The 142,945-nt window shown below is 39.0% G+C and overlaps 11 protein-coding genes across 15 annotated transcripts in view; 10 read left to right on the top strand and 1 right to left on the bottom strand.

Moving 5' to 3' along the window:
* The first annotated feature begins 17,875 nt into the window (after positions 1-17,875).
* LOC104436621 (VIN3-like protein 1) lies at positions 17,876-25,765 on the top strand. Of its 5 annotated transcripts, XM_039309038.1 has the most exons (8): positions 17,876-18,061; positions 19,134-19,233; positions 20,956-21,044; positions 21,138-21,203; positions 22,125-22,761; positions 23,688-23,998; positions 24,086-25,265; positions 25,380-25,765. In XM_039309038.1, the coding sequence occupies exons 5-8, from the start codon at positions 22,298-22,300 to the stop codon at positions 25,432-25,434; spliced, it is 2,010 nt and encodes a 669-aa protein (XP_039164972.1). In that variant the 5' UTR covers positions 17,876-18,061; positions 19,134-19,233; positions 20,956-21,044; positions 21,138-21,203; positions 22,125-22,297; the 3' UTR covers positions 25,435-25,765. The 5 variants fall into 5 exon arrangements, with proteins under 5 accessions (XP_039164972.1, XP_039164973.1, XP_039164971.1 ...); XM_039309039.1 differs by lacking the exon at positions 21,138-21,203 and having other exon boundaries at positions 20,956-21,066; XM_039309037.1 differs by lacking the exons at positions 20,956-21,044; positions 21,138-21,203 and having other exon boundaries at positions 24,086-25,299.
* Positions 25,766-36,641: 10,876 nt separating this feature from the next.
* LOC104436622 (strigolactone esterase D14) lies at positions 36,642-39,435 on the top strand. Its single transcript, XM_010049455.3, has 2 exons — positions 36,642-37,118; positions 38,898-39,435. Exons 1-2 carry the CDS (start codon positions 36,733-36,735, stop codon positions 39,334-39,336), a joined length of 825 nt encoding a protein of 274 aa, XP_010047757.1. The 5' UTR covers positions 36,642-36,732; the 3' UTR covers positions 39,337-39,435.
* A 10,412-nt stretch (positions 39,436-49,847) lies between these two features.
* LOC104436623 (strigolactone esterase D14) lies at positions 49,848-52,832 on the top strand. Its single transcript, XM_010049456.3, has 2 exons — positions 49,848-50,434; positions 52,067-52,832. The coding sequence occupies exons 1-2, from the start codon at positions 50,049-50,051 to the stop codon at positions 52,503-52,505; spliced, it is 825 nt and encodes a 274-aa protein (XP_010047758.1). The 5' UTR covers positions 49,848-50,048; the 3' UTR covers positions 52,506-52,832.
* Positions 52,833-65,530: 12,698 nt separating this feature from the next.
* On the top strand, positions 65,531-68,387 carry LOC104436624 (strigolactone esterase D14). Its single transcript, XM_010049457.3, has 2 exons — positions 65,531-66,022; positions 67,753-68,387. Exons 1-2 carry the CDS (start codon positions 65,637-65,639, stop codon positions 68,189-68,191), a joined length of 825 nt encoding a protein of 274 aa, XP_010047759.2. The 5' UTR covers positions 65,531-65,636; the 3' UTR covers positions 68,192-68,387.
* A 3,688-nt stretch (positions 68,388-72,075) lies between these two features.
* Positions 72,076-78,073, top strand: LOC104436625 (3-hydroxyisobutyryl-CoA hydrolase-like protein 3, mitochondrial). The gene is made up of 10 exons (XM_010049458.3): positions 72,076-72,410; positions 72,594-72,695; positions 72,770-72,834; positions 73,533-73,667; positions 73,762-73,858; positions 74,873-75,002; positions 75,285-75,463; positions 75,627-75,754; positions 75,889-75,990; positions 77,746-78,073. Exons 1-10 carry the CDS (start codon positions 72,182-72,184, stop codon positions 77,842-77,844), a joined length of 1,266 nt encoding a protein of 421 aa, XP_010047760.2. The 5' UTR covers positions 72,076-72,181; the 3' UTR covers positions 77,845-78,073.
* Positions 78,074-79,623: 1,550 nt separating this feature from the next.
* On the top strand, positions 79,624-85,292 carry LOC104436627 (tRNA (guanine(37)-N1)-methyltransferase 2). The gene is made up of 11 exons (XM_010049459.3): positions 79,624-80,018; positions 80,146-80,243; positions 80,845-80,949; positions 81,336-81,398; positions 81,508-81,581; positions 81,976-82,492; positions 82,589-82,693; positions 82,862-83,017; positions 83,584-83,690; positions 84,616-84,690; positions 84,795-85,292. Exons 1-11 carry the CDS (start codon positions 79,924-79,926, stop codon positions 84,882-84,884), a joined length of 1,485 nt encoding a protein of 494 aa, XP_010047761.2. The 5' UTR covers positions 79,624-79,923; the 3' UTR covers positions 84,885-85,292.
* An 829-nt stretch (positions 85,293-86,121) lies between these two features.
* Positions 86,122-89,599, top strand: LOC104436628. Its single transcript, XM_010049460.3, is given in 6 exon segments — positions 86,122-86,488; positions 86,490-86,522; positions 86,524-87,363; positions 87,954-88,151; positions 88,321-88,412; positions 88,665-89,599. Coding segments are annotated over 6 exon segments (2,142 nt in total). The 5' UTR covers positions 86,122-86,203; the 3' UTR covers positions 89,359-89,599.
* Positions 89,600-104,669: 15,070 nt separating this feature from the next.
* On the bottom strand, positions 104,670-109,884 carry LOC104439086 (fe(2+) transport protein 1). The gene is made up of 6 exons (XM_039309340.1): positions 109,276-109,884; positions 108,913-109,095; positions 108,527-108,805; positions 107,780-107,859; positions 106,790-106,922; positions 104,670-104,924 (listed from the first exon to the last, which is right to left on the bottom strand). Exons 1-6 carry the CDS (start codon positions 109,882-109,884, stop codon positions 104,670-104,672), a joined length of 1,539 nt encoding a protein of 512 aa, XP_039165274.1.
* Positions 109,885-110,073: 189 nt separating this feature from the next.
* LOC104451823 lies at positions 110,074-115,239 on the top strand. The gene is made up of 5 exons (XM_039309341.1): positions 110,074-110,216; positions 112,773-112,833; positions 113,968-114,220; positions 114,855-114,895; positions 114,991-115,239. Exons 1-5 carry the CDS (start codon positions 110,074-110,076, stop codon positions 115,237-115,239), a joined length of 747 nt encoding a protein of 248 aa, XP_039165275.1.
* A 1,496-nt stretch (positions 115,240-116,735) lies between these two features.
* On the top strand, positions 116,736-118,100 carry LOC104448934 (fatty alcohol:caffeoyl-CoA acyltransferase). Its single transcript, XM_010062920.1, has one exon. It carries the CDS (start codon positions 116,736-116,738, stop codon positions 118,098-118,100), a length of 1,365 nt encoding a protein of 454 aa, XP_010061222.1.
* A 23,211-nt stretch (positions 118,101-141,311) lies between these two features.
* Positions 141,312-142,945, top strand: part of LOC104436629 (palmitoyl-acyl carrier protein thioesterase, chloroplastic) — a 5,258-nt gene continuing 3,624 nt past the window's right edge. Inside the window, 2 exon segments of the mRNA XM_039310201.1 lie at positions 141,312-141,829; positions 142,761-142,945. The exon segment at positions 142,761-142,945 is cut by the window's right edge and continues 526 nt beyond it. The gene's annotated coding sequence lies outside the window, so the exon portion shown is untranslated.

The following is a 142,945-nucleotide window of genomic DNA, read 5'->3' on the forward strand; positions in this document are numbered from 1 at the left end:
TAACCGGGTGCCTTCCAAATCAGTTAGTTCCACTCCATATGAGTTATGGATAGGTAGAAACCGGACTTAAGTTTACTTAAGCCATGGGGTTATGCTGCCTATACTTATATGTCCTCTCACAAGTTTGGGAAATTGAGTCCCAGATAAAAAGTAGAGTATTTTAATGAGATACTCCGAATACTCGAAAGGGTATGTGTTCATAGGTGAGCAGGAAAGTGGGAGAATAACTGAATTTTGAATCACGAGATGTCACATTCTTAGTGGATGAATTTCCTAAGAAGGGCGAAATAAGGGAATATTACTTCCTATTTGAAACCTTGGATCAAGATAATAATATTAATGGAGTTCATCCAAGTGGGAGTAATATGAGAAGTGATGAATTGAATTCAACTCATTCTTAATTACAACCACAAGATGAGATGATATCGTCATTATCTAATCCGAGTGGGAGCATAATGGGAAATGATGTGCTAAGTGTACAATCTCCCATATAGCGAACAAGTCGCCAAAGTATTCCCCGTCGACGTTTTGACATTGAAGGGGAAACTTTTATAATTGCTCCACGATATAAGGATGAGCCAAGAAATATTAATGAGGCTCTGAAATGCCCTAGTAAGGAAAAATGGATTTATGTAAAGAAAGAGGAGATGGAGTCAATGAAGTCAAACCAAGTCTGGGAACTGGTTGATCTTCCAAAAGGGACGCAGAGCTATTAGGAACAACTGGGTTCTCAAAATAAAACGAAAGGCTGATGGCTCGATAGAAAGGCATAAGGCTCACTTTGTGGCGAAGGGGTATAATCAACAGGAAGATATTGATTATGAAGATACATTTTCTCCTGTAGTGAGATTTACCTCGATTCGCATTATTCTGGCAATAGTGGTTAGTCTGGATCTTGAGTTACATCAAATGGATGTAAAGATTGCTTTCCTTAATGGAGAATTAAAGGAAGGAACATATATGGAACAACCTGCTGGTTTCATAGTGAAAGGCCAAGAAGAAAAGGTATGTCGACTTTTGAGGTCGATATATGGCCTTAAGCAGTCGTCAAAACAATGGTATATACGATTTCATAATGCCATAATGGCATATGATTTTACAATGATATATGAGGATCATTATGTATATATCAAAAGATCCAATGATCAATTTGTGATCATATCATTATATGTTGATGATATACTAATTGCTGGAAGCAATATGGAGCTTGTCAATACTGTCAAAAGTTGGTTGTCTTCCAATTTTGAATTGAAGGATATGGGATTGTAAACCCATTGACACTCCTATTGCAAAAGGTGAAGGATTGAGCCATAGACGTGTCCAAGGACTCCACAAGAGAAGGAACAAATGAAACATGTTCCTTATGCTAGTGCTGTTAGGAGCTTGATGTACGCTATGATGTGTATAAGACCTGACATATGTTATACAGTTGGAATGGTGAGTAGATACCAATCCAATCCAGGTACAGCACAATGGAAAGCCGTTAAATGAATACTAAGATATCTAAAGGGGACTGCTGATTATACGTTGAGTTATTATGGAAAGGATCTGCAACTCAAAGGCTATTTTGATGCTGATTGGAGAGGAGATTTAGATGAAAGAAAATCTACCTCTAGGTTTGTTCTCTTACCGAATAATGGCACCATATGTTGGAGCAGTAAGAAACAAAAGTGTATAGCCTTGTCCACGATGGAAACTAAGTTCGTGGCATTATCAGCAGCAGTATAAGAAGATGTTTGGCTTAAGAGATTATTGGATCATTTAGGTGTTATTGGAAGTGCTGCAGATTTGTTATTGGTTAACTGTCATAGCCAAGCAGTGAAAGCGTACACCAAAGATCCAAAATATCATGGCAAGACCAAACCTATAGATACCAAGTATAATCTTGTCAAAGATATGATTGCACGAAAAGATGTGAACATAGAGTACATACTACGCATAGAATAGTAGCAGATCCTATGACAAAGCCAATACCTAGAGATGTGTTTTGTGGCCATATGAAGTCTCTAGGATTGCGTAGAGGCTGATGTACTGAATATTGTTATTTCCCTGAAGTGTTCACAATTTGATGAATTTGTGTTTTCATCATTAATGCCTATGAATCTTTGTTTGATCTTTATGCATCTTAATGCTCAGTGCATTATTTTAAGTTGAGAAGTATGTCGGACAGATATAAGATTAGCCCACTCACACGGGTAATCGCCTCTATTTACTGTGTGATAAATAGAGATGATACTGTTTTTAAGCTTATTATCTAGGTGATAATCGAGAGCTCAAGCTTAAAACACGTATGTCGCCTTAACTGAGTGTTAAGATGAGGACATAATTCTTACGATGTCCGAAAGTAAAATATGACCCCACATATTTTACTTTATCTGTCTAAGATGCCATATGTGAGTTCTGATGAATTTTATGAATGAGTAGATACGTGAACTCAAGTTAGACATTGGGTATGTCTGAACTATCATCTGTACGGTATTGAAAGTGTAGACATACGCTCCATGGGAAAAGAGTTAATACCGTAATACGTATTTCATATTACGTATGCATGAAACGACCAATAAGAGTGGCAAAAAGTTTGATCTCAACTTTTATGACGTGTGAGACTCTTGAGGAAAAGAGTTCCTCAATTTTTAGTCCCCTCAGAACTCTTACTTATTCTCAAGATTTCTATTTAGTGTTTGCTATCTTAGGGTGTTGCCAATGGTCATGAAATGATTCGATCTAATGGGGCATTTCTAGAAAAGCAAGCTGGACTGAAATTGAGAGTTTAAAGGAAAGAGGAAGATCGATTTTGGAGAATCACATTGTGGTTTTGTATTCACTGGTCGACCAATTATGACTGTCTTTGTGATAATTATAATTGTGAATACAATATATATATATATATATATATATATATTTATTGTTTAAAAGAGATCAAGAGAGATTTAAAATGTGATCAATCGATCTATGGTACTGCATACTAAATCTACTCGGAGTGTGACGCCCATTATGAGCTGCTATATATTCCTACCGTATGTATAGCAACGAGCTCTCAAAGTATGCTGGTCGCACGGATTATTCACCAAGTATGAATATTGAAGAGAGGTAAAGAGAATACTGTTCGGCCCACCATGTGCGAGTGGGAGATGATGGTTTTATTATTTAAAGGGCTTAAGGCCCGTCCGCCCAAGTTGGGCCCAAAAAGCTCGGCCCACGGGAATACGGCCCGTGGATGAGGGGACATATAAAAGGGAGGAGAGAGAGAGAAGACACTGGTTGGGAAATCATAATCAACGTACGTACATTCCCTTTCCCGCGCTCTCTCTCTCTCTCCAAAAGGAAAAGGAAACAGTAACGCACAAGGCGAATTTTCTCCTTTCTTCCAAGCGAATTGTCGTCGTCGGATCGAACAGGACCGTTTCTCTTCCTCTTGTCGGCGTCGGTGTTTAATCTGTGGCTAAAAGGTGCGCTCGAATCCATGGTGTGCTTTAGGATCGGTGATACGTGTTGTTTTTCCCGGGCTTCGCTTTCGCATTGATTTAGGGGTTCGATTTAGTGTTGAATCCGGTTTTTCGGAGATCAGTCATTCCCTACAGTATCCAATATCATCTAAGGGACGCTTTTCTTTTGCGATTTTTCATGGCCTGGTTAATTTGAGTGGTTCAATTTATACGTGCAAAGCATGGACAGGGATCAATGCATCTTCTGTAATTGGATTATCTTGCCAATGGCCCTTGGAGGCACAACACAGATGTGAGAGTATGATGTTTGTTATCATTGGATTCGTCACTCATAATTTGGCCATGCTTGGGTCATGCCTGCACTTGATTCCCTCCTCTTTCACGTCTCGTTTCGGCCATAGTCCTTCAACGACGATGCCATAGCTTCTTTCTTCATCGATTTCTTTATTACCTCTCGAAAGCTACGGAGTTTAAGATGATGCAGCTAGCGCATCACCCTGGTGTATGTAGCAATGAACGGAAGGAGCATTGTGGGAGTTTGCAGTAATGGGTGCAGAGTTGCAGCTTTGTTCTAGAAGTGCCTAAGTTCTCATTATAGAGATCATACCTAGGAATATCAATTACCGGTCCTTTTATCTCTGTTCATATCAGTGCCTCTTTTGGCATTTTTAATTTTCTTTTTTCTTTTAATTTCAACAGTATTTGTTTAGCTGTGTATGCAGTATTTACTAATTTCAGAAGCAGTTAGTTCCTGTTGTGCAATAACCCTATACACTTAGTAGCAAATTTTAGTGTCGTTATTAGCAAGTCCATAAATGCGGATATATGATCATAGCTAATTTATTTGTACACGATCCCTTGCAGTAATTTATTCTCAAAACTCACATACAGAACCTTAGAAACACTCAAGAAATTTTGATGTAATGTGATGTCACAAAACAAGCCGATAACATACTTGATTTCTATGTTTGCGAGGGTTTGGGTTGTCACTTGGGTGCTTCCCCATTGTGGCTGGCCGCTTATCTTCTTGTTGTGGCCAGTAACCACATGCCTTTGGCCAGGCTCCATCAACTATACGCAAGCACAATTCATCTTTAGACATATTGCGATACAACACCTCAATCCATTCAACATTTTCAGGATTCGATCCTCGCCCAAGCCATTGGCCAAATCTCAAGACGTACTCAATAATTTATTTTTAAAAAATTAAGATTGAAAATTATCTTTTGTTTGATTTATCGGCAGGAGAAATTTGAGCTTCAAATATCTTGATCGGATACATAGTTGTTCACCCCAATCCAATCTCTAGATAAAAAAGTTTTGAGATGTGGATGCGGGAGTTCACAAAAGATCACACCAGTTGAGTTTGTACGAAGCGTAAAATCTTTCATGAAGTTAAATTTTGAGATAAATATGAACATAAAACTGAGGAAAAGAAAGAAGGTAAGCAAGAGAAAGAAAATCCATTTGACCGTCCATTCTCGATTATTTCCCATTTGCATACAGTCTAGGGCTTCCCTCTATCACAATAGTCTATTTTTCTGGTCTTGGGAAGGTGAGACTCTCGGAGAGGGAAAACTAGTACTCTCTCTCTCTCTCTCTCTCTCTCTCTCTCTCTCTCTCTTCATCCCTAATCAAGGCAATTGATTGTGGTATGTCAAAGAGGCATATATTGATTTGAAGTACCCACCCATCTATTGCCAAGAGAAAAGAGTGCCCTCTCATATACTGAAATACCTATTTTTAAATCATATAATTGATAAAAATAGAATGAAACAAGAAAGCCCTTTTTAGAAATTTTGGAATGGCAAGATGATCGATGCTATTAATAATCAATTTAATTTATAAACTAGCATCGAGATTTAAATGTATTAGCCATATTCAAAACCCTAACAAACTTGGTCGAGCTTTAGTATCCACCCAAACATTATAAAAAAGAGCCAAAGTACATATATTCATTTGGTCGTTGACACCAACTTCCTCCCCTCAACGCATACCGCCACCTCCACTTCCTCAGACCTTCCCCTACCTTCTCTCTCCCTCTCTCTCATAACATATGTCGGCATTTTCTCTTCGTACAATCGTGTAAAACCGCAATTGTCATATTTATTATCAAACCTCTTCTTTTTATCGGAGATTCATGGCTTCCTCTGGGAAGAGCAAGACCGCCATGATCATAAAAATTACTCCTTGTAAGAACAGCAGCAGGAAGATGCTAGTAAGTAGCTCATCCAAGATCAGGTTACAGGACTTGCTTTACCTTGTTTTCCTTCCAAGTCATTATTGGATGTATCGAGTCCACCTGAGCCCATTACATCACAATTATTACAATCGTGTTTGGAAGCTATCATCAATGATTGCGATACATTGAGGTCACTTGGACCCGGCGCAAGTGCAAGGCTAGAGTTTTTCATTTACTTGGTGATTCGATGTCAAATTTCGCAGTCCCACGTCTTTTTTCTTCTCTCTTTAATTGGTTCTTCCTTCCCTTTTGTTGAACTGAATTCTTCATATTATACAGGAGTCCTAGTCTAGCCCCGATCGAGCGTGTCCATCATTTTGCGCTGGTATTTTTCTTTGAATGTTGGTTTTGGTCCTCACCAGCGAGACCAATGATGTCCATATGCATGTAACGAAGATTGTGTTTATGTGGAGATTTTCAAGATTTGAAGTGCATGTGTGTAATAAAACCATGGTATATACTATATACCTACCTTTCGCAGAATTGTGTTTGAACTAAATGAACAGAACAAAAGGTAATTAAATCTCTTGTAATGGCCAATTTGCCCAAGCTTCTTTCTTTCTCTATGAGATTGATTACAAGAACCAAAAATAATTCGCAAAACCATCAATAAGCAAAGAGGACAGTCGTTACCTTCCATATCCTAAACATGTTGTTTTTCTTTAGTTCACCGCTTATTCATTTAGGCTCTGTTTGTTTCGCAAAAAATGTGATAATTATGAAAACTATTTTCCAAGAAAATAATGATATTTTCCATATTTGGCTGAAGTCTAAAAATGAACTTAAAATATTTTTCACTATTTGATATGAAAATTTTGATTTGATTTTCTTGGAGAAAATTACAAAATATTCAAAAAAATTAGTTATTTTATATTTTATATTTTATATTTTTCTTCTAGCCATGGTGACAACCGACGATCGGCCACATATGAGGGACGAGCTTGCCAAATTTCGGCAAGTTGAGCCAAGCTAAGCTAAGCCAAGCCTTGCCAAATCTAGCGAGTTAAACCAAATTCGACAAGGTCGAGCTAGTCTAAGGTTAGTGAGATTCGAGCTCGCTAGAGGTTGATGAGGCTCTACCTTGCCAGTTCTGGTGAGCTCAAGCCTTGCTAGCCTTAGGCGAGCTCATCCCTCACCTATGGCTAGTTGCTCACCCAAGGCCAGTCATCAGCCATTGTGGTGACTATCGGCTGGCTGAAGAAGAAGGCAAAAGAAAGAGGTAAAAAAGAAAATAATTAAAAATTCAGCCTTTTTACAAATGCTTTTATAAGAACAAGTTTTTATTAACTAAGAACCTGAGTCCGAATGCTAAGGACTTGCATACAACCTTTGTTAACCTAAGCCTAAGTGGTGGTACTAGAGCTCTCGCGTCGGGGACCCGAGCACTACCTTTATGAATAGAGCTTGAGTGTTGGGCATTAGGCATAGGCACTAGGGCTTTGGGCCCAACCTCAATATACCCTAGCTTGGGTGCTGAAGACTTGGTCCTAAGCGCTAGGCGAGGTGACCACCCTCAGCCAAGGCCAAGACTCATGCCAACCGCCTTCATCGACCAGAATGACATAATAATAAAACAGCGGCAGAGCAAAAAGAACAACAACAACAACAACAACAATAACATTAGTATAAAAATAAAAATAAAAAATTCAATAAAATTTTTAAATTTAATTTTTTTAAAGAAATGTAAAAATTATATATATTAGCATTAGTCATGCCACATACAAGCATCGCCTTTATAAACAGGGCTTGAGTACTGGGGCATTAGACATAGGCACTAGGGCTTTGGGCCTGACCTCGATATATCTGGCTTGGGTGTCAGAGACTTGGTCTTAAATGCTAGGCAAGGCAACCACCCTCACCCAAGGTTAGGACCTGTGCCAGTTGCCTTCACCGGCCAAAATGACATCATAATAAAACAACGATGACGACGACAAAGAACAACATTAATATAAAAAAAAAAAAAAAAAAATTCAATAAAATTTTTAATTTTCAATTTTTTAAGAAATGTAAAAATTATATATATTAGTGCTCGTTGTGCCACGTATGATGGTTAGCATTCATGTCAACGAGTTTCGACTGAAAGATTAAATTAATAAAATATTTAGGATTGAATTGATCAAATTAAAAGATTCACGATTAAATTGACGTTCTTAATTTCTTATGATAATTTAAGATTTTCTTTTGATAACTTTTCCGCACATCTAAAAATCGAGATACATTGTGGACAATATTTCTGGAGTGTTTAAGAATATTTTCTCAAAGGACGGTGATTCGTGGGACTATCGATGAGTTCGAGGTAGTCGGAACGTCCATCAAAACCAAATTCACAAGGCGGCAGTAGACAATGTGCGCATAAAGCCGGTTCTCGTTAAGAAACCGTGGTCGTCACGCACCACGTGGTTTGCCGCTGCACATGGCGTGCCATAGTCAATGACAACGTGTTATATGAAATAGCAATCTTTCCTGACTAATCTTGTGGCTCCGGACATGGATTCCCACCGTGTTCACGGGGCGGCATGCCGTCATTGGGAATCACATCACATCAACGCGTGAGTTCATGCGTCCCAGCTCTGACTATCTTCTCGGCGGGCTCTCCGGGCGTGTCGTGCGGGCGTTCATTGAGCTGACTTTTGACCAGCACACCTTGCGGTCAAAGCTAATACCTCGTGCGAATTCTGGTTATAGCGGTGTCTTGTTGCTGTTGGGGTCAATTAACCTTTACTGCTGTCAGAATATGATTGACACAGATAATATATAATTCTTTATGATTTAATTGTCGACTTGTGGAAGTTTCTTTATCAGATTGTGCTGTCAGATTTATAGAATACTAAGAATAACAGCTGTCTAGCAATGTAGCCGATGTAATTTTTAGTAAGCTTTATGGAGAGTGGGAGTTACGTTAGTGTGTTCTTGTCTTCTAATATGACCAACCTGTATTATGAAAGTCTGGACCAACTAGTAATATAGGTGTTTTCTTCCTGTTTAACGATATTCTAGAGTAGCTTTGGCCAAAAGCCGCTCATCCTGCTATGTCTTTTTCAAGAGCTATAAGTTTTTTTTTTTTTTAACAGAAGAGCTATAAGTTGGTGTCATCCGTTATATTTTGCTCTGCTACCTGTTTTATTTTCTTTAATTCATCTTGGACATTGTGTTAATAGATGTCATTCAGTCAAAAAACACTTTGCCAAACTAATTCTAACAATAGCAGCCACCCGATTCGTGATACTTACAGTTCTGACTGTGGCTGTAGACTTTGTTCTCAAGCCATCATGTAATGTTCTTTTTTCCTGAAAAAGGACGTATAAGTATTAAATAAAGCAGGCCGGGAACAAGAAAATAACTCTGTCCCGGGGCAAGACTTTGTGAATGCTTGTCGTAGTAAGATCATGGCTTACAAAGTTTATTAGGGGGAGGTATATTATCTGGTAAATGGACCTACTGAATAGAAACTCTATTTTTAACTTTATTACATCTTCTCTCTATGAAGATGAGTTTTTCAAGAAGCTGATGTAAGGAACTCTTTCTTCACAGTTAACATCAGCATGACATTTGGAGTGAAAACAATCTTATGGCTAGGAATGTCATAAGAATTCACATGGTAAGCTTTTGCTAAATGCAATATACCACCATTGGCTTGTGCCCGCACGATCGCTTGTGTTTTTCCCAGGAATCAGCTGCTATCTGTTGCAGCCTTAGCATGTCTTAGGTCTCCCTTATGTTTTAATTGTGTCGCCTCTCTACTTGTGGTCTTTAGCAATACAAAGTCTTGCTCATGACTGATTTTGTTTTTCTGTAGTCCCTTCTTATCTCATCCTTTCACTTCCTTCCACTTCATTTTTTGACAACAGATTACGAGCATGCTCCATCCTGGGCTATCATCTTAAGAAGGAATGCTTCGTTAGAAAGATGCCCGTTTATATTTTTTTACCTTATTGTCATATGTCCTTATGAGCGTTCTATCGATATGTTAACTCATTAAAAGCTTCGTTCAAAATTCCCCTGAGCCTTCATTTTCTATTGGCTGAGGATCGCAGAGGACGGCAATTATTCATTTTTCTCGTCTCGTGTGAGGTGGGATGCACTGGACCGTGACCTTTCTTGCTTCTCCATTTTGCAGATATGTGGTTCCCTTATCTCCACGTGAAGCCCGTAGGAGATAGAGGGAAATTGGCCAACAAGATTTGAGTAGTCGACGTCTGTTTTATTAGGTCAATGACTATTTCCTCTTACCTGGGGATGCTCGCTGTTACTTTCCAGTATCATTTACTAGTTGATGCAGGTAAAAGAGAACGAGAAAATGCTGGTGTGTATATTTTGGCTAAGACTCATGAACTTGTTTGCTAGTAGAGATAATAAGATCACAACAATTCTGCAAATTCGATTGTGGAAGATTATTTATCTATGCGCGTATGGCTCTTCATAGTTCACTCAGCTTTAAATAGTGGATCAAATTCCATATTGATTTGTGGTTGATGATTTCAGGTTTCTCTTCTTTCCCTTTTTATTAAGAAGCCTCTCTGTCCTTCTCCCTCTCAATGCTCCCTTCTACTGATGATGTAATGTGAAATAGGGGATGGAGTTGCAGTTTCTCACTTGGATTTGAAGTGTTGCAGCTTAATACAATGTATTACAAAAACGTGAAACTTATAACACTTCACAGCATAGCACACCTAGAGGAACACCTAACTAGTTCTAACTTCTAAGATCCGTATGCAAATTCCTCATACCAAACTAGTTGCAGTTTCAGAATTTCAAACTGAGGCACCTTGCGTATCTACACGGTACTCTCAACTTTGTACTCTAATTTTGATTTCTTGTCCAAGGAAATTATGTCAGACACAACTTATTAGATTGGTCTTGTGTGTAATTTGGACTCTGAGATCAAAAGGAAAAAATTACAACAATCGAATAATATTGGAAAGATAGTAACTTGCAAACATTCAATGAAAATTATCGACATACAGGGATTATTATTCACTAATAGGGGCTTTCAGTTTAAGGGCTGCTTTGTTATTAATTAACAAGGTAAGTTACTAAGAACAAGAAAAAATATTTACAATAGATTTGGCTAGTGATGATTTCTCATGAAAAGTCGGACGATCATATATAGAACCTCGCAAGATTAAAAGTAAATTATGTCCATGTGAAGGACGGTTATTGATTTGTCATTTACAAAGTCTTGTACGAAAATTACAATCATAAAGGACGATTACCGATCATAACTACCATCACATGCAACAATTCGAGATATTTTTACTATATTACTGATTAATTACTGAGCGCTAACATCTTCCTTCCCAGAGAGATATAAATAAGCCACTGGATATAAAGATGAATTACTAGTTATAAGTGCAAACAAGTTAGGACCATTACAATTTAGAGTAAATTAGAGAAAAAAAAATTCAAGAAATTTCTGGCTGAAAACTTGTAGAAGCACCCACCTAGTCCAACATGTGTTTTGAATATAGAAAGACCAAAAGCTAAAGAATCGTTTTCATCACTTCTTTTTGGGTCTGCTTTTGGCTTTTCAGGCCAGATGGATGTCAGACAAAGAGATTAGAAAATGCTTTCGGCCTTTTTCGTTCATCATCAAACTTTCAAGGTGGTCCAATGGAGTATATTATGATCGTAATGTACTTGTGTCTATAATCTAAACAACAAGTAATCGAGATAGGGTTTAGGAGGCATGGTCCTCTACCTAAAACTTCACACAAAGGATTCCTCATTTATTGCCAAGGGCCGATAATCATGTGGGTCTCACAAAACTTGATCATTGCAATTGCACGTTATCCGCAAACCATTTGTCTGTGAAAGTTCCTCATCATGGGGAGGTGGTAGGCCCTAACTGCAAGTCCACTTCCTTTGCACAAATTTAATAACTTTATTCAATCTTTAACTTTTCAGTTTTATTAATTGAATATTAAATATATATATATATATATATATATATATGTTTTGTCAATTAAATTTATCTGGCCAATTTTAATCGAAAATTATTGATGTGGACGTCGATTATCTTATGTGGCATATTCCGCATTGATTTAGACAGTTTTTATCATCTTTATAAATTTCTAAAAAAATTATTTTTTCCTTTTTTTTTTTTTTTTTTCATTCTTTCTTTTTCTTTTCTTTTTTCTTCCAAGCTTAGCTACGGCCACTAGCCAACCCTTGCCGATCATAGGCAAAGGTTGGGGCTGGCAAACCCTTGCTAGCCAAAGGCGAGGGTCGTGGCCTAATCGACAAGGGCTTCATGGCCCTCGCCTAGCGGCCATTGAGGGTTAACAAACTTGGAAGGAAAAAAAAAAGATAAAGAAAAGAAAAAATAAAAATAAAAACTTTATCAACATTAACATCGAATGTCTTACATGGTATTACCGGCATTCACATCAACAATTTTCGACTAAAATTGGTATGATAGACTCAACCATACTTTTGAGACTTAACTAATATAATTTAAAGGTTTAGAACATAATTAACCAAAATGCAACAGGTTAAGGACTTTTTAGACATTTTCCCCAATAATAGGCTAGTATGATTGTAGCTAGTGAATTTACATAATATTCTCCAACAAGACCGTCCCAAAGCTCCCATAGCAACAATATTCTTGTAAAATCTGTATTTGATTGAAAATCTATTACTCGGATTTCCGAGCAACCTATGATGTTTTAGATTATCAAATCTACAATAATAGGAAACTTACATAACCAGCTTGCCTTGAATTTAATAAGATCATCTTTACAGTTCAGTCAAAAAAAAATCACCTGAATCCAATTTAAAAGATTGATAAGGAATTACTTCCCTTTGACCCGACCTCAATACACGAGCGATGACATTCCGATCTTTCATATAACCATTTTTTAGGCTCTTCAAAGACTCACCCATTAAATACCCAACACAATATATAGAAAATACTCGATATGCTAGGACAAAAGCCGATCTTGCTGGACCTTTTCCTGGTTAAATTATTGCTCCAGGGTTTTTAGTTCCCAATCGTCATGATGAGGGATGTACGCATTTGGCCAACATAGGGAAAGAGCCCTGTCGTTCGAAACTGGAACACCGCGGACTGTGGCGGAATCGGCGATGTTCGATTGTGGGCATGACAGAACCCCTCGTACTTTGATGCGTAAACAAGGGCGCAGCGGCGACGATCTTGCCTCCCCATCGTATCTGGTGTTGCAACCGGGTCACGTCTCGCGTCGTTTCAAGATCTCTCTCCCCACCCCTTGTCTATCTTTCGCGTCACCTCACTTGCTACATCTCGAGGTGGGCGTGTCTCCCTTATAATGCACTCGAGAACTGCGTGGAAAGTAGCCACTTAGACCCACCACTATTCCCCCCCCTCGTCAGGTGGCCTTCCTCCGATTGAAGCACAAAGAAATGGTCGGAAAGGCGACGCGGCTAGGGTCGGACATGTGTCATGCGCGCCGATGCTTTCCTTAGATCGATGGGACAATAACATTTGATGGGATCCTCTGCCGCTTATTACGATTCGAGTAATGATCAGATTGCTGAAACGAAAAGCTCTCGATCTTGATACCGAGTTTTTCTGTGGCAGGAGTCTAAAGTTACGGTACGTATCTTTCGGTGTGTAGAAAAGAGAGGTAAAGACAGCAACTTCATGCTGGAAACGTTGGACCACTATCGCCACTTTACACGTCTTCTATTGTCCAAAAAAAAAAAAAAGTCTTCGCATAGACACTTGCATACGGCATTGTATGAATGTGCTAAGTTTTAAATTTTTCCGCTACTCATCCAATGGACCGAACTGAGTTGGCAAAAGTTATTCGTTAAGAGCAGTCGAAGCCTGCACCGTTTGTTCATCGAGGAATTTATGGAGGAGAATTCGACTTTGAGCTCGTCAATGTATTTTATAAGATTCCCTTCATTCAAAAGTTTAAACAATGTTAAGTCAACTACAACTTATTGGATGGACAAAAAGAAAATTATGATATATTGGATACTCCACCTAATATCATATCCTTCACAGGACTTTTTATGCCCAATACTTTTTACTTGTGCACCTTAATAGAACTCCCCCCTCACATGGGAGCCTTTGACATTTGAGGCCCATCCTATTAATCCGGGTATGATTTCCTTCCCAACTCAAATTTCCACTTTTGGCCTAGCCAATTTGGCATGCGTTGGTGAGGACAATATTTGTCTCGCAGATCTACCTCGATCGTCTCAACCTAACCTAGCCAAGCCCAACGAGAAGCCAAGGACGCCATCTGCTATGGCAATTAGAAAGTCATCTAAGGCTCCTCCTCGAGGTATTTCCGATTAACTTTGACACTAGCTTACTGTAAATTACGCAATAGAAACCTGATATCTTCGTCTAATGGGAGACTTCTTTCGTCCAACATCCTCATACATTCACCTCGAAATTATTATGTCTACTCCTTGAGCAACATGCCTCAACAAAAGTGTCAAATAAAAGCTATCTTCAATTTCTCTCTTCCTCTCGCTCATGGTGACGTCTTTAGCTGCAACAAAACACTTTTCTTCCATCTAACCAGAAAGGAGGTAGATGAGAAATAGTTAGAAGAAGCATATGAGTACCACCAAATTTTCAAACGTATAATTTCCATTAATTTTTTTTCCTTAATTAATGATGAGCATGGGACGAATAAATTTCCCAAAAATGAACGGTGGAGATCTTGATGGGGCACGGATGGGGATTGTTATAGGCCCATCCAAATTTTCGAACACCCGCTTTGGTTAAAGTTTTTTTTTTCTTTCGTTTTCCTTTTTTGACCGTAAATAACACATAATTTGTGTAATTAAGGATGAGTACGGGGTAAGTTATTTTCCAAAAAATGGACAGCGGAGATCTTGGCAGTGCAGGGCGGGGTAAGGCTGGGGATTATAATAGGCCCACCCCACCCTATTTATATGTAGATTTATATTTTAATATTATATTTAGTTCAACGATATGTGTAATGATTACGGATAGTACATTAAGATAAGCAATATCGGCAAGATCACAATATCAAAAGTTATCCATGCTGAATTATGACAACAATTTTTCATAATCACAGTGCAATCATATCACGCTGAATAAACTACAAAAGCCCTGAAACAACATCACATATCTAGCCAAAGTTTACAGATTATTCACGTTATTTTCCCAATTAAAAAAAAGTCAATTTATATAAAATTGAATTCGTGACGCGATTTAATTCACATTCCCTTGAAATAAGCCTCGACTGTTCAAATTGGTCTTGCCCACTCGCGATCTGCGTGCCCCCTTCATTAGCTCAGCGGCGGCATTGTACATTTAGCCAAAGTTTAAGGACCGTTCACGTCGCTTTCCCAATTCAAGAAAAGGTCAATTGATATGAAAGTGGATTCGAGATGCGATTCAATTCACATACCCGTAGAATAAGCCTCGATTGTCCCCTCCATTAGCTGTGCACAGATTGATTATTCAAACGTACTTAATTTCATTGGAGGATCGAACTTAATTAAGAATTTGACCGAGCAACGTATTGGACGGCGTCAACTTCGCCCGAGCCCCACTCCCTTTCGACCGCCTAACTTCTCACGCGTGCGACTTACTCGTGCCGGTCGAATCTCGAAGGGAGGGAATTTTATCATTTTTTTATTTTTTTTTCCTTGGGGGAATTTTGGCAGGGCGCCACGTGTCTGGTTACTAATTGGCCAGCTGTAACAAAAACGGAGAACAACAGTAAAAAGCGCACAGCTAAAAAAGCGGCCCTCCAATTCAACCCCCGACCCCAATCTTTTTGCTTGACCGATTCCCCCTCCCCCATTCCCCCCAAAGGTAGATTCCAGCGGACACGTGTCGGGCACTCGCTCGACCACGTGTCATCCTGCCCTTAGTCCCCATTTCATTCCGCGTCAATGATTAAAGCCCGAAAGAGGATTAGTTTACAATCTAATCTTTTTTTAGGGGGGTTTAGCCAATCGGTGGGGTGGGAACCAAATTGGATTCCTCATGGGTGGAGCAACCACCCCCAATGCCACAATTCGATCGGAAAAAGTAAGGGGCGTGGCCATGCAATGATCGTCTCCAGGACGGAATCGACCTCAGATTTGCGCGTCGCGGATGTGAAATGTGAACCATTCTTTACGTATGCTTAAAAAAGAAAGTCACTTTATCAGTGACTCATGACGGGATCCATCGACATGCGTAATTACATCATATAAATAAGTTTAAACATTAAAATAGGTCATAAATAAATTTATAACTTATTTAAACTCTATCAATTTCTTGGGAAAATTTCAAAAAGAAACTTGAAGTACCATCTTTTTCTTAAATAAAGACTTGAAGGGAATCTTATTTCAAATAAGGACTTTAAGTGCTTTCATTTTCTCAAATAAATGTCTAAAATGGATGTTATTTCAAATGAGAATTTAAAATGGTTATGTTTTTTTTTTTTTTTTTTTGCCGAAGGAACCGCTTTGGCCGACAGCGGCCACGTAAACCTCCAGGTGACGCTAGCCCAGAACCCACCACCAGGGCGCCACGTGTAATACACCTAATGGTCTGCTAGCCTCCTTGCAACGCAAGTTGCAGGGGCTTTGAACACCCTTTCCCTTCAAAGGCAAGAGCCTATCCAGCAAAGCCACCACGACCGGTGGTCTAAAATGATTATATTTATTTCAAATAAGAGTCTGAAGTGGCTATGTCCATTTCAAATAAGGACATGTATCTCTAACGATCAAGGGTATTTTCATTATTTTTCATTTCCACATTTTTTTCTTTTTCATTTTTTCGTTTTTTTTTCTCCATTTTTTTTGGCTAGTTCTTCTTCCTCTTCGCCGATGGCTAGCCAGCCACTAGCAATGCCCACAAAGGGCTGGTTAAGGGATGTCCTCACTTGGGTATGTTGACCCTCACCTAGAGGCCATCCACGAGGTTAGCCCGTGTTGGCCCCAAGCGAGGCCAACGAGGGTTGGGTGACCTTGTCGGCCGCCCTCGCTCGGGACTAGCTAGGGCCGACCTCACGGATGGTCCTTGGGTGAGGGTTGCCACACTTAGGCGAGGTTGTCACGCTCATGCAAGGCTATCCCTCACCCGTGGTCAACGTGGGTGGCTCTCGCCAATGGGGGCGACCCTCACTTAGCCCTTTGTGGGCATAGTCGATGGCCGGTCGACCACTGGCTAAGAGGAAGAAGAAGAACTAGAGAAAAAAAAAAAGGTGAAATGCAAAATGACAAAAATACCCTTGATCGGTCGAAAAATTTAGCCAATCAGCAATCGGTAAGGTCGGGTCCTTATTTGAAATAACTAAAGCCACTTTAGGCCCTTGTTTGAAACAATTAAGGTCACTTTAGGTTTTTATTTGAAAAAAAGTCAACTTCAGACCTTTATTTAAAAAATAACGACACCTTGGATCATTTTTTGAAATTTCCCCTCATATCTATGACTTTCACTTGATCTAAACGCTCACTCGTTCTACAATGTCACTTTAGATTTGGTGGCATGGATTTTCTTATGTTATGTTAAATATGGAAAGTGTTTGTGTAGGGTCGGGGTGAGCATGATTTATGGATGAATTAGATCAAGTATAAGCCACTAAACTTATATTATATGTAATAGATGAAAACGAATCAAATAAATCTATTCGGGTCGAATTATTCTCGAGCCGACGGAGTCGGCCGTTTGACGGCCTTCCTCATGACCGACGAAACAACGACATCATGAGACCTAAAATTTGAGTAATCGCCCCAGAGGGTCCATATTTCTCGTGGCGTGTTAATCCCTGAATGACAGGGATTTGACTGCACGAGTTTTCCTTTCCTTTTCTTAATAATTTTTTTTTGAAATTTTTCGAAATTTCCTTCGTGTTTGTTTCTTTTTGGGGGCCAGAACCCGATAAAGGAAATAATCGGAAAACGCCCCCGGGAGGGGGAAAAGGATCGTAAAAAAAAAAATTATTTATTTTTTTTCCTCCCGCAAATCAACCCCGACGCGAACGGGCCCCACCCCACGGCGGTGTCGCGCACGCACCAATCGGATCGAAGGAGGCTGTCTCACTAACCTTTTTCTCCTGCGTGGCAGCGAACGCTTGCACTTTTGGAAGGGGGCCAACGGCCCCGACGCGCCCGGGCGGCGCGTGTGCCCCCCCTGGCCCCCTGCAGTTCGTCTTTTTTAATCGTTTTAATTTCGTATTTATAGTTTTTAAATTATTTTTTGTTCCTCTTTTCGACAATTTGCCCCGAAGCCATCAAACGAGCGAGAGTTTCTCTGTCCTCCAGGGAAGGCAACCTGCTCTCCTCCCGCACCCCCCTTCTCTCTCTCAAAAATCAGCCTGCGACCGGGGCGACCTCCCTCGTTTCGGGTTTGATTCGCTGCCGGAGCGGGGAAAACCCTAGAAATTTCTCGTCGCCTTCGCCTGCGCAGGTGCGTTCCGGCGGGAATTCGTCGCCGTCTCCGGCGTTTCTTCTCAGTTGTTGTTTTTTTTTTTTTTCGTTTTTTTTTCTCCCCGTTTTCGGTTCGGAAAACGGCCGCCTGCGTGAGTCGTCGCTTTGACTCAGATCCGGCCCGTTTCGCGTTCCCGCGCGTCCCCCTCCCGCCCGTCCGGATTTTCGTGCTCCGCGTCGTCCCCGGCGGGGCGAATTCGTCGGCGGGGGCTGTATAGAATCGCGGCCTTCGATTGGGCCGCTTTGATCTGGCTCGGCGCCCGCCGCGCGATTGAATTCGAAAGGAATGCATGGGCATTGCCGTGCATTCCGTGAGTCGAGGGCGCGGCGTCTGGCTGGAGTTGACTGGGTCGGTTTCGTTTTCGCGCGTTGGTTCGTGCCGCGGCTTTGGTCCGGGGCGGTCAAAGGTCCTTTGCTTTGGCCGCTGTTTTTTCTTCCGTGACATTTAAGATGGAGCTCAGAAAGGCGGAATTATTCTGCTTCGCTTTATTGTTCGCGGCATGCAGCGGAAGACGGTTCTATTGAATGCGGGGGCATTGAGGATGATACTTGTTTTTGATCTATTTTTAGAAATGATGCCATGATGCTGTGGCTACATCTTGATTTGTTTGATACATTTATTGGTTCGCATTGTAGTTTTCGATACTTTGTCATCCCGTGTTGATTCTGCCAGATGCATTGCATTAATATAAAGGTCAAAAGTTTGGAATTTTTTTTTTTGGGGGGCGCGTTGAAGCAGCTCAAGTGCACAAAAAGAAAGAAACTTTATGTTCGAACTCGCTTTTAATCACCTTGTGATTACTTGAATTGGGTGAAAACTATTTGAATTGCGCTCTAGAGAAAGTGGTCACTTACAAAGGTGCTTTCTTGATCTTGCGATCGGAAGAGTTAGATTATTTTCTTCTGTCTGTTTTAGTCATAATATCCAAAAAAGCCAGAAGAGCAAAGTATGTAGGTCCTTATTTTGTGCCTTAGTGACATCTCTCTTCGTAAGTTCTGTATCTTGATTTGGTAATCTGAATTGCTTCTATGTCTTATGTGCTATTATGCAGATGCTCTGTCACTGATCATCTGTTGCGGGGAGAGTTGATTTTGGTCTTATTTACTTAGTTGACCAGAATATGGATTTAGAAGACAAGTTCTTAGCTAAAGGTTTGTATTTGGACATAACCATCCATTTCCTCTTCTTAGTGTTGCTTGTCTGGTTGTTTACTTGCTCTTCGTAAGAGTTGCAACTGTAAGAAGGATGATCAAGATACATTGCGGTTTCATGATGAGTAAATTTTTTAGTATTCACCTTCATCTATGTTGTGTATGGATGATGATCTTGAGTATACTGCATTGCATTCAATGACTTTCTATAGAATTGATAAGGAGATGCTTTACTATCTGGTCAACGTAATGTACAATGAGCAGATAAGCTCTTTAGGTTCATAGATTTCTTCTTATCATATGTAGTCTCTCAGAATGCACGCATGTGTGTGCATATATTTATATGCCAAAAGATATCTGCACGTGCATGAGTACCTTTTAGGCCTAATAGTTTATTGAAAAAATGTTGGGACTCCGCTTGTCTGCATTAACAGATTAGGAAAAACCAGAGACATGATTTTTAGTGGCACCTCTTGTCATTACAGCTGGTCCGTAAAAATAGGCACGCGGTATACAAGCTTGTATGCATACACAAATGTGTATGTGCTTTTATGCATCTGCACAGACAGGCCTGTCTTTGTGTCAGCACTGAGCACCTTCTGAGCCTATCAAAAAGTTGGTTCCTTGCTAGAGTGCAAATAGATCAAGAGAGGTGATGATAGTGACTTGAGTCGAAGCCTTTAATGGACTTTGCATGTTCTGAACCAGAGTTTATGTTTTGCACAGTGTTCTTATCAATTCTCTGCGGGACTTTTCAAACAAATGCTGAGATCAATGTGAAGATGAACAAGAGCAAGTTCACATTTCTCTGAACACATTAAATTTTTTGGATAATGCTTTAGAATTCTTTATCTGGAATTGATTGATGGAGCTTGTGAGGGGTGTGGTCAGGAAAATAATATTTGTTGTTGGGATCACCGATTACTGAAATAATTGCAAATCTGATGCCTGTGTCATATATGTGGTGGAACTACTACTGCCTTGTGTGCGTTTCCTCTCTACCTTTTCGTGCTTTTCTTCTGTCTAAAGCATGTTCTCTTCGTTTGCAAACTTACGACACAATCTAGCTTGGTAGACAGGCAGAGGTTAATAGTTTTATCATTACCTCTCTTTTGTTATAGATAGTTTCTATTATTGGTTATGCCTCCTTTCATTGTTGTGAAAATTTGAAATGCTCAGAAGATTTTATGGTTATTGCAGTACGTGGATATCCAAATATATGCATGACTTACTTGTGGCACTCTGAACTGGAGTGCAGTTCATGTGTATTGTGAAGGATCATTTGTCTGTTATCAATTACGCCAGATTTAAGTTTCTTTTCTGGTTTAAAAATTTGCCAGAATTAGTATCCAACTAAGATATCGGGCATACTTTCAATGCCTGGTTGTGAATGTACGCATGTCCAACACGTGGCACTCAGAAATGGTATTCTTGGAGAAATGAGCGTCAATGGTTTGGATTCTTTTGATTAGGAAAGATATCTTGCTCGATTATCTTGACTAATCCAAGAAGTTGCACAATGGCTCACATGAAACTCTTCAGGTTCCAAAATACGTAAGGAGCGTCTAGGCATCTAATTTAATATGTTGCATCTTTTAAAGCGCAATTGTAGATTTGTGACCATATATTGATGGGATGCGATTATAAGTATGCGCACATTCCTCCCATAGGTTCAATTGCACATATCTCTCATTAGTCCTCTCCTTGCCTGTTGAGATCCAGATCTGAGAACTTATCTACGTGAATGGCCCCTGAGTTCATTACATTCGTTAGATCGGAGAAGTTTGATTTGATGGAGACTGAATAAACCGGTAGGATTTCTCAAGGATCTGTGTAAGTCTGAAAGCTTTTTCTTGATTCTTATCCTAACCTCGGTGTTTTGTCCTTGCATTTAAACTAAATAGATCTGCAGGATCCTGGTCAAAATTGTTCATTTTCTGTCATAATCCTGTCGATCTAATATTAAAAGGGTATGTTCTTTCAAAGCTATTCTATGATGTGTTTCATGCTTCCTGTCTTCTTTATGCCTGTTGTGTTCACAGGCTTGTTAGATAGAGCTCTGACCTCTTGTTTAGAGAGACTGTGCCACAGATCTAATGGATCTATGCAAGATCTGACCTGGCTCTAAGCTTGAATTGGTTCCTTTGATATCCTGCAACATAAATCGAAAATTTCCTCAACAATGGATTTTTCATGGAATTAGGATGTAGAGTATGTAGGATTGTGTGAGAATACCTCACCTTTCATAATTTTGCTGATATTCGACGGATTTGTAATTCTGCTATGTTTTTCGTGGTCAATCTAGTCTAGATGATCAAATCTTTAGGTATTTTGACTATCTTGCTTTTTAACCTGTAGACTGCACTTCCACACCACAAACTTCATGTTTTGTTCAAGCCCTTGTGGCAATTAGTTGTGTTTTATGATTTTTTCCATTACCCTTTTGCCATGGGTTGTTCTCGATGAGTGCCTAAACTGATCACTGACCACATTTACAAAAGAGGTACACATAGCAATATATGGAACTCTTTTTGTCTTGACTTATGCTTCGACAAACTCTAGTAATTCTTTTTTTTTTTTTTTTTGGGGGGTGGATGCCGGATCATTTCTGAGTAAAGCTAGTTTATGTGTTTTATAGGCTTCTTTTATGAGTGCTGGATTTATTTCTGCAATGGTGGTTGATCATTGCTGAGTGAAACGAGTTGATGTGTTTTATAGGCTTCTTTTTTTATGAGTGCTGGCTTTTATTTCTGCCATGGTGGTTTCTTTCCAGTTGTGTAAGCATGGGAACTTTTTGTTTCTTTCCTTAAATCTGTTTTATTTTTATTTCTGTTATGTTTTTCAGTGGTTTCTTTCTCCCATCATTAAAAAGAACTATGTTCTCCATACAGTTTCAGGTATCCAGAGTCTGTCTTCAAGTGTGCAGAGTACTCCCGAAAAAAATGGGAATTCAGATGATGCTTCAAAAAGTCCAGATCTGCTGCAGGAGTTCTTAAATAAGAAGGAACTTATTCGAAATTGCTTCGATAAGGACAAGAAAAACTCAGCCTCATCCAAAAGCAAAATGAGAGAACCTCTGAAACCAAACAACAAACCATTTAAGAAGCAGGATCACAGGAAAGCCTCTAATAGTCCAAGCAATCAACCTTCTTCCAAGAAGCAAACGAGAAAGGGAGATAATCCAATGCGACTTCCTCCAGCCATTGAACAGGCTTCGGATTTTGGGCATTCAAAGTCATGGTTATGCAAAAATTCAGCATGTAGAGCTGTCCTTTCAACTGATGATACATTTTGCAAGAGGTGCTCTTGCTGCATTTGCCATTTATTTGATGACAATAAGGATCCCAGCCTTTGGTTGGTGTGCTCATCAGAGTCTGACAATGGGGTATTGGGCTCCTGTGGGTTGTCATGCCACATTGAATGTGCTCTTCAACGTGAAAAGGCTGGAGTTGTCGATCTTGGCCAACTGATGCAGCTTGATGGCAGTTACTGCTGTGCGTCTTGTGGCAAAGTTTCTGGAATTTTAGGGTAAGTGGTCTTCTTTTCACTCTTCTGTTCTGATGCATCAGTACTCATTGATTGGACATGCACCTTGATTTTTTTTGCATATGAAGTTGTGTTACCGTCAAACTTATTATTTTGTTGGATGTGCCAGATAATTATTTCTTTTTTTTAAGGGTGGCCCCTGCTGTCATATCTGGGTTAAATACTCTACCTGTGCCTTATTGGGATCGTTTTGTGTATTGCATGATTGTGCGTTTAGCCAGAAAAAGTTGCGTGAGTATGCTTTTTGCATCCTGCCTTTTGTGATATTCTCTGTATTAGTATTTTCCATGTTTCACGTTTGCAGTCATCATGGCGTTGCTTAAAGAGTTGATGTGTCTGCTCTGAGTTTTACATGAAAAATGTTTTTCGTGAAGCATTTTTGGCCTTATATTTATGACTACCAGAGTTCTAGTCCAAACATTTTTCTTGACAAAACTATCTTGAGCCTCTTCCTGAGTTTTTTAGATTCCTAATTAACTGATGTTTAAAAGAGTGAAAGAAGTTTATATTTTGTAATAGCCGCGAAATTCATGGGTTAAAGAGTGTAATGTTACTTCTAAAATGATTTTTTTTTCACGAAACTTTTGACAGAGTTATGTTCCTTCTGGATCCTCTCTTATTTCTACTTAATTTAGGTGGAGTAGCTATGTATTAACCATCTATTCTGGGTATTCAATTTGCCATGGCCAGCTAAGATGACGTGTCTCTTTTTAAATGTTATGATGAAGCTTCTAAGCATATTGTTTTGTAAGATTTGGCCAAGAACAAGATGTTTCATACAATTTGTGGTATGCATATATGTGGGTTTAGTCAGGTTATAGATCATCTCTAAAATAGAACAATTTACTTGTTTTCCTGCTATAGATTTCTGACTTATGCTGATGTCTTTATTACGTGGATACATGCAGAAGTTGGAAGAAGCAGATAGCTATGGCTAAGGATGCTCGTCGTATCGATGTCCTCTGCTATAGGATATACTTGAGTTACAGGCTTCTGGATGGTACTTCCCAGTTCAAAGATTTGCACAAATATGTCAAAGATGCAAAGGCCAAATTAGAAACAGAGGTGGGTCCCATTAATGGCTTTTCTGCCAAGATGGCACGGGGAATTGTCAGCAGGCTATCAGTTGCCGTTGATGTGCAGAAACTCTGCTCTCTTGCAGTTGAAAGAGCGGAGGAATTGTTGGTCAGTGCTTCCAACAGCAATATAACTCATAGAGGTTAGATCCATTGTACTAGGCCCTTATCTTTTGTGAAGTACTTTAACATGATAGCTTTCTTTAACGATTTTTCTGTATCTGTTACAGAGGAGTCACGTCCTGCTGCTTGCAAGTTCCTATTTGAGGAAGTAACTTCATCCTCTGTCATTATTGTTCTGATTGAATTGTCTTCTCCATCAGCTGACGACATTAAGGGTTACAAACTGTGGTATCATAAGAGTGGAGCTGAGACAAGAGAAGAACCCGCTTGTGTCTTTCCTAGAGACAAGAGAAGAATTCTGATATCCAATCTGCAGCCATGCACTGAATATTCCTTTCACATAATTTCTTATACAGAAGCAGGTGATTTGGGTCATTCTGAGGCGAAGTGTTTCACAAAAAGTGTGGAGATCATCCACAAGAACCACAACCCATTAGCTGCTATTGATGGCAACAAAGAGAGAGCCCTCATTGAAGGAAGTTCCTCTGGTTCCAATAGCAAGCCTGATTCTACAGATGCAGTTGCTTTTGCTGGTTTCAAGGTCCGTGATCTCGGAAAGATCCTGCACTTGGCTTCAGCTCAAGAGCGAGGATGCTTCGAAGGATTCTGCAGTGTTGATATGGAGAGATGTTGTGGAATAAGCAAAAGGACGGAGCCCAAGAAAGTTGTAGAAAATTATGTGCCATCCGTTCCGCGTGAACTTGACTTAAATGTTGCTTCTGTCCCTGATTTAAATGAGGCAGCCCCTCCCTATGAGTTCTCCAGGGATGAAGATAACGGCTGCTTATTCAATCAGGTTGTTGAGGTGGATGATGATGCTGCTTCCCATGAACTCAGTAAGCACAATGGAGCTGGACCCCCGATGATTGGCGAGTCAGCGGCCTGGACATGTGGGGCTGCTGCTGGAGAAGCACCAGGTGCGGATTCTCAGGTCGAGCTATGCAGAAAAAGAGCTTTGAGCATGAAAGAAGAGTTGCATGATTGCGATAGTACTCTGATAAATGGGTCCCCTAGCAATATTTCTAGTGGTTCGGGAAGCTTGGACGATAACTTTGAGGATTGCGTCAAGACCATCAGGGAACTTGAATGTCGGGGTCACATCAATCAAGAATTCAGGCTAAAATTTTTGACGTGGTTCAGCCTAAGATCCACGGAGCGGGAACGGAGAGTGGTTAACACCTTTGTTCAGGCTCTGAGTGATGACCGAAGTAGCTTAGCGGGACAGTTGGTTGATGCCTTTTCAGATTTGGTATCTAACAAAAGGCCGAGGAACGGGTTCTGCAATAGGTTATGGCATTAAAATTTAGTGCGAAGTTTGAAGGCAGGCTCACTCTCGGTCGTGCCTTTAATCTTTTATTACCGATAATAAATTGTCTTATGCATCTCACATACTTCGTACAGGCATTTTTTTCCGCCCCCTAAACCTCAGTCCGAAGCACATTCATCCGTATTCTAGGAGAAGTATGCTGCCAACAAGATTGTGGTGGCTGATTCTGCAGATATTTCTGACCATTCTTGCAAGGAAGTGGCTGCTTGCAGTGGAGAAGGCATTTCCGTACATTCGGTTCAATTGCATTCGAAGCCCTTAAAGTTAGCTTTAGGGAAAATTGTTAGGGGTACAGTAATTGGTTGCCTTTCCTTGATGGAAAGGCGCATGAATGCTCAAGAATTCAGTTGATTAGGTTCTTTTCTCCTTATCCTATTTTTTCCCCTTTTTCATTGAGGATGTGATCTCATTTTCCTTCTTCCTTTAATGATTAATGACTGTCTTTGAAATTGTTTCAAAAGTTTAGCTTGTGGTAACTTCATATGAGCGAATTACCGGTATGATGAAGAGTATTCATTCCATGAATACGGTAGTGTAGGTTAAGGCAGGGGGTGTTTTAAGAATTAAAACATTTTCGATCTCTACGCACTTAATATCTTAAAAAATGTTGTGATTCGTGTTTCGAACTTTGTAAATCAAAGATGTTGGCGGAAGAGGGGGCTAGGGCCATTGGGCATTTACGGTGACAAGATTTGTTTGAGGCATGTCGTGAAGCGATCGCGGTTGCTCTTCAATCGTCCGGAGGGCAGATCGCGTTGGAGCACGTCGATTCTCGTCCACATCTCTTTTGACAAGCCCGCAAACTGATTCTTTATCCTGTTCATCGATTCAGGTGAAAAGGAGAAACATTTTCATCACAGTTTAGTTGTTTTTTTCATACCAGTTCGTGGACCAACGCACCAAATTTCTTGCAAGGTATCTAATACTTTAACAAAAAAGTGGTCCATGGTAGGCCACATCCATCCATTTCGAAAATGACCAATATCTAACATTACAATCAAAAGATGCAAATTTTCCTTCTCATAGAATACCGTGTTTGACACACAACATTTTCTCTTTCGATGCACATCCCCTTCCTCCTCTCTCGGGTTTATAAGTTTTGTTATTTTCTAAAGTTTGTGACAACCGCGGAGATGCTGCATCATTGTGTCACAAGGGAGGTGGCGTGTAATTTAAAGGGCACGTCGCCATTTTCGTTGGGTTTTCTTAAAAAGAAGGAACGATGTCTTCTTTTGAGGTTTATCATATGTCTATTACAATCTGAATTATGGCAAATTGGACTCTTGTGCAAAAGAGAAGAAGAAATGGAAATCAGTCGATGAGTTGATGTGAATGTGATGTTGGGGACTTAGCTTCGCAGGAACATCCAACTGGGAGAAGCTACTGATCCCGATTAGTCTCTTTGCTCGTAACGTACATATTTGGAAAAAATCATTATTTCGAAATAAATTTATTAAAAATAACTCATTATAAATTTAATAAAAAAATTGTCATCACATTAGAAGAATCCATTGACACTAGACGTTATTTCTTGTTATTGGTCACGAGACTAGTCTCCATGGGCAGGTGGGAAAATTCCGGATTTATGCCTTTGAATTATTTGTTCCATTGGACTATTATGACATCTAATTCTAACCTTAAGAAGAAAATAGAAAGGCAAAAATGAGCGATCAAGGTCGTCACTCGACATGTTCATCCCTTGACTATATTAAATTGGCGCCACGCTGCTCGCTCTAGTCAAGATTGTTATATTTAAATATTAAAATCATATCTTCATTTAATGACTCTTTTAAAATATTTGGCAATAGCCACATAAAATATTTCATGGCTCTCAAGTTTCGCTCCAATTTATTTCACATGCGAGGTTCATTGTTCATCATCAAATTCCATGCATCCTTCTTAATTCAACTTGCACAAGAGAAGGGGTATTTAAACATCCCACATCATCTGTTTGCGGGGTTTATATATCTTTTATAGACATGTGATCTTCTTCCATATACTGACTCTAATTTTTAGGTTGCATATTCCTACATCAATGAATTTCACATCGCTTATTTATGAGATTTATATTAGATTGGACAATCTTTCATGATATTAGAACATGGGTTTTAAGTTCAAATCTTTCTAGATCCTTATTTTCCTCCATTTTATATATTTCCAAGCTTTACTTTTAGTTTTTTTTTTCACGGAAAATAAATAATTTGAAAAAAATCTAAAACTAATTTCTTGTATTACATATAAAAATGAATGAACGAAAAATATTTTTAATGTACATGAAAATATTTAAATATAAATTATTGTCAATAATAAATAAATTTTCCATTGGTCAGCTACTATTTTTAAGAAAATATTTTTCAAATCATTTTTTTTGGAAACAAATAGAGCTTTAATCTTAGGTATGTGAGGGATGATCCACGAGCAATTCGTAAGTTTGCTTAATGTCCCCTATTTGATAGATTCTTATATTTTGGATGATTGATTCATTATCATCCACGGTTCTGATCGATATCCTCTTTTCTTTTAAGAAAAAAATTCAAGAAACCGAATGATACTCTACCATACAACCAATTTCCACGTCCCTGGAAGTAGAGATGTAGGACTGACGATTCCTATTACCGTGTCATGATTTAAATTTGTAATTCGGGTCATGTAGTTTTGATTGTATGAGCTAATTAATTTTTTTTTTTTGGTCGTAATATGAGCTAAATAATTAACTTGCAATGAAATCTTACGTCAATTTATGAAGTAACCATATTGTGTTGGGTACTATTCATACTTTTTCCTTTCCGTAAGTCTTTTTATTTTTATTTTTTCTTTTTGGTCTTGTGTTGTGTTCAAATCATGCAAATAATTCGTGTCCAAATTACAAGCCCTACTTGAAAGTAGAATGTATGAGAATTTAAGGTTTTAAGCGGTAAAAGGTAGTTGAATCTCTACATTCTTGCTCTCGAAATTTATTTGTAGGGATTAACGGATCCCCAAAAATCGGATTCGACACTAAATCGAACCCCTAAAAGAGTGCAGAAGACGAAACCCGGGAAAACACGTATCACCGATCCTAAAGCACACCACGGATTCGAGCGTACCTTGTTAGCCACAGATTAAACACCAATGCTGAAGTGAGGAAGAGAAATTGGCCATGGTCGATCCGATGACGCCAATTCACCTTGGAAGGGGAGAAGAAAGTGGCATTGTGCTTACTGTTCTTTTTGGGGGGAGAGAGGGAGGAAGGAACGTACGTAATGTTCAAAGGGTGCGTTCTCCCTCTCTCTCCTCCTTTTTATACGTCCCTCCATCCACGGGCCCTAATTCCGTGGGCCGGGCTTTTAAGCCCAACATGGGCGGACGGGCCTTAAGCCCATCTCATATAAAACTATCATTATTAAAAAAAAAAATGCGTAGAGAAATAGACGAAACGAGAAGAATGCATCTACTTCCTGGAAGTGGAATGAATTGTTGAGAATTCTTTTGTTGTAGGATATTGCTCCGTACGTACATTTTGTTCATTTATATACCGTGAAATTTAGGCAGGAACCGTCATTTAAATGAGCACACCTGCAAAACAGACATGATGGACCTTAGACCCTCATGCAATTTGTAGGCTGCGACCCACCAAGGACAACAGCACATTCCCCCCATACTGGGCATTAAATTGCCAAAAAGTTTATCATTCAACGACCACATGAAATCATAAATCCAACGCGATATATTCGATATGATCGATATTAATTGTGATAAGAAAATGAAAAATCACCCGTCCTGATAAGGTTGCTAGCTCACCCCATAAAGAGATGCGTAAAAAACACGCTTACAAAGGACAATCCCTACATGTGACTCTTACTTAGATTCATTGGATCAAGCCGGTCCTTAGTGATCGTCATCCTTTTAGTCGAGATAGAATTAGGACGGATTTGGAATGGTCAATCCTATTCCAAATTTGAGCATCAAGATCCTTGATATACTTTTTGATTGCAATCGAAACCAAAAATGGGGTAGTCACTTCGGCTCGTCTGATGATACACACAAGATCTTGATCCAATTTGCACGGTTTTTCTCTGGTTAAAACTTTTCAATTGATGGATCCCCTAGTACAGACTAAATGTAAATAACTCTAGTGTTATGGTTTTCTACCGATTATAACAAATTTCTTACATAATTCATATGTATTTTTTAAAAAGAATAAGGATAATTTTGAAATATGGCTACTCGAATTAGATTTTTTTGGGTCTTACTTAATGAACCTCAAGCCAGTCAAACTTATACAAGTTTTTTAAGGTGAATTTTGGATTCCCTCCCATGACCCAAAAGGGCCAAAACGCCATCTTTAGATTACACAACAAAATTCTTGAAAACTTAACAAATTATTGATGGAAAATTCCAAAATCAAGTCTTTTGTCCCAGTTGTTGGAAAAAAAAAATTAGCCATAAATATTCAAGACGTAGGTGGTACAATCTTTGCCCCGCCTCTCTATATTCTTTCAGCCTATATAGAAAACAAGTGAAGACAACCTCCACCTTGAGTCAATCCTTGTTGCTTAACAATTTGGCAAATACCATCTTGAAAACGTTTCATTGATGCGTTTGAAGATCGTACCATTCCTATAACCTCCCTAATCAAACTCCGTTCAACTAATACATTTGTGTAGTGTGGTTAAGGTAATGCTCTAATTTTGATACATAGTGGAACAAATCTATGAATCGATTATGTTAAGACCTTTTTAGGCCATGCCAATAGTGTTGATACAGTGCAATTTGCACCAATTGATGAAATTTGACCAAATGACCTCTAGTTTCTGAACTATAAATCCTCTTACCTCCAGCTTAGAGCGATTTTGTCGCTTTAGTTAGTAAAATGTCCATGTTAGAATTGTATCAGTCAACATTTTCTTTGCAAAGGACTATTCAATTTTGTTGGTAACTCTCATTTTAAGAGATGTGACCTTTGACCTATACCTTTTTGAATGTGACTGGTAGTTTGCAACTTCCCCACATAGATAGTGAAATCCACCAAAAAGTCAGTTGAGCCAATGAGAGTATTTAGTAGTTTCTTTCACGTGTTTAGATATCTTTTCCGTTTGAGGAGTAAAGAATTCATTATTTTATTGAGTTATCCAAGTGAAAATAAGTTCCCATATAGTGAAAATAACTACTGAGGTATCAATATTTGTACACAATTTGATTCCTTCTTCATCAACTAGTATGTACGTATGTAATTTGGAATTTACAAACATTTTTTAATATTTTTTTCTGAGCAAATTACTATGTGGGCCGTAATATGTATTTTTTAGCACAAAATGGGATCCGTTGTCAAGCAGGTGAAAGTATAATGGCCTGTCTTCGCTTGCGATCATAGTACAAATTCCAACCAAAATCATTATGGACGACAAAATTGATACAAAAGCTGACCTAAGTGCTGAGACCAGCGTGACATCAAATTGGCCTTCTCATGGATTAGGTCCGCAAGTCATGGCACCTTCATTGGTATTCCCTCCGTTTTGCATGACTAACCTTCTTCCGGTCCCTTTTGGGCGGGTCAATTCTCCGTATCAGACTAAGTTAAACTTTTCGATCCAACCATGACATGTCATTTGTGTCAATTGAAAGCATCACGCAGAATTCAGAATGATTTATTTCTCTCGACATGGGATTAGGACACATCTAACCTCAGCCAAAATTGTGTTTGGCGCATTGCTTATTTTAACCAAATTTCCAAATGGTTCGGTTGTATTTCTAATTTTCCTCCCCCTCTCTCTCATTTTTATTTTGCCTCTTTACAAAGTATGGGACTCGAATCTTGTATATGTAACACTTGCATTCCCACCCGTGTTACTATGGATGGTGGGCTGATCTTTTTTTTTTTTCTTTTTTTTTCAAAGATGGATTTAAACTAATGCCAATCCCAAAGAGAGGAGTAATTGAAATTATGTAATAATGCCTTCCTTTCCCTCTTTCCAATCCAGTGGGCCCCTTAGGCCAATTTGTCTAACAACGAATTGATTATCATTGGTTTTTTTTTTTTTTTTTGATTTCCAAATATTATCAAACGAGACAATGCCGAAGAACGACCGGTCGACGGCGTTGTTGTTCTCCACAAAAATACAAAGTCGGAAAGTTCCAAAATACAGCTTTTTCTCTGGTCTTCGATTTCATGTGACAATGTTGTCGTTGGTCCCCTCTTCTAGACATGGGGCCCTTTAACTTTAATATATGTAGAAATTTTGAAAAATATGTTGGTGAAGATTGGTATGTTCCTTGGATGGTGAGATTCGTGTTTGACCAAGCTTGTCGCAACGATTATAGTGTCATTAGGATGGGGACATCGAGTATATCACAAGGGTTTGAAAATGTACCTGAAATTTCTGAAAAAAATCGTGAAATTATCGATAATTCAAAATATTTTCTTCGTCTTTTCACATGTTATGAAACACGAGATGGGAAGGTGCAATTCAAGCTAGGTAGATAATTATGATCCTTGATGAACAAATTTTGGCGTAGTTCATAGTTCCCCCCTAGCCAATTTCATGGACCGTACGATGTCCACACTAACTTATTCTTGCAAAATGATTCTTTTCATTCAAGATCTGATCATATCGGTCCTTGCGAAACAGTCTTTTTTGCTCTTGAATCAATTTTCGTAACTTTAGTTGACTGGACTGTTGTAATTGGGAGAGTACAAAAACCTCTCAGACGATATACACCATTCGTCATCACGCTTTCCTCCCATCGTGAACGAAGGAGGATATAATCCTCGAGATCTAGGGCAAGAGTCCCTCGGAAATTGTAGAAGGGAATTGCCTTGGTTGATACTGTCCACTCATGCGCCATGTCTCTAAGAAAAGATTTGAATCAAATACTAGTCACATATGCCAATTCCTCCTCAATTTTGAAAGGAGGTATCTCATGTGCCTGTGACATGTGGTGTAACAAGATCAATTAAAAGTTAAATACATCACATAACACTCTCAATGCCAAGCAAAAAGAGTTTCATAATACGCGGACCGATAGTGATTTGCCGTCGCATTACATTACCACCATCATGTGACGTAACCGCTGCGTAAAATATATGCATGCTTTCTTTCGGTCAACTAAGGAAGTTTTCTTATCAATATTCGGTTATACACAATAATAATGGTACACAAGTTAAAAATAATTAAAATAGTATATATGCTTGATATGCAAGTATGAGCGGCTCTAGTAATCGGACATCATGATAGTTGCCATCCATAAATTTAAAATTATTTAAGTCACTTCATTAAGTAATCGGATGTTTGATACGGCTGATATGACTATGACATTAAATCACAAGAATTAATATAACGTAATACTCCTGAATCAAACTGTAATCTCCAATAGTATTTGAAGTACTTGAAGCATTTGATCATGTCATACATGGATAGGAAGGGAATTACATCCTATATTTAACTATGTGGATTTTGATTTTGTACTCTGTTATTTCATTGTGATTGGTTTTGATTTGACATGTTGACAATTTTCCAAAAAGTCTTTTATTGTATTATAACTAATTTAGTCTTAAACATTTTAATTTGACTAATTTAGTCTTAAATCATTTGATGATTTATCAATGTAATTATTCCGTTTAGTTTTGGCCATAAATCACTAATGCAGATGTCATGGCACAATTATTATTGAAGTGGATAATTTTCGCAATTTTTTCTTTATTTCCCTCCATCAGTCGTCGGAGCCTCGGCAATGGTCGGTAGAGGTCACCAACCATAACAAGGGCTTGTAGGGTGAGGGTCTCAACGCCCTCACTTTGGCCGGCAAGGGAATCGGGCGAAAGCTAAAATGACCTATAAAGGAAAAAAAGAAAGGGAAAAAAGAGAGGCTAAAACGAGAAAAAAATCAGCAAAATTGTAAAAATCATCAACGTTGGCATAGCTTCTGCCATGCAAGATGCTTAGCTACGTTAGCTATTAGCCAAAATTAGATGGAAGGACTAGATTAGAAAATTGTCGAAAGGTTAAGATTAAATTAATCAAATTAAAAAATGTTAAGGGATTGAATCGGCTGCTATACAATCGATTGATGACATTTTGAACCATTTTCCCTTTGTCTTTTCATCTAAAAGGAAATCATAATCTCTTTTAATATGGTGGACAGAAAAAATGTTGATGAAAAGAAATTTGCTAGGTAGGGGCACCAAAACTAGTGGCTCGAGAAAGAGGACAGGGACATAACAATGTACGTTCGCAAAATGATATCCCCATTTTGATGTATAATAAAATTAGATGGACAAGCTCGAGACGGATGCGACATATGTTCTAACAAGATGGTGACCAAGGCCTGAATTTTCACTTTCAGAAGACAAGGTCCATTGCTGATTTCGATAGTGTCCTTTTCCTAGCGTGAATATTCTAATTTCCGCAGTAATTAAATTATCTGCAATATTAGATTATCTTGGTGGACTTTTTTTTTTTTTTTTAATTAAGTTGGTGGTAGAGAGGTACATTTATTATAATAACCGGAAAAAGGCATATCTTGGACGTATCTCGGAGGTTGCTTAAAAGTCACGCTTCGCAAAAGGACAAACGGGGCCTTTCATGTCATCAAATCCCTGAGTCATGACCCGTGACTTTTTCTTTCTAATTTAAAATTTCTAGATCGATGTTAGGTATCATCTATTAATCACTAGACTTAATGGATTGTTATGTTAATTTATTTTTTTCATGAATTTAGTGAAATTCTTTACTACGGATTGTAAATTGCCATGCATGGCATCGAATTATTTGTACAGAAAATTGGATTATTTAATTGCGAAACATATATATATTGAATTGGATCAATACTTCCAATTTAATGGTGCATTTTAGATCTTAATAAATGTTTTGCTCGTTGGGCATGAATAAGTAATTATTGCACAAATTGCTCTTGGGTTGATGCAAATAGTTGGGCGCTTGGGCATGGGGTCCTGAGTTCGATCCTCATTGGTGCAGATATTGCCTCGCTTTGGCAAGACATATTATTGTGGAGCCGATTGCCACTAAACTAATGTAAGAGCATGTTAGAGTAATTAAATATTAAATTATGTATTCATCTAATAGAGTTTGTTAGAAAATCTCATGAATAACAAGTTTTACTTACTTAAGGCTCGTTATGTAAATAAACGGGATACTTGGTCAATGCAAAAGCATGGGAATCATCGCTCCAATAAAGTAATATACGTTAAGAATTTTTGTGTAGTAGTACATTTATGTCACTCGTTGAGTAATCAATGGAACCCTCTTCAAATTCTACTAATTCACCCGCCATTACTTCATCAAGACCATGAATACGAGCAATGCTGTCGCCTACTTGCAATACGGTACCGGTATTTACAATCTTTAATTTTATATTATATTGCTCAATACGTTAACGGATAATATTACTAATTTCGATTTTGAAGGCATTGACTTTTTTTGACATATATAGTTATTACTTTGGACGTTTGAGTTTTATCTTGATGGATAAACTTATCAAGCACTTTTTGAGCATTATACAGTACGGTATTTTTTTCCATTGGGTTCAAGAAATCAAAAGCCACAACACCTATAATTCAACGCAATTTATTTTTGGGGGATTATATGCAGCATACTAATTTGTGGTCCTCAATTTGGACACTAAAGTCAACCTCACTAAATGTTCGCAACTGTTGGCGATGAATTGCGGTTGTGTTCCTTTTAGCATCGTTTAGTGCACGCAATCACGTGCATGCATGCTCGGCTGCTAGATTTTCTCCCTTTTTCACATCTTTAATTTAGTCCATGCAAGGATTCTCCCTTTAAGCAATTGAAAACGCCCATTCCAATTGGCATCTTCACATAACTATCACCAAAAAAAAAAAAAAAAAAAAAAAAGAGGCGCTTCTCCTAATACATGAACATAATTGAAAAGTGGGTCTCATAAAATTCATCTTGGTATTTCACCAAAAGATATTAGAAAAAGAAGGAAGGAAACAATTTCAGAAAAATTGAGGTTCACAAATTTTAGGATGCGTTTATGTTGTGAAAAACGAATAATTTTTTTAAAAAATATAAAAATTATTGCTTAAATCTTTTACAAAAATAGATAAATGAAAAATATTCTAATCATCAACTAAAATTTTTAAACATATACTATTATCAATAAAAGAACTTTTTTCAATGATTATTCATTTCATGAGATAAAAAATTATTTTGCGGAAAGTATTTTTAAAATAGTTCATTTTTCGAGAATAAATGAACGCCTACAGTGGCTTTTAATCCTATTACATACATTTGAAAATTTATAATGTTGGATATTAAATGAATATATTGTTTCAAACTTCAAAAAGTATGTATACCTTTCTTTAATCGGTGAGTAATGGATGATTGGAAGCTTTTAAGACTTCATCAAGAATTGGAGCTTGAATTATCATCATTTTTCATTAATTACCAAAAGTGAGAATGCTGAGAAGACCAACTTTATTGGCCTTCTTAAATGCAAAAAATTGAAACATTGAACTGACTACAACTAGAAAGCTCTCGATTGTCCTTTCTTTTAAATGTCAGACGGGACATGTGGAAATAAATATCCCGTGGAAGTCTCTGATCAAATGGACGTAGCTTTCCCTCCTTTCCCTTTCTCAACGTCTATCTTTACAATTCATTATATATTTCTATTATACATATAGATTAATAATATCAATCACACTCATGATGAGAGTAAGTAATGACGCGAAAGTAAATCTCATTAGAGTCACTTATCAGATGACATTACAAACTTTGAGTAAATACTTATGAAAATGAGATATTTGAGTTTGTCAAAGTTACTTTATAATTAATTATGATAGTCTTTATATCTTTAAAGGCTGTTTTCTCCTCATTATATATTTGATTGGTGGATTGCAGGTTATAAACTTCATTCAAATGAGAACTTTAATAAAATCAACTCTAGTAAAATTAAATTAACAGTAAATTACTAATTAGGTTACTACTCACTGGGGGGAGTCTCCTCTTTAAATTGAGTATCTAATTCACCTTTCTTCTTGTCATCGTTGTTTCCACTTTGAGTATACTCTCATGTTTTGTTGGTGAAGCAATAAGCAATCTTATTTTGGCCAAAAAAAAAAAAAAGAAAAGAAGAAGAAGAAGAAGAAGAAACTCAATAGGGAAACATGGACAATTTTTGGACAATTTTTTTTTTTAAACGAAACTTGTAAACTTTTCAACTCAAGCAAACCTCATGAAACACGCTCCTCCGACCAAGACTTTATCATTTGAACAGTAACCAGTCATGCTCAATTATTTTAATAATATTTTTTCTCTTCTTTCCTATAAATAGTGCCCTAATCACTCTATTTTTCCTACGCACCATCACTCGTCTCTCTCTCTCTCTCTTGTTTCTTGTCCTTATTCTCCCTTTTTTTTTTTTTTGAACAGGGTCCTTATTCTCCCTTCTTCCCACGAAAAAATGGTGATGCTAGATAAGGGCCTCTCGATCCCCCTGAACGCGAAGCTCACCGGCTCGGGCACCGAGACGGTGGTTCTTGCTCACGGTTTCGGAGCAGACCAGACCATGTGGGACAAGATCCTCCCCGTCTTGTCCCAGCATTTCAGGGTCCTCGTCTTTGACTGGGGCTTCTCGGGAGCTGTCAAGGAGCAAGAAGGTCTGTTCGACCCTGTGAAGCACTCGTCCTACGAAGGTTTCGCCTGTGATCTGATCTCTCTCCTCGATGAACTCGACCTCAAGTCCACAGTCTTCGTCGGCCACTCCATGTCCGGCATGATTGGTTGCATTGCCTCTGTGAAGAGGCCTGACCTCTTCGAGCGCCTCATACTCCTTGGTGCTTCTCCTAGGTAAGTAACTCAAACATATTTCTCCCACCCCAAGAAAAAAGGAAGGACAATGTTTAGTTTCTCTTGCAGTTTGTTCAATTGAATCTGCACTTCTTATTTGTTTCGGTTTACTACGTTTTCATCTCTTCAAAGATGGTACAGTTTTCGCCGCTTTTGCGTGTTGTTCGATTTGGCAGGCCTGAATAGATGTGTCACCAGTAGAGCAAGCAATTATTATTGGTCAGTGCGTTTTAATAATGTGCAAAATTGGAAAACGACATTTTTAATATATTCTAATACTAAATGATAAAAAAGAAGAAGAAAAAAGACTTATCCCCTCGTGGGTTTGTCCCTTTAGTTGCTAATTCCATAGTTGTGGATGTTTAGTTTTCCTTAAGTTCGTTTATGATGAGCATGTGAATAAGGAAGTTAAATGGTTCAAAAGGACTCTCTTTTCACCATGACGAAGTTCTAGTATGGTTTATCCACAAAAACATATGGATTAATGATTCCGTTAATTTCACTGAAAATGATTGACTTGAAAAATATTTTCCTAAAAACGATCACTTATATCGTTTATAAAAATAAATGAATGAAAAGTATTTTTATCAGTTATAAAGATATTTAAATATAAATTGTTGTTGGTAATGAAAACTCTTTTTATTGAATTGTTTATTTTTCGTGAAATAAACACATCCTAAATGAAAGACAATCTTAGTTGGGGTCGTAGGAGGGATTTTCCGTATATTCTCATCTACAAAACTTAAAGATAGGTTAAAGTGAAGATAATTCCTTTATGCAATGTCGAAATTTTTTGTTGCCCTTTTTGCTAACAAGGGAGTATTGAAAAACTATAGTTTTGAAATCTGCCATAGATGAAAACGATTGATTTGGCTCGAATGATTGATGGTTTGGACCAATTAAGTGAAAATTGAACGGGTAAAGAGATACGAAAGGAATACATCTTAGACCACCGGCCGCGGTGACTTCACTGGCTAAGACTCTATTGATCCTCAACGAAGAGGTGAAGGGTTCAAAATCCAGGGAATGCGTTAGGTGTATTAAGTGTGACTCAGGGGTGGTGGGTCCTCCTACTTAAGTGTCACCTGGGGTTTACGGCGCGCATTCAGCCGCAGTGCAAGCCTTCCTCCAAAAAAAAAAAAAAAAGAAAAAAAAAAGGAATACATCTTAGGCTTATTAGAGTTCAGTTATGAGTACTATTAGTATTTGAGACATTAATGTTAAATACATAAAGTTTCGCTACTAATTCCCATCACCAGGATTTGTTATAACTAACATATGACCTTGGTTCTTAGATTTTATATGGTGGTGTACTGTTTGCTCGCACACCACGTTAACCATTGAAACAAAAAAAAAAAAATCATTAAATACTTATTGCTTTCTTATATGATCATTTTTAAGAAAACAAATTTTTAATCATTTATTTTTGTAAAATGAGTGGAGCCTAAAACACTTTCTCTTTTGTGTATTTAATGTTTTAGGACCCATCAGGAGTGAGATGAGTGGACACGGAAAAATCTTTTGATGATTCTCAACTTTTCGTCGTATTTATTTAAAACTATTTATTTTAAATATTATCTTTCGGTCCTCTTCACTCTCTACTCCCTTTTCATATGGATGGCAGATGATAAAACCATCCATAGTTTGAACAGCTGCCGACGACACTAATTCCCTTTTAGATTGTCTAAAACTTCAAACCAAGCACCCTTCGGTCCTCATTAGCATAAACGCTGAAGGTGATGTTCTTGCATTGTCTTTACTTTTTCATGCCTTCATTAGGTACTTAAACACGGACGGCTATGAAGGCGGATTTGGGACCGCTCAGATTGATCAGATCCTATTGAGCATAGAGTCTGACTACAATGAATGGGCACCCAACTTTGCTTCTCTAGTGGTGCATCCGCATGATGCCCTCTCGGTGGAGATGTTCACCGGGTGCTTGAGAAGGATGAGGCCTGAAGTCGCGCTTTCCTTAGCCAGGACGGTTTTCTTGTCTGACCATAGAGAGGTCCTCGGGAGAGTGACGACCCCGTGCACTATAATTCAGACCACCAACGACGTCATTGTGCCGAACTCGGTAGCCCACTACATGCGTGACAAAATTCAAGGGAAATCAACGGTCGAGATGATCGAAGCCGATGGCCATTTCCCTCAGCTCACCGCACATCTGCAGCTTCTCGATGTGTTGGGTGGAATCTTGGGTTTTGAGTATGATTAGCAGATAATTAAGCTCTTAAGTGTTTGATTATATAATTATACCCTAGACTGGACTAGAATTACATTCTTTCTTTTATCCTTGAGACTCTTTTTTTTTTTTTTTGGGGGGGTGGGGGTTATGTATAAATAGTAGGTGTAAGTCAAAGCAAAATGCCAAGGTGGGGTATGTTGTGATGTGGTATTTGTGGATGTGAATGTGAATGTGTCAGATGAGGGTCGGGGTTTGTTGATCGCATGTCGTTTGTCTCTTTAGATTAGTTATTATGGTTGGATTGAGTAGTTTGCATTTAAACCGTTTGGGATTGAGCCGTTTGATTGGATTTTATTTGGTTTGGGATTGAGCCGTTTGATTGGATTTTATTTGATTTCGAGGAGAGAATTTTCGAAAAGGTTATTCGCGAAAAGGTAGGGAAATAATTTCCACCACAAAGTTGCGGGGCCCTTTAAAGTCCTCGTTGTCTTGTCTATCACATGTTCAAATGCAACTATTCAAAGAAATTCACCTAGACACGTATGATAAATGGTACTAATGAAAGAGAAAGGATGTTGGCAATAGGAAGATTAGGAAAAATATCAAATTCAAGTCCTCGTATTTTACATTTGATTCTTTTTTGCATCCTTCATTTCTAAGAATCTACCATTTTTTGATCTCAAATAGAAATTTCATGTGGAAAAAAGCTCAGATTGCTTTGGTTCTTGTGTACTTCAATAAAACTAAATCCACTATGCCACTATGATATTCCCAAGAAATTCTTATCTCTCCCAATCTAAATAAACCTCCAAACATAATAATATGATTAGTAGAAATGATCAATCGACAGGCCCTTGAGTCAAGCTAAAATTATAGCCTAGGCTTGCCCATTAACAAAAACTTGTGTGTGTGAGGAATTAAATTTATTTTTTTCAATAAAGTTTAATATGTATACATCAAAATAAGTCCGAAAAGTCCCAAAGATTACCCTTCATACTTCTAACACTTCCCCTCAAGTTGGACCATAAATATTAATCATGCCTGACTTGTTACGAAAATGTTCTATTCTCTCATTACTCTGTGGTAAAGATGTCCACAAGTTGTTCACCGGTTCGAATATGATTAGGAAGGATCGCTTCACTCTGCAAAGATTACCCTTCATACTTCTAACACTTCCCCTCAAGTTGGACCATAAATATTAATCATGCCTAACTTGTTACGAAAATGTTCTATTCTCTCATTACTCTGTGGTAAAGATGTCCACAAGTTGTTCACCGGTTCGAATATGATTAGGAAGGATCGCTTCACTCTGCAAAATAACAATCAATCTCAATGTCTCTTGTTCCTTATGAAACACAAGATTGAAGGCTATATGCATTGCAACCTTATTATCACACCATAGAGTCATGGGCATTAAAGCTTTAAAGCCTAACTAAATCAATAACTTCCAAATCCACACTAATTCACATGTTACTTGTGCTATGGCTATATATTTTGACTCAATACTGGAGCGGGTAACAACACTCTGTTTCTTACTCTTTCATGATACTGGATTTCCTCCAACCAAGGTCCAATATTTAGTGGTTGATCTCCTATCATCTGGAGACCCTACACAATCAGCATAAGAGAATCCTTCAACCCTGCTATAGCCATGGGTGGTAAACAATTCCATTCCTTGGAGCCTTCTTCAAGTATCTCGAAACATGAACAACTGCATCCTAGTGAAATGTAGGAGGGAAGACAAAAACCGACTTACCATAGTAATTGGAAAGGCAAAGCCTAGTCGAATAACTGTGAGATAATTAAGTTTATGTACCAATCTTCTATATCTCTGATGATTATCAAGAATCTCTCCTCCCTCACCAACCGGTTTAACCCCTTGCTCCATGGGTGAATCAAGAGGCTTTCATCCCAACCTACCTATCTCAGTGAGCAAATATAAGACATATCTTCTCTGGGATAGAATATGCCACCTCAATTCCTAGGAAATACTTCAACATTCCTAATTCTTTAGTCTAAAACTATTATTGAAAATAGGTTTTGAGTCATCTCCCGTGATGATAATATCATCAACATACACAATCAAGAACAGTTTGCCTCCCCTACCAAGGAAAGAATTATAATTTCCACATCTAGATAGTCCAAAAGAAAGAAAACCTTAGAAAATGTTAGAAACCACGCCCAAGGGGATTGCTTCAAACTATATAAAGATTTTTTTTTTTTTTAAATTTACAAACCAATCCTCAAGATTCCCCTCTAGCAACAAACTTTGGAGGTTGCTCCATATTAACTTCTTCATGAAGAGTACCATGAAAAAAAAAACATCTTTGACATCAAGTTGAAAAAATGATTATCATATGTGACAGTAGGAGAGAACAAAATACGAATAAAAAAAAGTTAGGCAAAGGAAGAAAATGTATCAACATAATCAACCCCATGCGCCTAAGCATATCCTTTGACAACAAGTCTTACTTTTAAACAAGCAAGAAACCATCGGGATTGACTTTTATAGCATATACCCTTTGACAACCAATAGTAGCTTTGCCTAAAGGAAGGGGTACGAAGTACCAAGTTTAATTAACCTCAAGAGCCTTCAATTCTTCTTCCATCGCTATTTTCCAATCAAAACTTTATAATGCCTTAGCTACAAACTTGGAGATAGGATATTGTTTAATAATAGATGAAAAGAATGAAAAGCAGGAGAACAAAAGAGTGTGAAACAAAGTTTGCAATAGAATGTTGAGTACATGTACCTTTGTAATGTGCAATGGGGAGACCTAGATTAGATACAAGAGGAGGGTTAGCTAATGAATAGTTTAAGTACAATAGCCCCCTACCTCACGTCCTCTACCATTCGTCCTCTTTGTAACTAGATCCTTGAAAATACAACAATCAGGATAGAATGTTGCTAAACACTAAAAGTTTTTTTTTAATTAATTTACTAATTAACATGATTTTAAATGGAAATTGTGGGAGAAAAATGCTAAGGACAATGGCAATGAAGGAGTTGGATGAACTATGCCAATTCACTTAACATGTGTAGATGATCCATTGGCTACAGTAACTATGGACAGAGATGGAGTAAGAGAGGAAAATATACTCAAAAGACCTAACATGTGATTGGACGCTCCTGAATCAATGATCAAAGGAATAGAAGCAGCTAAAAAGCATGTGGTAGCATTACTAGTTTGTACCAAAATAGCAATGGAAGAAGTAGGCCGTGAAATCTTAAACTGGTTATATCAAGCAAATTTCTCATTAGGCATAACTACTACCTTGCCTTCAAAAGACTGTAGAGGAGAGTTAGTACTAGAAGTCGTATTTGCAAACTAGTGTTGCTACCTTGGTCTACCATGTAACTTGTAATAAAATTTCTGAATATGACTAGGTTTGCCACAGTAATGACAAGTTTGTGTGGCCCCTAAGTTATCAGTAAATATGTGGGATTGTCCATAAAGATGCTATTGACTTTTGCTTCTCTTTGTTCCTATGCCTTAACCTCCCCTTCAGCCACGATGTCTATGATATTCTCCACGATTTCTATTATCATGCCTATAACCACTATCCATTCAAGTTTAGGACACAAGAGCTGCACTGTTGATCATAGGTGTAGTATCCTAAGAAGAATTATGAAATACTTGAAGAATCCGAGCAAACATCTCTATGAGTGATGCAATAGTTTCTCATCCAAGAATCTGAGACCTAACAGTTTCATATTTTGGACCATGGCTTCTTAGGAATCCTATTACAACTAATCATCCTCTCTGACGTTGCATTTGTTGAACACTGGCTGAAATAGAGAGAATATCATTCAACTCCTCGTACATTCTCTTAAAGTCAGCAAAGTACTGTGTAATAGAACGTCCCTTCCTTTCAAATTGATTGAACTCCAATGATAGCTCATAAATTCGTGTACAAGTTATTTTGGCCAGAATATAATACGTTTAAGTACTCCCACAGTTCTCTGACTATATGAATATCAGTTACTAGATTGACTATATTATTATTCTCCATAGAATTTAATATCTAACCAAGAATACATGCATCAATAACATTCCAAGTTGCATCATCTCTAGGTTTAAAATTTCCAAGAACAATTAGCACTGAAGTGGACGATTTTTGCAATTTTTAAAATTTCTGAAATTTTCCTTTTTTTCCTCCTTTTTCTTTCTTTTCTTTCCTTTTTTGTTTTTTTTTTTCCATATTTCCCTTCGCCCATCATCAAAGCCTTGGCGATGGTGGACAAAGATCGCTAGCTATAACGATGACTTGTAGAGAGAGGATTGTGATGCTCTCACTATGGCTACCAAGGGCATGGGGTGATGGCTGCGACAACCTATAGAAAAAAAGGAAATGAAAAGAAAGAAAAGGCAAAAAAGAGAAAAGTATCATAAAAATAAAAATCATCCATGTCAGCCTTGGTCATGTCACGTAGGACAACCGACGTAATTGGACCATTGCTGAAAGAACTATATTAGAAAACCATTGAACAATTTAAGACTAATTTGATTAAATTAAAAAGTTTGAGATTGAATCGGCTCTTATATAAGAAGTCAATTATGTTACAAACAATTTTCCCTTTCTCTTTTCATCTTAAAAAAAGTAAAAAAAAAAAAATCTAATATCCTTCAATGCAATCTCCTTTAATCCAACAGACAGAAAAATTGCTCACGGGATAGAGAAAGACCACATAAATGAACTCACGAAAAACCGGGGCACCAAAACTAGTGGTTTGAGAAAGAGGATGGTGACATAACGGGGTACATTCGTAAAATGAAATCTTGGTATCGATGTATCATAAAGTTAGATGGATAAGCTCAAGGTGGATGCAACATGTGTTCTAACAAGAGAATACCAAGGCCTGAATAGTCCCTTCGGAAGGCAAGGTCCATTGCTGATTTTGATAGTGTCCTTTTCCTAGTGTGAATATTCTAAATTCAGCAATAATTAAATTATTTGCAATATTAGATTATCTTGGCGGCATTTTTAAAATTAAACTGGCAGAGTTAGGTACATTTATTTATAGTAAACCACAAAAAGGCAGATCTTGGACGTATCTTGGGGGATTGTTAAACGTCAATACGCTTCGCAAAAGGACAAAATGGGCCTTTTATGTCCTCAAATCCCTGAGTCATGACCCGTGACTTTCCCTTTTTTGAGTTAATCACTTGACTTAATGGATTTTTTTTTTTTGAATTGGGTTTTAGTAAAATTCTTTGCTTTATGCTCTATTTAACGATAAAATGCAATTTCCACGCACTGCGTCAAATTATCTACGCGATTACCGCATGAATTGCTCTGGGGTTGTTGTGGATAGTTAGGCGCCTGGGCGAGAGGTCCCATATTCGACCCTCAGCATTGACATTTCCTTCTAGAGCACTTTCAAAGAATTGCAAATTTGTATAAACTTGAGTTCACTCAATACGATCAAAATGGAAGGATCGACCGTATTCGATGGGGGGGGTTTAATTAGTAAGTGATCAATAGTCAAACAACCTCATGATATGAGAAAAGTAGTAGCCACCGTATAAATGTCGTCGAATGAGGATAATATCTTCCCTTTTTCTATAATTAGCCATGGATAATTCAATTTTTTTCTTTCTTTTTGCTTTTCTTCTTCTCTCCCATTTTTTTAAGTTCCCATTGTCGACAAGGGCATCCGGGTCTTCCCAATACTGCCTTGCTTCGGCAAGACACAAAAAGCTCTCAACAAGAAACCATATTTGCAAGAGCTTGTTAGAGAATCTTATAAATAATGGATCTTAATTACTTACGGCTCATTTCGTATTATTAGACTTGTAAATAAATGGGATACTTCTTCAACGCAAGAGACTCCGACAAAGTATATATACGTTAAGAATTTTGTTTAATAGTATATTTAGGGAGAATTACCAAAAAAGTCCTAAACCTATTACGATTGTACCAATTTAGTCCTAAGTTTTTTTTTTGTTAATTTAGTCATAAACCTTTTATAATTGTGTCAATACAGTCCATCCGACCAAAATTAGCCGGCCGGCGCTGACGTGGACGCTGGCTAGGACAAACAGCCGAACGTTGATGTGGCAATTTTTTAATTGTTTTTTTTTTTTGCCCACCTTCTCCTTCTTCTGGCTGGCCGGCGCCGGCAAGAGGCGAGGACCTCGCCAGCCATTGGCGAAGGCAAGCCTTGCCCAGCGATGGCGAGGCCGTTGTCGCCACATCTGGCGAGGCTCGGCCTCACCCAGCCATGGTGAGGCTCCTCGCCCAAGGATGGCGAGGCTTGACCTCGACATGGATGGGCGAGGCTGAGCCTCGCCAATCTGGTGACGGCAGCCTCGCCGGCCATTGGCGAGGGCGAGCCTCGCCTAGCCAAGGTGAGGGTCGACCTCGCCAGTGGTCGGCGAGACTTGCCTTCGCCAATGGTCGGTGGGGGCGAGCCTCACCAGTGGCCAGTCAAAGGAAGGAGAAGGTGGGGAAAAATATTAAAAAATTGCCACATTAGCATTTGCCGCTAGCTGTCCCTAAGTTAGCATCCGTGTTAGATCGGCCGGCCAATTTTGGCCGATGGACCGAATCGACAATTATAAAAGATTTAGGATTAAATTGGCAAAAAAAAAAAAAATTTAGGACTGAATTGGCACAATTAAAATATGTTTAGGACTTTTTTTTTGGTAATTCTCCCTTGATTAGTGGGATGCAAATTATGAACTTGCCTCAGATGAGAACTTAAATAAATTTAATTTGGTAAAATTAATAGCGGATTGCTATTGGTTTACTACTCACCCCGAGAGGGAGGGGTAAAAAATTCGGGAGGGGGGATGGGGCTTTTCCTTTGAATTGGGTGTCTAATCTACCTTTTTTTTTATCGTCCTTGTTTTTTTTTTTTTTTTTGGTGAAGGTAATAATGGTATTAAGGGAATGGACAAACGTACAAAAGATCGGGTCCTCCTTAGTTTGTGTCTGGAGTTGTTTGCATTTCCGCTCTTCGCCTTTCCTTGATAGAGGGTGTGAGGGTCGGTGGTCCTGCCTGAGTGGGTCGTTCGGTTTGTTGTGTGGATTCTTCCTTGTGGGCTTATTTGCCTTGTTTGTTTTTGTCGTCCTTGTTTCCACCTTGAGTCATACTCTCATGTATTCTTTGTTTTTTTTTTTTTTTTTTTTTGTTTTTTTCTGAGCAAACCTCATGTATTCTTTGTTTACAAAGCAATAAGTGATGTTATTCTGGCAAAAACAAGAAGAAGAAAAAGAAAAAGCTCAATAGGGAAGGAAGTAGGGAAGGAAGTTGGAGAAAAACATTACCCTATTAATATCTCGACCAAAACCTCGTGAGACACGCGAGGCTCCTCGAACATAAATGTCGCGACCAATTTTTTCGGGGTGTGAATCACCTAGGGTTTGGCTAATTGATTGTTAAGCCTAGACTTAACGCGGGCTCTCCCAAGCCCATACAAATTCGCGACTTAGATTCAAGTTTTTAATATGCAATTGATTTTCAATTAGGAGTCGCCATTAATCAATTTATGGTAGGTCGATTAGACACCTAAGTAAAATAATGGGAGAATTATTTTACTTCTACGAACCGTAGATTATGGGTACGGGGACTTGGTTACACACTAGATTTCTCTAATGCCCTTTCGGTACCATTCTTTTAATTTTGAAAAATGTTTGGCAAGGAGTTTGGATTGATTTTAAACTAATTTCCTAACATGCTGAGGTATTCACGCAGGTGCGCAAACCACCAATTTAACACTCAAGTAAAGCAGAAAATAAATTTCAGGACTTACCTCAAAGCAACAAAAGCATCTACAATGTTAAATTAAAATCCACATCAACAACCCCAAATATGATTTCTAATTAACACGCAATTTTTGTTTTGTTTTCACTTAATTAATGAGAATCATGCTTTATGCAATGCATGCCACTAATTTAACATGAAATGATATGACATGGCAACATGACTTAGCTATATGACCTAAGCGATATGACATAAATAAGCATGTAATCTATTCTAAGCATGAGATGATTTATTCTAAATAATTTTTTTTTGTATTTTCTATGAGATTTGAAATTAAAGAAATGCAACATTTAAATATGCAATCTAAATTAATCTAATGACCTAATTCTAATGACGGGCAATTTCTAATTAAATGCACCTAACAAAAATCCCTAAATGACATGCATTGTATGAAACTAATTCTATATGATGTGCACATGATTTTTATTTTCCTAATAAGCATGCAATCTATTTAGGAGAAATTATCTAAACCTATAATATGCAATCTTAGCATGCAATGACGTGCAAAGAATGCTCTAATTCTACATGACATATGCATATTGACTTTTTTTGTGTTTTTCCTTTTTTCCCTTTTTTTTAAATTTCGAAATTAATAGTTGTCAAATAATTAAACATGCAATCCAAGTTTTAAAGAAAACTAGCAACCTAAATTAATTGATTTGATTTTTTTTATTTTTGAAAATTCGAAATAAAATACCTATTATGAGCATGCAAACCCTAAAACTACATTTTTTGATTTTTTTTTTAAAGAAAACTAATTTAAGTAATATCACAAAGAAATCGCCATATTGATACCCAAATCGACGAACCATATCTCGCGCATGAGATCGGGTTGGCTAATTTCACATAAATTACGAATCGATCTCGAGCGGGACGGATTGGCATTTTTTTTTAAGAATTGCGAGTCGGATTTCGAAATAAAATCGGACTAACAATCACTAATTTCGAGGCAATTTCATAGGAATTTCAATTTCACATTAAAGGAATAATTACACTAAAAAGATAAAATAAAATAGCAAAAATAATAAAACAAAATAAGATAAAGAAAATACCTAAATTTTCTTTTGCTTTTCTCTTTTTTTTCTTTTCTTTTTTTTCTGAAAAAGAAAAAGAAAAAGATAAATCTGGTGGCCGATCCGGCGAGGGGAGATCTCCGGCTAGGGTTCCGGCGAGGGCTCCGGAGGATGGCGCGACGGCGGCGCGGCAACAGGAGCTTCGGGAATTGGCGCGGCGGCGTCGCGGGTCTGGCTGGGTGCGGGCGTCGCGGGCGTCGCGGGCGAGGGACCCCGAGTGCGGGCTGGAGCAGGGTGAAGACGGCGTCGGGGCGGCGAGGCGGCTTCGGGGTGGCTACACGGCGGCACGGGGAAGGTTGGCTCGGCGGCGGCGCGATTCTGGATCTGGAGGAGGAAGGGCGTCGGCTCTGGATCGGCTGCTGTGGGGATCTCAGATCTACAGGCGGCGAGCGGAGGCAGTGTCGGGGCGGCGAGAGCTTCGGATTGTAGCTCCGGCGACAGATTGACAGGGCGGCGGCGCCGCTTGCGGGGGCTGGGCGTCGCTCGGCGTCAGGCGGGGCAGCAACGGCGTCGGGTGGTAGAAGCGGCTGTGGCGAGGCGGAGCAGAAGCGGGTCGCGGCTGGGCGTCAGATCGCAGCAGCGGTGGCGGCGAGCTGCTGCAAGAGCCGCTCAGAGGTGCTGCAGCGGCGGATTGCGGACGCGATCGACAGGCGGGTCGCGTACCGGCGTGGGGGTTCGGCAGACGAAGCAGCGAGAGGTTGCAGGCGGAGCGGCGTGCGGCTGACAGACGTCGGGGCTCGGATGCCGGCACGGGCGAGCGGGGACGGCACGGTCGGACGCCGGAGGGAGCGGACGGCAATGGCGCCGGCGGAGACCCCCCTTCGCGAGGAAGATGAACAGTCGCGTGGGGGCTTTTCTTTCCTTTTTTTTTTTTTTTTTTTTCCTTTCTCTCACGTCAACTCTCTGCTCTCTCTCTCTTTCACTTTTTCTCTACTTTTTCACTGTTGCCATCCCTTCTCACTTTTTCAGCAAAAGCAAGACCCTTTGACTCTCGCAAAACCCTAAAACAAGATGGAGAATTTTTCTCTTTTCGGCTTCTATTTCTTTTTGCTGAGCAAGATGAAGAAAACCCCCAATATGGCCGAACGTGTAAATCCGTGTGGCCTCCACCAACCCTAGGTATTTTTTACGTATTTATAGGGCACGGATTAGGGTTTTAAATTTTCCAAATTCATCTCCACGGATTTCTTTTCAAACGCAATATTTATTTTTTCCAAACTAATATTTGCTTTTTTCAATTGAAATTTTACAAAGATAAATCCATAAAATCTCTCCGGCTACGGCGCCGATTTGCTTTCTTCAGAGGCTTACTCGACTCATCAAGTTAAAGTTCTTAATCATCAATTTGAACCCATTTGTCACCGCCCAATGTAAATGCAAATTAAAACATAAATGCACCTAAAACTATATGTTATGCAATTGACTATTTTTTCAAGGATAAAATTAACCCTTAATTTTTTAATGTAATAAATGACTAAACGGATCGCCAAAATTTAGGTGTCAATAATAAATTTCTTTTTTTAAACAGTAACCAGTCATGCTCAATTATTGTCATGGTTAATATCTCCTTCTACAAAGCAAACCTCATGTATTCTTTGTTTACAAAGCAATAAGTGATGTTATTCTGGCAAAAACAAGAAGAAGAAAAAGAAAAAGCTCAATAGGGAAGGAAGTAGGGAAGGAAGTTGGAGAAAAACATTACCCTATTAATATCTCGACCAAAACCTCGTGAGACACGCGAGGCTCCTCGAACGTAACTTTTTTGAACAGTAACCAGTCATGCTCAATTATTGTCATGGTTAATATCTCCTTCTACACCCCATCACTCGTCCCCCTCACCCTGGTCTCTCTCTCTCTCTCTCTCCCTTGTCCTCGTCCTCCTTCTTCCCACAACAAAAATGGCGATGCTAGAGAAGGGCCTCTCGACCCCTCTGAACGCGAAGCTCACTGGCTCCGGCACCGAGACAGTCGTTCTCGCTCACGGTTTCGGAGGAGACCAGACCGTGTGGGACAAGATCCTCCCTCACTTGTCTCAGCATTTCAGGGTCCTCACCTTCGACTGGGGCTTCTCGGGAGCTGTCAATGAGCAAGAAGGTCTGTTCGACCCTGTGAAGCACTCGTCCTATGAAGGTTTCGCCTGTGATCTGATCTCTCTTCTCGATGAGCTCGACCTCAAGTCCACAGTCTTCGTCGGCCACTCCATGTCCGGCATAATCGGTTGCGTTGCCTCTGTGAAGAGGCCTGACCTCTTCAAGCGCCTCATACTCCTGGATGCTTCTCCTAGGTAAGTAACTCAACATATTTTCCCACCCAAAAGAGAAAGGAAGAAGAAAGTTCAATTTCTCATGCAGTTTGTTAATTGAATCAACACTTCTTTTTTCTTGTTTTTTTCGGTTTACTACGTTTTGGTCTCTCCAAGGAAGGTATTAATTTCAGTCTTGCCTCTTTTGGGTTTTGTTCGATTTGGCAGGGCCTCATCATATGTCTCATCGGTAGAGCTAAAAATTTTTTTTGGCCAGCGTGTTTTCCTAATGGTCAAAAAAGAAGAAGAAGACATCTTTAATATTATATTCTAATATTAATGATAATATTTCTAATATTAAATGATAAAAAATAAAAAAGAACTTTCCCCTCATGGGTTTGTCCCTTTACTTGTAAAGTACATAGTTGTAGATGTATAGTTTTCCTTAAGTTTGTTTATGTTAAGCATGTGAATAAGGAAGCTAGGAGGTTCAAAAGCGCTTTCTTTTCACCGACAAAGTTCTAGTATGGTCTACCGCAAAAGATATGGATTATGGCTCTATTTATATTGCGAAAAAAAAAATGATTTGAAAAATATTTTTTAAAAAATAATCATTTATATTACTTATAAAAATGAATAAATAAAAATATTTTCATCATCTATGAATATATTCAAACATAATTTTTGTTAGTAATGAAAATATTTTTTATTGACTAATTATTTCTAGCAATACAAGTTATTATTTTTAAGAAAATATTTCATAAACCATTCATTTTTTGCTAAACAAACGCATTCTAATTTCTAAATGGAACATAATCTTAGTTAGGATCATAGGAGGGGTATTCCATGTATTCTCATCCACGAAGCTTAAAGATAGGTTAAAGAGAAGATAATTCCATGGCACCTCCACTATTAAGAATTTTTTGCAATATCGAAATTTTTTATTGCCGTTCTTGCTAACAAGGGAGTGTTCAAGAAACACAATTTTGAGATCTGTCATGGATAAAAACTATTGGTTAGGCTCGAATGATTGATGGTTTGGACCAATTAGGTCAAAATCAATGGATAAAATTACAGGAAAGAAATAATTCTTAAGCTTATTAGAGTTTAGTTGTGAGTTCTGTAAGTATTTGAGACATTTATGTTTACTAGAGGACATTAAAAATATTTGATATAATGGTATACCGTTTGCTCGCACACTACCTTGACCGTAGAAAATAAAAATGAATTAAGTACTTATTGGTTCATTATATAATCATTTTAAAAAATGATTTTGAAATCATTCATTCTTTTCGCGAAATGAGCAGCTTGAAACAAAAATCATAAAAGCTTTTCATACTTGATTTTCCCTATACAAGGATTAAATATATAAAGTTACTGTTTGGTGTATTTAATGTTTTAGGGCCCATCACGAATGAGATGAGTGGACACAAAAGAATGGTTCGATGATTCTCAATTTTTCGTTGTATTTATCTAAAACTCATTTATTTTAATTTTGCCTTTTTTGTCCTCTTCACTCTCTCCTCGCTATATATGGATGGCAGATGACAAAGTGATCCGTAGCTTGGACAGCTGGGGACGACACTAATCCTGTCTAAAACTTCAATCCCGTTTATAGCATAAACGCCGAAGGTGATGTTCTTGCAGTGTCTTACTTTTTCTTGCCTTTATTAGGTACTTAAACACGGACGGCTACGAGGGCGGATTTGGGACCGCGCAGATTGATCAAATCCTATCGAGCATAGAGTCCGATTACCACGGATGGGCAGCCAACTTTGCTTCTCTGGGGGTGGGTCCGGGCGACTCCCTCTCGGTCGAGGTGCTCACCAAGAGCTTGAGAAGGATGAGGCCTGATGTCGCGCTTCCCTTAGCCAGGATAGTTTTCCTATCCGACCACAGAGAGATCCTCGGGAGAGTGACGACCCCGTGCACTATAATTCAGACCACGAACGACCCCGCGGCGCCGAACTCGGTTGCCCATTACATGCGCGACAAAATCCAGGGGAGAACGACGGTCGAGATGATCGACGCGTATGGCCATTACCCTCAGCTCACCGCACATCTGCAGCTTCTCGATGTGTTGGGTGGAATCTTGGGTTTTGAGTGTGATTAGCAGATGATTAAGCTCTTGGAAGTTTCATCATATGATTGTACCCTAGACTGGACTAGAAGTCTAGAATTACCCTCTTATTTTTATATTTTAGAATCTTTTTTTTTTTTTTTTGGGGATTTTATGTATGGATAGTGGGTGAATAAGGTTACAGCAAGATGCCCAAGTGGGGTCTGTTGTGATGTGGTATTTGTGGATGTGAATGTGTGAGTTGAGGATTGGGAGTCTGTTGATTGCACGTCTTCTGTCTCTTTAGATTAGGTATTATGTTGAATTGAGTAGTTTGCATTTAAATTATTTGGGCTTGAGCTGCTTGACTGGATTTCATTTGATTCATGGAGAGAATTTTCGAAAAAGTTATTTGCCAAAAAGTGGGGAAATAGTTTCCACCACAGAGCTGTAGGGAACCTATTCACCATAAATTTTCTGTTGTCTTGTCCGTCACATGTTTAGATGGAACAATCCGAAGAAAGTCACCTATACATGTTTGATAGACGAGACGAGACGAGACTAACGAAAGAGACAAAAAGGATGCTGAAGTTAGGAAGATCGGAAAAATACCAAATTCGAGTCCTTGTATTTTACACTCAAACGAAAACTTCACATGGAAAAAAACTCAGATTGCTTCGGTTCCTATATACTTTAATAAAACTAAATCCACTACACTTCCACTATGCCACTATGATATTCCCAAGAATTTTTTATCTCCCCCAATCTAAATAAACCCAATAATAAAATTTCACTAAATTGATGAATATTAGACTAGTGCCACGGGTGGGGTGGCATGATTACATTGAAAATGTCCAAAGTACCTTTAGAACACAAAAACTTTAGCTAAATCTATTCATGAGGTTCATGTATGTTTACAAGGTCATTGATATTTATTACACATTTCAATCACCTTTCTCCGTCGCTCGTAACCCCACTCTTACCACTACTTTATCACGAGTTTTGCCCACTCAAGTTAGCCACTTTCACCGACCAATAAAAAAGAAGTTAGCCACTTTCGACTCATTCATCTTGGCACTCTCCTCATTTTCAACTATATGCTCTAACCATTAATAACTTTGATGAGCAAAAGTATTAGAGAGATGAGGGGTTATAAAATAATAATTTTGTGCAATACAATGGCAAAAACATAAATTCACAGCATATAAATTCTTATGGGATATTAATGATGACACTAGTACGATCACCCAGAGGGGATGCATAGGTGTTTAAAAAAAATCTTGACAAATAAATGCGGAATAAAATAAGTTGCGAGCAAAATCTGAATAAGGTTCAGAGTTTGATAAACGAGTCTTCAGACTTCTGGCAGATGTTTATAGTCTGTTATGTGATAGAACAGACTTTTGAAAAAACTTGTAAATGTGCAACAAACTTAAATAAAGAGAGTTAATGGAAGAAAATGTTGCACACAAAATTTATATTGGTTCGGCTTAAATCAAGTCGACGTCCACTCTCCCACACCAATAATCTACTGGCTAGATTCCACTATATAATCAACAATGTATTACAACTTTGAGTGCAAACACTTAATGGTAGACCATACTATTTCACTAAGTCATTCTTTTGGCATTTTTGAGTGACAAAGATAGAATTCCTAATTGATTCCGATTGCTCATACAAATAGAATCTTGGTTTCCATAAGTAGAGCTTCTTCGCTTAAAAAGTTATTGTCTTCAGGATCCAATTGTTAATCAATAAGATTAAGTCAATCAAATCTATCTTGATATAGAATCCAAATTAGATCACTAGCCGTTATACGTTTAGGGCTCATGTTACGTTTTGTCAAATGTTTCGTTTTGAACATGCTTCGTTTTGAACTTGTTTTGTTCTGAACATGTCTTGTTCTGGATGTAAAGTCTGAGAGTATTCTGTCCGAAGAGACTCTATAATCTGGATGTAAGTTTGGGTAAATTCATCCGTAAAGTCTGCTTTTGAACATATTTAGCCTTAAGGTCCAAACATAGTCTAAATAAATTCATCCAGTATTCTGACTCTTTTATGTATAATCTTTGACAATATTATTTACACATTCTATCATCTGCATAGTATGTTACTCAATTATCAAACACATTAGTAGCATTTGATTTATTTGTCATCTTCAAAACATTATAAGGGATTTTCCTAACAATTTATTATAAGGATTATTTGTTAGTGATTGAGTTAGATTAATTAAAGGAAATTAAATAATGTAAAAAATCCAAGTATTGTATAATAGGTGTTATTTTGTAATTCCAAAAGGTCAGAGGTCTCATTTACTAAAATTGAAAATTTTGAGAGTTGTTTTCATGTTGAGGACGCTTATGACGTCCCCTAGTATCAGATGGCTTTTGTTGATAATTTTAATGAGTTCAAAATTTTTTTCTAACTTATTGGTGTTTGAAGCAACACCAAGTTTCCTATTTATTTATTGAAATGTAAAATATTTTCCCAACATTATCAACTTTCTTCTATCCATCATCCAAATCAAGCTGTTTGTCTATCAATTAAATACACACATGCTCTTAATTTGTGCCATTGAATCTAATATTTAAATTGACATTATTCATCACATCAACCCATTAATACCTAAATGATTGCAAATTAAATCAAGCTTTCATGCACTTGCCTTGGCCGAATCATGCTCTCTCTCTAATACTACTATTCATCATCTTCTTCGCATAACTATCCCTTATTCATTTTCTTCTCTATCAGAACCAGAAGCCTTTTAACCTAACCCTACTCCAAATCCCTTGATTTTATAAATATGCGAGTTAAGATCAAGAAGTTCAAGATAGAGGCTCTATTTAAGCAAACAAGATTCTTTGGGGTAAGATTTTCTCCCTCGAAGCTTCGGTCAGCTGAATATTGTTAAATTAGGCGCTTAATTTGTTTGACTAGAGTTAATTCAAGATAGATACTCGTATTACTGTATCATGATCTAAATTTGTATTTCGTGTCTTATAGTTCGAATTGTATAAGCTAAATAATTAACAGGCAATGAAAACACGTTTATTCGTGTCAATATACGGATAAAGGGTATTGTTATTGTGTCTCATTCGGATTTTTCAGTTCAATTTTTGGTCCTGTGTTGCATTCAAATCGTGCAAATAATTCATGTCCCAATTGTTAGCCCTACTTGAAAGTAGAATGTACGTGATAAAAGGCGGTCGGTTCTTCCGTTTTGAGCAATAAATGAAAAGAGAAGAATGTACCTACTTCCAGGAACTGGAATGAATGGTTGAAAATCTTATTATCGTAATATACACATACACATATGTATACGTATGCATGTATTGAAAAACTTAGGTGGGAACGGTCATTTAAATGAGGACACCTGCAAAGCAGACATTGTGGACCTTCGACCTTATGCAATTTATTTGCTGCAACCCACCAAGGACAACCCCTTTCCCCCTTATTTGGCTTTAAATTGCCCGAAGTCTATAAGTCAACGGCAACATGAATCGACATGATTCAGTCAACGAGACCTACATCGTTACGGAGACATTGAAAGATCTCCCAACTTGGTAAAGAGAACCATGAAAAATGTGTTTAGAAAAGCAAAGACAATGTCTAAATCAATTAGATCCATTGGATCCGGCTGCTTTTTAGTGATCTCTCCCCTTCCAGCAAAGACAGAGACAGGACGGGTTTGGAACGATCTTGTTACAAATTTGACTATCAAACTCCTCAATATACTTTTTGACTGCATTCAAAACCAAGTTCGGTTGCTAAATGACACAAAATCTCGCCTCATAATGCAGAAAAAAGATCAATATAATTTTTAGATATTTCGATATGTTTTGATAAAGAGTATAGTCTAGTTATAGACTTTATTATATAGCTATTTGGGTAACATATTAATCTAGAATATGCATAATTAAATGGAGATATATAAAATCTCCTAGATATATGTACCATCACGAGAGATATCAAAATCATAGCATCCCCTCAAAATCAAGGTGATGTAGCAAAAGCCAACTTAAGCTTAGGTAAAATATCCGAAAAACACCCGAGTGGATTGCCCATGTGTTTGGGTATGCTGAAGAGAGAATGGGTTGTCATTGATGTGGCTGCTTACATGGCTGTTGTGCAAGCTATGCGGCAAGAGGGTGTCATCACAACAAAAGGCTGCTATAGTGCACAACGCTGAGAAAATGGGAAAGTGGAAAATTCTTTCGCTCAAACAAATATATCGTAAGCTCGGAATTGGTTGAAAACACAATCAATCTAACTCAACCTTTGCCATTTTTAGATTATTCAACAAATAATCGTTAAGATGTTTGAACTGCAAATTTTTTACCTCAAATTTGTCAGCCGAGATTGCCAAATTCAGTGATGACCCACAAATTGAGGCAATCTCTACCTTGATTCAATATTTGTAGCTAGCCATCACGGTCCATCAAATATCATCTTGAAAATGTTACATTTATGCGTTCAATGATTGTACAATTCCCATAACCATCCCTAATCGAACTTTCTCAGCTAGTATACTCACGTAGTGATCAAGTTATCGGTCTAATTTTGATATAGCATCCTCCCATGATTATTTAAATGCACATCAAGCCTTGTAATGTCCATCATCGATTCCAATGCAGTCACATTCACCATTGGATCGATTAGGCTACTTAGAAGTTTATGAAACACCTTGCAAACTTCATAAATTGATTAAATTTATATCTTTTTAGACCGTAAGTAATGCCGACTCAAAATAGTTTGCACGTAATTAATGGGATTTAAATAAGTAACCTCCAATTTCTAAGCTAAAGATTGCCCAACCTCCGGTTCTCGAGCAATTTACCCAGTATGGTTTTGTAATTTTCCATACTAGAATTTTGTCCCTCAACATTTTCCTAACTAATAACTTTTTTGTTTTATTGGTGACTTCTCCTTTGAGAGATGTGGCCTTTCACCTACAAATCTTTTAATGTGACTAGTAGTTGCAACTTCCCCGACATGGATAGCGACATCCACGAACTAGCAAGTTGAACATATGAGAGTATCTATCTGGTAGTTTCGTTCACGGGTTTGAAGTTTTTTCACGTTGAGTAGTAATAATTCACTATTTCTAATAAGTTACGTGAAAATAAGTTCTCATATAGGAAAAATAACCCCAAAGTATTATTTTTTTTTAATATATAAACCATTAATCCGTATGTATCTATCCACGTAGTTTGCACTTTGCAGCTGTACAACATTTGTAATTATCTTCTTACTGAGCTAATTGCTCTATGGACTATAATATGTAATTTCGAGGTGGCCCTAATTGCTGAGACCAGCGTGACATCAGAGTAACCTCATGGCTTTGGCCCGCAAGTCATGGCACGTTTATTGGATATTCCTCCGCTTTGCATGCCTAAACATTTTCAGATCCCTTTTGGGCGGATCGATTCTTCACTAGGGTTTGCTCCAATGACCATTGTTAAGGGGAATGTGAGAATTCGAATATTTACCTTCTCAAGAGGATGGGGGTGAGGATGTTTAATTCAGATGTGGATTTCAACTCCCATACTCTGTAAAGAGGCAAGACAAAAGTATAAGATTGAATTAAGAATTAGATTATGATAAACAAAAAACAAAAAACAAAAATCTTCAATTCGATGACCAAGTGTCATTCCTGTCAATCAGAATCACTATACGGGATCCAAGATGATATGTTCCTCTTCTAGACTCAGCATTTAAAGGTCCATATATATTATGTATATCAATACATAGAATTTCAATGATTTATGAATTGGGAATTATGGGCGTTGCGCATTTTCTTTTCTTTATTTTTTGCATAAAGATGAATTTAACCTAACGGTAAACCAAAAATAGCTATTTTAGGATATGTTTTTTTTTTTTGGTAAAGGTAATAAATATATAGAGCAAGGACAAATGTACAAAAGATCGGTCCCAAAACCTACACTCTCACGAACAATGTAAGAGTGAAGGGGATCCGATGCAAAACAAACCAACTAGAAGAGCAACCACAAGGGTACAAGGAAGACAACCAGAAACCAGACAAACACATAACAGCCAAGGCGAACCCCAGACCTAACGCCAAAGCAAAGAAACGAAGAAGCCACAAAAACAGCCACAAGGCGAATCAAAGCAAAGACAGCTTAAGGAGAGAAGATCGCCGGATCAAGACCCCAGCCTCTTTGAAGTCTTGTATTTCTCGGAGATGGAGGAACCTTGTTGAAAGTGATGGCTCTATCTCTAACCACCTTGAGAAGGTGGTTTTTGAGAGCCGGAATCACCAAAGATTCACCACGAAAGATGATTGCATTCCTCTTTTTCCATATAAGATGACACAAAGCTCCAAAAGAGAAGCATGCGATCCTATGGTAGAAATCCATCCCCGATAAGAATTTCTTGGCCCAGAGGAGCGCCTCTTTTAGGATATTTTAGGATATGTTCGTTTCACTGAAAACTACATAATAAAAGAAACTGTTTTCTATGAAAATCATTTTTAAGGAAAATAGTTAGTTTCCATTTGTTCGGTAAAAGTTATTTTCCTCAATCTAAGCTTGTTTCAATTCATATATACGATGTTTTCAGTAGGTCAATTAGTGTCCCACCATCCAAATATCGAAGAGTAAAAAAATAATTTTTGAAAATAATTTTCTTTCAAACAAACGGATCTTTATATTGCCCTTCCTTGTCATTTTGGGTTTCATATTAATGCGCGACCATTAATATGAAAGCATAGAAAGGTCCCCAGTGGGAATTCGCCATGCCGAACAGCGACCGGTCTCCGGCAATCTCGCTTTCCAATTTAACAAACAAGTAGCAAAGTTCCAAATTACAGCTTTTCCCCCGGGTCGTCGATGTCATGCGACATCGTTGTTTTGGTGGTCCCGCCTTCTAGACGTGGAAAATTAGATTTTGCCGAATCTAGTGAAAATAAGATTCTGGGGGAAGATTCGTATGCTCTTTCGAAAATTAGATTTTGCTTTTGACTAAGGTTGTTCCACCGATTTCGACTTTGATCATTCAAGCTTGAAAAGTTGCCTAGTTTCTCGATAATTAATTCGAGCTTGGTAGACAGCTTTATGGTCTTCGATGAGCAAGATTTAGGCGCATTACGAAATTCGCCCACTGACTAATTTCACGGACTTTGGAGTGTCAACATAACGTGTTATCTCTTGAGAATCTTTGAAAAGATGAAATACCTGTTGAGACTCAAACATAGATGTACTGGGTTTGAGGGAAATGGAACTCAATAACAGTGCTCAAAATGATTTTTGGCACTTTTGGTTAATGTATTAGGAAGATTTAGACCATATGTAATCTTTCACTTTCAACCTCGAAAAAATTGAGGGAGAAAAAAAGTTAACTATCCTTTTATTAATAAATTCTCTCTCTCTCTCTCTCTCTCTCTCTCTCTCCATAAATGAATGGCTTCTTCATGTCTTAACAAAAGGCCAAAAAAGAAAAACCACCGAAGCTTTCCTTCTCACATGAGAAGGGAGAGGAGGGGAGTTTGATTCATCTCCTCAAAGGAGTTAGGGATGGAAATATTTAGTTTTAAGCGTGAGATTTGACTCTCACACTTTACAAAGAGACAAATTAAAAGCCAAACAGTAAGATGAGAGTAGAGTAGGACAAGATAAAAAGAAAAACCAAAAAGACAAAGACAAAAAAAGAATTTTTTAGTTACTTGTTCATTGTATTTGTCATTCATCTCCTCAAAGGAGTTAGGGATGGAAATCATTTAGTTTTAAGTGTGAATTGATCACGTCCTCATCAACGGGAAAATTCAACAGACTCACACTTTACAAAGAGACAAATTAAAATAGCCAAACAGTAAGATGAGAAAATCCAAGTAGAGTCATGACCATGGAGGACAAGATAAAAAAAAACCAAAAAGACAGAGACAAAAAAAGAATTCATGGATTTTGGGGGCTAGATTTTAGTTACTTGTTCATTGTATTTGTCATGGCACGACTCAAATCATATCTCGAATCATATCTTCTAACTTTCCTACAATTCAAAATTAATGTACCTTATGTAACAGTAAGATGAGAGTAGAGTTGGACAAGATAAAAAGAAAAACCAAAAAGACAGACAAAAAAAGAATTCATGGATTTTGAGGGCTAGATTTTAGTTACTTGTTCATTGTATTTGTCATGGCATGACTCAAATCATATCTTCTAACTTTCCTACAATTCAAAATTAATGTACCTTATGTAATAGTAAGATGAGAGTAGAGTAGGACAAGATAAAAAGAAAAACCAAAAAGACAGACAAAAAAAGAATTCATGGATTTTAGGGGCTAGATTTTAGTAACTTGTTCATTGTATTTGTCATGGCATGCATCTTAATGCTTAGTGCATTATTTTAAGTTAAGAAGTATGTCGGAATTAAGATTAGCCCACTCACAAATCGCCTATTTACTGTGTGACTCAAATCATATTTCGAATAATATCTTGTAACATTCCTACAATTCAAAATTAATGTACCTTCTGTAACAGTAAGATGAGAGTAGAGTTGGACAAGATAAAAAGAAAAACCAAAAAGACAGACAAAAAAAAAATTCATGAATTTTGAGGGCTAGATTTTAGTTACTTGTTCATTGTATTTGTCATGGCACGACTCAAATCATATCTTCTAACTTTCCTACAATTCAAAATTAATGTACCTTATGTAATAGCTGCATCATGCGACAATGATATATGAGTGACCCAAGAATGATAAAACATGAGATATGCTCAAAGAGGATAAAATTCATAAAACGTAAATGATTATGATTTTGCAATTCCATCACTCAGACTACTGCGACATGACGTGGCCACATTGAAAGATTAAATTATTTACCCCATCAACTTCCTAAATTATTCTAATTTCCGCTTAATTAATTTGCAAGATTAAATTCTTTTTTAATTATGTGGTCAGTAGATGGCAATACGTGCCCTTTTTCTGGCGGCTGCGTATGGCTGACGTAATTTCCTTATAATCATTATAAAAATAACGGCTTACAGGGTGCACGTGGTGGGCCCCAACCCCACCCACCTCAGCCGACCCATTTTTATTTATTAAATGTGGACTGAAAAAGGCAGATCTTGGACTTATCTTGGGGGACCTAAACGTGCCTTTCCCTTTCTAATTTAATGCATCATAAATTAATGAGATAATATTATAAATAGTCCATTGGGCTTTAATTCAATATATTATATTCATCTTTTAATTTTTATTTATTGAATATAATCTCTGAACTTTTGAATGAAAAGATCAAATATTATCTTGTTACTAATTTAAGATAAAATATTATCTTTCTATTAATTTAAGTTCAAAGACAAAGTTGAACATTTTTGTATAGTCTAGAGGTTAATTTGAACATGAGTCAAAATTCATGAATCACAATAAGCAAATTAAAAATTTAAGGACAATATTGCATATTGAATTAAAATTCAAAGTTTATATTGAATTAATTAAAAGTTCAGGAACCGCATTGCACATTAGGTTAAAATTCAAAGATCATTTATGTCATTTTCCGTAAATTAATCTACTAAATCGGTAAATTAATAAATGCATGGTAACAATTTTTCACTTGATTTGATGTATTATAAGGTCAATTAAGTTTTAACATATCTAGCATAAATTTTTTTTTTTTTATGCCCATTCTAGTCGCGAAATATAATCTTAGCGCGTTGTCTCAAATTTCATGTACTGTTGCATTTTAACTCTTAAGAAATATTTGATTCCTTGTGCATAAATAAGTACAAATCAATCTCGCGTCGGCACGTTATTTAGGCACATGGCCATTTCGCCTCAAGGAGTGAGAGGCCTCAAGTTCAACCCGTTCCGTGTCATTTCCCCGAGAGACTACTTTGAAGAGTCACGAGTTCGTACGACTCTGAATTTACTCAGTATGATTACGATGGAGGGGTTGCTACATTTGACGGGAATTAGATGGTAGCCAAAGCGTCAAACATTCCAAGAATATGACCAAAAAAGTAACCACAGTACAAATGATTAGTAGCCCCCCTTCAAATGTATCCAAAAAATTGCAACCGGTTCATATTCGGTTTATCCAGTGGTCTTTGCTTTGTCTCGTATCTCATCTAATGCAAGAGCTTGTTAGAGAATCTTATCAATAATGGGTTTTACTTAAGGCTTGTTTCCACGTCATTAGACATATAAATAAACGGGATACTTGTTCAATGCATATGCATATGAATAATCACTCCCACAAAATTTATATGTGCGCGCGCACATGTGTGTTAAGAATTAGTACGTTTATGTCGTCCTGTGAATAATCTAAGAGAAAAATTCAATTTTAAAGGCGCTGGCTTTTCTTTTGAACATGTGAGTTTTATTTGGATGGATAGCACTTAGAGCATTATATATTACGCTTTTTTTTTTATAATATATATTGGGTTCAAGAAATTAATGTCCACAGCGCCTATAATTCAACACAGCCTATCTTTGTGGGGATGATATGCAGCATAGTAATATGTGGACCTCAATTTGGACACTAAAGTCAACCTCACTAAATGTTTCCAACCGTCGGCAATGAATTGTGGCTGTCTTCCTTTTAGGCATCGTTTACCGCTTGCTAATCACTTGCTAATCACTTGCATGCATGCTTGTGTCACGGGCCGATCGATTGGGATCGTGACCGTGACCATGCAACGACTTAGGCTCTTTTGAATCACCTAAACCAAGCCTTGCTCGATTGGTCGCACACTCACTCGCTTTACCCGGATTGTAGAGAGAGAAAGTATCTAAAGAGAGAAGCTCTAGAAAAAATGAGTTTTGTATTACTGAAATGTTGGACGGATCCAAATGAGGGGAGGGCACCTTCTTATACTTAAGGCCCTCTGATTACATCCGTTGATTGTCTTTTTATCTGGCAGATGAGATCGCACCGCCTTATCTACCGACACTAATGACAACTACCAACTATCGACATAAATAGCTAGAGACTTCTAGAACTTTGCGGCTCAACTACTGTATCACCTGCCTTTGGAAAGTTTCGGAAGGAGTCTTGTTGGGAATCCCAGCAATCACAGGAGGTCCTTCGCGACAAGGTATGGTCCTTTTGCACCAGAAACCTCTTGGCTGCGAGATTTCTCCTTATTTCAATCTTTAATTTAATCCATGCAGTGATTATCCCTATAAGCAATTGAAAAGGCCCATTCCTAATTGGTATCTTTACATAATTATCACCATGAAAAAGGTGCTTCTCCTTATGTATGACCACAAATGAAAAGTGGGTCTGCAAAATTCATCCGAATTTGAGTATCATCGAATGGTACTTTGAAAAAGAAGAGAATGTCTATAATTTTTTTTCTAATTTTTTTCTTTAAAAAAATAATTCTTTATGTTAAGTTATGAAAAAAAAATTAAAGTGCCTGTCAATACTTTTATATACAAAAATCGAAAGTTAAAGAGTCTAGACCACACCAAACATGGGAAAAGTATCAAAAAGTTTTTAAACCTATTACATTAGTACAAATTCAGTTCTAAACCTTTCAATTGAATCATTTTAGTCATAAACCTTTAGATGATTTATCAATGTGATTCATCTTGCCAAAATCTAACAGTGTTATCGCCATCCTACGTAGTACGACAAATATTGCAATGGACAATTTTTTAAATTTATTTCTTTATTTTTTTTACAACTTTGTCTAGCGGGGGCATTAGGCCCTTGCCTAGATCTAAGCGAGGGCCACAACGACCTCGCTTGTGGACGGTCGACCCACAGTTGAGAAGAAAAAGGAAAGTCACGAAAGAAAAAAAAGAAAGAAGTAAAAGTAATGAAATTTTTTTAAAAAAATTTCTATAGTAGACGACTAATGTCAACGTTGACAATTTTCAACTAAAATTGACCGGATGGATCAAAAAGGTTTAGGACTAAATTGGTGCAAATGAGGAGATTAAGATTAAATTGGTACTAACATAGTTTGGCACTTTTTTGGTACTGTCCGAACCAAACATTTAATAATTTTTCTAAATTTAAATCTTATATACTCCGAAAGATATCTATGGTGGATCCTCATGAAAAATACTTTTCTTTAATGGGCGAGTCCTTGAAAGATCGGAAGCAAAGTGGGCAGCTTTTAAGACTCCCTCGAGCACTGGGGCTTTTGAAAAAGTAATAGTGCAAAGGAAGACCCACTTTATTGGCTTTTTTTAACGCAAAAAGTAGATGCATTGGACCGAGCCATTAGAAAGCGCTCGATTATGCTTTCTTTAAATGTCAAAAGGAACATGTAGAAACAGATATCCCGTGAAAGTTTCTACTCAAATGGATGTAGCTTTCCTTCTTTCCCTTCCCCCAGACCTAACTTTACAATTCATTATCTAATAATATTAATTTTGGCGAGAGTAATGCGCGAGTATAAACCCCATTAGATTAACTTATCATATTGCACGACAAACTTTAAACAAATATTTATAAAAGTGAGCTGTCCGAGCTTGTCGAAGTCACTTCATGATTTAATCTAATAGTCTTTTTATCTTCTCTGGGGCTACTCTCCCCTCTTATGCATTTGATTGGTAGGTTGTAGGCTATGAACTACCCTCAAATGCAAACTGTAGTCAAATTAATAGCTGATGAAGTCCATCTTTCGAACTCATCGGTCAGGAGTTGCTAAAATCAGCTCTACTGAAATTATAAGTCGATCTGATCTGTTGCTACTCCCAGGAGGAAGGAAATTTTTCCTTTGAATTGGGTATCTCAATCCACCTTTTTCTTTTCTTGTCATTGGTGTTGACTCCTGATGTAGAGTCGTTTCCACCTCAAGCGGAGTGCTATGTTTTCTTTGTAGGTGAAGCAATGAATGATGTTTTCCTCGCAAGAAAAAGGAGCTCATCATTCTCGAAATGGGTCGGAGAAAAATATGACCCTAGTTTTTCTTATTATTTTATGATTAATAATTTGAACAACCTCTTTTATTCTTTACATAAAAGTTACAAACTTTTGAATTCAATCCAACCTCATAAATTGAATCTACTTATATCAGGTAAGACTTATCTCATGAAGCAATAGACTCGAACCTAACGAGCCATACTAAATTATTGCAATTTCTCTCTTTATCTATAAATAGTGCCCTAACCACATCATGTCCGCTGCACAGCGTCACTCGTCCCTCTCCCTCCCTCTCCCTCCCTCTCTCTAGCTTCCTGTCCTTCTTGTTGTTCCTCTTCTCACAAAAGATGGTGATGCCAGATAAAGGCCTGTCGGCCCCCATGAACGCGAAGCTCACCGGCTCAGGCGCCGAGACGGTGGTTCTCGCTCATGGTTTCGGAGGAGACCAGACCGTGTGGGACAAGATCCTCCCTGTCTTGTCCCAGCATTTCAGGGTCCTTGTCTTTGACTGGGGATTCTCAGGAGCTGTCAAGGAGCAAGAAGGTCTGTTCGACCCTGTGAAGCACTCATCCTACGAAGGTTTCGCCTTTGATCTGATATCTCTCCTTGACGAGCTCGACCTCAAGTCCACAGCCTTCGTCGGCCACTCCATGTCCGGCATGATCGGTTGCATTGCCTCTGTGAAGAGGCCTGACCTCTTCAAGCACCTCATACTCCTTGGTGCTTCTCCTAGGCAAGTTACATATTTAATAATGTTGAATCTTAACTGATATATTGGAGCTAGCGGTTACTCTTGCTCAGCGTGCCTTAATAATGTTAAAAAGATCAAAACGACATCTTTAATATGCTAAAAATTTATGATATAAAAAGGACTTTCCCCTCCCCTTATAAATATATGTCTGTAATAGGCGTGTGGAGGAGGAAGCTTAATGGTTCCAAAGTCCTCTCTTATCACCATGACAAAGTTCTTGCATGGTTTTACCCACACAAAAAAATATGAATTAAGCAAAACATAATCTTAGTTAGAATCATAGGAGGGATGCTGCTATATAAATCTATGGTATCTCCATCATCATGTGTTTTTATGCATATTGCTTGCTAGATCCAAACATTTTTGTCGCCCTTCTTGATGATAAGGGAGTGTTAAATATAAAGCATGTGCGGTTCGATTTGCTACCGATCCCCATCACTTGGATTTGTTTCAAATGACATCCAACCTTTGTTCTTAAATAACATAAGGTGGTGTACTGTTGCCCTAACATCATCTCTCCGCTACAACAAAGAACGAAAAAGAGCTCGTTAATTAAGTACTTGTTGCGCCCCAGTGGCCATCCTTCCAACATGGAAGGGAGATGTGAGGGGTTCAAATCCCCATATTCTCATGAGAGGATGGGGTGGGGACGCGTAAGTTTCAGGAGTGGGTTTTGACTCCCACGCCCTGCAAGAGGTAGGGTAAAAGTTTGAGAGTGAGAGTAGAAAAAGTCCAAGAATGAGTGTAGAGTAGAAATAAAGTATGACTGAAAAAAAAATTAAGTACTTGTTGACTCATTATATGCTTCTCTAAGAACATTTATTGTTCGTGAAATTTGTGACCATAGGATTTGATGTATATCAAAACCGATTCCTCTTGTGAATATGGAGTCTAATTCTTCTCCTAATTTTTCTAAATCTCCGGGTAAACCCTTCATTGTGTTTCTTGATATTTTGTGAGACTTGGGCAAAGGGATTTTAAAAGTTTTGTTCCGATTTGATACTCGAATAATGTGTTGCCCGAATTATAGAGAAAATATCACTGTCAATTGCGAGATTAATGAGCTTGTATGATAACTAGTTCTGTTATAGATAAAACTTTATCATTTTAGTTCAGTTTGGTTCATGTCACATTATCAATCCTTTATCTTTCCTTACATCTGAAACACACCCTGAGCATTTATATTGCTCCTTGAATGGTGTGAGCTGACTCTCAACTAGACGGAAGTAGAAAGCTAACTACCAAACCGGCCTTTCGTACTTGATTTTCCCTATCGCAAGTATTCAATTTTCCTTTTTGTTGGCAAGTATTCAATTGATAAAGCTACTGCTTGGTGCATTTAATGTTGAGGACCCATCACGGGTAAGATGAGCAGACACGAAAGAATCCTTCCACGATTCTTGATTTTCCGTCGTATTTATCTATTTTAATCGTGTTTTTGTCCTCTTCACTTTGTAATTATCCGAAACAAATCGGAATAGGAAACAATAATACCACCTTCACTTCATCTTTTCTTTTTGCAGTTGGAGCTATCTGTATACTGTAGTTTTGACAGCTGCTAATGACACTAATCCCCTTTTACTTGGTCTACAATTTAAACTAAAAAAAGCCATTTGCACATTCTAACCCCACCATGTTGCGCTTGTTTCGTCCTCATCACCACGTTGAGGTGCATTTTCTTGCAGCGTTCTTACTTTCGCTACTATCTGTAGGTACTTAAACACGGACGGCTACGAGGGCGGGTTTGGGATTGAACAGATCGATCAAATCCTATCGAGCATAGAGTCCGACTACCACGGGTGGGCATCCAACTTTGCTTCTCTGGGGGTGGACCCGCACGACACTCTCTCGGTCGAGACGTTCACCGAGTGCTTGAGAAGGATGAGGCCTGAGGTCGCGCTTCCCTTAGCCAAGACAGTTTTCCTATGCGACCACAGAGAGGTCCTCGCGAGTGTGACGACCCCGTGCACTATAGTTCAGACCACGAACGACATCGTGGTACCGAACTCGGTCGCCCATTACATGCATGACAAGATCCAGGGGAAGACTACGGTCGAGATGATGGAAGCCGATGGCCATTTCCCTCAGCTCACGGCACATCAGCAGCTTCTCGATGTGCTGGGTAGGATCTTGGGGTTTGAGTGTGTTTAGCAGGTGATTATATACTCTAGAGTGGACTAGAATTACCCTCTTATTTCTAGACTTTTTCTCGGTATACAGTGATGTTATGGTAGTAGTGGATGTGAATGTGTGGATTGCATGTCGCTTGTCTCTATAGATTAGGTATTATGGTTGTATATTGATTGGCTCGCATTTAAATCGTTTGGGCTTGAGCTGTTTGACTGGATATCATTTGCATCGAGGAGAAACTTTTCGAAAAGGTACGGCGAAAAGGTAGTGTAAATGCTTTTCCCTGTTTCCCCCCACAGAGCCGCGGGACCCTTCTCACCTTAAAGTCCACGTTGTGTTGACAGTATCCGAAGAAAAGTTGCTCTAGAGACGTTTGACACACGGGACAAACGAAAGAGACGAAGGATGATGCTAAAGTGAGGAAAAACCGGAAGAATACCAATCGAGTCCTCCCTCGTGTTTTGCACTCTCTATTTCTAAGAATTCCACCTTTTTCGTATTTTCAAACAAAAGCTTCGCGAGGAAAAAACATTCATTTCGCTTCGGTTCATTTGTCGGTAGTGAGCGACGACTGACTATATATTTAGAATAGATGGATAATTACCCAGACAACGGTCATTTGGGTTGCATGACCCCAAACAATGGCTGCCTGGAATTGCAAGACCTCAGGTGGTGGCCGCCTGAGGTCTACGATCTTAGATGAGGGCCACTTGGGGTCGTGTAACCTCGACCATTGGTTGCCGACGCTAGATCTTATCACTCATGGCATAAAACCTTTGCGGAAAGGGTTTAATTTATTTTTAATGAAAAAGAGAAAAATTAAAGTGAAAGTCTTTGCAATTTATTTTTACCAAATACTATTTAGATCCAAAGTCACTTTGTAAATGAGCTTTTACCAAACGCAATTTACATTTCATCTAAAGGCTTTGGTTTTCAACATTTGTATTGCTCCCAAAACTCACTTTCAAAATTGAACCAAATTCACTCTTTGTTCTAATGTAACTTGGATGCTAGTTAGTATATATATATGTGTGTGTGTGTGTTACTAACAATCATTTTGTTATGTGTTAATAGATAGATGTAAAAAATGGCATAAATGAGAAAAGACGAACAAATATGTTCATCAAATGAAGAAAAGTGTTAAAAAGTCTTAAACCTTTTGTGTTTGTGCCAATTTAATCATAAACTTTTTTACTTTGTGCTAATTTAGTCATTTCCAGCTAATTTTGGTTGGATTCTGCTAAGTGAGTGTCAAGCGGTTGACGTGATACGATCAATACTAACGTGGACAAATTTTAATACCATTTTAATATTTTTGATTTTTTTTATTTTCTTTTTTCTTTTTTCCTTCTCCTCCTCCTTTCTCTAGTCGATTGCCGGACCTCAATGATCGGCCAGAGACGATGGCTAGTGAAGGTTGGCCTCACATTATGGCGACAAGGCTTGCCTTTGTGGCTTGGGCGGTCTTGAGCTGGCCTCACTAGAGGTTGGATGAGACCTTACTAGATCTAGCGAGGTCGAGCATCGCCCATGTTCGGCGAGGGCAAGCCTCGTTAGAGGCCGATGAGGTTGAGGCGAGCCTTGCTGGCCGTCGCCTCTAGTCGGTCACCAAGGTATGGTGACCGGGCTGGAGGAAGGAGGGGGAGAAAAAAAAAAAAAAAAAGAAAATCTAAAATATTAAAATATTATTAAAAGTTATTATGTTATCACCGAATTGTGTCATGTCAACTAGCTAGCGTCCAATAAGCAAAATTTAGTCAAATTAGTTGGAAAGAATTGAATTGGCATCAAGTAAAATGGTTTATGAATAAATTGACAAAAAAAAAAAATTTAAAACTTTTTTGACACTTTTCCCGTATATAAATCCTTGCAAATTCCTCCAAATCACTCCATATTTGAAGAGATCCAGATGGATATAGCACGTACATAAAATTGACTAGACCAATCTCTCTTAATCCCTCCTAATCCTTTCCTCCGTCTCTTTACCTCCAACCAAATACAAATTATGCTTTTCGATTCGTTCCCTTCCCTCCTAATCCTTTGCCAGCATACAGGTTACAGAAGTTGTGATTGAAACAGAGGGAGAATTTGAGGCTGGGAAATGTGATGATATTGATATCATTGGCTGGCCAAACAGATAGTTCTGCATCCCATACTTATGGCAGAAAAAAATGTTCAGCTCGGCCTTCACTAAATGGGCAAGGCTCAGTGAACGTGAACTACAGAAAAAGATAGTGTTGAAGTGTCTATGTATAAAACTTTCTTGATGTTAGGGGCGCGAAAGGTCATCGCAAATTGCAACGACGATGGTGGCAAAGGACGGCAATGGCGATGAGGTCCGTGCTTCATGGCATATCCCTAAGGAAAATTTCATCTTGGTAACTCTTGATGTAGAGCCCCTGGATGTTTGGAACTTTCCGTTTCAGCAACATTGGCAACCATTAATCTTAAATGGAATAGTGGGCCTTGGGAGGCCCAATGCCTTGTTTCCAAAATGTGGGCTCGATTGATGTGTTCCCTTAGGCCCGTTGGGTACTTTTGACTAGGGAAAAAATCACAAAAACAAGCATGCGCAAGTTTATTCTTATCCAAAGCATAAAGTAAACAAAAAATATTAAGAAAATCAGGCAACGTTATATCCAAAGTTGTTTCTTTCGGTCAGTATGATATATGCATTGACATAAATGCAAAATTAGGTTATGATATAATTACATCTCCAACGAAAATGCAGGAGAAACCAAAAGCCCAACACTTCATAGCCCAAACCCATATGAAGTAATTGCTTTATCTTAATTTAGGTGTCATTTGGATGCATTTAATCTTTATTTTCATTTAACCACTGGGATTCGCTCAGTGGCCCTTCCAATATGGAAGGGAGGCGAGGCTCAAATCCCCACATTCTTAAGGGGGATGGGGTGGGGACGCGTGAGTTTGAAGTGGGTTTTACTCCCACGCCCTAAAGAGAGCAGACAAAAATCGAGTGAATATAGAGTAGGAATAGAGTGTGACTGACAAAAAAAAAAATCTTTATTTTCATTTGACCAAAAAAATCTTTATTTTTGTTCATAAATAATAAAATTATTTAAACTTGTTTTAAGATTATTTGAACCCCTTCATCGAAATCAATCCCGAGTTAGTTCTAATAATAGATTTTTAATTTAAATCAATTTTCGTTAAATGACAGTTGATTTATCTTCATTGCACTTTGATCCCACTCTACCGTGGCACATAATTTCAAATAAAAAAAATAAGGATAATCAGTTTTAAGGTGGGTCAATTCCTACTTTGAAATCTAGAATTAGATTGGACAATGTCAATTCTTGAATTATGGAATTGGGAATTGACCAACCAATCCAATTTGATTCCAAGATTGTCCTAAAACATATAATTTCTTCTTCTTCTTTTGTTTCTATTCTCCGTGGAAGTGGGAGTTTCCCAACTTTAAAAAATAATTTACTATTAAAGATTAATTTAATGATAAAAAAATATGAAAAGTGAGAAATTTTGGTTAGTATGTTAGTTTGATCCGCGTGACTAGATTGTTTGGTTCCTTATGTTAAACTTGGAATCACTCAAAATCTGGCCGGCTCAATCCAATTTTCAAGTTGGATGCACACCTCTAATTTCAAAGAAATTATTAGGTTACCTAATAATCACTTTTCCTACTTGAAAGAGGAGGTGAAGAGTTCGATTTTTCATATTTTCAAAAGTTAGTTTGGGATGCGTGAGTGAAGAAGTAGAATTTCCCAACCTGTGCAAGATACATAGCACATATGATAGCTTGTAAAAAAAAAAAAAAAAAAAGAAGGTAAATAATAGGTTTAAAAAAAAAAAAAACTGGTAATGGATGATGCCAGACAAAAAAAAAAAAAATCGCATTTAAGGGCAATTTTGTCCAACTATGGAAAATTCTCTCACTTCCCTTTTTAACGACGCTCTGTGCTTCCACTGGACGGCGGAGACGACGGCGGCGATGATGATAAAACCACCATCGAGCTCACTCAGACCAGCATGACAAGCCTGATCGGAGCTTCTCGATTGCTCAGTAACCATCCGATCAGTCGCCTTCGCAGCCTCGGCAGTTCCTTCAGGTTCGCTCTCCCGGAGGCCGCCGTCCCTCGCCGGAGCCTCGCGATCATGGCGTCCGCCGTCGAAGAGTTCGTCAAGTCCTCCGTCCACCCCAACGGCGTCGCCGTCATCACGCTCGACCGCCCCAAGGCCCTCAACGCCATGAACCTCGGTCGGTCGGTCCGCTCGATTTTAAGCTGCGCGCTCTTGATTGGCGATCGCGATTGAGTTAGGAATTTCAGAGTCTGCGGGGTTTGATTTTCCGTCGTCGATTCGAGGAGATGATGCTGTTTGTGCGATGGTTTAGTGTTGTTTTTTTCTTTTTTTGGCATGTCTAATTCGATCCTGGGCGCAGACATGGACGTGAAGTTCAAGAGCTTCCTGGACGAGTGGGAATCGGACCCCAAGGTGAAGTGCGTCCTCGTGGAAGGCAGTTCGGCTCGCGCCTTCTCGGCAGGTAAATTGGGAGGAGACCTGGAGCTTTCTTTCCTTGGGGGAATGTGAATCGAATGTCGTGATTTCTTGATGCAGGAATGGATATCAAGAGCGTTGTCGCCGAGATTCGAAAGGATAAGAATACCCCTCTCGTGCCGAAGGTGCTCATTTTATATTTTTCGCTTGATTTCCTTGTTCGGGATAGACAAGTTATTGCTTCTGCGTGTTATGTGATGTGTCTGCAGAGTTCTGCTGGTATCTGCTGAGGATGTACATATAGTAGGCGGTGGAGGTGTTTTGGAATTTGCTTATGCATAATGGAAACTGGAGTAGAGACTAAAGAGTCACACTCTTATATTATGTTTACTCCATAACTTCTTAAACATTGCTGCCTACTTGTTTCACCATCCTCTTGTTTAAGTCGCGAATCACTATCATATGGAGCCTGAGGCTCCTTAAGTAGGAAACATGGCTAATTCACTCTCAAAGGGATGCTCCTCGATGATGTCGATGATGGATGAATCCCTAGAATTGTGACGATGTCAATGATGAATCCCTTAATTTGTTCTTCTTATGCGAAATTAGCATTAGACGCCCTTCTGTTCTTGTTTACCTTTATTAGGAATATGAGAGACTTATGTGAGGATGAGCTGTGAACTTTGTTGTAATTATCATTGCATATGGGATTGGCGGATAAATTAGATGCTGCTCCTATCGATGAATTTTTTTTTATTTTTTGGTGAATAGATGAATATTCCTCCATGAAGCTTAAATCTTTGCCATCTGTATGGAAGTTATGACTTTTCTCGACTGTTGCACTTCAAGTTGATATGCCCCTATCTGCTGCACATTTGTATAGGTATTTTCTGCTGAGTATTCTTTGATATGCAAAATATCAGAGTACAAAAAGCCGTATGTATCATTGATGGATGGCATTACAATGGGCTTTGGTATTGGCCTATCTGGTCATGGTCATTTCCGTGTAATTACAGAGGTATGGATGATCAACTTTCAGTTGGTTCCAATGTACTCTAGGTTAACATACTGTTTCTGTTCCATTAAATTCCCCTTCATCATGACCAATGCAGAGGACACTTCTTGCTATGCCAGAAAATGGAATTGGTCTTTTCCCTGATGTTGGGTTTGCATATATAGCAGCACAGAGTCCAGGAGATGGATCAGTTGGTATGTAATTTATCAAATTGAGAAGTGTGTCTCTTATCTAGCTAAATTGTATCTGATTTACCTCACGGGTTCTTATGACAGAGGAGTATCTATATATCTTGTGACTATTGCATTTAGGACTTCAACAAATCCTAGATGGACTGTGTAGACATGTTGAAGCTCAAATAGATTTATTAATGGTTTGTCTTTGCATTACTGAAGAATGTTGTCTCCACAATACATGGAAACTCTTTCCTTAAATGGAAATAGATCATTTCACCTTAACTCTTTCCTGAAATGGAAATAGATCATTTCACGTTACTTTTGCCTTCTTATGTTTATTTCCACGAATACTTCAGAGCTATTTCTGATATCCAAAACCTCTCGATCATATTTTATTACTTTATAATTCAGATAATTTTCCGGCTTGACACCATGTGTACATGTAATGCTTTTTTTGTTTTTTTTTGTTTTGGAGGAAGTGAGCATATAATTCAGATCATTTCACCTTAACTCTTTCCTGAAATGGAAATAGATCATTTCACGTTACTTTTGCCTTTTATGTTTATTTTTTTTTTCTGATATCCAAAACCTCTCGATCATATTTTATTACTTTATAATTCAGATAATTTTCCGACACCATGGACATGTAATGCTTTTTTTGTTTTTTTTTTGTTTTGGAGGAAGTGAGCATATTTGTTTGGTTAAGAACTAAGTCTCGTTTTCGTCTAGTTCTACTGTGGAACATTTGTTAAAAAATAAATAAAAAATGAAGCTCTTCGTTTCGTGCATAGATCTTGTCTGATAGGTACTGTCTGTGTCATTTAAGGTTCATCTGGATGATTTGCAAATCCCTACTTGTGTTGCTTCCTTTTGGAGTCTGGAAGGTGACATAATCCTGTATGTGTCTCTGAAAGCAACCTCATAGTCAGCTTGTTGGCATATGGATAAGTGTACTATAGTAATCAAAGCTGTCACCTGTCATTAATTTTTTCCTTCTACTTCTGAAGTGGTTAACCTGTCCTCCATTTTCAGGCGCCTATCTAGGATTGACAGGAAAAAGGATCTCGACACCCTCTGACGCACTATATGTGGGTCTTGGAACGCATTATGTGCCATCTAGCAACTTGGGTTCCTTAAAAGAGGCTCTTTTGGCTGCTACATTGTATGGCCCTAAAACAATACTAGGCACATAATGCGTTTTTTGTTTTTCTATCTCATATCTGGTACTGTTTTCTACAATTCTGTCCTTGCAAAGAAGTTTCGGTAGACTCACTGATATATGCAGTATAAATGTGCATTTCGGATGATTGTTGTATCACACATCGCAATGTTCAAATTGAGAGATTTTTCTTTTAAAATCTAAGATCGAGATGGAGCCAGTGTTTTTGTTAAATATGTTAGCATGATGCTAAGAAGAAGAACCTTATATTTATCTGCATTGCAGCTCGGAAGATCCCTTCAAGGACATTGGAGCACTAATGGCAAGATTCAGTGGTGAATCTGAATCAGAGGCCCAGTTAAAAGTGCTCTTACCTCACATTGTCGCGTGCTTTGGTGCAAATAAATCAGTTGTGGAGATAATTGCAGAGCTGAGAAAGCATCAGCAGAGCTCTGATGCCAAAGGTAATTAGGGTTCTACTGATGATTAAATGAAATAAATTTGTTTCCTTAGTTCACTTTATGTGCTGAAAACTTATAAATTTTTCCAATACTATCATAGTAATGCTGAAGTTGGTTGCTCGCTTGGTCTGTGTATTGTCTTGTTGGATTCTCTTTATCTTGGCAGTGGTTGAGTGGGCCACTGATGCTCTTCAAGGTCTTGGGAAAGGTGCTCCATTCTCTCTTTGCTCGACACAGAAGCATTTCTCAAAAGTTACATCAGCCTTGAGAAACAATGATGCTGAATTGTCAAGAGTAAGTTCTGAATTGGATGCTGGAATCTCTCTCTCTTTCTCTTCCTTTCCTAGTTGAGGAGTCAATTGTCAAGTGTGCAGTTGGTATGTCTTATATCATATTTTATACTAACATCATTGTTTTGTCATGCTTAGCTGAGTGGTGTAATGAGAACTGAATATCGGCTAGCAGTACGGTCTTCTCTGCGAAATGATTTTGCTGAAGGTGTCCGTGCAGTACTGGTGGATAAGGATCAGGTTCTAATTACTGTTTAAACCCTCTCATTAATCAGCTCTGGCATCTTTTAATTATTCTACATCTAGTCTTAGTTTGTTTCGCGGATGAATGATTTAGACAACATTTAAAAAAAAAAAAATTGCTTGTATCCCTTGAGATAATTAATTAATGAAAATAGTTTTCATCATCGACCATTTTTCATATCTAAATATATTAGTAGATAATGAAAATATTTTTTGTTCATTCATTTTGACTTTTAAGAAAATGCTCTACAAATTATTCATTTTCAGTGAAACAACCATGCCCCAAGTGTCTTATGACTATGTTGGCAAGTATCATGCAGTTGCATTCAAACTATTGCGGTATACTATGTAGGGGTGTGCATGGTCTAGGTGGGCGGTTTCCGATTTGGCAAGTATCATGCAGTTGCATTCAAACTATTGCAGTATACCATGTAGGGTGTGCATGGTTTGGGTGGGCAATTCCCGACCTAGAATAAAACCGCCCGCTAAGAACCGGTTCCGAAAAATTGGAACCGGATCCACCCGTTTGTTGCATGGATCCATCTGGGAACTGGACCGCCGGTCCGGTCCGGTTCCTAGGTGGATCCATGGAACCGATCTTGACGCGAAATAATTTTGGTTTTCAACATAGAATGACTACGTGATATCAAAGCAAGCCAAAGAAAGAAAAATCAAATTTAAGTACGTGGAACAAAGATTCATTTGTTGCAATTATAAATGCAACCAATGAAGGAATGAATGTACGTAAGTTGATATAGAGGCAAAGAGAGTAGTAAGTGTTCAAGGAAAAATGGGTCTCTCTTAACGCTATGAACTGGACATATCCCTCATCAAGTTCGGCAAAATATCACAAGTCGCACAGACAAATCAAAGGAGGTGAAATGAGGCACTATCCGAACACAGGAAAACAAAAGAAGTGCAACTAAACAAGACTTTATTGAATATATCACATTCATTATATTAATAAATAACTAAACAACCAAAAAGCATAAGAATTCCCCAATATTCAGCTTTGTATTCATCCTGTAGCAGAAACAATTGCTACAAAACAATTGCTTTGTATTCAGTTTTAGTAATTTTTTTTTTAATATTAAAAGGGAATCGGTTTGGTCCGGGTGGGCGGATCCGTCCATGGAACCGGGAACCGGACCGATTCCCTCAAGAACCGCTGGTTCCGGGCGGTTCCGGTCCAGTTCCGAGCAATCCAGGCGGTTCTCGGGTATTTTGCACACCCCTAATACCATGGTCTGGCATATCAGCGTAGCATCCTCACTGGCTATTTCCATCTTTTAGAAGAAATATGAATATATGTCAGTAAAACAGCTGTATTATTGCAATACAATGTAGGTAGTCTTCCATAAAACTTCTTCAACAAACCCCCCCCCCCACAAAAAGAAAAAAAAAAAAATTACACACATCAACAGCATATGATACATCAACAATATTCACGACTTCTTTGATCGTGGTTCACTTTTAAATCTATTACTGTCTCACATGTACATTCACGTTTGAGCATCAAGGAATATGAAGATATTGTTTGAAAGTTCATGTGCTTGGTTTCATATTCATGGAAATTGTTTGTATGTCTGTTTTCTTTGTAAATTGAGCAGCGTCCTTTTTCTCTGTCAGATGCTACTAGAGCTGTGTAATGATATTGTCTTGACAATTTGTTAGTCATGGCATGATTCACAAAACTTCTGTTGGTATGAATTTTATGTGGCCATGCTCAAACTCCCGCGAATGCTTATGCAGAATCCAAAATGGCAACCAGCAACGGTGGAGGAAGTCGAACAGAGTGAGGTGGAAGCTCTCTTTGTGCCACTGGCTCCAGAAGATGAGTTAAAAGTATGAAGTTCGCGCATAAGTGCATATCCACGCCTGGCCTTCTATGTTTGGTGGATGCTCATGGTTTGTAATCCTGCTCTGCGGCATAGTAGTTAACACTGGTTTCGCTTGAGCGACAATCTATAAATTTGGTATCCTGGCAATGTAATAATTTCAGACATGCCATCGGTTGCTTTGTATATGCCATTAGCCATTGTGCCTCGTGCATTTCATAGTAGATGCAATTTCAATCCAATGTGCATGACGGATGAAGAAGAAGAGTATTTCAGAAGCTGCCATTGTCTCTGAGCTTGCAGATGCTCTCGAGCTTCGCAGTTGAACAGACGCATCTAGTCAGTTTTGCTTCGCGATACATCAAAGACCATAATATACATGTCAGTATATCGAACTGTGGCTTGATGTAACTCAAGTTCAGCAAATTTGAGTATAGATTAAGTATGTGCTAGAGGAAAAGTTGGTATATATGCTTCTTTTTTCATACTACCATTGCGAAAAGATCAGAAGCATAATCAATAATTTGGGTAGGACTTTGCGATTCCGGTTTCTGATTTTGGCTTTATAATATCTTTTGCCACTTCAACTTTACATCCGATAATCACTGGATTTGCTCGAGTGGCCACCCTTCTAACATGGAAGGGGGAGGTGAAGGGTTCAAATTCTCACATTTTCAAGGGGATGAGGTGGGATTTGCTCCAGGTGAATGATTCAAATTCTCACATTTTCAAGGGGATGAGGTGGGGACGAGTAAGTTTTAGGAGTGGGTTTCGATTTTCACGCTCCGCAAGAGATATGGCAAAAGTCGAGTAAGTGTAGAATAGTCATAAAATAGAGGATCAAAAAAAAAAAAAAAAAAATTTATATCCGGTTGAAACACCATTTAAATTGAGTATATTAATTGTTATTTTTTTTCTTTTGAAGAAAAGTGACCATGTTAATCTCTTGATAAGTACCTCTAGTTTACAATGTACGCATAATGAGTTGGAGCAACTCTTGGAAATCATCTAATTTCAAACATCCAATTTCTTTCAAGATGAAGGAGAAGAAAAGAACATGGAGAGGTATGTTTTTGTCGGTTACTTAGATTCAGTTCAATTGATTCCCCCTTCCTCCATAAAATGAAGAGACGCGCTTGCTTTAGGCCACTTTTACGATTCAAAATTGTTATAGAAATGAAGATTAATAAGATTCTATCTCTTTTTACCAAAAAAAATAAAATAAGATTCTATCTCTTTCATGAAAATTAAATGATTTGAAAAATATTTGTTCAAATATTTTTATCAAAATATCATTTGCATCTTTTACAAAAATAAAAGAACGAAAAAAAAGAAAAAGAAAAATAATAAGGATATCATGAATGTCATAATGCAGTGCCGATTTCTTTTAATGCTGGGAAGAGTCTATTGAGGGGAGAGAGAATTAGACGAGAAGAAGACAAGCCAAAGAATAGAGAAAAGGAAAATAGAAAATGATAAGAACATCATAAGTATTATAATTATTATATAACTTGAGTGTCCTGATCTTTTTTTTTTTTTTTTTAATATTTCCTTAAGTGCCATACATTTCACTTTATCAGTTGAGCTAGTAACTTGTTAATACTATTTATTTAAGTGTCAGAAATTTATCGCGACATATATTTTGTTGTGAACGTTTTTAAATTTTGTGACAATCAAAACCAAGAAATTACATCATTCAAATAAGTTATGACACTGAAGTTTGATTGAAAAAAAAAAGTTACATATGTTTTGGGAGAGCGTATGTACCATTCATTATTCAATGCTCCAATTTCAACCGTTGAGCTGAACTGAGGGGAAAGAAGATGACCCTTTCTTCTTCCCCGCTAAAACCTGCGGAAAAACCCTAGCGAAATTCGCCAGCACTTCCCTCCTCATCTACGCACGCCATTTCCCCCCCTCTCCCCTCGCGCTCCTCCTCTTCCCGATTTCATCTCTTCGAACCCTTCGCCGACGTCGCCGCGGCGGCCGCGAGAACTGCCGCGAATTCCTCCGCCGTAGGAGTTCAATCGAGAGGATCGAAACCCAATTCGGACGCTCCCCGCGAATCGCTCGGTTATTTCCGCCGGCGGAGATGTTCGACGAGAGCCAGTTCGACGTCCACCTGAAGCTGTGGGCGCTCCGCATCCCCCGCGAGCTCTGCAAAGTCGCCACCCGGGCGTTGAACGGGTACGTCCAAAGATCGTAGCTTTAGCCCTTCTTTCCTTTTTGAGAGATTGGAGTGGGTTTTGCATTGTGTTCTGTGCACGAATTTGACGCCTTTTTTCGGTTTGTTTGTTCTTTGGGACGTTGGCAGCTACTTGCTGGACAAGGCTCGGATAAAGCCCATCACGGAAGACCCGACGTGCGAGAGGAATCGCCTGATGATATTGTCTGAGAAGGTCCAGCATTCTGGTGAGAATCCAATCCCTCGTCCCATGTGTAAAGGTTCCGCCTTTGTAAAATGTCGTTAGGATTTTCACGATCGTGCCTGGTGGAAGTGCATTGTCATTGATTTGTATTTAGTCCAGCGCCCATAAATTGTGTGTTTTGTCCAACATGTCGCCTGGCACTTGGTGGACTTGGTTTCTACGGTAGGTGTTACCTTCTTTGTCGCCCTGCTTCGGTCTACGTCATAGTATTCTTGCGGAGTATATTGAAGAGATGTAGCTTTCAAGATATATATTTTTGGGAAAACAAGTGAGATGACTTTGGTGTTTCTGTGTTTTGTCTTGTGGTTTGTGGACTTCAAAAAGGCGAGCATGATGTTTCTATGCCACCGGATATATATATGCAGTCCCTGTAAAGTGCATTATGAAAATGCCGGAACATTTGGGATACATGCTTGTTTGTGTGGGACTGTCTAGAGCCTTAGGAGGGAAGCTATTTGTTGTTATGACTTGTTGTTCAAACAATGATATTGATTTACTCTGTCAAAATGATATGTTTTTATGTCGTAATTGGGTGAATAATGCTTGCATTGTCGTTTTCCTTTTCCTCTTTTTCGGTGGGACAGATTTGTCAGATATTCCAGAACAAGTTCTCGATGAAATGAAGAAACTGTGCGAGATTGAAGTTGTCCCTTATTCACTGACACTTGGTTATTCCTACTGGGGTGCAGGTCAGATCCAGGTTCATTGGACATATATTGCAGACTACATAAACTTATATGTTCTGTTAGACTGAGAAGTCACTACATTCTTAAAAGTGACGACTCTGCTTTACTTGCAATGGATATGTGCCATGAATTGTTCAGAAAGTTCATATCAGGCTTCTGTAGATGATGAGTTTTTAATGCAGCGAGGTTTTTAATCAGTTTTATGTGCCAGTGGATCTTTCAAGTTCATATTCTTTTCAAATTACTGTGCTTTCATTTGTCCCCTTTACAGTTATTTCGATTTTCCTTTTTTTTTTTTAATTATTTTTTGGGGACATGCCTTGTAGATGACATTTGGGTTTGCTTTGAGCTGCAATTACTTATTAACTTTTGGTTGACCTTGACTGCAGATCATTTATTGAAGCAGATTCTCCCACCCGGGGTTGAGGTACCTACATCTTTCGAAACGATAGTTATGTACAAAACCTCTATAATTTATTTCTGGATAAGCTTCCTCATGGGCAATTTGTATTCCAAACCAGGTGATCTTCTGGAAGTAACGGTGTCTTCTGATTTGTGCAGGTCATATTGCACACTTGAATATACATGACGAACTGCTTCCCTACAAGGATGTTATTGCTAAAGTCATCTATGACGTACGTATTACTAACTCTCATGCTTAATGAATGTTGTGTTTCTTTGGTCGGTTATTTTGTCTGTGCCATTGTCCACAGCACACTAGTAAAATTTTCTTGCATATTTTTTCTCCTGTACTCTTTTGTCTTCATTCTGAACTCAGCATCCTAAACAAGTGCAACACCAAGCCACAAAATGTGGGCTGGTGGTTCACAATCAGCAATGTGTTGTGCTCTCTTCTGAATGTTGAGTATCATTTAGAGCATCACTGTGGTAGTTCTGCTTATTTCCTGTTTTTAGGATGTTTTAAGTACACAAGTGTGTGCTGCCTGAGGCCTTGAGCATTCAGAGAGATGCGCCATAAAGTATGCAGCATCAATAATCTGTAGACATGACTGTGTCTTACATGAGCAGAAAAATTATCCACGAATCCAGACGATTGTTAATAAAGTTGGAACAATCACAAATGAGTTTCGTGTGCCGAAATTTGAAGTCTTGGCTGGAAAAAGTGATATGGTGACAGAGGTGAAGCAGTATGGGGCAACATTCAAGCTTGATTACAGTCTGGTGTATTGGAATTCAAGACTGGAGCATGAACATATAAGACTTGTATCTAATTTCCGTCCAGGGGAAACCATATGTGACATGTTTGCTGGCATTGGTCCTTTTGCAATCCCAGCTGCTCAAAAGGGGTGCATGGTGTATGCAAATGACCTAAACCCAGATAGTGTTAAATATTTGAAGATCAATGCACAGTTGAACAAAGTGGATGACCTTGTTCATGCTTTCAACTTGGATGCAAGGAAATTCATTTCTCAAATGATGTCTTTGCCTGAATCCAAAACTAGTATGGAATCTGATGTTCTTACTGAAGAGTGTGAGATCAATAGGGAATTGTCAGAGCAGAGAACAGAGCCAGATGGGACCACAGGTATGGTTTTGCTGCAATTTGATTGCTGTCATTTTGCAATTTGATGGGTTTCAGTGTTATTCTCCAATGTATGACATGCAATTAACATGGATGTAGTACCCGATGACAATGCAAGCAATGGTGATGGTCCGAAAGGTTTATGTGCTGGTGCAGTTGCAGCTGCTCCTGCAGCCAAAAGACCCTTAGATACTTCTAAAGAAGGTAACACAAGCATCACTGTCAATTTTTCTTACCATTTAATAGGTTAACTGCTTTTCATGTGTGTGTTAGTTTGTTTAAGATTTTGTGCATGGTGGTGCATTTACTGATTCTTGCATCGTTTAATCAAGATTCAAGATAATTCATTTTCTCTGCATATTTCTGTGGCAGGTTCCAATGCCAAAGATTGTAGTGTACTTGTATCTAGTAAAAGAAAAGGAAATAACAACAAGCGAATCAGGGCCAGTGAGTTATCCTATTCTAAGACATGGGAGCACATTGATCATGTGGTCATGAACCTTCCTGCATCTGCTCTCACATTTTTGGGTCTCTCTCTCTCTCTCTCTCTCGCGTGTGATTTGGCACAGCATGAAATTTTGTTGACATCTGCTGTCTCAATATGTCTTCTCCAATGGGCAAAAAACCATGTTGGGTTCGTTTCAATTCCTTAAATCTGTGTTGAAGAGACCAGACGAGATAGAAAGAGTGGTCAGTATAGCATTCTTTGTGGGAGAAATTTTTTATTTCAATAGCCTCCTCAAATATTTCAAAATATCTTTACATTGCATAGTTGCATAATGCATCGAGTTGCTACCTTAATGGCTGATTGTGATGATACTTTAAAACTTAAATCCCTGTTTTGTTATTTAATGCAGCAATTTAAGCATTATTGATAATTCTGATTTGCACTTTTCTGATAAAAAAGAAATCCAAGATGTCGGGTAGTGTATGTTTACTTAGGCTGATGCACTTCTTCTCCAAGGCCTCTTCGCTTTTCTCTCCTAAACTTTTTGCATCATCTTTCAACTTCATAGAATACTTCTAAATATATATTTAAAGCTGCGTCGAAGATCCAGAGAGGCAATTTTGTCTCTAATTCTTTTTTGCCTCAGATATACTTAGGGGGCTTATACACAGGAAATATTGGAAGGGACTTTCTCCTTGGATCCACTGCTATTGTTTCATGAAGGCCAGTGAAACCGAAGAATCCATTCTGGCTGTAAGTTCTGTTCTACAGGAACGTAAATATATGTCCACCTGTTAATGTTATTGTCTTTTGCAAGTCTAAACACGTACATGTGCAATCTTCAAGTTGATTTGACTTTGTTTGGGTGGCAATTACCAATATACTTCCTAACTTCCAGTTGGTTTTTATGTTTTCTCATGGATTTTACATTGATTCTCTAAGCTCTCATAAAGTAAATGCACTTCTCATAATCATTATTAATGTGGACTGAATATTTATAAGTCAAAACAAATGGAGCTTCGGTGCTTCATTGCAATTGTTGGTTGTTGCATTTCTCACGTGGGTACTGCAATGAAATTTACCAGGGCAAAATAATTTAGAGTGAACTCAAAAATTTTCTTGGAGATTTCAGGAACCTTGTCCTTATCTTAGTTTTCCTGTTGTGCTTATTGTCTCTGTCTTCTGGGATTACTTAAAGAACCGAAATCTGAAGATTATAGATAGCTTAGGGGAGATGGATTTGTCTGGGAAATATTGTACCAGACATCCACATCATTGCTACTATAAGGCCAAAAGAGGGTCGTCAGTGCATTTTTATTCAATTTCCTCAATTTTTAGTTCTGCTGTTGACTTTTGAAGTTTTGCCATGGAGAATGTAATCTTAAATGTACCACCCCATGACAAACTGTTGCAACTATGAGGATTCAATGATTGCAGGTGTGTTAGGTCTGACTTTTTTTTTTTGGGTCAGAATGTTTGGTTCAGCTTTGGGATCTTTTAACTTCTCGTTTGTCTATAATGGGATAAGCCTGCAATCAGCATCATTTTCCATCTTTAACCTTTTTGTTTGCTATCAACATGAAGAGTTTCACAAGAGAGTATTCTAGACTGCATAGCCGCACTTTCCTTGGATGTTTTATCATTCATCGTCCTGTGAACACACTTCCGATTCCAACAGGTAGCAGAACAAGCCCTCAATGCCTCTATTAGCGAGCCGATGTTCCACAGGGTTAGGGATGTGGCTCCGAATAAGGTACGCTCTCTGGCAAGCACTCCGAGCGTTTCAACTATGTTCTGTGTTAAAGGATGCCCTCATGGGCCTTCCTGTTGAGTGTTTGAGCATGGTCGGTTTTGCAGGCAATGTACTGCCTGAGTTTCAGGCTGCCCGAAGCATGCTTTAAGGAAGATTCGGATAACTCTACTCACCCTGCTGAAGGGAAGACATAAGCGCGGTAGGAACAATTACGCGGAGGGCTAAACACGGCCTCTCACCTAACGATTAAGAAGGTGGTTTTTTTCTAACTCGATCGAAACTAGAGAAGAAACAAGGAGGAAACTTATCGTCGACGGGTTACAGTTCTTTTATCGAATCGAGTCCGGTGTCCATGCAAATGCTGCTTATGGTTCGGGAAAAGCGAGCTGATGGATGTTTAAGGTTCATCTTCTGTTACAAGAGATCACAGTCTAAAGGTTACGAAATATGATATTGGATTTTTTTTTTTTTTTAAATTTTTTGGACAGTTTGTTTCTTAGAATTTCCAGCTTTGGGCTGGTAACCAATGCTTGTAGTCTGTTTTGTAAAAGCCTGGTCGGCGTTTCTAATTACTTTTTAGTTTCAAATTTCGATATTCGGGCGGCGGCTTTGGTTTAAATAGATATAACGCAAATAATTTTATATTTGATCGATTACTGCACAAAAGTAAAGAAAATTATAAGAGAAAATTGAGTTGAATTAAATGAGATCAGTAAAAATTCCTAAAACTTGGGAGCTTGAATATCGACACTTAAAAATCACCAATAATAACGTTTTAGCATAATGACATGAATGATTTTTAAAATTTGATTTGATATATAATATGGTCTTTGAACTTTTAATTTTTTCATACACATTCAATTTTAATTTTGAATTATTTAAAAATATTCAATCCTATCTTTTTATTAATTCAAATTTAGCGTGTCGGCTTCAGTTTAAAAGAATATACAGCAAAACATGTTATATTTGATCGATTACTGCGCAAAAGTTAAGAAAATTATAAGAGAGAAAATTGAGTCGAAATAAAGTAAGATCGGGATATAAATTCCCAAAAACTGGGGTTTTAAATACACCGACATTCAAAATCATTAAAAAGAAAATTCTTTTTTAGTCCTTCTTTCTCTTCTGCCTTTCATGGGAGAAGAAGTCAGTGACCTTTTCCAGAAGTGGAAAGACCCAACTGGGCCCCACTCCCAGATCGGATCTCCCCGTTCCTCTCCAACCCCGTAACGCCCCTCGCCTCGACAACGGGATCCGCTTACTTGCCGTTGCCGCTATCCCGTTCCATCTCCTTTCCCCCACGACCTTTCTCTTACTTAAAATTATTAATTTTTTTTAAAGAAAAAAGAAAAAAGAAAAAATGATGATCGCGGCATTTTGAATTTGAATCTCGTAACGGACAAATTCAGCCCCCCAACTCTTTCTCTCATCTTCTTCTTCTTCACGGAAGCAGACAATCCTCCGCACACGACAGCACCGAAGCAGAAGCGCAGAGCAACCGAAGGAGGAAATCATGGCGACGCTCACGCAGGGGATCCTGCTGAAGCTGCTGCAGTCGATGAACTCGAGCAACGCCCGCGTGGCCGGGGAGCACCGGTCGGCCCTCCTCCAGGTCATCGGCATCGTGCCGGCCCTCTCCGGCCCCGACGACCTGTGGCCCAACCGGGGGTTCCTCCTCCACCTCTCCGACTCCCTCCACTCCACCTACGTCTCCCTCTCCGACCGCGACGCCGACCTCATCCTCTCCAACCGCCTCCAGCTCGGCCACTTCGTCCACCTCGACCGCCTCCTCCTCGCCCCCGACTCCCCGTCCCCGCGCCGCCGGCCTCCGCCCCCCCCCCCGGCCGCCACCCCTTCCTCGGCTCCCCCGACCCCCTCGTCGCCCGCCTCTCCCCCTCCCGCCGCGACTTCGTCATCCAGCCCGCCTCCGACCCCGACCCCTCCGCCCCCGGCGCCGCCGACGACCCCATCGCCGCCTACCTCTCCCGCGGCCGCCCCGAGGATGATGGCGGCGTGTTGGCGAGGGCGGAGAGCGACAGGGAGGAGCCGAAGGCGGAGAGGCCTAGGTCGAGGCAGCCCCTCGCGCCCAGGGACAACTTGCCTAACTTGAACTCCGATGCGGAGGCGAGGGTTTCTGCTCAGAAGCCCTCGAGATTCTCGTCCCCCGCGACGGCGAAGAGGTCGGGGTCGGTCGGGAAGAAAATTGCCCCCGTTGCGGAGAGAGATCCGTCGCCTGCTGGAAAGGGGAAGCGGTCGTCGTCCCCGGCGCCCTCCAAGTGCGTCGTGCCGAGCTTGGCCGCTGCCAAGGAAGAGAACAGGCGGAACTCGAAGGAACCGGCGATTATAGTGCCGTCGAGGTACCGGCAACCGTCGCCGAACGCTCGGAGGCAGGCGTCTCCAAGCGCCAGGAGGGCTTCCATTTCGCCGGGGAGGAGATTGTCGGGTGGTGTGAAGATGTCGCCAATGGTGATGGACTCGGCGAGCAAGAAGAAGATGGTGACACTCGCTGCTGGGATTTCGAAGGTCTCGGAGGCGTTGGTGGGTTCGGGGAAGGCGGGCCGGAAGAACTGGGACGAGCAGCCTGCATCAGCATCAGCAGCACCAGCAACGGAGCAGAAAGAGAAGGCTCCTGGAAAGAACAAACCTGATCTGCAGGCGATTTTGCGGACTCAGGTATCGATCTTTTCCTGTCGCATCAACGAATTAACTAAAGGCGTGACTCGGTTATAATGATTACCTTAGATCCAGAACAGAGCGGACGTTTGCTAAAGGTCTGGTTTTTATCATCATGCTATGAAAATTTGGGTGCTTGTTTGTTCATTTGATTCACATTTTGCTGCTGCCATTTCTTTGGAAGAGGTGCACATCTGTAGATTGACCTGTGTTTCTGTTAGTTCTCGATGAGAGGAAGAAGCAATGGACAAATTGTGCTTGATTGAATAAGAAAAAAAAAGTTGAATAAGAAAAAAAAAGGAAAGAATATAACCCTGTCACATTACTGACTTGTGTACTATGCAATGAACTTGAGATTTGTTTGTAGTGCTCTATTTGGTGTGAGGCTGTGGAGATGAATTCCACAATGGTTTCACTCACTGGAAATGGTTTTGGTAAATAAGACAATCAGCCATTTGATAATGCTCACGTCTCGTAGCAATCTCAGATTTCTAAAACCTCAAATGACAGCTTTCCATTTCAAAATGTGGTTCTTTGAAGCTCTCCACAAATGGGTTCTTACTTCAAAGTAAAATTGTCTTTTTTCTCAGGCTGCTATATCCAGACGTCTTAGTGATGTGACCAGTGGAAAGTCGAACGGTGATGATCTGTCAAGCGATGAGAAGGCAAAATCTGGAACACCAGAACGGACCACTTCAGCTCCTGGAATTACCATTCATGATAAGAAATGGACTGATGGCAGTGTTTCTCTCGACTCGGTCTCCAAAGAACTTAATAGGCTTGGCAAGGTATGAGCTTCAATGAAGAATGATCTCGCTCTTTATTTTGGCGGAAAATTTAGTTCTTTTAATTCATCATCCATCAGTCATCCTAATTTATGTTCATTAAACAGAGAATTGCTGAAAGTGGTCAAATTGTTTCCAAGTCATCCTAATTTATGTTGACTAAATAATGCAGGAGGCTATGCAGAGGAAACTTATTGCCTCTATTGCAGCTGCTCAAGCATTGGAGGAGGCCAATGCTACGGAGTCACTAGTGAGGAATTTGAGGTACTAACTTGATGCCAGTTCTGATTTTCAAATAGGAGCCAATAAACATACAGAAGCACAGCATGCATGCGGCATAAATGAGAGCTTAAATGTTGTGCTATGTGATTTGTTGAGCCAAGCCAGTAAACATGTCTGAATGTATCATTAGCAGTTTTGTGCTTCTGAACTTTTAGTCGTATCATTGAAAACTTATAGTTGTATAGTTCGATATGGCACTGTCTGAGCAAAATTGCACTTTATCATTTGTTTCAGCATGTTTTCAGAACTGTGTTCCACATCCAAGGCTGGGAATCCTTTGCCCTCCATTGACCGGTTCTTCTCCATTTATGATGAGGTCGTGAGATCGACTGGTGTTGTTAAATCTCTCTCTAACAGCCGTGCCTGTGCTGACGATAGTATCATCCCCACAGAACAATCGAAATTCTCGATTTGGGTGGAGGCAGCTTTGGCCACTGATCTTGAGGTTGTCAATTTCTTAACAAATCAAGATAGTGAACCAGCATCAGCTCTTCAGAAAACATTGCTCAAACGGCATTCTGTGAAGGCAAATGGCAAGAACCAAATGAAAGTGGCTTCTCCGTCACGTTCCGACACTGCCTGCGTGTGGACTAGGGGTCACGGAATGAAAGAAACTGTGGACTTTGCAATGAAGTTGCAGTCTGAGATGCAAATGTGGTTCGTCAGTTTCATTGAGGATTCCTTGGTTGCAGGCTTTCGGGTGTTCGGACAATGTGGTGGCGGGAAAGTACTAAATCTCGACTGCGGCTCTGTTACAGCTGTCTTGTCACACTTGAAGCGTGTGAATGATTGGTTGGATCGCGCGGTGCCTAAAAGCGATGAGTTCCTTATGGAAAAGATCGAGCAACTGAAGCGGAAGATCTATGGTTTCGTCATTCAGCACGTTGGTACGACCTTTGACAACTCCACGTCGGCTGCCGCATCTTGAATTTCTGGTTCACCCGATTAATATCTGTCAAGTATATTACATCTGTTCTTTCATCCTGTTCAGCATTTTTATTTTGACCTCATGATCTTCTTGCAACTAGCAAGCTTGGATCATGCGCAGCACATAAGGCATGCATTTTCTTAACCCGATTAATATTTATCAAGTACAACCTATTTCACTGTCTTGTGTAGCAGCATCTTTCATCGTCTTCTCAGCATTTGGTGACTGATCGATTATGTTACGATCCTGCCTCGCGAGCTAAAATTAATCATGTCATCTCGATTTTTAGTTTCTGAGTATTGTGCCTAGATTATTCATTTTCAAATCGAAAGAGCCTAACGAAAAGTGCTTGAGATGATTACTGGAGGAATCCTAACCGTGGGTCATGCCGTCGGTACAACCTGAAACGATCACACATCTGTGAGTAACTAGACAAGAATCAAGAAACTGTACCAGTGGCTAAATTAGCTAATGGGTTTAAAACAATGGCCTAATTAGATCGAATCACCACCGGATGAGCGACAAAACTAATCAAAAGGGGTGTGAGAGGATGACCATCGTAGCCACCTCGCTTCCACAGAACGTTCGGTCTGCAGGTCTGCTGAGTCTGGCCCGGCACCATCTCTACCGGAGTGCAGACTAACCTACAGAGCGGTTTGTTTGATGGGTGAGGTCGTCATCAAGACCCTACCAAAGTGCCCTTCGGGACCCCTTTCAATATGTTTTGGCTTGGTTGATACCCGACATCTTTTCGCTAGCACTATAGATAGATAGGAGCTTACTGATGCCATGTCAAAGTTGCAGTTCCAAGAGAAGACATTTTTGTGTAATTCCTTATTATTATACAGGAAATACACGCAAACTTTCTCTAGGAGAAGAAGAATACAAATTCAACAACGCGAATCTTAGTAACTTTTTCCTGATAACCTGCCACTCCAAACATCCGGTGGGCTTCATGTTTAAAACTTTTTTGGAAAACCAAACTTTCCAAATCGTACTTTACTTTTTTGTCTTTTTATTTTGTTTTTTCCTTTTTTTTTCTTCTTCCCTCCGCCGGCCATGGTGGAGCTTTATTACACAAATGACGATAACACGCGTCACGATTCGAAAAAAACGCAAAGGGCGGCCCGCCGGCGCGGCGAGGACGGCCCGCCGCGACGGCGAGGGATTTGAAAATGTTAGTATGGCTAGAAATGATTAGCATAGCATGCGAAACTTTTCTCCAAACATCTCTTGAAATGAATAGCCCAAAATGCCCTGTTGTGTCACTATCGACCTTTGGGGTAAATGTGTCACGGTACCTAATTGTCGGAGCTAAAAATCTTTTTATTTTTTTTTTTCTTTTCTTCTTTTTTTTCTTTCTTTTTTTCTTTTGGCCACCATTCGACAAGCACATAATCGTCCCGTTTCCATTCCCAATCATTGGGCAGAGGCGTAAAAAAAGGAAAAATAAATAAAAAATAAGAAATAAAATAGAAAAATAAAATAAAAATATTAAAAAATTAAAAGAAATAAAAAATTATATAAATTTTACTTTTCTATTCTTTTTATATTTTTGGAACTCAAAAAAAAAAAAAAAACATTTTTTTCAATTTCTCTTATTACAAATCGTTATAAAAAAAAATTTAGGGAAAAATGTGTTTAAAATGACATATCTTTTCTCCAAACATCTCTTGAAATGAATAGCCCGTGTTCCTATCGACCTCCTACCTAATTGTCGGAGCTATCATTGGGCAGAGGCGTCTTTACTCAATTTCTCTTATTACAAATCGTTATAAAGGGAAAGTGTTTAAGACATATCTACTATCTATCTAATGGTGAAAGTTCAAATTATTTCAAAATTCACCATTGAAGATTTAATTCGCGCAAAGTAAAACCTTTGTCTATAAATTCTCTCAAGCGGAAAAAGAGAGAGCAAGAAAAGCCAAACGTCCTTTTTAACTTTTAATGCATGATTTCTTGAGAGATTTCTACATTAATTCTTGATTGCATCTTTTATTCATTACTTCTTCTTCTTCTTCTTTTTAATCGTTTAATGTGTAAGAACAAATTGTCATAAAATGCAATTTTTTCTTTTAAAGTTTCAGAACTCTTCACGGCTGAAAAGTATTTCAGAAAGCTTTCGCCTCTCTCTACCTTCACATGGGTTGTCAATGGCGGGAGGATTCTACCAAAGGGATAATGCCCCAGTCCTGAGCAGCAGCAACGTATTCACAACTCTTGGCAGCTTGAAGAAGAAGAAGAAGCCGATGGCAAAGGAGAAGAAGAGCGACGGAGAGGCCTCCAGGGAAGCTCTAGAGCAGTAGCTCTTCTAGGCTTTGGCGCCTCTCAATGCGAAGTCCTAGGCCGACATTCGACGACGACGACGACTACTACGCCTTGATCGCACTGCCGGAGTGCATTTGGAGCCGGACTGACAAGCAGAAGGTGGCGGAGAGCAAGGCCGAGGCATCTCTTGAGTTCGGGTTGCTTGGTTTAATGTACATTGGTGCTGTCATACGTAACTTGACGCCTTCTCTTGTACTTCGTCTATTTTCATACATGGTGAGTATCTTGGTTCATGTGTTATTATCAGAATTCTCCGAGGTTTTGCGAACATGGTCATTCGTTAGCTGGGAGTTTGGTGGTTAAAATTGGATTGCAATATGAGAGAACGTGAATTAAGCTTGGTGATAGGAATTTCCTCTTTTTATTTTTTTATTTTTTATTTTTTTCTGCCCATTTTGGCCTTGCCTCAAGCAGAGTGGAGATTCTAGTGTAGTGTGATGGGAAATTGCAATATCTTATCCAAGATTAATGGCTTAGATTGCTTCTTGTTTTACTTCCTCCCCAAGTTCCATTAATGCATTTAATGAACTCATCATGCTTAGGCTAGAAAAAAGGATTAATAGCCTTAGCTAAGTAGGGTAGACTAGGCATGACATCATCCTCTCTCTCTCTCTCTCTTTCTCTTCCTTTAGGCGCCCCTGCCCTTCTTGATGCCCATGATTTTTGTTTTATTAGGCTAGAAGAATAAAATGGTAATTTTACTATTGTGGTGGTGGGTCCTGCAGTCATTTTCTCAGGGTTTGCCCGCCGGCTGTCGATTTACAGCGTTCCATGGATTACCAAATAAAATAAAATAAAATAAAATGGTAATTTTACTAACCCTAGGTAATGTTCACGCACATGGGTTCATTAATGGACTTAGAAAGACCAAAAGAGCTTGGGTGGCCCATGGGCCCTTGGGCCGGCCCTCCTTGGGCGTAGGCTCAGGAATTGGGTTGAATGCATGGGCTAATCAAGCATTATTTTCTCTTATTTATTATTGTATTTCTTTTTGCTATATATATATTTTTCTATATTTTTGCAAAATAGATGCATAAATGGTTAACAAAAATTTGGGTATCAACTAGTGTAGCATTGGGACGTGTCTAATGCCCAAGGCAAACAAAATTATATTGTTATTGATGTATGCCATCTGACTTTGGTCATCCAATTGGTTGGGAAGTCTTACACGAAGTTGTAGAGAGTGAACTTGTAGCCAAGATGATTTGTCGGAGAGAAAATGCAAAAAAAAAAAAAAATGTATAGACTAATTACTCATGATACAAAAATAAATATCAACAATAATATCAAACAAAATTAATAAACATAGTCACGTTGGTAAAAAATGTATATTTTAAGGAAAAAACATAAATTAAATAAAAAGGAAAAGTCCTCAATAACAAGAACTTAAAATTACAGAAATTGGATACTCCTACTGAACCCCATTATAATTGACCAAACTGATCATCATTGAGAAAAATCGATATCGATGCAAAAATTCTTTAGAAAAAAAGAGAGTATTTTCAAACATTGGACACAATCTGTACATTACCCATTGATGACAAAATTTTTGGGAGTGTGTTGTGTAAGTCAATGCAATATTCCTAAATATTGCTAACTTAAGTTGATTATTGCAAATACTTATATATTACTAATATTTTTTTTTTCGACATAATCGTCAAGTTAAAATGGGGAATTTGTTCAATTTGACCTGCATATCTTAAAGTTTTAGCACTACACGTGTCATACACAACTCGGCCGCTAGACCTAAGCTACCATAGGATATTTTAGAATGATGTTAAGAAAGATACGACCATAAACGCGGGACTGCGATGTAGAGGTTGTATTTATATTCCCTGAATTTCTTTAGGTAGAGCTGATGTTAAAAAGGTAGGATGCCAGCACGAGACTGCGACGGGCAGACACCCTCTTAATTTCATACTCTAAGAAAAAGAAAGGCAAAAAGTGATTTGAAGATCAATGTCAATTTGCTTGATTTCCCTAATGCCCTTTCGATATTGTTCTTTTCATTAAAAAGTGTTTGATCAAATAGCTTGAATTGAATTCATTTTATTACTTCCTAACATACGAGGTGACCATGCAGGTGTGCAATTTATCAATTTAACACTCAAGAAAATAATCGAGAAATTGCAAGATTTATCTCATAGTAACGAAAGCATCTACAATATCAGTTTAGAATTCACATCAACAGTTCTGCCTGTGTATCACCAAAAGGTGAATGGATTTACTGTGTCGGTGATGATAGGTGTGCATATTTGGTGAGATGAAGCACATAAGCAAATTTCTTGGTATTGTTGAGATGAACATCAAGAGTACTTTTTCACACTTAGTTATAGTTCTTTGCTTGTTTATCACCTAATTTGGTTTATTGATTAATGCTAGTCTAGCTTGTGAAGTCTTTCATGATAGATAAATACTAGTTTCAGCTCTATTTTGAGGCAAAACAGAAGGGCTACCCAATCCTGTATGATGGCCACTAGAACAACTCAAAAATTGGAATAAGAAGACGACCATAAAAGAGAGTACAAAATATCGAAATTACAGGATACTAGTGAGTGCCGAATTTTCTTATTGATACCACACTTCCACTTTGGAGCAATTAAAAGTGTCTATAATGAGAAATTAATCTTAGATTTGCAGTAACTGCTAACAATTTGCACGGTGGCAGCTGATGATTGCTTATTAACTTGGGTCCCTACTATTCTTATTCCACTGGTCGAGTGAAATTGACCGACTACATCATAGTAGGGGTGTGCAACTGGACCAGGTAAACCCGTTCTCGGACCGGCCCACTCGGAAAACAGGGTCGGGAATCGCTTCCGGGAACCGGTTCCCAAATTTCAGAACCGGTTTGAACTGGTCCGAGAATCGGTTTCGAGGGGTTACCCACCCAGGAACCAGATCGATCGGACCGGTTTGGGAATTGGTTTGTAAGCCAACCCAAAATCCAAAACCCTAATTAGTTTCTATCTTTACCTCTCACACGGTCACATGACTCACACCCGTAGACTTCACTTCATAGCTTTTCCTTTGTTGCACCATCGCCAGATCCGTCAGTGGGAGAACGCCACTGCCGGAGCCGTCGTCCGGTTCGCCACCGTCGCCGCCGCGCACCCCCTCAACGTTGTCCGCACCCAGTTCCAAGGTCTCTCTCTCTCTCTCTCTCTCTCTCTCGGGTGCTTCTGGTTTGTGGCGAGTTTTTGGAGTTTGCTTTGGGCTGATATGGATTCGTTTATGTGCTCACGAAGCGAACGACGGTAAAGTCGTGTGCCTCCCAGCGAACACTTCTCTCTCTCTTCACCATTGCTCGCTCCGAGGCTCTCTCTCTCTCTATGAGCTGAAAGTGCTTGTGTTGAAATGGTGGGTCGAATTTGGTAGTGTACTTTTCACATGGACGGCCTTTCTTTCTTAATATGGCGTGATTTTGTAAGGGCCTACTTTCTTGAGGTGGGGAATTCTTGTGGAGCTCCTTAGAATTTTAAATTTCGTGTCATAGTTGGGCTGTGAAGACCATGTCTTTTTGCTTGATGGCCGTTAGCTGCGCTCTGCAACTTTGCCAATATCTTCTTGTGGTCAAAGACTATTTCGATGATGTCCGCCCATCGATAAGTTCTTCCTAATTCACCACTCAATTTGTTCCTGCTGACTTTGCCCTTTGAGATTCAGAGGGTAATTCATTAATTTCTCGTGCTCCTGTTGCCTATTTGGGACTTTGCCATGGTCGTGGACATCATTAGGGTTTACTATGACACCCATTATCTGAGATCAAGTCACATTACTTGCTTTATAAATTAGGGGAGATATTAATTTCAGGAATAAAATAAATTTCATTATAAGTTGAGCCATAAGAAATTGTACTGCACTCAACTATATTTATCAAAAACTTTGTTTACATATACATTAGGAGATGAGGCTAAGGAGGGGATTTCTACAAAAAACACTAGGAGCTACAAACACTAAATATCCCGCCTCCTGTCGAGTATGTACATAGATCGACAAAAACAAAACTCTCCCACACGTCGAGCGCTCCTTAGTCACCTTCTAATATGAAGAAAAGACATAATAAACAAGTATGAGTTTTTAAAATAAAAACTCAGTAAGTGAGCAGTTTGTCCTAACTTGGATTTGGCCAATAATAAGACAAATAGGTAAACAAATCATTAATTTGCTGAATCCACATAAATCTAGTTGCAACAATCACCCAGGGGGAGATGACACTCCGCCTTGAACCCCTCACATCCAACCTGGCATCACGAGATCCATGATCACCTAGGGGAAGATGACATTCCACCCTGTATCTCTTGCACCCAACCTGGCATCATGAGGTCCCCTGAGAAGTTATTCAACCATTTTTAGACCTCTAGAGAGAATACCACTACTCCTCGTCACCCCTCTCCAGGCATCCCGACACCCGGGGTCCCACCTTTTCTCTTTAGCCAACCACACATTCACAATTCCGCCTTGTTGTAGCACCAACAACTTCAGTATGTGAACAATCACAAATAGGTCTAAACATACATCATTAAATACTTCAATGTATAAAGGAACCCCATTAGAGGCGATAAAGTAAGAGCCAATATTTTCCTACAGAAACTCAAAATATGCCAACATGGACAGAACAAAACAAAATCGAGTAATCTCAGTATTTATGGCCAAAACCATGGTAAACCATCACAGAAAATTCTCAAATTTTAATACGTGATAACAAGACCCTAAATGAACACTTTTTGTGAAGGAAACCAAGTCCAGTTCATTCTATAAGGAGAGCAGCAATGTGGTCCATGCAGCTCAAAATTCCTTCTGTCGAACAGAACTAACAACTGGGAGGTTTAACCATTTCGAAGTTTGAAACTTAGTAATATGCTTTGAAATTTTGATATGTTATTCCTATGGATGTCATACAACTTTCATTAAGTGTTTGAGGTCCAATTCTTTCTAGAAAATTACAGAAAATTCGTGGAATCATCAAAGGTCTTGCTGTTTTCTACAATACAGCTTACTGTTTCAAAGAGAAATACTCTAGACAACACATTTTCTCATCAATCTTGCTATAACTAGATGTCGAACTTAATCCAATGGATGTTCTCTCATGTAAACTTGTTATTTTCCTTATTTCCATCATTAGAAATCAAGGCAACATAAAACAAAAAAGCTTTCCATCTATATTTCTCTAGAACAAAATGTTTTGCACCGTTTTCTTCATCTTTAGCTCAACTAAACCATTAGTTTCTCTACCAAACCCTCTTATAGTATTTCGACACTCTTCCATAGCATGTAAGGTAACCATAGCATGTTTTCACCCACCTAGAATCTTCCACAACAAAAGCTATAAAATTAACAAACAGAGAGGGTCCAATAAGTCTAGTTTTAGGAATCTATACTGAATTGCAAACTAAATTGCAACACTCCAACCATGTGCAAATCTTAACTCAAGAACACATCAAAGTCACGAGTTCCAGACCACGTACAAGGCTCATTTCAATGAAACTTAATGGAACTAAACCAGCCTTCCTTCGCACCCAAAAGGAAATGAAATAATCTAATACTTGGTAATTTCCCCTACGACACTACTACCCCCTCCCCCTCAATCACCCCCATCCTCAATACCCGTGACTAGAACTCAGCCCAAGGGAGCCACTCACAGCGCTTGGGGTCCGTGGGTTGCTGACCTGGTTAGAACCCGACATCCATATCCCACCGGCAATGGCCGCACAAAATCTAGAATCTACTATAATCAACTCTAATCAATTCTAATCAAGAGCAGCATTTCAGTCCTTAATTTCGAGTCCAGCGACCCAAAATTCCTCAAACGATAACAAGAATAACAACCCTCAGAAACATTGAAATTCTCTGGATACAGCGACTCGCTGCTCAAGGAAGGTCAATCCCAGAAAATGGAGTCGAAGAAATGTGTAACAAAAAAAAAGAACAGAGAACGGACACACGCATGCACAGCTCCCTCTGGTTTACCCATATAGATGGGACTCCAAGAGCGACACCTCGTCATAACCGGACAGCAACCGGCTTCACCGACTACCGATCCCAACATGGACAGAGCTTTACCAGCCGTCCCCTGCGCCCCCATCACAACTACCCAGCCCTAAACCAACATGTAGCACCAGGTGAGTAAATTCATGAACGCAAGACTACAAGAACAGCTGCACTTGCCTGGATCTTTCACTAGCGGAAGAGAGAGGAGGCGTCGGGCGAGTTGGGGCTTCGCGGCCTGCGGCGGTAGTTCCGAACAAGATAGAGCAGCGACAATTCCGCTACTGGACGAAGCCACGAGGCTAAGAGGGGCAGAGATCGAGTCTGGTTTTGGCGGAACGAAGTAAAAATTAGAGAAGAGGAGAAATGGTTGTCTCGACTGAGAGGAGAAGGAGAAAATGCAGGTTTGTTCGTGAGCTAGAGGGTGTTGAGCAATTTAGGGAAGGAAAATGATTAAAAAACATACAAGTGTCATTTCCCCCTTTCATCTCAGCACCACTTGGTTGCAACATGGGGAATAAAATTCCTCTTGAAAGAAAATCCCCCTTTGAACGAAAGAGTGGGTCGTGACTTCACTAAAAGAACACTTGGTGTTTTAATTTAATCAGTAATATTAATCTATAATATACTTAACTGACGAGCGAAAGAAAATCTGGGGTGTCACATTTACTCTCCTCCTTTGACCATTTATTAATTGATTGGTTGGTCGGACATTATTATGCTTTATTCTATTTAGTTGGTTTACAAGCAGATTTTGGATATGTTATTTAGTTGATTGAGAGATTTGATTTACTATGAAAACTAATATGTTTTTGTAGAATCCTAATGTTATATAATTTGTTTTTAGTTTTTAGTCAATGAATCAAGATAAAGACATATCAATGGAAGTGAGGGACATAATGAGATGAGTCCACTCATGGAATTGCCATTCCATGGAGTTGATGAAGTGGAATTTGCGACCATAGGCGAGACAAACAAGGTGAGGGTACCTAACTCTTATCCTCATTCGGGTAAAAAGTGATCTAATCAATCAGACTGTTTGGATAATTTTTCGAGAATTATAGAAGAGAAAACACAGAAAACAATTAAGGTGAAGTGCATTCATTACGGGATGGATTATGCGTATAATGTTGATCATGGAACCTCTACTATGTGGAAGCACTTGAGAAAGTGCAAAAAGTATCCTCGTGCAGATTAAAAACAAATTTTGTTTGCATCACGTGACAAAGATGTGGTTGGTGAGGTAGGGTTGATCAAACTTCCATGTCGTTAAAACACTACCATCACTAGTAGTATATTTGCTTGAATGATTATTATTGATGAACATCCATTTTCCATGGTTGGGCATGTTGGTTTTTGCAATTTTGTTATTGAATTGCAACCTCTTTTCCATCATTTTTCACGATTTACCATGGTAAAAGATTGTATAAAGTTATATCTAAGTGAAAGGACTTATTTGAAAGCTTACTTTGGTAAGCTTAAATCTAGGATTGCACTTACAACAGATATGTGGAGTTCCATTCAAAACTTGAACTATTTATGTCTTACTGCACATTATATTGATGAAAATTGGCAGTTGCAAAAAAGAATAATAAATTTTGTGATGATGCATAGTCACAAGGGTAAGGAGATTGGAAAAATGGTGGAGAAATACATTTATGATTGGAGAATAGAGAATAAGGTGTCCATAATAACAGTGGATAATGCAAGTTCAAATGATGTGGCTGTTAGTTATTTGAAAGAAAAATTTTCAAAAGAAAGATTTTTGATTTTGAATGGCGATGCTTTACATATGTGATGTACTGCTCATATACTTAACTTGATAGTAAGAGACGGATTGAATGAGGTGCGTGATTCTATTACACGCATTTGAAACATAATTAGATATGTAAGGAGTTCTCTGGTGAGAGTTAAGATATTCAAAGCTTGTATTAAAAGTGAGAGGATTGTATACAAGGGTTCGATCTATCTTGATGTTGCAATTAGATGAAACTCTATTTACATGATATTAGACACCGCTATAAAGTTCAAGAAATTTTTTAAAAGAATGGAAGATGAAGATTTATTTTTCTTAAGGGAAATTGACAATGATCCTTCCTGAAGATGAAGATTGGGAAAATGCCATCATTTTTTTTAAATTTCTGAGACGGTTTTATGATGCAACCAAAATGATGTCAGGTAGTTCATATGTTACTTGAAATGATTATTTTGAGGGGATAGCTATGTTGTATAAGTATTTGAATAATGTGGCAAATTCTTTAAACCTAAAGCTTCAAGTTATGGGTTTAAAAATGAAAGAGAAGTTTGACAAGTATTATAGGAGTTTGGATAAAATTAATATGATGACATTGATTGCGGTTGCATTGGATCCTACAAAGAAGTTGAATTTTGTAAAGTTCTGTTTTGAACAAATTTATGATGATGAAGCAAAAATTGATGAGATGCATGATAAAGTGAAAGTCGCATTAGAGAATTTGTATAAATTTTATAAGCGATATTTTGTGGCTCTTCTAGTAAAGAAAAAATTAGTGATTAAAGATAAAGCTATGACGTTTAAGCATGTTGCTGACATTCCAAAGAATAGAAGATTTCAGCAGAATTTAGATCTTCATCCTTCTATCTTTGATTGATGGAAGTTCTTTAGTTTGTTTTTAGTCTTCCTTTCTTTCTTTTCGTTGTTTGTTCTATTTGTTGGGAACCACGGTACCCCTACACTCGCTTAGACTCCTGTCTTCTTGAGTGTCTATTTTTTGTTGGTGCCGGGCCTCCCCCCCTTGTATTCTTCTTTGCAAAATCTATACCATACTTACCTTTACCAAAAAAAAAAAAAAATTAGTGATTCAAGTGTGAGTAACAATAGTAGTGTTTCCAATGTTGATATTGATGACAATGATCGTGAAATATATTCTTGGCACAAAAGCTTTCTCCACGCGAAGAAAAGAGTGTTGGATGAAAACAAATCTGAGCTTGATCGGTATCTTGTAACTGAAAGTGAAGATATCTTTAATATTGATCTTTTGATGTGGTGGAAAAGTATTAGGTCAAAGTATAAAATTTTATTTTTGATGGCTCGAGATGTTTTGTCTATTTCTGTGACTATCGTTGCTTCAGAGGCGGCTTTTAGTATATCGGGATGTGTACTTGATGGCTTTAGAAGTTCTTTGACTCCTAGAGTGGTGGAATACTTCATTTGTACTCAAAATTTGTTGAGAGCTGTTTGTGTGCCAATTAATGTTGAAGAGTGCATCGAGAATGCGGAAAAGTTTGAGGCGGGTAAGTTATATATATATTATTTATTTATTTATTTCTATCTTGTAATTCATTCGCATAACTATCTATTAAGTAAATGCCTTATTTAATCTTTTTTTTTTTTTTTTAATTTGGATTGTTTTACCAAGGACATTATCATTGGAAAATAAACTTCATTTTATGGAAACTCCGATTTTGTGGTAAGTAAATAAACTTTATTAAATCATAACTTTTGCATGTCTTCAGAGTACGGTTTCTTGTTGATTTTTCTTTATATATGAATTTTAGGTTTTTGTTAGAGATTTTGTACCACGTGGAAAGCAAGGCCGAAGAAGGAGAAGAAGATCGAGTGCATCAAGGACAAGGTTGATATGTGATCAGTCAAAAATTGTCCCACAACTAGTTAATTAGCTAAATTGCTTAACTGATGCAAAGTTGTTCTGTTCAACAGGAATAAACGACGTTTTAACTACTACATGCTTAAGGCTTGATCGGGCTTGATGTTTTTAAAGTGCCAAGTTGCTCTTGGATTTGTAATATTGGTCTAGAATGGTCCTCTACGTGCCTAAAAAATTTTCATGTTAAAAGATGAACTCTCTTATGTTTTCCCTTGAGAATGCTTATATAGTGACCTTTGGTTCTTATCATGATCACCACCAACACTTTCATTGTAGTTATTATTAGTATCTCTCATTATGCACATTGCCTAAAGTGTATTGGGAAGAGTCCCAAATGAGATAATTGTTCAATGTTTCTCTGCTTATATGTATCTAATTCACTTGCATCTAGTTCTGTTAGGCCAGGTTCAGATATCAACCTTGGATTTACTAGCTGTGCAGAGTTTTACTGCATAAACTTTCTCTTGTGGACTGATAAGACTGCTGATGATCATTTGAAATGGATGACAATTCTGGATCAAGTAAAATTGGTGATAATACCTTTAATGAAATAATTTGCAGTATTCTTTGTTCTGAATAGCTATACACTACCTAGAGATGAGTTATAAGATTGATAGCAATGCATCAGTAGTCACATTTGTAGAACACTCAGCGTAAATTTTGGAGTTAAGCAAACTTCTCCCATTGGAAAAAGGATTTGGGATGGAGTGGTAAGAGGTAAATAAACTCTTGGGGTTATCCAAATGCATGTTTGTCATGATGAAGAGGTTGATAGCGGTGATGACCAAGCTGTTTTCATAATCAACCTTGGAAACAAGAAGGAACTTGGTGTATCATCCGACAATATGTAGAAGTGATATATATCATAATCTGGTGGGTTACCGGTGAAGTTCTACTATGTCACATGATAGTGGCTTGCTATTTAGTCTTTTCCTATCTTGCGCAAAATGTTTGATATCTTTTTAACTTCTTTGATCGCATTGTTTCCATTTTTACCTATTATTTGTTTACTTTTCTGCTCATGGTGCAATTGGTTAATATAAAAATTTATATCTTAGTTGTGAGAGTGCACCGTCAGATGAAAAAGAAGAGAGTATCTTGGAGATGTGGCCAAAAAATCAAAATTCTCAAAGGAGCATGTGCCGAAGTGCACAAGAAGAATGTCTATGCTACTCTGGAATATTTTTTGCTTGAAGGACTTGAAGGAGATGGCGGTGGTAAGAAATGATATACATGCGTGCATTTAGTTGCTTTTACTTCGAGCTTTCTATGAAAAGATACTTTTATTGTGGGCATGTTAGATTATCTCAGTATGTCTAACAGATAACATTTATAAACATAATGGATTTTTTTTTTTGAGCATGCGATTTGAAACATAAAGAGATACACTGCGTCTAATATGTACAGACGTTGTAGCTTCTATGATAACTCTAAGTTTCAAATCGGTGCCTATTCCATAGTAGTCAAATGATTTTTCAAACAATTTCATTATTTCATCATCAATGACTTGATTTTTATTATGTTTTCCAAGGAGACTTGGATAGAAAAGTAGGTTGTTTAGAAGTGTCCTACATTGATCAATGGAAGCATTTTGCATTCAAACCATCAGTCAGTACTTATGTTTGCTAGGATTGAAATGGAAGAATTAAATCATGTATTAAATCGGAGAAAAATCTTGGGATCAAGTTTTAACCGTCTATCTACTCATGGGGGATTTCCAGATTAGAAGATCCCTCAACTTGATTGAGAAAACAGTTTATTTAGTGCAAGGATGTTTCTTTATTATGTTCAATGAAGTGTATTGGTCAATTGATCTGTCTTTCTTCTCTTTACAGGGGAAGCACGAATAATATGCGGGTGAGTCACTTATCGATTTTCTGTGGTTGAAGTGTTATCAATTTTCATCAACTGATTGGACACCTCAAGATTCTGCTAACAAGTTGTCCCTGCATTATTTTGTGTGAAATGTCCCTACATTATTTTGTTTGGAAGGCCACTAGGGGTGCCTGATGAGAAAGGTTGCATCCTCGATAAGCATGATGGAAATGTTTGCTTGGAGGTTCAGAGTTTTGTACCTATTGGAGTAATTGACTCTGGAGAGGTATCTATTTAATTATTTGAATGTCATTTTACTTCTTTATGTCATATAATGTCCAAAATCACGATTCTTTGTGGTCTCTACTCAATCTTGAGCTTCCAAACCCAGTTAGTAGCTGTTGGAAAATTTGAGTGGGAGTGCCAGTTAGAGAAGCAACGCTTGAAAGCTCCATCTTCGATTGACTTGCTAGATGCCAACCAATGTGAAGAGTTATCATGAGGTACATATCTAATTGGGGTTTTGTAAATCGATCTTCAATTCACAGGTCACTGCAGAAAATGTTTCTTGAAGCATCCTATATAACCTCGTTCGAGTATTTTATAGCATTTAGGTGAAATCTGTTGATTTGAAAGGTTTAAGAGCTAAGGAGATTTTCTACATGATGTTACATATTGTGTTCCTTCTCCTTAGAATAACCTCTAACTTGAGAATATTATTGATTTATTTGTCCTCCGTCTATATTACTAGCCTATTCATATTTTCTTTTTTGTCTTTTTGTTTTCAGGCATTACCAGTTCATGCACCCATTGCTACTGGACAAGATCCTCCAAAGGAAATTGTAGCAGTTGCCTAGCCAGCAAATTTCAGTTACTCCACTGCTCTGGAAAACTTGGATAAGAAGTACATTGTCAAAAATAAAATGTAAATGTCAATGGAAGTCAAATTCAGTGGCGATACTGATAATGGTCGAGAAAGTCATCTTTCATCTCGCGTGACACCATCTTATTATAGAGGATTTCATGGTCTATACATCTTTTCCTTGGAGCACAAGTCTCATGAACTATTTCAGAAATCCGGTGTATATAAATTTCTATTTCATATGGTAAACAAGCATCTTTAACTGTTTGTTACAATGGTGGAAGTGCTTATGCTAATTGAGATTGTAAACGTTTTATCTTACATATGAGTGTTGTACAGTAATTTTTATGCAAAACAGGTTTCAATATAAACAGGGTTAACCCTGTTCCCAGATTAGAAAAACAGGATGGGTCGGGAACATGGTCCAATACAAACAGGGTTAGGTACAAGGTGTAGGTTTAGACCCTACCCACCCTGGACCTGATCACCCCTATTGGAACTTGTTTTGCATAAAAATTGCTATATAGTACTCATATGTAAGATAAATCGTTTACAATCTCAATCAATATAAGCACATCCACCGTTGTAGCAAACAGTTAAAGATGCTTGTTTATCATATGAAATAGAAATTTATATACATCGGATTTCTAAAATAGTTCATGAGACTTGTGCTACAAGGAAACAATGTATAGACCATGAGATCCTCTATAACAAGATGGTGTCACGCAAGATGAATAAAGATGACTTTCTTGACCATTATCAGAATCGCCACTGAATTTGACTTCCATTGACATTTCCATTTTATTTTTGACAATGTACCTTTGATCCAAGTTCTTTGGAGCAGTGGAATAACTAAAATTTGATGGCTGGACAATAGCTATAATTTCCTTTGGACCAGCAACAATGGGTGCATGAACTGGTAATGCCTGAAAACAAAAAGACAAAAAAGAAAATATGAATAGGCTAGTAATATAGACGGAGGACAAATAAATCAATAATATTCTTAAGTCAGAGGTTATTCTAAGGAGAAGGAACACAATATGTAACATCATGTAGAAAATCTCCTTAGCTCTTAAACCTTTCAAATCAACAAATTTCACCTAAATGCTATAAAATACTCGAACGAGGTTATATAGGATGCTTCAAGAAAAACTTTCTGTAGTTACCTGTGAATTGAAGATTACAAAACCCCAATTAGACATGTACCTCATGAAATCCTAACTCTTCACATTGGTTAGCATCTAGCAAGTCAATCGAAGATGGAGCTTTCAAGCGTTGCTTCTCCAACTAGCACTCCCACTTGGATTTCCCAATAGCTACTAATTGGGTTTGCAAGCTCAAGATTGAGTAGAGACCACAAATAATCATGATTTTGGACATTATACGACATAAAGAAGTAAAATGACATCATATTAACTTTATCCAAACTCCCATAATACTTGTCAAACTTATCTTTCATTTTTAAACCGATAACTTGAAGCTTTAGGTCTAAAGAATTCGCCGCATTATTCAAATACTTATACAACATAGCTATCCCCTCAAAATAGTTATTTCAAATAATATATGTACTACCCGACATCCTTTTGGTTGGATCATAAGATCGTCTCAGAAATTTAGAAAGAATGATGGTATTTTCCCAATCTTCATCTTCAAGAGGATCATTGTCAATTTCCCTTAAGAAAAACAAATCTTTATCTTCCATTCTTTTAAAAGCTTTCTTGAACTTATGGCGGGTGTCTAACATCATGTAAGTGAAGTTTCATTTAGTGGCAACATCAAGACAGACCAAACTCTTGTATGCAATCCTCTCACTCTCAATGCAAGCTTTGAATGTCTTAGTTCTTGTCGGAGAACTTCTCACATACCTAACTATGTTTCAGATGCGTGCAATAGAATCACGCACCTCATTCAATTTGTCTCTTACTATCAAGTTTAGTATATGAGTAGTGCATCTCATATGTAAAGCATCGCCATTTAAAATCAAAAATCATTCTTTTGAAATTTTTTCTTTCAAATAACTAACGGCCACATCATTTGAACTTGCATTATCCACTGTTATTGTGGACACATTCTTTTTTATTTCCCAATCATAAATGCATTTCTCCACTATTTTCCCAATCTTCTTACCCTTGTGACTATGCATCATCACAAAATTTATTATTCTTTTTTACAACTGCCAATTTTCATCAATATAATGTGTAGTAAGACAAAATAATTCAAGTTTTGAATGAAACTCCACATATCCGTTGTGAGTGCAATCCTAGATTTAAGCTTATTAAAGTAAGCTTTCAAACAAGTCATTTCACTTAGATATAACTTCATACAATCTCTTGCCATTGTAAATCGTGAAATATGATGGAAAAGAGATTGCAATTCAGTAACAAAATTGCGAAAACCAACACGCTTAACCATGGAAAATGGCCGTTCATCAATAATAATCATTCAAGCAAGCATATGCCTACAACGTTCTTAATCAAACTTCCATGTTGTTAAGACACTACCATTACTAGTAGTATTTTCCCCTACCTCGCTAACCACATTTTTGTCACGTGATGCAAACAACGTTTGCTTTTTATCTGCACGAGAATACTTTTTGCACTTTCTCAAGTAATTCCACATAGTAGAGGTTCCGTAATCAACATTATACGCATAATCCATCCCGCAATGAATACACTTCACCTTAACTGTTTTATGTGTTTTCTCATTTATAATTCTCGAAAAAATTATCCCAACAATTTGATTGATTAGCTCGTTTTTTACCCGAATGAGAATGAGAGTTAGGTACCCTTACCTTGTTTGTCGCGCCTATGGTCGTAGATTCCATTTCATTAGCTCCATAGAATGACAATTCCATGAGCAGACTCATTTCATTATATCCCTCCACTTCCATTGATGTGTCTTTGTATTGATCCATTGACTGGAAACTGAAAACAAATTATATAACATTAGGATTCTACAAAAACATATTGGTTTTCATAGTAAATCAAATATCTCAATCAACTAAATAACATATCCAGAATCTGCTTGTAAACCAACTAAATAGAATAAAGCATAATGATGTCCAATCAACCAATCAATTAATAAATGGTCAAAGGAAGAGAGTAAACCCTAATGATGTCCACGACCATGGCAAAGTTCCAAATAGGCAACAGGAGCTTGAATTTAATGAATTACCCTCTGAATCTCGAAGGGCAAAGTCAATAGGAACAAATTGAGCGGTGAATTAGGAAGAATTTATCGATGGGGCGGACATCATCAAAATAGTCTTTGACCACGAGAAGATATTGGCAAAGTTGCATAGTGCAGCTAGCGGCCATCAAGCAAAAAGACATGGTCTTCATAGCCCAACTATGACACAAAATTCAAAATTCTAAGGAACTCCACAAGAATTTCCCACCTCAAGAAAGTAGGCCCTTACAAAATCACACCATATTTAGCAAGAAAGGCTGTCCATGTGAAAAGTACACTATCGAATTCGACCCACCATTTCAACGCAAGCACTTTCAGCTCATAGAGAGAGAGAGAGAGAGAGAGAGAGAGAGAACCTCGAAGCAAGCAATGGTGAAGAGCGCTTGGGCAGTGTTCCTATACGCTGGGAGGCACACGATTCTACCGTCATTCGCTGCGTGAGCGCACGAACGAATCCATATTGGCCCAAAGCAAACTCCCAAAACTCAACACAAGCTAGAAGAGAGAGAGAGAGAGAGAGAGAGAGAGAGAGAGAGAGAGAGAGAGAGAGAGAGAGAGAGAGAGAGAGAGAGAGAGAGAGAGACCTTGGAACCGAGTGCGGACGACGTCGAGGGGGTGCGTAGCGGTGACGGTGGCGACGGCGACGGCAGTGGCGTTCTCCCACTGACGGATCTGGCAATGGCACAACGAAGGAAAAGTTATGAAGTGAAGTCTGCAGGTGTGAGTCATGTGACCGTGTGAGAGGTAAAGATAGAAACAAATTAAGGTTTTGGATTTTGGGTTGGCTTACAAACCAGTTCTCAAACCGGTTCCCAAACCGGTCGATCTGGTTCCCGGGTGGGTAATCCCTCGGAATCGGTTTCCGGACCGGTTCAAATCAGTTCTAAAATTTGGGAACCAGTTCCTGACCCTATTTTCTAGGTAGGTCGGTCCGGGAACCGGGTTTGCCCGATTTGGTTGCACACCCTTAGGTTCCAATATAAACAGGTTAACCCTATTCTTGAATCGAAAAAAAAAAAAGTAGGTTGGGAACGTGGTCCAATGCAAATATGGTTGAGTACAGGATCCAAAAAAAAAAAAACCGGTTTAGACCATAAACACCTTGGATCTGATCACCCATACATTGTAGCTTACTTAAAAATGGTATGTGCATATCATAAAGATTTGTGCTTTGGATCTTTAAAAAAAAAAAACAGAAAGAAAAATGAAAATTTTCACCGCCAACAATTCCATTCCCTCCCTGAAAAACAACACGATTCTAAACATACGAATTTTGAAATAGACAAAAAGGAGTAAAACACCTAATTCAGTAGAAAAAAATAAAATAAAAAAAGCTGACCCATTTAGTCATCAGGGCCATGAATACGGCCCCGAACAATTGGAGCTTCATGTCGGCCTGCAACCTCGGCCACAGGAATTCTTCAGCGAGGAGGTCCACGAGGACCATGTAGTTCAGCAACCCTACCGACGACGCGTTCAGCAGCTCCTCCACGATCAGCGCCGCCGGGGAGCTGTCGCTGTACACGTTCGACAGGCCGATCCCGAGCGCAATCCGGAACGGTGTGGTGGCCGAGAAGAAGAAGGCCATGATCAACTTCACCTTAAGCCCGAACTCCGCCTGTCAACCATGTCACTCGTTCGTGTTAGCATCCTACCATAGCCGAAAGTAGCCGACTGAACACATGGGTTCTCGTGTCTTGTCGTGTCAGGAATTGATGGACGTACCTGTAGTATGCACCCGCCGAGGCCCATCCCCTCGAACATCTGGTGGAAGCAGAGGGCGGCGATGAGCGGCCGGATCGTGCATGGATTGTCGGAGGCCCCCAACAAGAGGCCTATCACCACCGAGTGCACCACGATGCCCAGCTCCAGCACCTGAGCAACGACTCTATGCCTCAGCAGCTGCGCCTTCTCTCCCTCGATCGCACCGCCGTGCAGGTGCGCATCGGCCCCTCCATGCTCTAACACCACCACCAACACTGCGTCCTTCGCTTGACCATTCGCATCCCCGCTGCTGCCACCGCCGTGACCAACCACTCTATGCCGCAGCAGCTGCGCCTTCTCTCCCTCGATCGCGCCGGCTCCGGCGCCGTCCAGGTGCGCATCGGCCCCTCCATGCACCACCACCACCACCGCGTCCTTCGCTTGACCATTCGCATCCCTGCTGCTGCCACCGCCGCTAATCTCGGCATTGATTTTCTTGTAGTGGGCCATGGCGTACGAGTCCACCATCAGAGTGATCACGGCCGAGAGCATCGCCACGAACGTGGTGAACGGGAAATTCCTCCACGGGACCTCGGGCAGGCACTTGGACCGCCAGGGGTCGAAGTAGTCGGACATCACGCGCATGCACACCGTGGCCAGTATGACCCCGGAGTCGATGGCCTTGATTTCGAACAGCTTCCGGTCGGGCTTCAGCGCGGGGACCTCCCGGAAGAACAGCGGGGCGCCGACCCCGATCATGCTTGTGGCCAAGATGGCCGCGATCGCCACCACCTTGAGCTTCAGGGCCTCGGCCCTGTCGTGGCACCTGCGGCGGTACTCGGCCCCGCACAATGGCGCCGCCCGGGCTGGGGCGGGCCCGGCGGAGACATTGGGGATTAGGCCGAGCGCGAGGACGGCGGCGAGGAGGAGGCCGACGGCGGCAGCGGCGGTCGGCCGGCGATTGCGGCGGCGATTGGTGGACGCGTCGGCCATTGTTTTTGGTTCTTTTGTTCGTCGGAGGATCTAGGAGAGTGACGTAGGGCGTTTTAAAAGGGGCTGATGAGAGATTTTGTTTGGGATCTCCCCGACACTTTAGGGATCGAGGTTCCCGATGAAATGTCGATTATGCCCTCAACTGCTGTCGCAATCACGTGGCTTCCTGGCGTGGTTCGCTAGTAAATCATGGTTTGGGAGGAGGGTAGTAAGGGAAAATCGGAAAGAGGCGCTTCCGTGCTCGTGCTCGTGCACGGCGCGGGGCCCGCGTGGTCTATGGTGACTTTGACTTCGCTTTTCACCGAGCTCAGCGGAGCGGAGTGTGCAGAACGGTAGCAAACGGGCGCGATGACGTGGATTTTATGATGACGTGGCAACGTTAATTTTCCGAATTTGTTTCATATATAGCCTTTTTAGCCTCAGCCTATGAAAAAATTTAACTTTTACACCATCTAAAAGGTTTTATAAAAAATAGAGAATTCATTTTATCAAATGAATTTATATTTCAAAAACAAGTCTGGAATAGAAAAAAAGTTTTAGAACAAAAATCAATTTTAACTAAACTTCAAATTTAAGCCTTAAACCTAAAAACTACTTTGATCGAAAGAAACCCAAAAACTACTTCGATTGAAAGAATGAGGAGCACAAGCATATTTACCAATTGGGGGGTTTTTTGTAATAAAAAATTAATTTATGATAAATTTGTTACAAGTGAACCAATTTGTCGTTTTTGGTGTTCAAAAAATATATTTGGGATAAAGTAAAAATGAGTGACGGTGGAAGAGTATTTTTCCCCTCACATAACCCTACTGGAAATGTTGACCATGTAGGTTCTACTGCGTTGGATGTTTGGAAGGCTTTCATATTGAATTAGCAAATAACAATGACTTTTTTATGTTTCGTGTATATAAAAAGAAACTTTTCTTTACTAGAACCCTAATCCGTGTGTGGCTGTGTATGTGTGAAGAGAAGATTGCGCAATCTTGGCTGGAGGGACTGAAGGGGAAAGGAAATGCACTTGTATGTTTGAAACGAAGGAGTGAATAGCTTTGTCAATTCGTGTACTTGTGCATACGTGCTTGTGTCACGGCCGATCGTTAGGCTCTCTTGGATAATTTGGATGGTTAGAGTGCCTAACCAAGCCTTTCTTGGGTTGATCGCTCACTCACTTGAAGGCTGGTCGCTCACTCACTTGCTCACTTGGATTAGAGATAGAGGTGTTAAAATGGGTCTTAAATCCATATATGACTCATTTAAATCATAAATAGGTCATATATGGGTCATTTGTTTTTAGATAATAGTAGTTAAATGGGTTTCATAACTAAAGGCTTAAGATATGTAGGTCTTAAGTGGGTCTTAAATGAGTTGGAATAAGAACTCATTTTTAACCAAAACCTTATAATTTCTTTCTTTTCTCTTTAACTTTCCAAAAAGATTCTTATTTTTATAAAAATTGAAATTATAATTTTTATTTTATTTTTTTCTTTCTCCTTCCTCATTTCGGTTGCCGACATAGTGATGGCTAGCGATCGGCCAAGTGAGCCTTGAGATCGCCGGATCCGGCGAGGCGGAGGCCTCGTCGACACCCAACGAGGCTCGAGCCTCGCCGATCCGGCGAGCCTTGAACTCGCCGGCGTCGGGCGAGGCTCGAGCCTTGACAGATTTGGCAAGGGGCAGGCTTAAGCTCGCCGACGTCGGGCGAGGCTTGGCGTGAGCGAGCTCGAGCTCGCCGGATCTGGTGAGCCTTGAGCTCGCCGGTGTTGGGTGAGGCTTGAGCCTTACCTATCCGGTGAGCCTCGAGCTCGCCGACGTCCGACGAGCTCTAGGTTCGCTTGTGGTCGGTCGCCAACCGTCGTTGTGGCCGGTGGCCGGCCAAAGAAGAAGAAGAAAAAAAAATCTAAAAATTTTAAAAAATAAATTTTTAAAAATAAAATAATTAAAATTCAATTTTTTAAAATAATAATTTTAAAAATTATCCATTAAACTTATGTTGTATAAAACTATTTTAGCAATACTATTTTTTTAAAACTAATATATATATATATATATATATATATATATAATAAGCTTTATTAAATTTAGTTAAACGGGTCGGATATGGGTCTAAAATTTTATACTGTAATAAATTGGTCATAAATGGGTTAAATGAGCTGATTTGGGTTGAATCATTTATGACCCGACCTAAACCTGATCTGATCCACCCGTTTAACAGATCTAATCAGAGAGATCTTAGAAAGAGAAGCTCTGAACAAGAGAATGGAACATTGGTTGAATGATTATAATGAGGGCGAGGGCACCCTTCTTATAGTTGAGGCCCTTGGGTTACATGCATTGATCGTACTTCAATTCGGTGGATGAGATTGTATCTTCTAATTTACCAACTACTAGCATTTATGCCAAGAGAGATCTAGATCCTCGGCACAATTATTATCTCGCCCGTCCATGGAAAGGTTCCAGAAACTCTTGGTATAACTTTGGGCAATCTTGGGAGGTTCCTTGATTATGTACGGTCCTGGTCACGGGAACCTTGTGATCGTGATGCTTGTGCCACTTGGGAGCAGCTCGTTTAATTTTTGTACCCTTTCCAAGTAAAAGCTGCTTAAACACGATACCTGGCTTGATCTACAGTATGTATATGGACCTTGCTAAATGTATTGTGTATGTTTTAGCTGAACAATAAACTGTAACGTCCGACCGTTCTTTGGCCGTAAGTGATGTTGGCAATTTGGGAGTAGTCTGGTGGTAACAGAGCTTTAGTTCTGCTGGTCTGAAAAGTTGTTCCTGAGCTATGGTTTTAGGATGGAAATTATCGGTTCGCACGACCTTTGGAGGACAGTTGAGAGAAATCAATCTAATGTTTTTCTCTTCCTGTTCTTTCGATACTGCAGGAAGACAAGAATGGAAGAGAAATACTTACCAAAGGGCAGCTGCATGAAAAATAGCTCTGAGGTTAAGTTTTTCGTAGAAAGGACAGCCATTCACTGAACTCTTCTGGCTTGCACAGATTATGTGGACTAATTATTTTATCAAGCTTCAGATGAGTCTATTAGCATTTGGATTTTTTAATGGATTGCACCTATTGGTGCCATAAATAAGCAAACTTGATATGTTATCAACCTATAACAAGGTTGTCAGTGCTATATTGATGGGCGGAATGACGATCTTTTTTGGCTAGATATATTTTGAGGGGACCAATTTCCAATATTTTCCATTTGGTTTAGATGTTTAATCCAGACCAGTAACAGTGGACATAGGTTACTTCAATTTGTCTCTTAGTATCATCTGGCCGCAACAAGGTTTTCTTTGTCCAACCTTTTAAATCGAGGCCAAAGCTTATCGTATTTTGAATTCATCCATTTGTGTAGCCTAGATTTCGATTAAAAAGGGATTCATCAAGCTTAAGCTATGGGGAGTGCATAAAGCAATGACGCGCTGAACTGATGATTTTGTTTTGCTAATCCCCTTTGAGTTACATTTGATATTCGTCCATGCCCTTAATGTTTGCCTTTCTACCATCGTTGTCACTTGTTGCAATTTAATTAATTCCGACCTGTTTCACTGTAAAAAGTTGTGATCCCTGTCGATATCAATCCAGAAGTTGCAATCCACAATGCTTAAACTTTGGGACCTAAAACTTGGAATTAATGTCTTAACTTGCAATCAAAACAGAGCTCAACTTATTAATCCATATAAAGTAACTTTTCACCCCTAAAAGAGATGTCCTCAGTAGATCTTTTACTTGTCATATTTCTTTGAAATCAAGTTGAGTGGGTGAAACTAATTTAATCAATTCAATCTTCAACAGTTCAGTTAACCGATTAGTCTTAATAAGTATGGTAGGACGTCAGCAGTTTCAGCTGTTTCATTGAAGGATGTTATGTATTTCATGTGTGGTGTCCGCATAGAATCTGATCAATGTTCCGTTTTCATTTTTTGAGTTCTGTTATCCACCAAAATATCTTCTCGATGCCGCGTGGTACCCAAAATATGTTCCTGATGGCCATATGTTCATAGGTGATAATTATAGTGAGCTACTCTCGTATGTTGTGATGCCATTTGAAAACTTTCCTCTTTTGACGTTAGGAAGGCGAGAGTGATGATGGTCTTGTTGAAGTGGGTGATGAAGGCACAGAAGAAATTGGAAATGAACCTGAAGTTGCTGTGGACACAGAACCTGTTACAAAGATGCCTATTGAAGCTCCTCCTGCTTCTAAAGAGACTGAAAGGCAGCTTTCCAAGAAGGAACTGAAGAAAAAAGGGCTTGAAGAACTTGAAGCTGTTCTTGCTGAGTTTGGTTATCTGAACAGAGAGAAAAGCAGCCAAGATGGAACACAAGGTAATTTATCGTCCTTTTCCTCTCTGGAATAGCATTGTCTTTGGCTTTACTCTGTCAGAGTTCTTTTGGGCCAAATGTCAACCATTCTTTTATATAGTATGGAACTTTTGAATGCTCCCTTCTATTCAAAATCACATTCTATCACCTTGTACTTTTACATTGCTGGATGATACTTTTTAGGTTAGTGGATTATAGGATTTGTTTCCACTCATGGAACATAGTTTTCTCTGTCTGCTCCTGTGAAGGAATTGTAAGGTTCATATACTCCCACAGGCAATAATCTTGGAGTTTTTTTAGTAATTGCTCCTTTTTTCAATCCATATAACATCTCTCAGTTGTTTAAATTTGTTTTGTTATAGATGGAAATGAGAGCAATATCCTTGTTTTGTTTATTTCTTGCTGAATACATGAACTCTTCCAAATACTTTGATTATTCAACAAATGGAATATCGGTGTTCACTGTTTTGCCTGGATTTCTTGCTTTCTATCTGTTTGCGATTGTTTTGGAATATCATATGTGTCAGAGGAAAACTGAGCATTCTACAGCTTCAATTCCACATGCAGGACTAAATTGATTTTCTCTTCCTGATTTTCCCTTTGTGGAAGGAGTTCATTTTTGTGTATATCCTTGCAGATGATGAACAGATGCAGAAACCAGTGGAGTCCACTGGAGAAGTGGATAAGAAAGAGAATGCTCCTGGAGAAAGCAAAATAATAAAAAGAAAAAGAAGAAGGACAAGTCTTTGAAAAGGGTCAAAGAAGTGCCACAGCAACTTAGTGGCACAGAAGTAGGAGCTAGAATAGATGAAACTACTGCGACCGAGAACTTCGAAGATAATTCTACCATTGACATGAAAGAGCGGCTTAAGAAACTGACATCCTCGAAAAAGAAAAAGTCTAGCAAAGAGATGGATTCTGCTGCCAGGGCAGCGGCTATGGAGGCTGCTGTGACGAGTGCAAAGGTTGCCTCGACAAAGAAAAAGGAGAAGAATCACTATAATCATCATTCAGCACGGTGAACTGAGAAAACCACTTGCCTGCCTTTTTATCTTCGTTCTGCATGAGCATGTACTTTGTCTTGTTCATTGTTGGATAGAAAGTAGACAGTGGGAATTGGTGATATGAAAATGGTTTTGAACAAGACAGATGGTTTTTCATGATGGAAAGAGGAAAAAAAGTTACTCCACTCTTGTTGTCTCTTTTCCCTAGCCATGGTTTCCTTCTCCGTGGAGCATCAACACAATGCAACTAGGTGGGTTTTAGATGTTGACGATGTCGGAGTTTTCAAAGATTGAGAAGGAAAGTCAAATGCGACAATGGAAATGCTCAACTTTCAAGGAATCTACCCTAGGATAGAGGGCATATAACTGACCATTCAGTGGAATACATCGAATGAGAAACAAAGTTTTAAAGGTACTCTAATCCAAGATATAAAATCCGAAATAACACTCCAACCCATAAGGAGGAGGCCCTAGAGAGGTTTATGTAAACTCAATTTGGCACTACCCTCTAAGCTAGGCAAATTCCGAGACACCTAATCTTTTATTTTCCAAGACAAGACCTACATTCTCTAGAAAGATGATACATAGAAGACTGGCTCTTGACTCGAGACGATTCTTGGAATAGATAGAAGACATAGGACATAGAAACAGTAGAAGACTTATTTTAGGGTAAAACTGTGGAGCACTTAGTAGTTTGACCATAACTTTCTCTAGAAGACTTCAGATTGCATGAAACTTGTTGCCTTAGGAACTAGACTCGTGACTTTCCAGCCCTGCATCAAAAGCAGAAGAAAATTACCCTCAAAGTTCTGCTGGCAGGGTCGAACTTAAACTTCAAGCAATTTCTCCTCAACTATCGGATCAAATTCTTTCTTCTTGAGATTATCCTTCATCAAATGTGCTCAGAGCGTTGAGCCCTTGGCTAAAGAGGAAACTGTAGTGAGAATTAGGGCCATTGTCGTTATTCTCTTCATTTGTACTGTCACAGTGTGCGTCATACAGTTTAAATTCTATGTTCTGCAAAACCAGAGGAGAATGTTGAGAGTTGATCATTGTTACCCTGGATGAAGGGCAAAGGAAAAAAGAATAGAAAGAAAAGATTGACAGAATGTGTCTACCTAATACTGGCTCAGATGTGATTCCATCCTTTTCTATCGTATGATTTGAGTTTAAGTTAGGTTCAATCTAGCTCTGTTCTAGTTGAGTACTTGTTCTCCAAACAGTAGGCAAACAGAATTTAAGCTGCCAAACCTCAACAGACCTCCCCTCATGCACTTGCCGTGTTGTGACCTCCCTACTAACGTTCAGCTGATACCGTCTTGAAAGCAGTCATTCTTGCTCTCAGAAAGAAGAAGAAAAAGAAAAGGGAAAATGGAAGGCAAAGCACCACTCTCGGCGGAACAAATAAAGGCCCCGTTCATCAAGGTCCAACCACCTTTGTCTTTCCTGGAATTTAGATCTCTATCTACTACAAATGCCACCTCTTGCTAGTGCCTCTATCACCATTCTCCGTCATGGCTCCTTTGGTGCAAGAAGTCCATTTCCCTCAGCTTCACATTCCGATCACGATTGACCGGAAGTTCCCAGTATTACCGGCAGGGCCTATTCCTGCTTCACCCGGTGACAGCCTTTACCTCTCAAACCTGGATGATATGATTGGAGCACGTGTTTTCACCCCAACAGTGTATTTTTATAGATCAAACTCGCTGACATCTGAATCGAGATCTCTCGCGGATGTACTACATGATGCTTTAGCAGCTGTTCTGGTTCCTTACTACCCTTTATCAGGCAGGATGAGAGAAACCACGAATGGAAAGCTGGAAATCTTCTTTGAAGCAGGTCAAGGGGCTATCATGGTGGAGGCTCACTCCAAAATGGTCTTAGCCGATCTAGGAGACCTGACCGTGCCTAACCCAGGTTGGCAGCCTCTGGTTTACCGGTTTCCCAATGAGGAGCCCTATAAAATCCTCGACATGCCATTACTTATTGCTCAGGTGACCATGTTTAGTTGCGGTGGCTTTAGCCTCGGACTAAGGCTTTGTCATTGCATCTGTGATGGGCTCGGAGCCATGCAAGTTCTGCGTGCGTGGGCTGCCACGACAAAGTCAGGAACTCTGGCTATAGATCCTGAGCCATGTTGGGACCGGGAAATATTCCGGCCTCGGGCTCCGCCAGTGGTGAAATTCCCACATATTGAGTTTAGGAGGATCGATGATGGATCGAGCCTCACGAAGTCCTTATGGATAGCCAAGCCGGTGCAGAGGTGTTACAAAATCAGCCCAGAGTTCCAAGCCAGGGTCAAGACTCTAGCTAAAGATGAAGTTCCATGTACAACTTTTGATGCTATGGCTGCCCATATCTGGAGATCATGGGTGAAAGCACTCGATGTAAAACCGGAAGACTACCAACTCAGGCTTACATTTTCTGTCAACGGTCGTCAGAAGCTGAAGAATCCACCATTGAAGGACGGGTTTTATGGTAATGCTGTTTGCGTAGCATGTGCAGTGAGCTCTGTGTCGGAGCTTATTGGCGGGAGTCTCTCAAACACAGCATCCTTGGTTCATGAAGCGCGGGTCGGCGTTTCGGAGGAGTATCTGAGATCTACAATTGATTATGTCGAAGTTCACAGGCCTATGAGGCTTGAGTTCGGCGGAAAGTTGACTATTACGCAGTGGACTAGGTTTTCCATTTATGAGTCGGCAGACTTTGGCTGGGGAAGGCCACTGTACGCTGGACCGATAGACCTGACCCCGACACCGCAAGTTTGTATTTTGCTTCCGGGAGGGGAATCTGATCCCAGTGGCACGATGGTCGTGTGCATTTGCTTGCCTAAGTCGGCGAGTGAAAAATTCAGAGAGCTTTTTAGTCTGATAGATTGAAGTCCTGAACAAGAAGCAGTACGGCTAATAGCTGAAAATGATTCACGGTAACTTCGTCAGTTTGCCATTCAAAGATCGAAATTGACGTATCTTTGTCTGTCAATAAGATCCACAAAACTTACAGAGATACGGTCTATTTAAGCAAATGAAGATCCATTCATAAATGTTTTGATATGGAATTTCAATGAACTTCAGATGCTGAATTACACTGGTTACATTAGTTTTCTTCTTTTCTTGAGCAGAGATCGAGTCTCTTTGATATGAATGGAAGAAGAACTCACATTACTCAAATCGGCTTGCTTGTCCTTGTTCGAACTCTTTTAACAGACCCTAAAAACTGGCAACTGTTTAAAGGCTCGAATTTCGCTAAGCAATGAAATCTGTCAACTCTATTCCTGAACAGATAGAATTCTTGATTAGAGATGAGAAGTTCTTTTCTTTGGCTTTAGTGTAATCCAACAGAGGATGTACGTGCTGTTATATTCACCAAAATGGTTTTCTTTTAGGCCACCAAAGTGCCATCGCTTCCATGAAGCCTAGTAAAAGTTACTGGTGATACCTGAGAATAGAATAAGGATATCACTGGGAGTCTCAAGCTCAAGAAATTGAATTCCCCATGGAATCTTGAAAGTTTCATTTCTCTGGCACTCTCGAACCCGCGATTTTTATCTAATATAAGGCTGCTTAAACAACAGTATCCTGCTTATGGCAATATGGCGGTGAAATCGGAAGATAAGGACTTAAGGTTGATTTTAAGTCCTGAAACTGTAGTCTCTATTGATATTAAGGAAGCTTCAAGAAGAGAATAAAGAACCGAGTGTTGGTCAAAGAGTGTGAAATTCTGTGTGGAAAACATGAGGATCACCCTGAGCAAGAGACTTACACTCTTTTGCATTGTGGTGGCCGTGTTGAGCGCAGGCGTCGATCTTGACTATGGAGGAGGATTAGCAGGAGTGCACAGACCAAATGGCAAACCTTCGCTTCCTGCATCCCCTTCGTGATCGGGAGTGCGAGGAAACCGATGCCCGAGTGCTGCAAGGGCATGGGCAAGTGAAAGCGAGCAAGCCCAAGTGCCTCCATGGGACTCCCTGGCAAGACAACTTGGCACTTCAGAATACTGTCCATCTGCAACATTGATGCCAAAGTCTCTGATTGCCCAAGTAATTGAAATATTCTCTTACACTAATCCCTTTTTCCACAGTCAAACTCTCAAACAATTCGGTCTGCAAGTAAATGCAGCAACTGTATCGGAACTTGTCTGATGAACGAGTAGGCGGAACAAATTACAGTAACGGAAACGTCTTGCTTTTCGGTTTTTTCAAGATATTTTTGGGCGAACTGCGCTATACTTATTTTTATGTTAGGATCGCGATCAGTCTTGCTTGTTAAAATGCAACAAACTCCAGGCAAGCGACATTATACTTTTAGATCAGTATCATTTTGCGATGTATTAATTTGGTCCGCCTAGATACGAAACCTGTCGTTTGACTCCCCCGACGACGCAAAGATCTTCGAACACCACATCATCTCCAGACGATTCGTCCACCACAACCATGAAAGACAATTCGTCGCCCGCCTCGGTTTCCACATCATCTCCACAGCAGGCAGCATCTACTTTGCCGGCTGTAGACCCGTTAAACGGGTGGGTTGGGTCGGATCATAAATGGTCCAACCCAAATCAACCTATTTAATTCGTTTATAACTCATTTATTATAATGCAAATTTTTTTACCCATACCTGACCCGACCGGTACCCAACCCATACCTGACCCATTTAACAAAACCTAAAAAGCTTATATATATTTTTAAATAATATTGCTAAAATAGTTTTATACAACAAAAATTTAATGGACAATTTTTATAATTTTTAAAATAATTATTTAAAAAATCGAATCTTAATTATTATTATTATTTTTTAAAATTAATTTTATTTTTATTTTTAAGAATATAATATTTAATTTTCTTTTTTATTTTTTATTTTTCTTCTTCTTCTTCTTCTTTGGCCGCCACCGCCACAACGACAACCGGCGGGTCGGCCACGGGCGAGCCTCAAGCTCGCCAAATCTGGGCGAGCTCGAGCTCACCCGACACCGGCAAGCTCGAGTCTTGCTAGATCGGCGAGGCTCGAGCCTCACTGGCCGTCGGCGAGGCCTCCGCCTCGCAAGATCCGGCGAGCTCGAGCTCGCCCTCGCCTAACATCGCAAGCTTGAGCCTCGCCGGTGTCGGGCGAGCTCGAGCTCTCCCTCGCCAAATCGGCGAGGCTCGAGCCTTGCTCGACGCCGTTGAACCTCGAGCTCGCTAGAACGACGAGGCTCGAGCTCGCCCGACGCCGCGAGCTCGAGGCTTGCCTAGCTGGTCAAGCCGCCTGGCCATCACCATGTTGGTGACTAGGAGGAAGAAGAAAGAAAAAAAAAAAAGAAAATAGAAAATAGAAAAAAAGAAAAGAAAATTATAATTTCAATTTTTATAAAAAATATTTTTGTAAAGTTAAATATAGTTATAAATGGGTTCATTTTTAATGGGTTGATAAATACGTCTTAAATGGTTTTGCTTTTAGACCCATTTAAAACTCATATATCTTAACCTCTTTATTTTCAAAACCCATTAAGAGTGTTTTTGAGAAATGAGGTTTGACCCATTAACGACCCATTCAACTATAAATGGGTCAATAAATGGGTCAATGACTCATTTAACACCTCTTGCCGGCTGGCAAGTCCGGAGCGAGTACAAAATTGAAGTCATTTGGAAGTGCAATTTTCTTGGTGGTGATTGCTTCCATGGCCTCTATGGGTGCATTTGGTAATATTTCGTTTAAAAATTATTTCGAAAACGAAAGAAAAAATATTTCTACTTCAGAAACAATTTTTTAACAAAAAACGCGTTTGGTAACTGCTCTAGAAATATAAAAAGAATAGAAACACGTTTGGTAAATTTGTATAATTTTTTTTTCTTTCTTTTAATTTTTTAATATTTTTATTTTATTTTTTCTATTTTCTTATTTATTTTCCTTTTTTTTTTTTTTTTTTTCCTTTTTCTTCTTTTGGCCTGGTCGCCGCCTCGGCCATGGCCGGCGATCGGATCGACGAGGGCCGGCGGCCTCGCCCAACCACGGCGAGGCTCGTCGGCCCTGGCGAGGCCGAGCCTCGCCGTAGCTAGGTGAGCTCGAGCTCGCCTAGATCCGGCCGAGGCCAAACTGCCCTGGCCGGGGCGAGGCTCGGCCTCGCCGGCCACCGCCAAAGCCGGCCCTCAACGGCCGGCCGCCGGCCATGGCCGAGGCCGGCGACCGGCCAAAGAAAAAAAAGAAAAAAGAAGAAGAAAAAAAGAGAGAAGAAAATTGAAGAGAGAGAAAAAGTGTTCCTAAATTTTGTTCCTAAAACAATAAACAAAATTTTTTTGTATCTTGTTTCTGTTTCGATATGTTTTAACAAAAATAGATTTAGCAAAAACGCAAATAAACGCATTGCTTGCTTTTTTGTTCCTAGAACAAAAACAAAACTCTATTTTTAAATAGAAAAAAAGAAGTGAAAACAAACAGGCCCTATGTGACCCTCTAAGAACACTTGGATTTTGACTGCGTGGATGAGATAGTGACTGGGTTTTGTTGTTAGGTCTCCTGTCTTGTTTTCATTTTACTTCGAGGTTCATAATCACAGTCTCCATTTCATTTATTTCATGAAAATTAAATAATTTAGATTTTTTTTTAAAATCACTTGTATCTTTTGCAAAAATAAAGGAACATAAAATATTTTCATTGTTTATGAAAATATTTAAATAGAAATTGTTGTTGATAATAAAAATATTTTTTATTAATTAATTATTTCAAATGATATAAATCATTAATTTCAAGGAAAAAATTTTCAGATCAATTGTTTTCCGCGAAATAAACAGAATTCGAGTTTCGCAACTTATGTCCAAGCTCTCCGGTTATATAATAAGCTTTCATTCTTCATCTCATAATTAAAAAGCATGAATTCATCATAATAATTGCTAATTAAATGCAATCATGATTTTATAATGAAAAAAAATCTAACCCCAAATAAACTTTGACCAAAAAAAAAAAGTTTTAAAAACCTTGCATCGCGCGTGAATTTAGCTAGTACGGATGTAATTATTGGACAAGATAGACATTGGCTACTAGCAATCGATAATACTTGTTGAAACCTAGTCAATCAATTAAATTGCACTAATAATGTGGAGTACAGACATTTGACCACATCAAATTGTTGAAACCTCAAGCTAATTCGTTGCTATAATCTTGGCTTAGCCATCAGGTAAGCGATACAGTAGGCAGAGTTTAGGCAACAATTTCCCTCTTGGAGCCCTTCTCCCTTTGGGCTTGCAACACTGAATTAGACAATCCCGACGCTAGGCCCGACCTCACCGGCCTCGGGCTAGGCCGAGCGACCCCCAAGGCCAATTTGCAAGCTATGAGAGAGAGAGGCTGGGGAAACATGGGACGGAGGAGGAGAGAGAGAGAGGTCTTGCCGATCTCATCAACCTCAAGTGACCCCGGATCTAGTGTCGTCCGAGACTATGCAGGATGCCAATGTAATCGTGAACTCAATACCCCTGAGGCCGCGACCACCAAGCCCTAATAGGGGAGGAAAGAGAGCGAGCAGGGGGGCTTGCCAATGATCGTGAGCTAGGCGGCAACGACTTGGTAGCGCGGTAGCAAAACGGACGGCACCAGGGCATCAGGGGCAAAGGTGGAGGAGAGAGGGGTTGGTAATTGGGGTGAATTTCCTAAAGCACAAAGGCATTCTAGTCCTGGGGGTAACCATAGGTAAATGTGGAGGATGCCAAACCAAGAGGATTCCAATCCCCTAAGTACCACAAAATGCACAGAATCCTATCGGTTCAATATGATGCCATTGGGCCTCAAGTTAGAATTTTTTATTTTAATTTGATGGCCCGAAAAGAGAGAAAGTATGTTTTCATGATTCCAAATGGTCTGGGAAAGACAACCTTTACTTTGAATTTCAAATTAAAAGCGACAATAACATAGTAGCCTCCAGTTGGAAACATAACATTATTCTTTGCCTAGTCGAAGGTCATGCGATGAACTATGTCTCTTTTATTCATCAAGGAAAATCATAGCGGTTCTTTCTTTTTTCTTTTAGATTCTATCCGTTTCACGACAAAATAAATTATTTGAAAAATATTTTATAAAAAATAATCACATTTATCATTTATAAAAATGAATAAACGAAAGATATTTTTATCATCTACAAAAATGTGTAGATATAAATTGTCACTAATGGTGAAAATATTTTCCATTGATTAATTATTTTAAACAATACAAACAATTATTTTTAGGAAGATATTTTTCAAATTGCTTATTTTTCACGAAATAAATGAGGTTTTAACATGTGGATTGGACTCAAGAATATATTGGCTTCTAAAGTCAAATTGAAACTACTATAATTTTGTCACGTGTAGATACACTATATGAATACCTTTGTTTATAAAGTTGGCGTAATTGTCCACGTTTGTCATACGTTTGCTTACCGTACTTCTTTTTCTGCCCAGCGTTTAGTTGCTATACTTAATTAGTTTTTGGTAGGATTCCAATGACCAAAATGCAAATCTGTGGTTACATATCCCAACCTCCTTCTAGCTGCTTTCTTCCTAAAGCGTCGCATAGGTCCTTTAATTGATGGTGCCCTTTGATGTGTTACGTTTGTCCCATCTTTATACTGGCCTAATTTATATATGATATAATTAATATTAGCCGTATTTGTAGACACCAGATATGTATTCGAGGGTCCATTTGGTTTTTTTATTTTATTTTTTAAAATATTCATTATTTAATGTGTTCATCAAGAATTTCCTAAAGCATCTACACCAAGTAGCACATCAACTTAAAGGAGAGTGGTCCATCTACCTTAGAAAATATGAATACCGAAAAGTTCCTTGGTCCTGAGTTTTTGTGGGGCTATGTCAACCTTGCATCGGCGACATACCAATAAAGAGAAATGGTTGTATAACCATATTACCGTGCCACAGTTATACCTCAACCATAAGTGTTATGAATGACAAAACGAATATAGAGAACATTAGGGCCCCACCTCTGGCCTTGTGGCCAGCATTTCACCGCAATACTATTACACGTTTTGCCAGAGGTGCTCCACCGACAAATTCATGAAGGAACTGGTCCTTCTTGATTGTGATGTGGCCCCCTTTTACTGTTCAGCATGTTCCTCATTTGAAATCCCGTGCGAATCAGCGATTCTTGTGCGGAAAGAGTAGAACGTCCGGCCCAAAAATAGTTCGAATGACGCGAGGGACATTAGCTTTTTCTTGGCGCCCCCGGAATTTACTTTTTGGGTCTTAAGGCTTCGTGAACGCTCGAGAAAAGCGGATGTAAGTGGTTTTCTTAGGTTCTAGGAAAAGTTCGGCCCTAGTTATTAGTTCCCGTTGTCAATTCTTTACCATTTGATATGATTATGGGATAAAAGGGTTTTTCTCAACTGTCTAGAAAACACTTATTAAATACCCATTAAGAAAATGTCTATGATTTTCAATGCATTGTCTTTTTCATGCTATACATATTTGGCACATAGGAAACCGAACGTTTTCCTTAACAGTTACGGTTAATTAGGGTCTCGGAGGCATTTGTTAATAAGACCCGTGATATAAATACTGACGGTAGTGATATACCTAGCCTAGTGACGAGAAAAAACAACGGGTAATTTGGTGCAGGTTAATGGAAAATAATAGTGAAATTAAAGCTAGTTATGCAAGATTAAATCTAGTTATATTGACAATTAATGGAAACAACTTCTTAATTAAACGACTCAATCTACATCTCGCAGATCATGCGTCCTCGATATAGTATGATATCAAGAGATAAAAGGTGCCAATTTAGTTTTCCTTCAATTGAGAGATGGCCCCAATCTCATGTCTCAATTTTGGAATGAAAGATCGTCTCAAGTGGGCGTAAAGATTTCTCTTTATTACTGTTCTTGCACTCGCATCCGTTTTCGAATTTTGATCTTGATTGATCTAGCTTTACCGATCAAGATCTCTTTTTCTAGATCGAGCAATCAAAGTCAACTCGCATAATCTCCGAAAATATGCAAAGTTTCGACCTTTTTGGTCACATGGACATGAGGTTAGGGGCGATCTCTCGAATCTATATCGATGCTGCTAAAGTGCTAGCTAGCAAGCACTAAGTAAGGGCTGCTTAGGCGTAGCTTAGCTGGAAATGGCCATCTGTATTCCCCAAAATAAAAAGAGGAGAAATCGGCAATTATCTTTTAAGCATTAATACGACAAAATATCAAAATTGATATACCTATAACATATTTTTTCTCTGTTACTTTTTCGTTAAATTTTATCATTAAATTACTGATGTAACAGTTGATGAGTGTATCAATCTAGAGTTTTTCATAGTATTAATTTAATTTAACGGAAACTAATTGAATGTAAATTTGTCACAGTTATACTAATTTGAGGTTTTTTGGAGTTAAATTATCACAGGTTTACCAATTTCGGGTTTTGAAAGAAACCGAAGGCGATGGAGAGAGAAATAAAGTTTTTCTGTATTTCCTCGATATGTCTGTAAACTGTACAAATCTTAAAGATATAGAACTAGGTTTGTACAATTAATGGAAATAAAGAATTCTATGTATCAATCTAGATCTGTATATAATCTTTAATTGATATGTACATAATCAAATCAAATCCAAATCTCCTAAAGGAATATCGCATATCTTCTAATACTCCCCTTCAAGCTGGTGGCTTGTAGATGTCCAAGACGCCTAGCTTGCTCAATAGATATGCGTGCTATCGCTGACATAGGGGTTTGGTGAAGATGTCCACTGGCTGCTCTATTGTGCCAATTCCTTCTGTTTCAATCACCCCATCTTGAATCTTGTCTTGTGTAAAATGACAATCCACTTCTATGTGCTTAGTCCTCTCGTGCACTATAGGGTGCACTATAGGGTTTGCTGCCAATTTGAGAGCTGCATCGTTGTTGCAATATAATTTTGTTGCTCCTTGTACTTGTATTCCGAGGTCCTTAAGCAACCCTTATATCCACATCACCTGACAAGTGGTTTTGCCATAGCTCGGTACTTAGCTTCGGCCGAAGACAAAGATACAGTACGCTGCTTCTTGGTCTTCCATGAGAGAAGTGAATCTCCTAATTTGATGCAGTATCTAGTGACTGATCTTCGGCTAGTAGGACACGTAGCATAATCAGCATCACAATATGCCCTCATCTTCATGTCACATTGTTTGGACAAAAGAATTCCAAGTCCTGGACACTTTTTCAAATGCTTCATAACCTTCAATGCAACTTCCAAATGAGATCACTTTGGACTGTGCATGAACTGACTAAGTGTCTATACTGCATAAGAGATATCAGGTCTAGTCATGGTCAAGTATATGAGCTTCCCGACAAGTCTTTGATACCCTGATGGATCTTTGAGTATGGGATCATCGTTTTGTGATATACCCCTATCATATTCTGCAATAGTCAATTTAATGTTCTGCTCAATAGGAATCACAGCTGGTCTGCATCCTAATAAGCTTGCTTCTGATATAGTTTCTAAGACAAACTTCCGTTGACTAAGGGAAATTCCTTGATCAGATCGAGCAATTTCAATTCTAAGGAAATATTTAGGTGCTCCTAAGTCTTTAATATGAAAGGTAGCATGTAAATAATCCTTGAAATTGTCTATGGCAGCCTTATCATTTCCCATAACAAGTATATCATCAACATATATCCTTAGATAAATGGATGACATACCTTTAGTCCATGTGAATAAAGCATAGTCATGTTTAGACTACTTGAAGCCTGTTGTTGTAAGAGCATTTGCAAATTTGGTGTACCATTGTCTGGATGCTTGCTTCAATCCGTAAAGGGATTTACAGAGATGACATACTCTATTCTCCCCTTGTCTTCATAGGCCTTGAGGAATTTCCATATAAATTTCCTCATCAAGATCCCCGTGCAAGAAAGCATTGTGCACATCCATTTGATGTAGACTTCAATTATTATTAGCAGCAACAGACAAAAAAAAAAAAAAAACGAACTGTGACATCGGTGGCAACCGAAGAAAAGGTCTCATGGTAGTCAAAACCTTCCTTTTGTGTGAATCCTTTTGCAATCAATCGTGCCTTGTATCGTTCAATGGAACCATCAGCACGATACTTTATCTTGTAGACCCACTTGCAGCCAATTGGCTTGCGATCAGAGGGGAGTGGGACAAGATCCCCTGTTTTATTGTCAATCAATGCCTGAAGTTTCGCCTTCATGGCCTGTTGCCATTTTAGGTCAATAGATGCCTCATCATAACCAGATGGCTCATGTTCTTCTGATAAGTGACTAATACAACATCTATGTTCCTATGATAATCTATGAAAGGAAACATATGATGAGACTGGATACTGAGTACCTGGAGAATGATGAGTTGCACAGATATAGTCTTTAGTCCGTAGTAGGAGGTTGTGTGGTGTGACCAAAACGTCTTGGATGAGTGGTATTCGTATTTGTCTCATTGGTAGATGGAGACTCAATATGCTGACTTTCCTCAGTATCATGGGAATCTTCGAGTCGTGGTTCTAAAATTTCTTCTGAGCAGTCGGTCCTCTCAACAGTTGTTGACATTGATACTGGAAGAAATGAATTAGTGGGAGGAATGTGCCTCGATTCTGCCATTGGTATATAGGTAGGACCTTGAGGCATTGCTTCATCAGATAGGATGCTACGGGGAGAGGTTGTCATCCCTGTATTTGCATTTGGAGTTGTCTGCTCAGAAAAAGGAAAAATGTCTTCATGAAAAATGACATCACGACTTACCAGAAATTCCTTTGTGGAAATGTCAAGAACCCAATACCCTTTCTACAAATTGGGATATCTCATGAAAATGCATCGCCGAGCACGTGGACTGAATTTGTCTCTAGGTCCCACTGTTGCAACAAAATAGAGACATCCGAAGACCTTGAGATGCTGGAGCTCTGGTTTCTTTCGGAATAATAACTCAAATGGAGTTTTCCCTTTAAGTATCTGAGTCGGCATACGGTTGATTAGGTAAGTGGTTGTGACCACACAATCTCCCCAATAATCGTCTGGAACTGACGCTTGGAACTTCAAGGCTCGTGTGACTTTCAATAGATGACGGTGTTTCTGTTCTACCATGCCATTTTGTTGTGGTGAATAGATACAAGAGCTCTCATGTTGTATGCCATGTGTAGTAAATAGTGAAGAGCAATCATGGCTGAAGAATTCTCTTCCATTATCAGTACAGATCCGCTGTATGGATTTGCCAAACTGATTCTTTAAGAGTGAGAGAAAACTTTTCAAATGAGAATAAGTCTGATTCTTAGACTGCATCAAGAAAATCCAAGTCGCACTAGAATAATCATCGACTATAGTGAGAAAATATCGAGACCCATCAATGATTTAATGTGTGGTATGATCCTGATATATCCACATGAATCAAGGAAAAAATCTCACTAGTCCGGGTGTTACTAGACGGAAAAGGCGCACAAGATTGTTTAGCAAGAGGACATATAGGACATTGTGGACATGGAAAGGAGGTACTGTGGCCCAATCTCAAATGCATAATGGAATTTCTATCATTGGTAGTCAAGTTACACAATGATGACTTATTTAAAGAATTGCAAGGAAAATTACTTGAGAAACTATTCCAGAAAAAAAAAGGCCTTCAGAGAGATTACCCAAGTTCATCAGTTTCCCAGTTGAAAGATCCTGAAAGAAACACGTGTCAGCATTGAAAATGACCCGGCATGAATTTTCTTAACAAGCTTTTGACACAGAGATCAGGTTAAACTGGAAGTTTGGGACATAAAGAACATTTCTAAGAGTAATCTGTGAACTGAGATTGATTGTCTCTGTTTCATGGACATGGGTAAATCCCCATTGGGCAATTGCACGGAAATAGGGAAATTCAATCTGTCATTTATATTTGAGAAAAATCCCTTGTCACATATAATATGGTCGCTTGCCCCTGAATCAATTATCCACGCCTTTCTGGATATTGAATTAATCAAGCAATGGGTAATACCTGAGAAACTCGCTCCTCTGTTTGTCGTGTCCATTTTTTGAAGTGCCTCCATCAATTGATGATACTGACTATATGAGATAGGCTGGTCAATTTTTTTACCGGTCGACCTAGTAACTTGATAAGCTGCTGAAACTCTTTTTTCTTTTTCACCGGGCTTTCCATGCAATTTCCAGCAATTATCAATTGAGTGATTAGTACGTTTACAATAATCACAAAATAATTTATTCTTGCCTTTAAAATTTCTTCTGAAATTTCTTGATGACGTGGCAAGCATCTGACCGTTCGTTCCTTTAATCGCAGCAATGATCTGACCTTTCGATCCTCGTATCACATCCTGACCGTCCATCCAGTATGCTTTAAGTAGCCTAAGTTCCTCTTCTGCGAACCTTAATTTGGCCACTTGTCTCTCTCTCTCTCTCTCTCTCTCTCTCTCTCGCGATTTAGGGTTTGCATCCTGGTGGCCGCATCTCGCCGATCTCCGCAAGCTGCGAGTGTGATGCTCTTGCTGCTCCTGGTGTGGTTTGGCGTCGCGTGTCGCTGACTCTCCTCCTGCACAACCAATTGAAATATCCACCCAATTGGCGGCATGGGATCCATGGCGAGGATCTGTGAGCGAAATCTGAGGTAAGTTTCGTTCAAAATGAAGAGAAAGCATATAGCTTTCTCCCTGTCTTTGATAGATCTGTATTGTTTGAGAGTGGATCCTGGTCCCATGAGCTTCTCCTCGGCCGCTTTGAGATTGTTCCATAGAGACGAGAGCTTGTTGAAAATGGCTATGACCATCATATTTCCTTGCTTCAATTCACTGAGCTTTTGCATTAGATTAAAAAATTTCACCTGGTCCAGCTTCTCGTACATTTTATGGATATTTTCCCATATTTCTTTTGCATCTTCTGTTGGTGGGAGTCCGACCACAACCTCAAAAGAGATGCAATTGCTGATCCAGGTTCGGACCAGGCGGTTGCTCTTCCTCCATAGTCGGGCTAGGCGTTCATCCACGGGAACTGGAATGGTCCGTCGAGGAAACCATCTTTGTCTTTGGTTGCCATGACGCGTCGGAATTCCTGCAACCATCTTGTATAGTTTTCTGGCCCGGTCAATTGCTGGCTGATGAGCCGCAATTCTGGTCCGTCGGCATTAGAGACGAACAATGGATCACCGGGTTCTGGTCGTTCGGCGAGCGCCGCCGCCGGAAAAGGTAGAAAACCAGGCGCGAGGTTCGGGTAGGTATTTCCTTGACCCGATTCGCTCGCCCCAATTGGATAACCCGCATGATAAAAACCCGAGTAGGGATTTGTTCCCATACCCGGCTCTCCCGACCCGCTCAACTGCTCCGATCCGATGGTTGGGCTTGCCCCATTCGTGGTTGGTGGGCCCCCATCGTCTTGGACGTAGCTTTGGTGGCCCACTTATGCAGACGATGATGGATTTTGGGCTTGGCCCAAAATAAAGTGGTTATGGAATCCACTGGTATGGTTGACTCACCAAGGGTTGCCCCACATTGAGCTGAGTTTGCGTGGGTTGCCACTGTGCGGGTTGTAATTGAGTTTGCTAATTTATGATTGGAAGTGTCGTAGGTTGATGTTCAGCCTACAAATCTTGGGGCATTACTTCTTCAGTTGGTGAATTTCCGGAAGCAGAGGCGCTGGTTTGCGGGGAGGCCATGGTAAGTTAAAAAAAAAAACTCCTTCGGATATTGATTCTAATGCCGAATACAACCCTTTTCTATAGGTCGAAGAACTATTTGGCAGAAGAACAAAGCGGAAGCAAATCAGAAGCCTGGAGGCTCTGATACCATGAAAGAAACCAAAGGCGATGGAGAGAGGAATAAAGTTTTATGTATTTCCTTGATATGTCTGTAAACTGTACAGATCCTAAAAATATAGAACTAGGTTTGTACAATTAATGGAAATAAAGAATTCTATGTATCAATCTAGATCTGTGTCTAATCTTTAATTGATATGTACATAATCAAATCAAATCCAAATCTCCTAAAGGAATCCTATCTTTTATTAACAAATGTTGAAGAAAGAATCGGAAAACAATGTCATGTTATTATAAGGAAATGGATTATTAACAAATGTTGAAGAAAGAATTGGAAAACAATGTCATGTTATTATAAGGAAATGGATGTTTCATTGATTTGTGATATCACGAGAACTTATGCCTATTTTGGAGCCTCAACAAGTCAAGGATTTCGATTTCGATTTCGATTTGCCTAGAGTGCCTACCACACAAAGGCGATTACAATCAAGCCGAGTCGAGGTCTAGGAAACAAAAAGGGGCTCACAAACGTCAAGGTCGTGGGGTGGTTTATGAAAACATACACGCATCATTCGTATCGTCATGAATTTCACAATCACGATACCATTTCCTCTTCGTATGGTCTAATTCACATCCCGGCTACATAAATTCACGTCGCCATCCACCATCCGCCGTTCCTTGCCCCGCGTGCTAACTATGCGTCGCGAACCCGCAACGGGTAAATGGTCACGAAACGATGATGAATTTCTCTAAGGTAGATCTGGAAATTCTATCCGTTGGTTGATGCCACGGTCGCTCCAATTAGTGTCATGTGCCATCTGGCCGACAACTGTTATGTCGGCTCCATAATAATTAGCGGGAAGCTCCTTCCTCCGATGGACCACATAGCTCACCTAGCTGCAATGAAATCACATTCGAAATAAAGCAATACGGTTCAACGAATTCCCAACCTAACTCTATCCCCAAACAACAAAGGGGAAATGGAAATTGAAATTTTGGGGTCCTGTTGATTCAATGAGGATCGCCGAAATTGGTTGAATTTTCGGCTGTCGATCTTCTTGCGCGGCCCCAAGATCTTTAAAACAGCCGACAGTTGGATCCAGTGGTACTTAGTAGATGTATCGGTTGTCAATGCCGATCAACAAGAATGTACGTGATGAAAAGTTCCTGCCATTATCTCTGCATGTTATCTTGCGATGACCTTTAAGCTTGGTGTAGGGCTATTGTCTCTTGGCGAATGTACTTTGTGACCTCCAGGTTATGGCCTAGTGATATCATCGACATGTCTCTGGAAGAACGCCTTCTCTCTCGTTCCGAATCCACATTGCGGAAGAAGGAAATAGTCAAGGCCGAAAACTGAGTACGTTTTAAGATATATAGTTATGATAGCTGATGTTACGACTCTTTTTGCTAAGCTTAAATCACCTAGACAGACGGACAAACTCCTTCTTCTTTACAGAAAGAGAAGGCCCTAGCTAACCCTAATGCAAGCATGCATCCTAGAAATCATGATTTACTGCATCTTTAAATCAACTGATTATATCCCTAATAACTTCGAAAATTGACGTCGGAGTACTATACGTGACATGCGAAGGATTTGGTATCATGCCCTCATCGTTGCCCGACTAATAAAACATTGGCGAAAGCAGGATCCTCCATTCGAACTTAAATTAAGGCCATAACAATGATCATCGGCTTCCGACGAGCATTGAATGGCAGGGTCGTAATGTAACCAGAAATTCAAAGAGAGAGAGAGAGAGAGAGAGAGAGAGAGAGGAAGAAGAAGAGGCGAGGAATATTCAACCATGCAAAGAAAATCATGATATCAACGTACACGTACGTGCATGTCCATGCTGAGTTGAGGTCTTCTTCTACGTCTAGAACATGTCGCCCATACGGAACGGGATTATTATCAGAAAGAGATAATTCTTCAGGAGCAGGGATCGTACGCGTGATGGATCTAAACCAGAGGCTGGTCGATCTTTTTGGCGTCGAGGGTAAAAGCAGAGATGTCAAGTGAGCAGAGCAGGTCTGTTATTGTTTTGCATTCGTTACTCCCGTATGGCTACATATATAAATGCATCGCCGGCAAGGATATTTCGTTTTTACTCGGCTACAAATACATTGATTTTGGTCGGCCATAAAGAGAAGTACGCAAGGTTTGTGTCTTTTCAGGGTTGCAGCAAGAAAGGTTTTAGACATCACTTATAAACGAGAAAATAACACACATGATTTATGAACTTTGATCCGATGTGGTCTATGAACTTTTAATTTATTCAATGTGATTCATAAACTTTAGCCAAATATGTAATGTTGTCCTTGAATTTTTAATTTATTTAATGTGATCTCTAAATGTTTGATAATTGTCAAAGTTAGTTCATGGATTATATGAAAATGTTCAACATTATCCTTGATCTTAAATTAATTGAATGATAACATTAAATAATTTCATATAGTTCAAGAACTAACTTGGATGTGTACTAAAAGTTTAGGGACACATTGAATAAATTAAAAGTTCATGAACGACTTTATTCGTTGGGTTAAAGTTTATGAATTATATTGAACAAATTAAAAGCTTAGGGACTAGATTACACATCAAGCCAAAGTTCAGGGACTATTTGTAGCGTTGTCCCTTTATAAATAAGCAATAACATAACCAAATGCGTCGACCTTGAGATGGAGTAAATATAGAAGTATTTTACGTAATGATTCCTCATGATGTCGTGGATTCGTTCTTATTTTATTTGTGCAGTATTTTTCATTATTAAAAGTTTCGGCTAATGTCAAATATGATCTGATTAAAATCCGTTTTGAATTAGAGCTCCGCCGAGTTCAGCAAGAATTGATTTTCGGTGAAAGGGAAACGATTCGCCGGCAATTCAATTAAGTAAAATGAAAGAATTTTCTACAGAAGGGATGATCGATGCTTGTGAAGGTTTGACAATTGGACTGCATTTGCATGCATGTCTTGTCGCAAGTTTTCCTTACCTACCTGAATGTCCGTCGCACGCGAAGTGAGTACATCAGTTGTGAACAAAATTGATTGGTACATATATGCATGTCGTGTTCTTGTCCGTCCCTCATCGGGGAAAATTTACTCCAAACACTCGTGAGTTTTAAATTTAAATGCGAGTGATGCGCATCGATTTATAATACACTAATAAACCATGGTTGGAGGAATTTTTCAGGAGAGAGGTGATTGGTGATGACAAGTGCCACCCGAGCCGGCGGTGGTAGCTACAAGCAAAAGTACGATGCTGGTTGGTGGGGGAGGGCAGTAATGGTTCGACAAGGTGATAGGTGCATCAGTTGTTGTTGGGGTTGTGAACAAGAAAATATAAGAGCAGTCGGATGATTCGAGATGATAATTTTTGGAGGAACTGATTCATCGGATTGAATCGGAACCCTTCATTCTAAACACATTCTAAGCATGTTGATGTGCAATCCGTTCAAGAGGAGTAAATTAACTATGATTTCTTCCGTAATTAATGGGGAAGGATCCATCCAATCCTACGTAATAAGAGAAGTTAGTAACTAGATACTTTATATAAAGCTCTGAAACATAATGAACCCAGCAAGTGGGAGAGCTAGTAAAAAATGATAATTAAGCAAGCATTCACTCCTAAGGTCACACACCACCTTTTGCTTTCATTTTGGGATTTGCCCATGTGGACTGGCATACCATAGTACATGATAGCCACATCTTGAGCCTATGTAAGTCTAAAGTTATCCATGCTCTAGGAACCCCCCCAAAAAAAAGGAAGACAAAATAATATATGGTGAAGTTAATTTTATAGGTCATGCAATCTCTTGAAATTGCATCGGGCGGACTTTACATGTCCCATTTGCCGAGTGTGGTTCTATGCTATTGAGGGTCAAAATTAACGAGAGTATTATGTTAATTTTATAGGTTATCAAGTGAAGAAACTAAGTAAAGCGATAGTTATACTTTCACAAACAACGTAATTTGAATACTTCCTTTAAAAATAAGATTATGAGAGTGAGTTATGATATTCGCAAAGAAGTAAAGGGTGGGAGTTAGATAAAATTAGCGTGACGTCATCCAACAGTTGACACAAAAGATCTTGTTAATATCGAATCTTGTCCATTCCATGGAGATTAAATAATTCTCTTGTGTGAAATGAAACGGCATTAATGAAAAAGGTTGATACGCGACTTTATAAATATCGAGTCACTATCATCTAGGGTGGCACCCGCAAAATACTTCCACAAAATCATATAAGGCACATCGAACTAACGTAGCACCACGCATCATCTAATCATTTTCTTGATGCAACCTCATTACAAAATTCACCTGAAAGGATAGAAAAAAAAAGAGAAAGAAACAAGGAAGAGAAATAGTGACGTGAGTCAGTGAGGGCGCGCATGATAACCATTCTATTTCTGTTCTATAACTATGTTTCTATTTCGGACTCATTTTTGGAAAAGGAAATCCCTTTTGTAAAATTATTTCATTTTTCTATTTTTAGAATAGATTTCGAACAGAAATCAATAGTAAAAGTTTTCTATTTCTGGAAAAGAAATGAGAAATAAAAAAATTTCTCAATTTTTGTCCTCTCTATTAGTTAGTTGCTCATTCGTCGTCGCCGACCACCGTTCGTTGTCTGTTTCACCACTCTTAGCCACCGCCACCGCCGATGGTCGCCGATTGCTCGTCGTTCACCAACTGTTATTGCCACTCCCAATCGCTGGTCGTTGGCCCTGCCGTCAGTCATCGACTATCGCTGCTAGTCGTCATTCGCTGGTCGCCTGTTGTCGGTTGCCGCCGATCATTGGTCACCGCCGTTGTCCGTCGATTGCCGATTGCTATCCACCGGTCGCCGTGCGCCTACCGTTTGTCGATCGCCGGTCGTTGAAAATGAGAAATTTTGTATCGTTATCAAACGCGTATTTTTATTTAAAACCCCATCTAGAAATAAAAAAAAATTATCTTTTTTAAAAAAATAATTTTTAATCAAAATGATTATCATTTGCGTTCTCTGGAGTCTCTCGGTGCATGTCAGAGTAAATTCTGTGGGTGCTTCTAGGGCATTTGCTGACAAAGAGAAAAGGATACAGAAGAACCAGTCTGATCAGAAGCTGCACTGCGATCCCTTGAAGACGATGCGGTACAGGGAACTAGATCGCGAGCAGAGGCAGAAAGGATGGCCCCCACGAATAGCCGTTTGATTTGCTGCCATTGACTTGAATCAATGGGCGCCTCATGGTTCGAGAGATCTTCGTTGAACTTCGTGCCTAATTCCTTTCTAAAAAAACCCACTTGCCCCCAGCTATACAGGCTTCGAACTGTTGATTAACTACCAGGGCGAGCTTTTTCTACATTAATGTTGCTGATCATAGGGCAAGTTGTTTTAGAACGAAGTAGTTGGGGTAACACGAATCTTTATGAATGACATTGTTAAAGAAATTATCGGATAATTCTTATCGGTTGACCTAATAATAGTCCAAATTGATAACTAAGACTATTACAAGCGTACAATTGTGATTAGTCTTCTCTACGTCATTGGATTACACATTTATATAATCTTAATCTTTTATGACGTTGGGATGCCTTATGCTATTTGCATGCCAAAATGGGATTTGGATGGAATTGGAACTTATCTCATTCATTGTTGGAATATTCGTTTTAAGGTGTCAACGGAATACAAACTGCCTATTAGGTCAATTCAGCACTATATCCGTATCAGGCAAGATGGGAAAGCTTGAGATTGACAATAAACACAAACCCAGACTAATCCTTTCCAAATTAACCTAGGTTTTTTGAGACTGATGAGCTAAGGTCTCGAAACCATAACCTTCGACTTGTAAACCAAGTCTTGGATGAGTCAGCCAATTGGGATGCCTAGTGCTTGCTGGGATGCTCGATGCATGCTTGAATTGGTGTATGCAGAGTAAGTTATCTTAACGCAATTTTATATAATTTACCAACACGTTTGGATTTGGATTGAAAAAAACTAACATGGCGCGTGTTTTAACGTGAAGCTGATGAGTTTGGTGGTCATTCACCAACTTCTACTTGTTTAAACCTCGAAATGATTGAGTGATGATGTGCTGTGATCGACCGCTTTCTTCATACACCAGTCTTCTAATTCGGCACGCATGGGGAAGCACATGCCCGTCTCCTTAAACATGTTGAAATAGGCTTAGCTTCATCGCTGTACATTCTCATCCATAGTCACCCTGGCCAGCATCAATCATTTCTCTGTTGAACGGTAGCTTCTGACAAACTGAGATATCTTATCTGACAACGATGCATGCTTGTAGAATAACTGTCATTCACCTAGAATTCCTCGAGCCCTTCCCAAGCACAGTCGATTTATACGTGGAAAAGACAATCCTACACTTGCAAACAATTTCTGTGTACACTGTCCTTGCTTGTTTCTTTCGACATCTTGTTGACATTGGTAGCTTGACGAACATGAAGACGCGTCGGAACCGATGTTGGGAAAACATCCCACGTAGCAAAATCACGTTGGATCGCCAAAGAAGTCAGAGATCCGTTTGCGAGCTAGGATAGTCAATAATAATCTGGACGGTTAGCTATTTTAGGAGTCCAGGAAGAAAATCGATGGCGACGAACTCAAACGTGTACTGCACAAAGTCCATGCAAATGAAACGGTTGAGCTACCTTTGTATTGAATCCAGGATCTCCATACCGTGGTCAGAATTTATCAATTTAATATTTACTTTGCTTCTCTCCCCGGGCTCCTGAATTTTCTATCGTCAAAGCGAAGCCGACAGCATATAAAATCAATAAATAAGATAAAACAGCAAAAGAAAAAAGAGAACTATAAAAGATTGTTTACACAAGGCTTTGGACATGGGGTTTGACGCAGATAGCTTGCGTTGTTCATGGACACGGAGGGAAGGACAGTCCTAATTATGCACCTAACACCCTTAAACATTCATGGGATAAATAGTACCAATGATACTTGACATGCATATCTACATTACTTGGGTTTTATTCAAGATTATGGATAACTATACAAATAATTTTTGAACTTAAATCAAATGTGCATTGTGGTTCCTAAGTTTTTAATTTGCATAATAGTGCATGAATTTTTTATACAGGTTCACTATAGTCCTTGAATTATGTGAAAAAATTCAATGTTATCATTCCTTTCATTCTAGATTAGAGATAATATTGAACATATTCATACAATCTTTCAGTTAAACTAAATATGTACTAAAAGTTTAGAAGTCACATTAAACAAATAAACAGTTCATAAATCATATCATATATGAGGCCAAAATTTAAGAATTATTTATATCATTTTCTCTTTAAATTATTATTCTCAAAACACTAGCACGATGAAAATAGATATAGCCAGAATGTTTATTAATATATATTGAATAAACTCGGGATATGACAAATCAAATTCTTTTAGATAACAATTTGCAAAGTTATCTTTTGGCACTAAATGAAGAAATTGATGCTCGAATTCCTATTTTACATTGTCATTGAAAATCAAAGTTTAGTTAATTAAGGGTGTTATTCAAACAGCCCTTTTTGCACAATTTAAGAAGACCACTTATTATTCTTAAAGCAAGTTCCATTCGCATACATATCAAACATAATCGTGCGAAAAATCAAGGTTCCAATTGAGGATGTTGATAATAAGTTTCCATAATTTTTTATGGACCCATTTGAAGTTTACGTTGCTTCTATGGTCTCTCGAGAGACCATTTTCTGACTTGAACATCATCGTACCAACATGCATATCGTGATAATTTCGATACGGTGTCTTAAAATATAAACCTTTAAAAGACAAACTTAATGTTTCATGAGACGTAACCTATGTAGACCGACACGGACACATGACACGTGACACGACACGACACGACACGCCGACACGTCATTTATTAGAAATAAAGAATTCCGACACGTTCCGACACGTTATATATTAAATATATTTTTATATATAAATAAATAAATAAATAATAATAAAAATAGCCTAGAATTAATTTACATGAAAAATATTAAATAATATCATTCATTATTTTAATTTGTTACAATAATACACAAAACTTAGAGGAAAAACATTGTTTAAAGAAAAATGCTGAAATGATATTTTTAAATTTATTTATTTATCATATATAGCATTTTTTTTATTACTTCTTTCATAGTAAAAGACTTTTTTAAAAAAAATAAAACAATTCTAAAAAAAAAAAAACTGAAAAAAATGACCCCGTGCGTGTATATTTATAGCAATTTTATTACTTCTTTTATTACTTCTTTTGTGTATATTTATATTTTGACCCCTCAAGTATTAAAAATTTTTAAAATTGACCCCGTGCGTGTCGGAATCGCGTGTCGGAATTCTGGACTCGCGTGTCGGAGCGTGTCGGAAAGAGTTGATCACGTGTCGGATTTTTCGACACTCGTTGACCGCGTGTCGAAGCGTGTTGGGACGTGTCGGAGCGTGTCGGACACGTGTCGGAGTGTCGGACACGACACGAAGACTTCCGGAGAGTGTTCGTGCTACATATGACGTAACTATATATAGGGTGCAGCTGCTTTTAATCTCGACGTGCGTTTCTCGTGCAAAAGCCAAAAGCAATGTACTTGCATCTGCGGTCATCTCATCCCTGAAGTCATCACCTTACCTGCTTTGCATTGATTCCAAAAGCTATGCTGTTTTTATACTTGCCTAGAAGTCATCGCCAAGCTCTGAGAATTCTTCAACCTGCTAAAGTTAGACAAAAAAAAAGTATATTTTTCAGTCACCAACTATGGTTTATCCTGGCAAAAAAGAAATATATTCTTAAGTTTGTCTTGGCTTCTGGGCGAGGGAAGAAGGTTATTAAATTTGATAATTAAAGAAAGCATTTTTGGTTTCAGCAGATTATGGGAAAAGAAAGGAGCATTGTCATTTAAAGTTGTTTTGGCCAATCGTGCTCTGTGCTTGTTCGATGTGTGCGAACGTTGTTTGGGAATTGATGGAGCATTATTCTCGAGCTTTTAGACAAATGACAAAGAAATGATGTAGCAAGAATCCGAACGAATCCATTGTTTTTGCAATAATTTACATTTATTTTAGTTGAGTATCTTTGAATTTCACGCAAATGGTAAATAATATCAAATGATTCAATTAAACGAATCACATAACTTTTTTCCTCATTATTGACATAATATTATAATTTAACCTAGAGACGAATACTATTATAATTAGCATGAGTTAAGATCTTAAAAATTCCGGCATTCCAATTTCTTTTTACTATATCTTTACTATATAAAGGCAAATGGGGAGGAGGATACAATGTTCCAATTTTTGTAAAAGAGTTTCATGGAAGGCCGGTAATAAATAAATTCTCTGCCATAATTATATGGCGATTTTTTGAAATCTCTTGGTTCTTGTAATTGGATTTAAATCTTTCTCGATTTTACAAAGATGTGAATTCCCTTTATAAAAGATATTCCAAAAGTTAAGATATTATTCCTTTCTCTACTTATAGTCTTATATAACTATTTTTACTAAGTTCTCCTTACAAATAAAATATTATAAAATCGTAAATTAGAAAAAATAATTCTGGCGAGTGGGATTAAGAATCGATCGTAAATCGAAATTGATAGGTGAAGGAAAGATTAGATTTCAACGCCACGGAATTAGATCCCAATCTGACAGATGGAGACATGCCTATTTATACGAAAAACAAACGTAATCTCCGTTTAGAATCGAATAACAAAAAATAGATGTGAGAATATCTCTCAATAGATTTTGGGAGTAATTATAGTAAATAGTAGCCAACCCAATTTATAACCCACTTTAACTTTGCAAAATAAATAAATATATAATCAAATAAAGAGAAAATGACACAAACTATTTTTAACTTTCCCATAATGTCCAATGTCATTATTAAATTTTTAATTTATCAAATATGATCCTTAATAAATATTTAATTTGGTCATTCCGTTTGTTCAAATAACAAATCAGACGGCACCTTATAACGTGAATCCTTATATGCTAAGTAGGAATATGGTTAGTCCAAATAACTTTCATCCTTGACATTGACGGATCCTTTTTTTTTTGAAGGACTTTTCTAGACATCCGCTTGGAGCCTCATGTACGAAAACAGTCTAATGGGTTAGTGCCTAATGCCGATGGTGATTAGGATCTCCAGGGGGGTCACAAACGGTGCGCCACGCAAAATATGCATCGTGCAGCATGTGATAACCTTAAATTTCATATTGAATAAATTAAAAGTGCAATGACGAGGTTGTGCCTCGATCAGTTGAGTTACCATTCGTGTGCTTTTTGTTTTTTTGTTTTTCCTAGAAATGGAAAGTAGAGGAACCAAAGGAAACAGAGCGCAGAGAAAACTTTGAAAGGGAGGCGGGAGGAGGTGGCAGGGGAAGGGGCAGGGGAAGGTGGGGGGAGATGGCTATAAATACTGAAAAGCCGCTCAACAGCCATTTCACATCCTCTCCCAATTTGCTGGCCACTCAATGCCATTTCCCTCTCTCTAGATCTTCTTCATCTTTCTTGGGCTTCGGCGGAAATATATTTTAAAGGGGAAATCATCGGAATTCCCAAACAGCAACGGAAGAGAGAGAGAGAGAGAAAAAACAGAGGCACAGAGATTTGAAAAAAGCAGAGAGAAAAAAAACAGAGGGCCGTAAGGCGGAGAGGGGAGAGAGAGAGAGAGAGGGAGACAGGGAGAATTGATTCGCTCTAGAGAAGTAACGGCAAGAAAACAGAGACGGGTTTGCGAGGTGGGAGGAAGAAGAGGACGGGAGAAGGAGAAGGAGAAGGAGGAGGAGGAGGAGGAGCAGGGGATTCTCCATTTTTTGTCTCTCCTTCAGATCTGACATGTCCATTTAGCCCTGCGCTTCCCTCGCCCGCCTTGGTCTTTTGGGTTCTCTCGTTTTGCCCTTCGTTCGCATTCGCCGAGCTTGGTTGAGATCGAGGTGCGATCTCTCTCTCTCTCTCTCTCTCTCTCTCTCTCTTCTTCTTCTTCTTTCGTTGCGTTATGCGTTTTGATCCGGAGCACTGGGCCGCTCGGGGACCTGGGGTATGGAGATAGCACTGCGTGTTTCGTTGACCCCTCATTGGAATCTCTCTCTCTCTCTCTCTGCTCGCTCTCTCTGTGTCCTGTTCGTGTTCAGGGCGGTGATGGATGATGTGGCGCAGGGTGCACATCGTCTTCTTCCCTTCGTTTCTTCGGTTTTATCACCGCCTGAATCTGGCATTTTTTGTTTGTTTAATAAGGGTCGTTTCTTGCGTTAGGCACGAAAACTCCTAATTCGCATGTTAGTTTTCCAGGTTTTCTGGCCAGATCTACTCTCGTCTTAGTACTTTTCCTTTTTTTCAGTTTCTCTGCATGCCATGTTGCTATTATTTTCCTGATGGCGTACCTCTGGTCCGTGTCTGTAATGTGTTCAAATCTTTTCGCTTTCTTCCTTCGGCTTGGTAGATGCGGGGGTACTCTAATTTTGCTTTTTGGTGGGCACAGTTTTGTAAAGGACACAAGTTCGAGATTTGAGCAGCAATTTGGCTGCATTTCACGCTGTCCATTGCTAAGAGGAGGTGTGCTTCCTGTAAAAGCATAGAAAATAGGATTTTTGGAAGAAGATGTCTGTCTGTAATTGCCGAAGGTTTACAGCTGAGCAGGTTTTTCTCCTATGCTTTGAAAAAAAAAGAAGAAGATAAAAAAGGCTGTTTTTAAGGGAATTTGGTCGACCTGTTTTAACCCACAGTGCCGAATGATTTGTTCGCTATAGTCTCAGTACATTACCGCATTCCAAGCCAGAAATTGCTGCCTTTTCTAAAAGTTTCATTTGAATTCTGATACCTGAATTTCACCCACAGACTGAATTAATTCTATGTCTCTCTTTCTAGGTAGAATGTGTACGATTGGGACCATCGCTTCATTTATCAGTATTGGTTTTGTCAAATTTTCCTGAATAGTAATGGCGATGGCTTTCTGACCTGTCTTGCAGAGGAACAATGTCTCCTTGTGATACCTTGTGTTGAGGATTTGCTTCATTGGCCCCCATAAATTATTGTGCTCTCGTGACAGACCA

The sequence above is a fragment of the Eucalyptus grandis genome, chromosome 3 (assembly GCF_016545825.1).
Source record: "Eucalyptus grandis isolate ANBG69807.140 chromosome 3, ASM1654582v1, whole genome shotgun sequence".
Taxonomy (NCBI): domain Eukaryota; kingdom Viridiplantae; phylum Streptophyta; class Magnoliopsida; order Myrtales; family Myrtaceae; genus Eucalyptus; species Eucalyptus grandis.

What these genes read in the sequence shown, in the direction of transcription:
- LOC104439086 (XM_039309340.1), bottom strand. Translation starts at nt 109,884, where the DNA reads ATGGCCGACGCGTCCACCAATCGCCGCCGCAATCGCCGGCCGACCGCC. An exon ending in TCGGCGGGTGCATACTACAG is followed by an intron (nt 108,806 to 108,912) that starts GTACGTCCATCA and finishes CATGGTTGACAG; the next exon opens with GCGGAGTTCGGGCTTAAGGT. An exon ending in CTCGACGTCGTCCGCACTCG is followed by an intron (nt 106,923 to 107,779) that starts GTTCCAAGGTCT and finishes ATTTGTTTTCAG; the next exon opens with TTTCCAGTCAATGGATCAAT.
- LOC104436621 (XM_010049454.3), top strand. Translation starts at nt 19,203, where the DNA reads ATGGATTTAGAAGACAAGTTCTTAGCTAAAG. An exon ending in AAAGTTTCTGGAATTTTAGG is followed by an intron (nt 22,762 to 23,687) that starts GTAAGTGGTCTT and finishes GGATACATGCAG; the next exon opens with AAGTTGGAAGAAGCAGATAG. An exon ending in AGGAACGGGTTCTGCAATAG is followed by an intron (nt 25,266 to 25,379) that starts GTTATGGCATTA and finishes TACTTCGTACAG; the next exon opens with GCATTTTTTTCCGCCCCCTA.
- LOC104448934 (XM_010062920.1), top strand. Translation starts at nt 116,736, where the DNA reads ATGGCTCCTTTGGTGCAAGAAGTCCATTTCCCTCAGCTTCACATTCCG.
- LOC104436624 (XM_010049457.3), top strand. Translation starts at nt 65,637, where the DNA reads ATGGTGATGCCAGATAAAGGCCTGTCGGCCCCCATGAACGCGAAGCTC. An exon ending in CTCCTTGGTGCTTCTCCTAG is followed by an intron (nt 66,023 to 67,752) that starts GCAAGTTACATA and finishes TACTATCTGTAG; the next exon opens with GTACTTAAACACGGACGGCT.
- LOC104436627 (XM_010049459.3), top strand. Translation starts at nt 79,924, where the DNA reads ATGTTCGACGAGAGCCAGTTCGACGTCCACCTGAAGCTGTGGGCGCTC. An exon ending in AGAGCCAGATGGGACCACAG is followed by an intron (nt 82,493 to 82,588) that starts GTATGGTTTTGC and finishes ACATGGATGTAG; the next exon opens with TACCCGATGACAATGCAAGC. An exon ending in CCGAAGAATCCATTCTGGCT is followed by an intron (nt 83,691 to 84,615) that starts GTAAGTTCTGTT and finishes CGATTCCAACAG; the next exon opens with GTAGCAGAACAAGCCCTCAA.
- LOC104436625 (XM_010049458.3), top strand. Translation starts at nt 72,182, where the DNA reads ATGACAAGCCTGATCGGAGCTTCTCGATTGCTCAGTAACCATCCGATC. An exon ending in CCTCAACGCCATGAACCTCG is followed by an intron (nt 72,411 to 72,593) that starts GTCGGTCGGTCC and finishes TCCTGGGCGCAG; the next exon opens with ACATGGACGTGAAGTTCAAG. An exon ending in ATGATGCTGAATTGTCAAGA is followed by an intron (nt 75,755 to 75,888) that starts GTAAGTTCTGAA and finishes TGTCATGCTTAG; the next exon opens with CTGAGTGGTGTAATGAGAAC.
- LOC104436623 (XM_010049456.3), top strand. Translation starts at nt 50,049, where the DNA reads ATGGCGATGCTAGAGAAGGGCCTCTCGACCCCTCTGAACGCGAAGCTC. An exon ending in CTCCTGGATGCTTCTCCTAG is followed by an intron (nt 50,435 to 52,066) that starts GTAAGTAACTCA and finishes TGCCTTTATTAG; the next exon opens with GTACTTAAACACGGACGGCT.
- LOC104451823 (XM_039309341.1), top strand. Translation starts at nt 110,074, where the DNA reads ATGGTTTGGGAGGAGGGTAGTAAGGGAAAATCGGAAAGAGGCGCTTCC. An exon ending in GCATGAAAAATAGCTCTGAG is followed by an intron (nt 112,834 to 113,967) that starts GTTAAGTTTTTC and finishes TTTTGACGTTAG; the next exon opens with GAAGGCGAGAGTGATGATGG. An exon ending in CAGTGGAGTCCACTGGAGAA is followed by an intron (nt 114,896 to 114,990) that starts GTGGATAAGAAA and finishes GAAGTGCCACAG; the next exon opens with CAACTTAGTGGCACAGAAGT.
- LOC104436622 (XM_010049455.3), top strand. Translation starts at nt 36,733, where the DNA reads ATGGTGATGCTAGATAAGGGCCTCTCGATCCCCCTGAACGCGAAGCTC. An exon ending in CTCCTTGGTGCTTCTCCTAG is followed by an intron (nt 37,119 to 38,897) that starts GTAAGTAACTCA and finishes TGCCTTCATTAG; the next exon opens with GTACTTAAACACGGACGGCT.